The sequence below is a fragment of the Eublepharis macularius genome, chromosome 18 (genome assembly GCF_028583425.1).
Source record: "Eublepharis macularius isolate TG4126 chromosome 18, MPM_Emac_v1.0, whole genome shotgun sequence".
In the NCBI taxonomy this organism is placed as follows: domain Eukaryota; kingdom Metazoa; phylum Chordata; class Lepidosauria; order Squamata; family Eublepharidae; genus Eublepharis; species Eublepharis macularius.
In genome coordinates, this window is record NC_072807.1 from 11,209,307 (window position 1) to 11,353,485 (window position 144,179).

Here is a 144,179-nt window from a genome sequence, read left to right on the forward strand (position 1 = left end):
TTGTTGGGGCAGGGACATGAAGGCAGGGCTTGGCCAAAGGGACTCATGGGCCCAAGGCCTCAGGAATTGGGCTCCAATGGCTGGTTCCTTGCTTGTCCTAGGGTTGCCAACCTCCAGGTAGTGGCTGGAGATCTCCCGGAATTATAACTGGTCTCCAGGCCACAGAGATCAGTTCACCTGGAGAAAATGGCTACTTTGGGGGGTGTACTTTATGGAATTATGCCATGCCAAGGTCCTTTCCCTCTCCAAACCCCACTTTGTCCAGATTTCATCCCCCAGATCTCCAGGAATTTCCCAACTTGGAGCTGGCAACCCTAGCTTGTCCTCTCATTTTATTTATCTAAATCCTTTCCCAGCTGTCTCCTGCTTTGCTCCAGAAAGTTGACTCTCTAACAAGTTGTCCCTGGTTTGCTCGAGAGCCAGTGTGGTGTGGCCAACCTTGGCGCCCTGCTGCCTGGCTCCCTGTCCCCATTTTGCTATGAAGCTCACAAGCTAGCCAGTCACCCTCCATCTATCTAAATCATTTCATAGGGTCCACTGGAAAGGAAAGTATGGGACATCCTATCTCCTCCTCCCCCTGGCACGCTTCTGACCTCATTGGAGGAAAGGGTGGAGATGCAAATAACTCTATTATTTAGACATTCTAGCATAAAATCCCTTCAGTGTAAGGGAAGAGTTAACAGTAATTTGCTAATCCGTGTGTGTAAAGTGCCATCAAGTCACAATTGACTTATGGCGACCCCTGCTGGGGTTTTCAGGACAAGTGAGAAGCAAAGGTGGTTGGCCATTGCCTTTCTCTGCAGAGTCTTCCTTGGTGGTTGCCCATCCAAGTACTGACCCTGCCAAGTTTACGAGATCTGACAAGATTGGGCTATACCATGTCGCCTTCCCTCCCAATCTGCTAATTTACTTGTGCTCAAAAAAATATGGCAGTTGCAATTTAAGGTGGGATTAACTTCTGGGATTTAGGTAAACTGATCTGTCATACAAACTAGAAACATTCTACAGTTTGGCAAACTTATCTCTGTAAACCCTCACCCCACTCATTCAATTTTGTTTAAGCAAACGGGAACTTAATTACTTGGACATTTTCAGGATGTGAGCGAGCAATTTAATTTTGCAGTTGCTCTACTATTCTGTTGAAATTTACTTCATTTTTATTCTCTTCACTTATATTAAACCAGTCCTGTAAGGCAGGCCAGTTTGTTTTAATCCAGACAGGTTCCTTCTTGTTACTGTTTTTTTTTTGTTGGCCAGAGGGGAAGGGGCTAAAGTCAAACAGAGAGTTCCTTGTGACAATATTTTAAAATTTCATTTAAGAAATAGCTCTGCTGCCTTGCCAGAAATGTGCTCAAGGTGCGCACAAGCCCAAGTCCAATCTGGACCACAAATCAAGTGAATGCATTCCAGATGTTCAGTAATGAATACAGAGGAAGTGACTCTGGGGTGTATTCCACAGGGTGCACAAGAAGTAAGGCACAGATCTAGTGTGCTATAGTAGTCACAGTGTTGGACTAGGAGAGGGAAACCCAGGTTCGAATCCTTACTCAGCCATATATATCACACTGAGTGACTTTGGACCAAGTAACAGGAGAAAAAATCGTGAAACCTAACTAAACCCAGCTTATAGCAATGTCAGATATTCATAGCACCAATCCAGAAGGCTAACACAGAAAAGTCATTTTAAATATAACAGCAGCATTCAGATCTTCAATAAAGTTGTTTCCTCAAAAATCTTCTCTCCAATATATATTTGTAACAATATAGTTGTTGTCTCAGGAGCTAGAGGGAATGAAGTGTGAAGTATTGTTGAACTATATTGTTACAAATGTAGTTTGTAACAATATAGTTTCAAGTGGTGAGAGTCCTCTATCTCCTTCTGAAGTTTATGCCAGAACTGTTGGCCAAGAGCTTGTGTCTGGATTCACTTTTAAGTTGCTGCTCCTAGAAGCCTCGTCCTTAGATCTCAAGTTCTTGAGCATGATTTTAAGGCTTCAAAATATCTGATATGCTGCATAAAGGAATGTTTATTTCCTGTTTTAAGAAAACCAGACTGGCCTCTCCTGCCTTCATGCTAGGGTTGCCAGCCTCCAGGAAGTGGCTGGAGATCTCCTGGAATTATAACTGGTCTCCAGGCCACAGAGATCAGTTCCCCTGGAGAAAATGGCTACTTTGGAGGGTGGGCTCTATGGAATTATGCCATGCCAAGGTCCTTTCCCTCCCCAAACCCCACTTTCTCCAGCTTTCTCCAGGTTTCACTCCCCAGATCTCCAGGAATTTCCCAACTTGAAGTTGGCAACCCTACTTCATGCAGGGATTCCTTTCTGTGCTTTCCCTGACTTCCACTACTCCCCTGAGGGTCTTTCAGTGTCTTCTTCCCTGGACTAACAGGAGACACAAAATCTTGATTCCTATGAGCAGTCTTTTCTTCCTTCAGCATTTGGCATGATGCAGATCAGGGAGAGGATAAGCACCCCCCTCTCATTAAATCTTCAGACTCCCCGTTGACTTGAGAACTGAAGGTGGATTGACGCTTTTGTTAGCAATCGGGATGCAGATTCAGGCCAAAACTCAGCCCCTGAGGAACTAGGATCCTAAAAGGGGTGAAAAGGATGAGGGTCAAGCATAGGTTGGCAGAGAAGCAAGGGGGCAAGGGGGGGCTATGGCTCTATACCACCCTCCATTTCTGTGATTTGATGTAAACATGAAAGGTTATACAGGAGTTTCCAAAGCAGATGCATGTGATAGGAAGACAGGCAAAGTTGTCCAGGAGGATGCATTTCTTTCTTTTTTAAATTATTTTAATAAAAGGCTTAAAATCCCATTAAAGGAGAATGAAGAAAAACATGAAAAATAGTAAAAAAACAAACACATATATATTGAACCATTTCCAGTTTGCTCTATGACACATACAACATCATTATGAACAATATACTTGTCTTACTAATAGAAGTACTTAACCTTTTCTATATATCCCCCCTCTTTTATTTAAATTATCCCAAATTTATCTTCTTTAAAGTCAAATCCACAAATCAGCATCGTCTCATTTTTTTCTGTTTCTCACAGAAAGTCAATTATTCATTATAAATAGACAATGTTTTATCTCCAATCAAAGCTGTAAATTTAGCCATCTCAGCCAGCTCCATCTTGTTCACAATCCAGTCATCTATTGAAGGCAGTACTGTGCTTTTCCATCTTTATGCATACAAAAGCTTTGCCGTTGTTGTCATATATAAAAATAAGGTGCCATAATTATTTTCTAACGGTTTGTCCATTAGTCCCAGCAAAAAGGCTTCTGGTTTAAGTTGTATGTTAATCTTCAAAATTTTCCGTATTATCATATGGATTTGTGACCAAATCTTTTTTGATCTATGACAGGGCCACCAAAGGTGGTAAAATGTATGAAGCTGGTCCCCAGTTCCTTATTCACAGTTCCTAGTTCCTTATTTGCAAAGGGAAACACAAATATTGAGGGAAATTGAAAAGCTCTGCACTCCAAAATAAAGTTTGTAGGGGCACATATCATACACCTCCAGATTTAGCAGACTCTGCCCTCTAAGTGCAAAGCTACAAGTGATGAATGGCACAGGTTGGACACTTGTCAGCTTCCCTCAAGTTTTGATGGGAAATGTAGGTGTCCTGGTCTTGCAGCTTGGCTCTCCGTACGGCTGTCCAACGGACTTTTCAACTGTCACTTGTCCAACATTCCGCCAAGCTGCCTACATTTCCCGCCAAAACTTGAGGGAAGCTGACAAGTGTTCAACTAGTATCAGACGTCACTTGTAATTTGGCCCTAAGTGGACCTATACTGCAAATAAGGAACCGGGAACTGAGTTCAGCTTTGTGTAAAACGTCCCTTCAGGTTGTTCACATTTCCAACATTTATTTGAAATACCTTTGACCATTTTAGCTAATTTATCTGGGGACGTAGAGCCAAGCTACAAGTGATGAATGACACTTGCCTGGCAAGTGGAGGGCAAGTGAACAGGAAGGAATACACGTGAGTCTGTTCACTTGCCAGGCAAGTGTCATTCGTGACTTGTAGCTTGGCCCATAGACCACCGATGCATTTCTTACATCCCTTCTAGCTTGCCTGAGCCCGCTATGGTGACAAGCAGGGGTGCATTTCAGGCTTTCGGGGAGCAGGATCGGGGAACAGAAGAGCAGCTTTGTGGGATTAAACCAATTCCCATGTCATACAGCAGCCAACCAGATGGCTTGTAGGCCAAAGCCTTCACCACAGTTCTGTGGCACTGAATATGGCAGTTCCATTTAACCATTCGGGGATTCCTGGCTGATAGCCACTGATGGAATTATTCACCTCAAATCTGTCTAACCCCCTTCTAAAAGGGCTCCAAGTAGATATCACTGCACCCATCCTTTGGCAGTGAATTCCACAATCTAATCCTGAGTTATGAGGCGTGCTACCTTTTGCCCAGCAACTTCGTTGGTTCCCCTGTGTCCCAGCATTATCGGAGAAGGACGAAAAGTTCTTTCTCTCGCTCCACTTTAATGGCCAAACTACAAGTGATGCCTGACACAGGTTTGACACTTGTCAGCTTCCCTCAAGTTTTGATGGGAAATGTAGGCATCCTGGTCTTGCAGCTTGGCTGTCCGACTGCTGTCCAATGGACTTTTCAACTGTCACTTGTCCAATATTCTGCCAAGCTGCCTACATTTCCCATCAAATCTTGAAGGAAGCTGACAAGTGTCCAACTAGTATCAGATGTCACTTGTAATTTGGCCCTGTCTCTGTTCCATGAACCTGCATCATGATCCCACCCCCCTTTAGTCATCTTTTCTCTAAACTAAAGCATTTTTTAAAAAAAATGTTATTTTCATTTTTAACAACATATATAACAATTATAACTCATATAACTTTATGCTACAATAAAGTTGGTTAGTCTTACAGGTGCTACTGGACTCTTTGCCCTTATCCATGTATGCTTAGCTCAAAGAGGAGTCGCAGTATAATGGGGGGGAGGACAAAGTCAGCAGTAACCGCAACATGTGCCCCACAGTATGAAATCCACTCAAGAAATCCTCACAATGGTGCCATGCAGGGCTAGAACATGGGTTTCTGCAAAGCTGTGGAAAATTCCATGTTCGCGAAAGAATCCAAATTGATATAAAATGAATCCAAAAATATTGGGGTGAAATGCCCCCTCCCCAAAATTAAAAGCGATATTCACGTGTGTGCACATGAAACTGGTGACAATGACCCTCCCAGGAAGACAAGGAGGAGAAGCTAGAGCTGGAAAGGGCTTCCTTCCACTTTCTGAATGCTTCCCCGCCCCCGCCCCCCCGCCTGCTACCTGTGCTGGGCAGGAGAGGAAAACGGGATCAGCTTGTACCCCTCAGTGGAGGGGGCAGGCAGGGAAGAAGAGCAGGGGAGGGGAGCATTTTCACCATATAATAATAATTTCGATTTATATACTGCCCTTCAGGACAACTTAACACAGTTTATAAATTGTGTTATTATTATCCTCACGACAATCACCCTGTGAGGTGGGTGGGGCTGAGAGAACTCTGAGAGAGCTGTGACTGACCCAAGGTTGCCCATGTGTCTTCAAGTGGAGGAGCTGAGAATCAAACCTACCTCTACAGATTAGAGTCCTGCCGCTCTTAACCACTACACCAAATTGCTTGGAACAGATACTAGGCTCAATGGCCTGTAGTATTCAGATAGGAAGGCTGTATTGTAGGGAGGGGGTCTCAGATGCTTCGCTAGTGAGTTAGGGACCACAGACTTCACCACTATGTTGCCTTACAAACTATCTGTTACTTTAAATATGTGCTCCTATGAGCTACCTGTGCTTCATGTTGTCTTATACCAGTCCTAGGATTGCTTATGTTCTGCTTCAGCATTTCTTTAACTCCGTATTGGATCCTTGCTAATACTATGTCTTTGTAAACTTGTGTTTATTTACCCCATGGCATTGTTTATGGAAATGTCCTTGATACTGACTGAACTAATCTCACATGGTGTAATCCGCCTTGAGTCTCAATGAGAAAGGCAAATTATAAATGACATAAATAAATTAAATAAATAATAAAATAAAATGTCAGGTGAGAAACATCTGTCTGAACAGCTGCTGGCTCCGATACTGCAAAAGGAAAGCAGCCGCCAGTCATTCTTTACTGCAATACACTTTGGTGCACTGAGCTCTTTCAGAGTTACCAACAGAATACAAAATGACAACAAATTAGTATCCCATTTATTGTTTTTCTGCTCTGAACTATTTCATTGGTATTATTGTTATATGTAAATATTGAACCTCACATTCAATTTTTTATATTGTATATGTGAAAAAGCTGGACGTATCTTGCCCAAGGGGCTTCAGCTGTGCCTTTCCCAACAGTTCCCCTTTCTCTTCTCCTCCTTCCCCTGCTGGAGGGCCTGAGAAAGGACTCTATGAAATTAAAAACCTGGACCGTTATTTCCTGATTTTGAGTTAGTCCAAAGAAAGGTATTCTGTTGCTTGCCTTTTACGTGGTTGCCTGCATTTTTAAACTATAGTGGTTAGTCTTTGCAATGTGACTGAGGGCCACATGTTCAAAGACCATTGAGCAGATACAAAGAAAGGACTTTAGAAAACCACCAAAGACTTTGGTAGAGTATTATTAGGATTGGGGCATGCAAAGACACCTTGGAAGGTGCAAAGGAAGAGACAGTCATACCCTAGTAAAGCGTATATCTAAAAGTAATGTGTCTGTGCTATGTGCTGTCAAGTTGTCTCCAACCTATAGTGACCCTATGAATGAAAGACCTCCCAAATGTCCTATCATTAACAGACTGGCTCAGATCCTGCAAACTGGAGGACATGGCTTCTTTTATTGAGTCCAGCCATCTCATTTTGGGTCTTCCTCTTTTCCTACTGCCTTCCATTTTTCCATGCATTATTGACTTTTCCAGAGAATCTTGTCTTCTCATGATGTGACCAAAGTACATTAGCCTCAGTTTTGTCATTTTAGCTTCCAGGGAGAATTAAGGCTTGATCTAGAACCCACTTATTTGTCTTTTTGGCTGTCCGTGGTATCTGCAAAACTCTCCTCCAGCACCACATTTCAAAGGAGTCCATTCAGTTCAAAAGTAATGTAATAATGTGGCATCAATTGCTTGCTGTTGTTATTTTTAATCACTGCAGGTTGTTGAGCCCTCTGTGTTGGAGACCTTGCAAGCAGGAAGGCACGGCCCTACATATGTGGTGGGAATGCCATTTATTTCATGAATTTTGGAGAGTGGTTCACAAAGAGATATTCAACATGATGGATCTTTTGTTGTCATACTCCCCAGAATTTTTCCTATTGGATTTTTGGCCCAACTCTGTGCTAGATAGGAATACCAGATCTCTTGTTTCGATATTAGTTGCCTCTGCTCATCTGGTCATTGCTGGGAATTGGAAATCCCTCAAAGGCCCATCGATAATAAAATGGTATCAGAAAATCTGGGAGCAAAATTTGATGGGTAGGATTATGCACAATCCGTTTTTTGGGAACTTGCATATGGCAGTCCCTTTATTTAAATATGATGAAATATGGAAACCAATTTTAGATGTTTTAAATGCCAAAGAAGTAATCCCCCCAATGCAATAAAGTTTAAATGCTTGTTTATTGTAATTCTTGGGTTTTTAACAATTTGCCAAGAGTGGTTTTGATAATGTCTTTTATGGCTTAGTTTAATTAATAAATTAAAAAAACTGCAGTGAAGCTTGTATGGGAAAACTGCAGTGAAGCTTGTATGGACGCTGCCTTAGGAAAATTAGGTACATTTATTCGCATAGCAATTTTTTAAAGCTAAATTGATCCTATTGCTGCAGTGTGATATTCAGTCATGTCACATACTATGTTTTTATTAAGATATTCAAAATCTGTAACAAATCATAACAGAGCCCATTATTTTTGTGCATTTCAATTTTCAGATTAAGTTAATATATTGCAACTGGATGACTTCCGCTTTCATTCTAATATAGTTTATAATCAAGATTGTGTTGATATTTTGTTCATAATCAAATGCTAACAGGCAAGAAGTTGCCCAGATACTTCCTTAGCCCTTGAGCTACCAAATGCATACCTTACAGTATGTTTGAAAGGGACTGCCTGCAGTCCTAGGCCCATTTGCATGGGAGTAAGCCCCACTGAGGAATTGATACATAGGAGCAAACAGGGATTAGCGTTCCCCCTTTCCTCCTCTTTGTCGCCTCTGGCTTCCTGGACTTCTCATTCAAGTGTATAATACATAAACGTGACCCAGCTCCATATGCCTCCCGTCCCCTAACCCCCCCCTCCACCGCCCCCCAGGTATTCTGAGGCAATTTGCAGGTTGTACAACCTCAGGCTCCTGAACTCAAGACCTGCTCTCCATCTGAATGGAGGCCTGGCGGGTGCAAAAGGTCATGGACTGTGGAATGGAAGTGACAGGTGAATGTCTGGAACTGAAGGAAGAAGGCCATTTGCCAGCTTTTGTTGGGAGGTGTCATGGGGGGAGACTGAAAGATAAAGGAGGGGGCAGAGCAGGGGAAACCACAGCCCGAGTTGGTGTGCTTTTTTTTAACTGTTTCTGCTCCAGGTAACCAGCAACCTGATAACACAGAGAGAGCAGGTGAAGCTTCTCCCCTCTCTTCAACTCCCTATCAAGAGACAATCTCCAGCTGTTGGGCAGCTGTTTAAAATTTCTTTCCCCTCTGCCTGGGGGTTTTATGGCTATGTTGCTTGCTGAAGCAGTGTGCTCTTTGTTGGCTCTGCATAAACAAATAAAACTGGTGTTCAACATGGTACTGCGCGGATGATCTGTTTCCCATTTCGCAATTTTCGCACCTCTTTCCACATCATACATCTTGGATATTCCATGCAGATGGAACCTCTTCCAAGCTAGAATCCTAATATTACTCAAGTATGAACAGCGCTAAGCACACTTCGGAGGGTTGCGGGGAGCAAACTCTGCAGCACTGGCATTGATCATAGTTGTCAAGGAAGCGGCCCCAGGGACGCTCACAAACTGGCTATGTCACCGGCTGGCCTGGGGTTCCTTGAAAGCTTTCTCAGGAGCTACTCTTTTGAAGGCCAGTAATTGGGCAGGGGGGGACAGACCTCTCCAAGGCTTTCCACTCTTCCCTTTCAGTATGCAGCCACAGGGGAATGGTGGGGGGATTGTGGTAATGGTCAGTCTTCATTCACAGGAGGCGGCAGAGAGGCCAAGCGGCCTTCATGAGTCATGCATGGAAGACACTCGAATCCTCAGGGGTTTGGAAAACCATCATGAAGACAGAAAGGTGAGCCAGAGGATGCCAATATTCTCTGCAACTCGGTTCGCTCCAGCCCTCAGAGATGGATTCTATCCATACAATCTTTTCTTGATTTAGCAATAGACAAGACCAAGATTCAGTAGCACCTATAACAAAATTTGTGGCAGAGTAGGAGCTTTCCTGAGCCACAGCTCATTTCTTCAGATACCATCTCATGAAAGCTCGTACCCTACCACTAATTTTGTTAGTCTTATAGGTGCTACTGGACTCTTGCTCTTTTCCACTGCTACAAACAGACTAACAGGGCTGCCCATCTTGATCTACATCAAGACAAACATTAAAGATGAAAAAGTGCCCTTTTTTGGTATGAAAGTAAGGTGGTTTTTTTTAAAAAAAAACAAAAGTACAATTGAGTTTCTGGAACAAGGGAAATTGTCTTCTGCCTTTTGTCTTCTGCTATGCAAGCATCTTTCTTGGTGAAAACAAGATCCCCTCAGAGCTGATTAAGTACCGGGTGGGGGGCAAGAAAGGGAGGAGGGGAAGAATTATATGGTGAAGAAAAGATCGGTTTTGTGAGGAGCTGCTAGAAGAAACGTACGGGCGTGTGAATGAGGAGCGGATTTTTGTGGGGAGGACAATAGAATGAACATATTTCTCTGGTTGTCCCTAGCTATGGACAAAGCCTCTTTCCCCACACCTCAACCATAGACCCATTTTCACCTCTATGCCACTGGAGATGCAGTCTTGTCTTAATGTTTTCCTGAACTGGACCTTTCACATTTTTATTCCAGCATGGAATAAACCACGGTACTACCTGAACCACGGTAGTACATATGTCAGGGCTTACTTCCTCAGAGCCAAGCTACAAGTGATGAATGACACTTGCCTGGCAAGTGAACAGACTCATGTGTATTCCTCCCTGTTCACTTGCCATTTACTTGCGCTCCACTTGATCAAGTGGAGCGCAAGTGGATGGCAAGTGAATGGCAAGTGACCAGGGAGGAATACACGTGAGTCTGTTCACTTGCCAGGCAAGTGTCATTCATCACTTGTAGCTTGGCTCTCAGATGCTATACAAACATTTTGCAAACTTTTATAAAGAAAATTATTGAAGGTTGTGGGGGGAGAGAATTTGGGTCAGAAAGAGACTTGGTGTGAATCCCATCATAATCTTTCAAGTGTGATGATCTGTGTAAGGGATTGTAACGGATATGGATGATGACAGATGTTGAGAGAGGTCAGAAGGTCAACCCTCTCTCTTGTGGGGTGTAGATAAAAGTGTAACAAAGTAAGATAAGTACAACTAATCAGGAAGGAGTCAAGCTAAAGGTTTTAGTGTAATAATTTTGTTTATATAATTTTGCAAAAGATTTGTATAGCTTCTGAAGAAGGGGTCAAGCTAAAGCAAATTAACGTCAGTAAATTTGTTTGTTTGTGTCATTTATAGGCCGTTTTCACATGGGTTACCTTGTTCCGGAAAACAGCGAAATCTCATGCGAAATCTCGCGAGAAGACACTGTTATCACGTCTTCTCGCGCGATAACAGCGTCTTGTTGCGCAATTTCGTGCAAGATTTCACTGTTTTCCGGAACAAGGTATGCAATGTGGAAACGGACATAGTCTGCCTTTCTCACTGAGACTCAAGGCGGATTACATAGTGTGAGATTGGTACTATCAATATCAAAGACATTTCCATAGACGATGCCATAGGGTAAATAAATACAAGTTTACAAAGGGTTATAGTGTAATACATGTTAAGAAGAGCAAATTAAAGTTTTTAAAAAGTGGGTCCTGTTAAGCTATTAGAAATTATAATGAGTGAGGAATTCCAAGTCTTGATTTAAACCAGGTCAGAAGGGGTTCGTCTATTGACACTCTGAAAATCTTGTTGGTCTTTAAGGTGCTACTGGACTCAAATCTTCCAGCTTCAATTTAGTCATTTTAGCTTCTAGGGAGCATTCAGGCTTAATTTAATCTAGAACCCACTTATTTGTCTTTTTGGCCATCCTTGGTATCTGTAAAACTCTCCTCTAGCACCACGTTTCAAATTAATCGATTCTCTTCCTGTCATTTCTTCACTGTCCAACTTTCACATCCAAACACAGTAATGGGGGATATCATAGAATGAGAAAAGGATCTTTTCTAATTCCTTCATGGCTGCCTTCCAAGTCTCAATTTCCTTCTGATTTCTTGGTTATAGTTTATGATTCAGCCAAGGAAAAGAAAATCTTTAACAATTTCAATTTCTTCATTGTCAGCCTTAAAGTTGTGTAATTCCTCAGTAGTCATTGCTCTTGTCTTCTTAATGTTCAGCTGTAATTCTGCTTTGTCACTTTCTTCTTTAACTTTTACCAGGAGTCATTCCAAGTGTTTACTATTTTTTGCTAGTTATATAGTGTCATCTGCATATCTCAAATTGTGAAAATTTTCACTCCACTTTAATCTAAGTCTTTTTCTACAGTATGTTCTGCATATAGATTGATTATTGTAGACCAGGGATTGTTTTATATGTTCTGGGTGGTAGCTGGAAGCATGCAAATGTGTTTGGTGGTAAGTGGATTTTCAATAGTCCTTATGTGTTGCTTATGTGTCCATTGCAAAGTTTCACAATAGCATCTAGGAAATGTACCTGTTGTGCGGACTGATCCATGCTAAGATCGTGATTGGGGTGAAAAATTTTAATGTCCCGGAGGAATCTCTCAAGAGATTCCTTCTCATGCATCCAGATGATGAAAATGTCATCAGTAAATCTTAAGTGCAAGACAGGCATTAATGGACAGGAGCTGAGGAAACGTTGCTCTAAGTAAGTCATGAAAATAATGCGGCATGTGCTCATGCTGGAATAAACATTGGTAGCCTTTATGGTACCAGTGGACTTCTGTTTTCACCTCAGATCAAACATAACTGAGAGTCAGTTTGGTGTAGTGATTAAGAGTGGCAGGACTCTAATCTGGAGAACCAGTTTGATTCCCCACTCCTCTGCTTGAAGCCAGCTGGGTGACCTTGGGTTAGTCACAGCTTCTCGGAGCTCTCTCTGAGTCCCACCTACTCACAGGGTGTCTGTTCTTGGGATAATAACAACACACTTTGTAAACTACTCTGAGTGGGTGTTGTCTTGAAAGGTGGTATATAGATCTATTTATTATTATTGTTATTATTATTATTCAAATTTCACACAACACAATCAATAATAAATAAAGATCACATGTTATCATTGATTAGCCTTGCTGAGCTGATACAAGTTTCCATCAGAGACCTAAGTATCAGCCAGGTATTGGTATAATATGTACGCTGTTCCAAGTCAAAAAGAGTCCAGTAGCACCTTTAAAACTAACCAATTTTATTGTAGCATAAGCTTTCGAGAATCAAGTTCTCTTTGTCAGTAATGCTGTCTTTTGCAATTCTGTAGGTGTTATGTCAGAAAGCTGCAGTTTTTCCATATACGTTGCAAAAAATTTTGAAATAGTTCCCAGTGCCCCGATGACAATGGGGACTACTGTTATATTCTACATTCATAATAAGGTGGTTTCTATTATTATTATTATTTGTTTTGTAGGAAGCGGTAATAAATTTATACCCCTTCAGAATATCTGTGATTAGGACTCGGTTGTAGTGCAGTATCTCCTTTTGCACCTGCTGAATCCCAACTGTTTTTTGTTGCACCTTCACCCATTTGGGGGAAATCCTTCTGAACGTTCTCTTTCTGCTTGGGATGTTATCCCACTTTTGCGCTCATCCTCATCTGCAAAATCACCTTCCTCATTTTTTAAGGCTAATTTAAATAGAATGTCCCCTGTAGGTTGTTTGGGGGATCCCACTTTTTACTTGGCTCTGGTTTAGAAATGCTCAATGCATTTCTCTCCTACATTCCTTGTCTTTAATAGGTTCCTAATTCATAAGATGACCTGCCTTCAACTCATTAATGCGAAGTTTCCATAAGAGCCTTTGGCAGGGGCTGTGAAAACATTTTGAAAATCCAAACATGGGGTGTCTCTTGAAAGCTAGTATCTCTTTCCCTGATACTTAGCGGTTTCTGGTCACTGAACTTCATCCCAGTCTCCGTCTGTTAACCTGACCTTCTTGCAGGTATAAAGTTCATACCAAGATCCGTTTTGTAACTGTTCTAGACACATGCACGCATCATGTTATGCATACAACTGATACATTGCAACTAATGACAGTTTTATTGCCTGTTTATTGGAGGCCTTTGCTGTTTGTTTGAATTTATTTTTATATTTTGTAATCCATGAGTCTCAGCTAAAAGGGTGAGCTAAAAATCAATCAATCAATCAATCAATCAATCAATCAATCAATCAATCAATCAACCAACCAACCAACCAACCAACCAACCAACCAACCAACCAACCAAGCAGGAATTCTTATTTAAAAGGAGTTGGAGAATGAGCCTGCATGGTGCTGGTGGCTGTTTCCTTGAGAGCCTTGTGAAACACTCCCTGTATTCAGGGCCTGCCAGCCACACCCCATCCTTGAGCTTTTCCTCCTCTTGCTGATCCTTTGCTGTATGGCTGATGGTGAGATGCAGATGATGCAATCTGCAAAGCCTGATAAATTTTGTGCCGCACCCCATTTCTGCTTCATCCCATCTGCATCTGATTTAGCACATTCGAGGTCCCAGCCAGCTGTGCTCTCAGAGGGCCAAGCTACAAGTGGGGCAGCCCTAGCCTCACACGCTTGCTTTCTTCCTGCTCTCTCCTCCTTTTGCAGCAGGAAGACAGGCGACCTGGCTGGTGATCGTTGCCGCTCGATCCCTGCTGTTAATTGCACCCACCAAATGAGTTCAAAGGGGTATCACTTGGCACAAAAATGAACAGATTTTGTATTATGAGTTGCCTTGTATTTTCCTTCTTTTGAAAAATCAGGATCAAAGCGTTCTTTAGAGACAGTGCAGAGTGATTCATGAGCATGTTACTATCCTGGAAAGGGGAGGGATGGGATGTTGCCTTGAGAAAGTTCCCAGATGAAAGCACAGATTCTGCCCACCTTACAGACCCTGCACAGGGTCCTGTAAATGCTGACGGCAATGAATTCAGGGAACTGTCCCAAGGGCATCTGGAGCACAGACTGGGTTGGAAGCCACTGTGGCTTTCCTGCTGGCATTGGAAGCAAGCCCCACCCCTGAGAGTGATGTTGCGCCTGGGCAGTGCAAACCTGCCTGCATCTCTGGCACTGCCTAGGGGCCAGTAGCGTGTCCTGGCCATGTCCTGCCAGCAAGGGTGGTGCCTTGGGCTGCCACTCATCCCAGCAATGGCCCTTCTGGTGGCTCTTCCATGCTACTGCTGCTCCTCCCCACGGCAACCTGGTGGTCACCAGTGTTGTTGCACCGTCTTGACATCGGGTGAATGTTGCTGAGGACTCCGGGGAGGCTGGTGGGCAGCTGACACTGACTCCATCCAAGCTGTGCCACGATGCCAGCTCCGGGCACTCATAAAAGTTTGGCTACTCATGCTCTGGAGCCTTAGGTTCCCTTATGCCCTGCCCTTCAACCCCACAGAACTCAGATGGCTTCAACAAATAGCTTGGCATGGTATAGCTTGGCATGGTGGGCTTAGGGGAGGAGAGGGACCTCAACAGGGCATAATGCCACAGAGTCCAAAAGTGGCTATTTTTCCCAGGGGAGCTGATCTCTGTAGTCCGGAGATCAGTTGTAATTCTAGGAGATCACCAGACCCCACCTGGAGGTTGGCACCCCTTTTTAAAGGTGACTAGGAAGAGCAAAAAGAACTTGCTCACACCACTTTGTAGGGCCTTGGCGTCTCATTTAAAACCTGCTCAAAGCAGCTCTTGAAGTTTTGTTAATATGCCACAGATCTGGAGCCTGGGTGGGCGTTATACCAGATTCTCATTCACTCATCCCCAAAGGTGAAACGTCCAGAATCCAACATGGATTCCAGTAATCAAAATGGAAACTGGGCCGAGTTCAAATGGAAGAAACTCCAAGCACCAAAACTATTCCAAAGTGGAATGTTCAGGTTCTGCCCGTTTTCCTGACGGCCTCTCTGTTCCCCGTCAGTCATTTCAAGCGGGTTTCATTAAATCTGTCCTTTGCCCTTCTGGTTTGAATTGAGTTCTTTCCAGGGCAACAGTTTTGCCGTTTTATAAAGAAACAGTCTTAAATACACAATACAGTATTTTTTATTGAGCAAGTTCAATATTCACACTGGGTGTTTCAGATCCAAAAGTAAAAATTTTAGTGGCTGTCTTGTTTGGTGCTTTCTGTGGAAAGAAATAAAAGTTAAAAACTATGAATGGATAACACAGGCATTGAACCCAATTCATCCTATCTCTGTGGTATATACAAGGCTGCCTTGTGACCAGAGCACAGAATGTATCTATGTGAAGGACCCTAATGGATGCTCAGTGGCAGCTCTTGTGGTGCCAGAGCAGCTGGAATCCCTGTGTACATCATAAGGTTTTCTTCTTCCTACCTCAAATGTCCACAAAATGGTGGACATATGTGAGAAATTCTCTAAATTCGCTGCAACTTGACCAGATGGCAATCCGTATCAGAGAGACCTATTTCCAGCAACTTGTTCAAGCAATCTCTCCATCGACACCAGGACACTACAGGACTTACTACAGTTCCGCCAGCTAGCAAGACGGAGGTGTTCCACCAGGCCTATGGCAGTGGTTGAGGTCTGGATGGGCTCCCTGGTTGGCCCCTCTGCTGTGGCCTTGCTCTGCTGATTATCTGAAACATCTATGACCTGCCTGCCCTACTCTTTCGATTGCTGAAGAAGTGTATAGTTTTAATATCTTTGCTGCTGTTGGATATGGTTTTATGGTTTTAAATTGTGTTTAGTACTTTGTATTGTATTATTAATTTTATACTGTATTTATTGTTATTGTAGTCTAACAGTATTGTTACCTGCACTGAGCCTGTTTGCAGAGAGGGCGGGTTAGAAATCTAACAAATTAAATTAATAATAATTCATTGTTCATGGGCTGTGGCTGGGCAAGGTAGAAACTTGAACATAGAAGATGGGTTTTTAAAAATCCACACCCAGTTGGGTGTGTCCCACCCAAAAGTGACTGCCATGAAAGTGTGGCTTTGCTATTTGTTGACCAGATAGGAGTGGCTCACCCAAACCCTCCCTCCAACCCCACCCCTTTGATTCACAGATTGTTCTCCCCAGCTCAACCCTACCTGTGCTGCAGGGTGCCTTGTACTCAGCCTCAGCATAGTCCTCTGTGGGAGACAGAGAGAAGAAAGGACTGTCAGGTAATGGGGAAGAGTCAACACTAGCATGGACAGCCCCACCTGTCTCCTGGGGGGGGGAGTCACCAGGAACATTTTAGGGCTGATTTCACAGAACAGGTGAACAAAAGATCAGACCTAAGACTGCATGTTGTACACAGTTAAAATCAAAATAAAGATCATGCACTAGATTGGGACTAGACATGGGCACGAACAGGGAAAAAATTACAAACACCCTGTTCGTTGCCATCCACGAACAACGAACAACGAACAGAAGCGAACATGTCCCCTTAACGAACATGTTCGGTGTTTGTGTTCGTAGCCCTTGAAAGATCCCTTTAAACTATCAGCTGGCAGGTGGCAGAGGGGGGATTCCCCCTTGCCACCTGCCAGCTGATATTTAAAGGGCCCTTTCCTACCACATGCAAGGGGCAGGGCCCTTTAAACACCCCACAACCCCCATCCCCCATCCCCATCCCAGTGCCACCGGGCTGCTGCTGCTGGGTGCGAGAGGGACGGAGAGATTCTCTCTGTCCCTCTGACAGTGGGCAGAGCCGATGCTGCGGGGCCACTTCTGCCTGCTGTCAGAGGGACCAGGGGAGTATCTCCTCGTCCCTCTGACAGCGGGCAGAGCCGGCACCACGGGGCTGCTCCTTCCCGGTACCAGCAGGATGGATAGATTCTCTCTATCCCTCTCGCACTGGGAAAGCCAGCGCCGGCCCCTTTGCTGTCATTTTCTGTTCACAGTGGCAAAAACTGTACTGCCTGTTGGAAGCTACTTTGAGGGGTTACAAAACTGACCTTCCCAATGCCCAATACCCACCAAATTGGCAGGGGACATAGGGCTCAGTGTCCTCTGAAGACTCCCCAAATTTCAGAGAGATTGCACCCTGGGAAAGGTATGATCCATGGGTTCATCCCCCCCTTTGCTGACTATTTCTCTTCTGAGTGGCAAAAACTGGACTGTCTGCTGGAAGCTGAAGGGTGGAAGCCAGAAGGAAAGCCAGAAGGAGTTCAGATGGAGTTCAGTCCCTGCCGCTGCCAGGGGAATTGATTGAAAGGTGCCAGACTGTCTGGCTTGACAAACGGCTGCCGAACGCAACTAACGAGGCTTGTGACAACCACCTGTTTGTTTGGAGTGGGGACTCACAAACGGCTTGTTCGCAAACAGACGAACGGGCTGTTCGTGGGTTTTTTTGTTCATATTGCTGTTCGTACCCATGTCTAATTGGGACATGCGTCCATCATGTCCGAGACATGCAGTTTCTGCTTTCCTGTGCTTGTTGCTCCTGTCCAGACCACGTGTCCAAATGTATTCATGTGTCATCAGATTTCAATAGCTCCTGCCTCCAGGTGCCAGGGGTCAGTTTTCAAATGCATGAGGGCTATCAAAACTGAAACTTAATCCTAGCAAAGTACTACCAGTGGAAGGAAAGTTGTCCCAGGAAATGTTTTTATGTTTTCTGCCTTCTGCTTTCTGCCTTATTTGAATGGAGAGGTGGCATAAAAAGGGTCTAAATAAAATAAATAAACAACATGCTACCAAAAGAAACAACATCTGGGGCAGAAGCTGTCCTCGTGCCTTCTGAAGGGGTCATTTCGTAGAAAAAGAGCTGGAGGAACTCATTAGCATAACTCATTAGCAGGGCTGGATTGAGAGGGGGGCAGGGGGGTAGTCTGCCCTCGGCGCTGCCAGGGAGGGGGCGCCGGGAGCAGCTGCCACCTGCCAGAGCACACGGGCAGCAGCGTGGGCAGCCTCGCAGCCCCCCGCGCTGCCTTTCACCTGCCCCACGGGACAGGGGGTGGCTGGCTTGCCGTGCACCCCCTGTCCTGCAGGGCAGGCAAAGGGCAGCGCGGCCGCCCATGCAATTCGCCTGTCCCGCAGAAGAGGGGGCAGCCGGTCGCCCCCCGTCTTGCGGGGCAGGCACATGGCGTGGGAGGCCTCGCAGCCCCCCGCACTGCCTTTTGCCTGCCCTGCAGGGCAGGGGGTGCACAGCAAGTTGGCTGCACCCTGTCCTGTGGGGCAGGCAAAGGCAAAGCAGGGGGCTGTGAGGCCGCACACGGCATTCGCCTGCGGGGAGGCAAATGGCGCAGGAGGCTTCCCAGCCCCGCACGCTGCTTCCATCACCCTGCGTGATGATATCAACAAATTGTCATCATGCCGCGCCGGGAGCGTGCGCATGCTGTGCGCGTGCATGAGGTTGGACTAGGATTGCCCCAGGCTCCAGCAACCCTAGATCTGTCCCTGCTCATTAGCATATGCCACGCCTCTTGCCATCACCGGAAGTGTTATTAGTATAACTGATTTGCATATGCCACACCCCCTGACATCACCTTTTCTGGCTGTTTTGGGCCCAATCCTGGTCATTCAGGGCCGAAATTGGGCCCAAAATGGCAAAAAGTGGCTGAAAATGGCCGAAAAGGGGCCCAAAATGGTCAGGATCGGGCAGCTGATGAGCGGGAGAATGATCCACCACCCATCAGAGGCCTGATCCAGGCCATTTTGGCCCCAATCCAGGCCGAAACGGACCCAAAATGGCTGAGAGACATGTGACCTCTTTGGGGAACTGCCAGAACTGCGTTCCTGTGCATTCCCCCTCAAAATGAGCCCTAGTGGTGATGGACCTTTGTCCTTTGCTGCTATTGCCCACCACCATTCAATGGCGGTTGAAGAAAATAATTTTTAAAACCACAGAGTCAGCTGTAGATTTATGTCACATCCAGTAAAAATCTGGAAGTGGCACTGTTTGCTATAGGAATTGCCAGAAACTCTATGGTAAAACCGGTTGTTGTTTTTTTACTGGAAGTGATGTGATGCCACAGCCGGCATCACGGCCTCTCCATTTCCTCAACCACTGCCCTCCTGTCTGACAACCTTGCCCTGAAATAAAGTTCAGCTGCACTTCCATTAATAATGGAAAGACATAAGAAAAAAAGGGCTGTTAATAATTTCTTAGAGAAAGTGTAGATTTGACATGGTACGAATATGTGTTTTGGAGAAAATCAGATACCTTTTAGTTTAGTTTTGTTGTTGTTTGTTCTGTATTATGTATGTTTTTGTATGATTAGTTGTTTTGGGTTGTTTTATTGTAGATCAAGATGGGTAGCTGTGTTAGGCTGTCTGTAGCAGTAGGAAAGAGCAAGAGACCAGTAGCACCTCTAAGTCTAACAAAATTTGTGGTCGGGAATGAGCTTTCATGAGTCACAGTTCACTATGTATTTGAGGGCTATCTGAAGAAGTGAGCTGTGACTCACAAAAGCTCATATCCTACCACAAATTTGGTTAGTCTTATAGATGCTACTGAACTTTTGCTCTTTTCTACTGCATAACTGTAGTTTTTTTAAGATTGTTTTTAATTATATAAAATTTAAATTTAAAAAAATGCAAATAACCATCTCAGCAAACCACGAGTAAGGAAAAAATGGCAATCTCATTGTGGGCTTTATTATGGGCTCATTATCCTAAGCTTACCACACCGGCCCATTGCTTCAATGCAGGAGAAGACCCAGTTTGAGAAATAAACATGGGAGCAGTAGAAGAGCCAGAACAGTTATATTTATGGGACTCAGCCTTGAACCCACCACCCTATCATGATGTTGCTGGATAACCTTGGGCCCTTCCCTCTCCAGTTTTGCTAACCTGGGTGGTAGTAATCATAAACCTTCACTGTTGCCGGCTTCAGGTCTATCACTTCCACTTCCTGTTCCACAGAGAAATGGTAGTGCCGCACAGTCTTATCCAGCTAGAAAGAAACAGAAGAGGGGAAAGGTCTTGCTCCGAAGTCAGGCAACTACCGTAACATAAAGAACGCTGCTGAATTTTGTTTGAAACAACAGCTGGCTTTTCCTGTCTGCAAATCAATTCTCTGTTTCCTCAACTGAACTTTCCTTGGGATTTTTAATTTTTTACATTTTTTATTTAAAAAGAGGAGAAGGAGAAACAAGTTAAAATAAGCCTTGCATGCAATAGAAATAAAAACATGACAACAATAGGGATAAATCTACACATCTTAAAAGGGTTCTAAATATCTAAAGACAAGTCCAGAAAGAAATTGATTTTTTGTTAATCTTATGCTATTTTAAACATTCTTTTTGCATTGATTGCATGGAGGGGCATAGCTCAAAATGGTAAGACGATGCCAAAAAAGAAACACAGAAACGGGGACTACCAGCCATAAAAACAGACAAAATGAAAAGGACGACAAAGTGGCAAAGGTGCCCCAAAGTGGCAGAGGGCATATTCTCTTCCATTTGCCCCTGACAGACGGTTGGCTGGAAGGAAAACCCTCCCTGCGCTGCCTTGATTACCTCCTTGTATCTTGTCAAGCTGACAAAAACATGCACAGTTCTCACCTGATCCAGGTAGAGGCTTATTTTGTCAGGATCAAATTCCACCTTCTTTACTCCAAGTTTCCCTTCAAGCTGTCAAAACAGAAAAAAGGACACAGCTAAGAAACCACCTAAGGGGTGCCTCCTTAAGCTGCCACTGCCCCCCTCCCTTGCCCCTCACATCTACGGGCGCATGCACCATTACTTGAAGTGTGCAACAGTTTATTCTGAGTGGGTCTCATAATAAATGTTTTCCTCCTTTAATCGCCAATTGTTGTCTACCTTGGTAAATGATTGATTGAATCTTTATTACAGCACTTAGCCAGTACATTTACCATAGAAATTTAAGTGCACATTTTACAACCATTTGAACATGGAACATATGAATATATACAGTTTAAAAACATAATTTCCTAATATCTATCAAAATTTGTAAAAACCAGGAAGTCGGCATAGTTCTAAGCAAGCAACCAAAAATAGAGGTCTACATTCTAATGGGCTTTACACCTTGGTAAATGTAAGACTGGTAGTTTAGAGGTGCTTCCACTATTATTATTATTATTATTATTATTATTATTATTATTATTATTAAAATTCCATGCAACACAATAAATAATAAATAAAGACCGCATGTTATCACTGATTGGCCTTGCTGGGCTGATACAAGTTTCCATCAGAGACCTAGGTATCAGCCAGGTATTGGTGTAATATGTACGCTGTTCCAAGTAACGCTGTCTTTTGCAGTTCTGTAGGTGTTATGTCAGAAAGCTGCAGTTTTTCCATATAAGTTGCACAATTTTTCGAAATAGCTCCCAGTGCCCCGGTGACAATGGGGACTACTGTTGCATTCTTCATCCATAGTTGGGTGGTTTCTATTGCCAGATTTCTATATTTAATCATTTTTTCTTGTACATTTTCTTCAACTCTGGCATCCCCCAGAATTGCAATGTCTATTATCCAAACTGTTCGATTTTCCGCAACTGTTATGTCTGGTGTACTGTGTTCAAGGTGTCATTATCATGATGATGATGATGATAACTGCGCTTATATACCACTCTTCTAGACAGATTTGTGCCTCACCCAGAGCAGTGAACAAGTAATTATTATCTCCACAATACAGCCAGGGAGCTGGGGCTGAGAGGAGTGGCTGACCCAAGGCTACCTTCCGAGCTCATGGCAGTAGTGGGATTCGAACCAGCAGAGTACTGATTTGCAGCCATACCACTTAACCACTGTGCTACAGCAGTGAACTCCAGGGAGAGTTTTCCCCTCACAGAGAGACCATAGTTGCTGGTCTACTAGAGATGTTCCCTCCCATTCTGTGCTGGGAAGCAACTATTCTGTCAGGTGGTCTCCCAGGTAAGAGACCTCTGAGGGTGCCCTTCTGGGAGGGAGCCACATAAGGGAGCAAGCAGATGGGGTCAGGGGCATTGTGCTTGGAAAGGTCTCACACCCCATGCCTGAAGCTGCCTGAAAGCTAGCGTGATCAGAAAGCTAGTGATCAGAATGGCAGGCTAGGACTTGAAAGACTTGAATTCAAATCCTCACTTGGCCCAGTCAGTCTTTCTCAGGCTGACCTACCTCTCAGGGCTGTTGTGGAGGGGGACACAATTTAAGCAACCCTGAGCTCTTGGGAGGAAGGGGAACGATGTGGTGTAGTGATTAAAGCATCAGATCTGGGAGGCCCGGGTTTGAATCCCCACTCTGCTATGGAAACTTGCTGGGTGACCTTGGGCCCTCTGAGCCTAGCCTACCTCACAGGGCTGTTGTGAGGATAAAAGGCAGGTGAGGAGAATGATGTTAGCTGCTTTGGGAAGAAGGGGGATAAATTAACATGTGACCGATGATTGGTCATCAGCAATCCTTATCCATTTTATTCTTGGGATAAACTTGGACGTATCTAACCATAGGTTAGAGTCTAAGAGGATAAGGTGAGTTATAAATATTTTAAACAAATAAAAATGCATTTCACGGTACGTGCAAAAGACATGAGGCTGCTTGCCATGCAATTAACAGTTGTGGCAAAGGTGGCATTCAAGACTTCCTCACCCTATTCACCGACTTCTTCACAGGGATGAATCCCGAGACCAAGTTCACTTCTATCAAGGCCATGTTGCTCGATTCTCGTTCCCCTGTGTAGCTACGGGAAGATGCAAAACAAGTTTCAATAGCGAGGGCAGTTGTTGAACTCTGGTAAAGATACAACTTCATGGTGAACTTTCCTCGGTGGCCCCAGGGAATTGCCGTTGAGAGGGAGAAGGGGTGGAGCAGGGCTTGGTGCCTGCAGAGTTTTCCCATCTCCTCCCCTCTAGGGGTGCTCCACAGGCTCAGGTCCATAGGATTGCCAGGTCCAGGTTTGGAAATTCCTGAAGATTTGGGGGTGGGGGTGGAGCCTGGAGAGGGCAGAGTTTGAGGAGGGGAGGGGCCTCAGTGGGGTATGATGCCGTAGAGTTCACCTTTCAGAGCAGCCATTTTCTCCAGGGAAACTGGTCTCTGTTGCCTGGAGATCAGTTGTAATTCCGGGAGATCTCCAGCTACCACTTGGGGGCAGGCAACCCCAGCTCAGGAAGCAGCCAAAGGAAAATACCATACCTCACTTGTAGGTGGATATCAAAATATTTCCTGGAAGTCCGGTTGCATTCTTTGGGGGATGTCTCCACAATCAAAGCAAAAGCGTCGGTCTTCTCAGGTGGGTGGTTATAGCGAAGTGTACTCTAGTTGGGAGAAGAAATGGGGTGAAGCCCCAATTCCAGCTGAGTGGTAGGCAATAATATTGGGCTAGTGGCGTGCCATATCCAGCTTTATAGTTGGGGTCTTCCCTTGGAGAAATGTGGCTTCCATGGACACACTACACAGATCTTCCTTACTTTAGCAAACTCTCCTGAGTGAGAACTAACTTGTGGGGTTCAATTGGGCACAATCTTATCCTATGTTATTCAACCTTGACATAAAACCTTTAAGAGAACTCATTTGTAGCTATGGAATTGGATGCCATCAGGGCTTTTTCTCTGGAAAAAGAGGTGGTGGAACTCAGTGGTGGAACTCAGGACCACACAATGACGTCACTTTGGGTCAGCTGGAACAAGGGGTGGGGTTAAAAGTTTAAATTGCCTTCGGTGAAAATGGTCACATGGTCGGTGGCCCTGCCCCCGGATCTCGAGATATAGGGGAGTTTAGATTGCCCTCTGCGCCGCTGCAGAATGCTGCAGTTCAGTTATCCGGAGTTAGGAGGAGCATAGGTATTACTCCCCTTCGACAGTGACTTCACTGGCTACCTATCAGTTACCAGGCGCAATTCAAGGAATTGGCTATCACATACAAAGTTCTTCAGAGCCTTGGTCCACCATGTCTACAGGACTGCTTCTCCCCCTATGTTCCGTCACGGCAGCTTCGTTCTGAACAGGGCCCTCTCTGTGTTTCTTGGTGTATCAGATTTCGTTAGACTACGGCTAATGAAATCACATGAAACCTGCCAAGTGGGACTCCCTCTGGCACCACATTCCTGAGCTAGGCCCTAGAGTGCTTGGGAAGGTTAGTTCTCGATGCCGTATATATCTATAAAACAAGTCATGGGACTCCGATTGGACTCGTGGCAGATATAACATCTAGTTTGGCCTTCTTTTAAGGGCACACTGTAGTATATTTGTTTGTTTATGTCATTTATAGGCCGTTTCCACACGGCTTACCTGTATGCGGCATGTCCCGGTAAATCGTGCAAAAAACGCGGAAGATCGCATTTCCTTGCATGAGATTTGCGTGATGTCACGCGACGTTGCGCAAATCTCGCGTGAGGAAACACAATCTTCCGCGGTTTTTGCGCGATTTACCGGGACGTGCCGCATACAGGTAAGCCATGTGGAAATGGCCATAGTCCGCCTTTCTCACTGAGACTCAAGGCGGATTATATAGTATGAGATTAGAACAATCAGTGTCAAGAACATTTCCATAAACAATGTCATAGGATAAATAAATACAAGTTTACAAAGACATAGCATTAGCAAGGATCCAATAAAGAGTTGAAGAATTGCTGAAACAGAACATAATCAGTTCTAGGACTGACATTAGACAACATAAAGCACAGGTAATATACAGTAGTACATATTTAAAGCAAGAGATAATATGTAAGGCAGCATAGTGGTGAATAAAGTCCCTAACTCATTAGCAGATCATCTGAGACCCCCCCCCTCCCTACAATACAGCCCTCGTATCTGAGTAAAAAGCCTTTTTGGACAATTTGGTTTTGCATTGTTTTCAGAAAGCTAGGAGAGTGGAGGCTCTTTTGATCTTCTCAAGCAGGCTGTTCCACAGGTCAGGAGCTTTCTACCACAGAGAATAGTGATCAGCACTTCATAGGGAGTCATGGGGCAATTGCTAAGCTTATGTGTTAGCCTTGCTACTATCCAGGCTACCACCTACTAGCTTTGCAAGTAACTGCCTGACTCCACCTGGCATGGTCCTTGCTAACATCCTGTAAGAATGTTCATAAGCTAATTATGTGCGGAGGCCGGATTTTCCACTCATTCTGCTGCAGCATGTTAATTTGGGGGGGGGCATCACTTAGGTGGGGGTCTGCAGCATGTGTGCTGATTCCCCATTCTTCTTCTCAACAGCATCGTCCCCTCACAGGTGGTAACGTCAAGAGGGCTTGCTGCAGCTCCCGCCTTTGCAACTGACTGCCGCTCTTCGCCTCCCCCTCCCAGCAGATCAAGGAGCAGGCCTGTTTGCCCCTTTGGAGAATGCCCCCCAGAACCCCCCTGGCTCACCTGCACGTACGCACAGCCACTCCCTGATACCTCCACTGTGTACTGCCCAGGGACCTCAGGGAGAGGCGCCTCCTGCAGCACCAGCTGGTTCCCCTTGTCCACGTGGAATTCATGCTGGAAACCTGTGGTGGACTTCACCAGCACCTTGACGTCTTCGATCGCTTTATAGGTTAAGGCTGCGTACCGGGACAAAGCCTGCAGGCTTACCACCGTGTCCTGTGGAGCAGAAAAGAGTGGCTTCAGATGGGTGGGTGTGCATGGGAGGTGGTCTCCACTTGGAAGCCGTGAGACAAATCAACAGATTTAGAAAGTTCAGGGCAATATGCGGCATTAACCTTCATTTCCCCTCCCCCAGTGCAATCAGCCCAGAAAGAGGCTACATCATCGCAGCACAGGGCGGTGTCTGAGAGGGCATCTAGTCCAACCCCTTGCTCAAGGAAGGAAATCCAACGCTAGAGCATTCCCAACAGCCAGTTGTTCGATCTTGATTCAAGGACCCCGACCCACCCAGTAACTAGTTGCCTTGTCAAAGCACTGTAGTGATAGGAAGTTCCTTCTAAAGGTCAACCCAGACCTCTCCTCCTGCATCCTAAATATCAGTTCATTATCCATCTTCTGTGCAATCCCAGTGTGTGCCTGCACAGAAGATGTCAATGAACAACAGATAAGTGCAACCCTGTTTTCTCATCTCAGGATCATCTAAACCCAGTCCAAGCAGGAACCTGAAAGAATTATCCACTTGTAAAGGAAGCAGCAGAAAGGTAGCAAGCGTTCACGTCAGGGAACCTCAGTTTAAAAAGACAGAGCTGGCTCCTGATTGCTCCTCAGAGGGTTTGTTAATTTCATCGTCATCTCCCAAAGACTCTGTCAATTTCACCTCTCCAGTCTACAACTGCTTAGGATTGCCACCAGAGGGCAGCGAGGAAGTGAAATGGGCTGGAGCTGTCTTCCAGAGCCAGGCTTGGACCTGGAGGGGTTATAATGGGCAGAAGTTTCCCTTCTGGCAATTCACAGCCCCTTCACACAGCTCCAGTGCAGAGCAAAGCCTTTGCCCTGCCACCAGCTCTGTCTTTTTAAACTATCCTTCCCAGCTAACATTGCATCTTCCGACACATGTTCTTCACATGCAAATGTTTCATGTAGAGAGACTCTCAGAGCCAGTCCTTCCTGGGATTTTGGCCTTCAAGAACACTGAACCGATCCCAAGTCAGAGGAAGGAGCTGAGCTGCTGGGTGCAAAACACACAGGTGCTTGCACAGGGGCAGGAGCTGGGAACTGACCCTCTCCCAGACTAGCTAAGACGCATCATCAGCACCCCTCAGAGAGAAACGAAGGGACAGCAAGCCAGCCAGGGGGCCCCAAGAGCTGTTTAAACAGCAACAGCTGCAGTGACTTCTTGGATGAAGTGGGTGGAGGCAGCTCAGCATGTGCTTTGGACCCAAGCCACCAGGGGCTGCCAAGGTCCAAACCAGCTGCTGTGGACTGACCCTGGAGATAGGCAACATAACTGGTAGAACACACTCTTGGCATTGTGCCCAGGTCCTGCCCTGGTTTTCCACATGCTAAACCAGCTGGAGTTTTGGGCCCGAAATTTGAAGTGTAGAGTGTGCAACACTCCTGTCTGGAGGATTCTAGGCACGTCAGAGGCAGGGCTCACCTTCTCTAGGAACAGCCGGGAACACAAATGCTGCTCAAATCAAATGCTACTGGTAGAGCCCTCCTGTGGCATTCCCTTCTCCAAAATGCACATGGAAGACTCTGTATAAGTGCTCAGCCCAAGCTAAAGTCTTCATGCTCGTGTAAGACAAGCAGCCAGCAGAAAGCACACATGCACGGACATTTTGGCATGGTAGAACATGCAAATATGCACCCCCATCCCATGCATATTGATGTGGAACAGTTCTAGGCTGGAATGTCTGCTAAAACATGGACCCCCCATTTTCTAGATTCAAGTGGGGTAACCACATAAGTCAAGATTCAATTCCATCATCTAACTTCCAAAGGGAGTAGGTAAGGAAACATACAAGCCCAAGGTCCATGCCCAATCTCAAATACAATACAAATCCAAATAATCATTGTACAGACCCAGAGAACGTGAGTGCATCCCTATGGAAGCTTCCAGGCCTGGCTTTAAATCACTAGGAAATAACACCTAGGCAAGCATACTACCAGTATTGTTGTTGTTGTTATTGTTGCTGTTATTGTTGCCGTTGCTGTTATTATGAACAACAACAACAACAATTCGACTTATTGTCCACTCTCCCTGCATGCAGGCTCAGAGTGGATCACAACCAGTTTAAAATACAATACGGTGTACAATATAACAATTAAATAGACAGTGTAAAATTAAACTGGTAGCAAAAGTTCATAACCAACCCTCAGCAGCACATTCCACAATTCTGCAAAATTGGAAGTAGTGTAAGCAGGGCTTTTTTTCAGCTGGAACATGGTGGAACCGAGTTCCGGAACCTCTTGAAAATGGTCACATGGCTGGTGGCCCCGCCCCCTGATCTCCAGACAGAGAGGAGTTGAGATTGCGGGCGCGGAGGGCCATCTAAACTCTCCTCTGTCTGGAGATCAGGGGGCGGGGCCACCAGCCATGTGACCATTTTCTCCAAGGGCAACCCACTGAGTTCCACCACCTCTTTTCCCAGAAAAAAAGCCCTGAGTAACAGGGGAACGAGGGGCAATTAATCTCTCAGGCAGTTGCATGTCAGGCAGTGCAGGAAAGTGTCAAATTTACATAGCAATTTTAGGATTTTGTGATGAAGACAATTGCACAGTTTTGAAGCAGACCAACGTGAGTCATGCCAGAGGAAGGCAACTTCTTCACCTCCTCCTCCTTGCTGCAGCTGCTTTACCTCCTGACATACTCCTTTGGGTCGAGGGACCGGAAGGAATAGGGTGGGGGGTAAATTGGAATCCTGCAACAGGAGGGAGAATCAGGAAAAATGGCCCTCCCCTTCTCTGCCAATGCGAAAGCCATGCAGTCGGAGGAGCACCTGCTTCATGGCTCCTTAAGAGCCAAGCCATTATTTTTACTATAATAGGTACTAGGAATGTAAAGCCCATTTGGATAAGAATACCCAACACCACAGGTTCCATATTCTTTGTAAAAATTAAGGCAGAATAGATTGCAGGTTAGCACAACACGGAGAAGAACGCAAATGAAATGATGCATGCCCTTCTACTTCTAAATTCTGCCACTAAAGCACATTGCCATACACCGCCCCCTCCAAATCCCCTGTGCCGTATGTTTCAGATTAGAATACACATATTAGGGTTTATAAACAATCCAAACTTCTCTTTTATTGTTTATTGGATAACCCATACCTGTTGATTTAAATTGTCTCACGCTGTGTAATTTGCCTTGAGTCTCAGGTGATGTAAGTAGATAAGCTGAGATTGAATGCGGTGTTTGAGACATAACCCATGTCTTTGCGTAACTTTCTGAGAGGGGCACTTGCATCATATTCTACATTCATTTCATCCAGAGTTTTGCTTTACTTGGTCTGTTTTTTTAAATCTCCACACTAAGAATTTCTTCACCAGTCCCTTTCAGACTCTCTCTACATGAGACATCTGACATGTGAAGAACATGTTGTTGGGAGATGCAATTTTAGCTGGGAAGGGTCATTTTAAGAGACAGAGACAGAGAGGTGAAATTGACAGAGCCTTCAGGGAGGCGAAGATGAAATTAATCCTCTGAGGAGTGATCTTCGACAGCTCTGTCTTTTAAAACTATGCTTCCCGGCTAACATTGCATCCCCCTACACTTGACGAACATGCAGCGAGGTGTCTGATGTAGAGAGATTCCCAGTCACCATATCGACAGGGAGTGCTAGAGCACCAGGCCTCCAATTGCCACTGTATCTCTTGGTCCACCGCACATCCAAACACCAAAAGATGCTTTAAAGGAATTACAGCCATTTCCCTTCTCCATCGCTCCCTTTGCCCAGAAAAAAGGCCTGGTCAGCTACCTGTGTGGAGTAGAATCCCCCATAAGGGTTCTGTTGCTTGATGAGGGTGCGGACAACCTGGAAGGCTTCTTTGATGTCTTCTGCAGACACTTCTGGTTTGGAGATTAAAGCCAGTAGCACGTAAGCTGCTGTCTCGGCCTCTGACAAGGAAGAAAGAGAGGAATGGGATTTAAGTCCATACAGAGTAGCTTTATGTCCCACTGAGGACACAGTGTATTAATAATCTGAGATCGTTCTTGGAGCAGAAACACGAGGTACTTCCAAGCCATTTACTATTTCTTAATACCAGTAAGTGCCACAAGCACGGCACCTTTTCTCAAAGCAATAGATATGCTGTGTCCTAAGCAGGGCTTTTTTGCAGCTGGAACGTGGGGGAACGGGGTTCCGGCACCTCTTGAAAATGGTCACATGGCCAGTGGCCCCGCCCCCTGATCTCCAGACAGAGGGGAGTTGAGATGGCCCTCCGCACCGCTGAGCTAAACTCGGCCTCTGTCTGGAGATCAGGGGGCGGGGCCATCAGCCATGTGACCATTTTCACGGAGGGTGATTTAAACTTTTAAAAACTCCCTCCTTGTTCCAGCTGACCCAAAGTGACGTCATTGTGTGGTCCTGGGTTCCACCATCTCTTTTCCCAGAAAAAAAGGCCCTGGTCCTAAGAGAGAAAAGAGCAAGAAGTAATGCAGTCTGGATTTCTGCATGGAAAACCAAGGAGCTGCTCTAGACAGAACACCAAACCTGGATTCAAGTTTCTCCTAAACAATGCAACGATGGGTTTATTGCTCCCGCCTGAAAGGTGAGAATCCTACTGCTGGTCCATACAGGGAGCTTGTGCAGGCAAGCAAGCCCTTGACGGGGTGCTATTAATGACCAGTTGGCTCAAGAGCCCTGTTTACAACATACCACAAGGAAAATCAAACATCCTCTGGTACTCTCCTCCTGGGGGCAAGCCAAGGATATTGGAGTCAAGGAAGCTTTTCTTTCACCAGACTCCTGTCTTAGCATTCCCACAAGGGGCTGTATCATCTTAGCCAGCAGCTTAAAAGAGCACCATATTTAAGCATCTGAGTTGGTGAGGAGGATTTAACTGCTGAAATAAGATGGGAAGAGGCAATCATATCACCAAAACAGATCAATAGAATAGTGATCCAGCCTGTGACAGGGAAGCCACCAATGCAAGCCCAAGAGAACATAACAGGTTACATTTAACATCCCAGATCACTCCCTAAGGATTGTATTTTTTAACTTTTTTATATATAAATAACTTCTCTGGAAGACAATCCCCAGATACGTCAACAAGACTGAGCCTAAATAAGGCAGCCACAAACCAAAACCCTCATGGCAGCAGAGAAAACTAGCTTTCTCCCCCGCAAGAAATGCAAATATTTCAGAGTTCTCTAAGACTGAATAGAATGAAGGACTCATGGGCCCTACCACATGGTATTCTGTACAGCAGAAACAACGCAGCCAGAGAGGCAGCATGTCAGAGCACGCAGGCCCAGCCTCCAACCTATGTGCAATCCCCAGCTCTTGAGCACAGCGTCTGTGCATGAAGGAAGCGTAAGCTCCATGGTCAGGAATCCTGGTGAACACAGACTTTGTGCTCATGAGGCAGAGATCACACATAGGCAGGGGGCACAACCGGTGCAATGGCCCTCGCTCATCCTATACATGTGTCAATTTCAACACACATAATGGCTGCATGTATTTTCAGTGCCATCACTTGAAAGGCCCTGCTCCAATCCAAGGAGGAACTGACGTCCTAAAATGGAAAGCGTGAAGGTCCTAGTACTCTCTTGGATTCTCTGGGCCCAATGAGAAGCTTTCATTGCAACAGGAGGGACAATTCTAATTTCTTCGGATCGGGGGTTTTTTTTCTGGGAAAAGAGGTGGTGGAACTCAGTGGGTTGCCAGCACAGGGGGCAACTTCTGGCGGGAAGTGGTGCTCCTGGTACCACATGCGCAAAGTGCACACACGTTTCCGGGACTGCGCAATGACATCACTTTGGGTCAGCTGGAACAAGGGGGGAGTTGTTTAAAGTTTAAATTGCCCTTGGCAAAAATGGTCACATGGCCGGTGGCCCCGCCCCCTGATCTCCAGACAGAGGGGAGTTGAGATTGCCCTCCGCTCCAGCAGTGCAGAGAGCAATCTCAACTCCCCTCTGCCTGGAGATCAGGGGGCGGGGCCACCGGCCATGTGACCATTTTCAAGAGGTGCCAGAACTCCGTTCCACCACATCCCAGCTGAAAAAAAGCCCTGCTTATGATTCAGAAAAGTAACTCTTTTCTCGGCAGCCCTCAGAGGTACAGAAGGCTGCTGCGTGTTCTCCACTGGCCCTAACTCCGGGAATACTATGGAGAAGAAAAAGGGCATCTCTGAGCAGCCATATTTTTTAGGAGCATAAGCAGTGAGCCATGCATTCAGAATTCAGTCCAGCATCCTCAGTGGGAAAAGCTGATATTCTGAATGGGGCAAAAACTCGACTGAAAGGCAGGCTGAACAAAGATGAAGAGACAATGGAGGCAGAGGAAAGGAATCTTTAAGTATTGTACAACCCCTATGTGTTTTGCGTGCAGCTTCTTCAGGAAGAATCTTCCAGATTCTTTCTAGTTCCGTTCCCATATGTACACTTTAGTGGAGTCTGCTAAATGCGTAGGGGCTGTGCGATGATTAAAAATTCCTTTCCTTTGCACCAATTGTCCTTTCATCTTCATTATGCCTTGGTGTGGCCCTCCTCCGTCATTGACAGGCAGCCGGGCAAAATAGAATTAAACGGCTAGTGAATGAAACTATCCCTCATACTAATTAATACCATACTAAATTTTTTCAGGGTCCACATCGCTCTTAAATCAGTACATCTAGTTTGTCTATGTTATATAATTGCTTAATCCACTCTGACTTACGTATGTTAATATATCAACAATTCTTCTATACGATGTATATGTTTATTATCTTCTTGGTATAAAGTTGGAATTTGTATTGGAAAATATGTTTCAATTAAAAAAAACATCCCTCATACCGTATTCATCAGAATGTTCCTTTAAGTCTGTCAGGAGCTGTTGCCGCGTCTCCATATCCCCTGCCAATGTGAAGGTATACGCCGACAAGGCTTTGGGGTAGGTAGCATTCACAAAACTTAAGTTCCTCTTAAGACAAGCTAAAGCATCTTCCACCATGGTGCCCTTGAATAAAAAAGATTCTGTTAGGATGTAAAGTGTATACAACTAGAGAAATGAGTGGGATGGTGACCCAATAAGGTCTGTTAGTGCAAATCCTCTCCATTCTCCAGACACTTCCCTCTTCTCAATGGAGAAGAGGGAGTCGCTACAACATAAAGGGATTCCGCTTTGTTGTCTTCTCATATTCGTTTGGCTGCCCAGGCCAAGAGAAACTAGCTCAAAGGAATTAATTGGTCACTGTGGCCTCATTCTAACAAGCAGCAAAAGACGTGGATGTCTGGAGGGTGATATGTGACACTTCCGGCTACAGGACTCATAGGACTGAAAGGTCCTGCATACAAAAAATAAAAATCTGCACATAAGAAATGAATTGTCAAGGAGCCCTAGCCTTGCCTTCTCCCTGACTCGCTACATTTCTGTGCACAGACGTTTTTGCATTCCTTCTTTCCCTTGCAGGCTGGAGTGGTGCCGTTCCAGATGTTTCATGAATCTGCTTCATGTTAGGGGTGTGTGATTCGCCTGAGGAATGCCGAGTACATTCCTGAAAAACTATTTGGAATTATTTGGGTACATCCAGATAATATCTAGCATATCCAAATATATTTGGAAATATCCAGAAATCACATTTCAAAGGCTGCAGCACTTTGTCCCTCCCCTCTTTTTCAGGCTTACCAGGCAACAGGAGGGGAGGGGAGGCAGGCAGCATTGCTGTGTGTGTCTGTCTGTGTCAGGGTTACTTGCTTGCTATGCGCCATTGCCAGGTCTGGCTGCTGCCTTGGCATTACTGCTTGCTCGGTTGGATACTGAGATTCTCTGGTTTGCTGTTTTCCACAGGCACACTTCCTACCTGCAGTGCCTTCACCAGCCTGCCAACTTGGGCTTTCACTCCACCCACCTGTAGCTTCTGCTCCTCCCTGCCTGCTAAACCTGCATCACCATTTCCTGCCTGGCGCATGTGGTGACTTCAGGACCTGCTGCGCTCCTCCCTCTGCCTGCCCATGTGCAGCATACCTCCTCCTTCACCAGCCCGCCTCACATGGTGGTGGCCACTTGGCAGAGGCTTGGGCAGCCTGGCTCCCACTGCAGGGGCTGCTTCCCCTCCCTTTTGCTTCTTCAAAATGTCAGCTGAGATCTCATGACAAAGCATCATGAGATCGTAATCTTTTCCTCTTATGTTAAATTAATGGGATGGTGGTGCAAAGCTTGTGGGCTGTCTAGGGTGGAACAAACATCTCCCTCCTCTGTACCTGACCCCAGGGAGTGAATTTAATGATCCACAAGTCCTGGTCCAGCATTAGATATAGGATATTTTCACCTTATTTTCCTCAAGCTGGCATTACAATTTAAACAAACTACTATAGACAATGAATAAACAATAGCAGAAAATGTGGAACATACAATTGATCTGGAGCAATGGTCCCAAATGTGGAAAGAAAATTTAAAGATGACAAATTCTGCTTCTTTAAATTCTGCTTCATTTATAAAATGTTTTATAGATGGCATTTGACTCCTATCAGAATAGCCAAAATGTCTCCAAATGGGTCAAATAAATGTTGGAAGTGTGAAACTAAGGTGGGTACTTATTATCATATGTGATGGACTTGTAAAAAAGCGAGGGAATTTTGGAAAATTATTCACAGAATGATCCAACAGATTCTCAAAATCTCTATACCACTGAATCCTGAACTTTTTTGAATAAAAACATTTGATTTTGAATATAATTACTACAGCTAGAATTTTGTATGCGAAATTCTGGAAAATGACAGATGTCCCAACACAAGATAATTTGATTGAAAGAATACTCAACACAGTGGAAATGGATAAGTTATCCAGTTTACTGAAAGATAGAGATAATATGACATATGATGACATTTGGGACCCCTTCTATAATTGGATTTAAAAGGGCTTTCAAGAAACTTAATTCCCGGATAAGCTGATGACCTTTATGGACAGTGCAAAAATAAATGGAAAAGCTGTAACAATTAGCTCAGCGATGGACTATAAAAAGACAATAAGAAAACATTTTTGATTGAATGGTGCAATGTATTTGAATGAACCAATATGTATTTCCTTCCCCTAACCCTACCCTTCTTATTCTATACTTTCCCAGCTATTAATAATAATAATAAAAATCACTACAATAGCAACCTAAAATTAAAACTAAAAAATAGTAATGAAATAAAATAACCCAATCTAAGATGGTTTTAAAAAGACATACTAATATATATGAGTTCTCTTTTTAAAAAAATACTTTTTTATTGATAAGATTAAAAATTACCTTATTTTCCTGATGCAAAAAATTAGATCAGTAATAAGGATACTAAAGTCAGCCTATTTTACTAGTGGTTATTACAATGCATACAGAAACTCTCGCCACATTTTTTTCTCAGTGGGAATAATCCAAAAATGCAGATTACTAGTTCAAAATACACTATTACACTATCAGCACAGCATTACTGTGATGGCACAAATTCAGATAACTGGGGTTCAGATCAGAGGGATTTCGCTTCTTTCCACCAGAGAATCTGATTTATTTAGAGTGCTTTCCAATATAGTATTTTTCCACCATGAAGAAATATTTTGGAAGGAATAGATATATATGTGAATTTCCTAAATCTATGCAGGTTTTCCTGGATTATTACAAAATAATTTTTAAAATTGAGCTCAGTATTTTAAAGGTCTGCTTTCCCCTTGTGGTCTCTTCTCTCTAGCCCACTTCTCTCTTCCAGGAGTTCTAATTGTGGGCAGCAGAATTGTAAGAGACACAAATCCATGTACATATCCAACTAAATTGCTCTCGGATCCTGGAAGTATGTTTAACATTAATGTTTGATTTATATACTGCCGTTTAGGACAACTTAACACCCACTCAGAGTGGTTTACAAAGTGTGTTATTATTATCCTCATGCCAATCACCCGGTGAGGTGGGTGGGGCTGAGAGAGTTCTGAAAGAGCTGTGACTGACCCAAGGTCACCCCCAGCTGGCTTCAAGTGGAGGAGTAAGGAATCAAACCCAGTTCTTCAGATTAGAGTCCTGCTGCTCTTAACCACTACACCAAATTGGCTCTCCCTAGATCCCTGGATGATGGGCAGCTTCCAGAACCCTTTGGAAAAGTCAGAGGAACAAAAGAACTCACGTTGTGCTGCAGGTGGAGCTCGAGGAGTGCAGCCGTCACATAAGCTGTCAGGGAGAAATCATCGTCCACACCACCCTGCGGATGTAAGGGGAGGCTCAGAGGAGAAGCCAAGACGTGAGAGCTCATTCCCTCCCTGTTCAAAAGACATTTCTCCACACCAGAGTCAATACATGTCCCCCACTTGAACAGGCAATAAAGGTTCCTCAGGCCGCCAACCTGATTTCAGCCACCATTTTCACAAGTGCTGTAATGAAAACTAAGGCGGTACAGAATACCAGATTGTAAAGAAAGACACACTATAGTTGACCAAGTGCACACCCAGTTTAGTCGTTAGGTCTGGAAGTGGCCAGCAAGAGTTAATCATACGTTGAAGAAAAGGCGTGATTCTCTAGACCAGGGCTTTTTTTCTGGGAAAAGAGGTGGTGGAACTCAGTGGGTTGCCCTCGGAAAAAATGGTCACATGGCTGGTGGCCCCGCCCCCTGATCTCCAGACAGAGGGGAGTTTAGATCGCCCTCTGTGCCACTCAGCGGCACGGAGGGCAATCTCAACCCCCCTCTGTCTGGCGATCAGGGGGCGGGGCCACCAACCATGTGACCATTTTCAAGAGGTTCCGGAACTCTGTTCCACTGCGTTCCTGCTGAAAAAAAGCCCTGATCTGGACCATGTCATCATGCTGAGATGAGACAACGCAGATCTCCGTCCATCTCCCCGTGCAGTTCCAATTTGGATCGAGAGGTGGTTGCTGCGTGTTTTTGATGCTCAAAGGACATCATTTAGTATTTTCAAAAATGATGTGTATGACTTTGTGACATATAGATGTCAGCATAAAATATCTGGTCTTTCCCCCCTTATATAAACAGTCAGCTGGCTAAGCTTCCTTGAGAACATCTGAACTCTCTAGCTTGACCAGCCATAAAGAGGGACTCTGGTGCTGTGCCTGTCAGCCCCAGGATCTAGATCTTTCTTCATCAGGTGGGGTGAGGTGCGGGTGTGGTAGAGAGGGGCTGATCCCAGCAGGGAGCCTGCAAGGAGGCCGGGGGAGAAGCCAGTTCAGGTTTTGCATTGAGGAAGTAATGATGGTTGGTAAAGACTGAACTCACAGAGTGAGGGGCACGCTGGGCCTTAGCATTCCCTGCTGACCTTGGCAGTGAGGAGAAGGCAGCTGATTTCCTGCTTCCTTCTATGGCCATGGCCACATCTAGGAATGGTTTCTCCATAGTTGCCAACTGGCCTGGAGGAAAAAAGTCACATCCCTGTGAAACAACAAGATTCAAGGCCAGTAGCATCTTAAGGTAGCATCTTTAAGGTGCTACTGGACTCGAATCTTGTGGTTCTATTGCAGACCAACCTGGCTACCCACCTGAAACATCCTTGTAAGAAAGGATTACTGGGATGTTATTTACCAGGTGACAAAAAGCTTTGGCTATTGATTTCCAAAGCTCTGACCTAGATAGCCCAGGTAAGTCTGAACTTGTCAGATCTCAGAAGCTAAGCAGGGTCAGCCTTGGTTAGTAATTGGATGGGAGACCTCCAGTGAAGACCAGGGTTGCAGAGACAGCCAATGGCAAACCACCTCTGTTCTTCTCTTGCCCTGAAAACCCTGCCAGGGATTGCCATACATCAGCTCTGACTTTAGGGCTCCACTTTACCTTTACTCATTTCCAGACCTTAACTCTCTATTCAAAAGACAGGACATTTCTCTCCAGGCCCGTTGGCAAGTCCACTGACACACTACAAGTCATTCCCTCTTGATGACCCTTCTCATTGTTTTGCTTTTTGACTTTACACACCGCCAACATAAAATGACAGCACGGTGGAGATCCACTCACTACATCTTAAGAAAAGGGGCCTCATCCACAAAAGCTTCTGTTGGCATAAGACATGGTTCATCTTTCTGAAGGCCACACAAAGAATCTCCTCTTTCCTTTTGCTACAACACTGAACCCTCAGGGATTCCCTCAGAAACAACAGCTCTTAAGATTGACCTGGATAAAACATTCACAACCAATAACCAAATAACAATACTATATATAATGTAAAGTAACAGTGGCAAGGCTTAAATTCGAAGAACTACGTTACAGCAATTCAAAAACAGATTTGTGAAACTTTGATATAGCCCAGATATTATTGTTTTCCAGATATTCAAAGAGGGAAGACCAACATGTCGTTAATTTTTGGAAGAAAATCCTCACTTCGATTAAAGACATCACTAACTTCACAATCCCTCTAAAGCCTGAATTAATCTTTTTGGATCAATGGGACAACCTACTCATTCCCAAAATAAGAAAGGACCTTATAAACAGGGCTTTTTTTCTGGGAAAAGAGGTGGTGGAACTCAGTGGGTTTCCCTCGGAGAAAATGGTCACATGGCTGGTGGCCCCACCCCCTGATCTCCAGACAGAGGGGAGTTGAGATTGCCCTCCACGACAACTGGCGCGGAGGGCAATCTCAACTCCCCTCTGCCTGGAGATCAGGGGGCGGGGCCACCAGCCATGTGACCATTTTCAAGAGGTTCCGGAACTCCGTCCCCCCGCGTTCCCCCTGAAAAAAAGCCCTGCTTATAAGAAGCCTGCTAACAGCTGCAAAGAGCATTATTGCAACTTATTGGAAAAGTAATAAGTGTTCCAACATTATCCGTCTGGCATAACAAGATCTGGGATCATTTCATTACGGAAAAATCGAGTGACAAAATTTATCAAGCCAAGCACTTTCCCCAAAGCACTGATTTTCAGGAGAAACGGTCTCCCCTCTTTGAATATCTGGAAAACAATAATATCTGGGCTGTATCAAAGTTTCACAAATCTGTTTTTGAATTGCTGTAACGTAGTTCTTCGAATTTAAGCCTTGCCACTGTTACTTTACATTGTATATAGTATTGTTATTTGGTTATTGGTTGTGTTTTAGTTACCAGACCGATACTCATATCTACATGCCTCCAGCTTCCACCCTAAACATACCACTCGATCTATTGTCTACAGCCAAGCCTTACGTTACAACCGTATCTGCTCCAATGCTCTCGACCGAGACTCACACTTAAGAGATTTACAACAAGCATTTTTGAGACTACAGTACCCACCAAATGAAGTGAAGAAACAAATCAACAGGGCCAGACTAGTACCCAGAAACAGTCTGCTCCAGGACAAACCTAAAGGAACTAACAACAGAACACCACTGGTTGTCACCTATAGCTCCCAGCTCAAACCCATCCAACGTATCATCAGTGAGCTACAACCCATCCTGGAAAATGATACCTCTCTCTCAGAAGCCCTGGGTGGAAGACCTTTCCTTGCCTATAGACAGCCCCCCAACCTTAAACGACTTCTCACTTACAATCATGAATCGGCCAGCAGAGTCACCAGCACAGGTACCAGGCCCTGCAACAGACCCAGATGCCAGCTCTGCCCCTATATCTACCCAGGGAATACAATTACAGGACCCAATGGCATCAACTACACTGTCTCTGGCTCTTACAGCTGCTCATCCTCCAATCTGATATATGCCCTCATGTGCCAACAATGTCCTTCTGCTCTGTACATTGGACAAACCAGCCAACCTCTACGCAAAAGAATAAATGGACACAAATCTGACATTAGAAATGGAAACGTCCAAAAACCAGCGGGAGAACACTTCAATCTACCAGGACATTCCACCAAAGACTTAAAGGTCGCTGTGGTTCAACAGAAACCTTTCAAAAACAAAATCCAACGGGAGGCTGCTGAATTGGAATTCATATGCAAATTTGACTCTGTCAAGCTGGGACTGAATAGAGACTATGAATGGTTATCACATTATCACAGGTAACAGATTCTCTTTACAGAGACATGATCTGGGGGAGCCCAGTGACGCCTGGTGTGGGCTTTCGGGGACCACAGTTCTCTTTGTCAGATGCAGCTGGCAGGGAGAGCTGTGGTTACCGAAGGCTTATACTACATAGGAATTGGATACCTTCATTGCTACAAACTAATACAGCAAACTGACTGCACACCGATGTTTACATTTCCAAGCAAAGGAATGTTTTGATAGTCTCCATGCTAATTGCATTCTGTCCTCTTGTGATTTATGCCCCCTTCTTTCCTCTCTTTCTCTCTCTTTCCCCCTCCTCTTCTGTATCTGCCCAGTTTTGATCAGGCATCTGATGAAGAGAACTTGATTCTCGAAAGCTTATGCTATAATAAAATTGGTTAGTCTTAAAGGTGCTACTGGACTCTTTTTGATTTTGCAAATGTTACTTGTTAATCTATGCTATCTTGTAATTTATTGTATGCTTTATATTAATAAAATTCTGTTTAATTAAAAAAAAAGAAGAACGACCTGGATAGCCCAGGAGAGCTGATCCGGTCAGATCTCAGAAACTAAGATGGGTCGGCTTTGGTTAGTAATTGGATGGGAGACCTCCAAGGAAGACCCAAGTTGCAGAGGCAGGCAATGGCAAACCACTTCTTTTAATCCCTTGCTATGAACCCCCACCAGGGGTCGCCGTAACTCAGCAATGACTTGAGGGCACTCTCCTCCACCACCAAGAATGAGTCGCTATGGCAGCAATATCAGCGAGTGTTAGATTCACAGGGTTTGTACCTGCAGAGCATTGTTGAAGAGCCTCCCGACATTTTGAAAGCAGCCGCTGGGAAGCTGGTGCTCCTCCAGCCAGTGAACAGCATCGTGAATGTGCTTGTCATCAATAAAGACGTAGGACTTTGCCTGGCCGAAAGCCCGAGCCACAAAAGCCGTCAGCCTGTGGAATGAGCAGGGTGGGGGGGAGAGACACAGAAAGGAGGGAAGTTGTGGCTTCAGTGGTGTTACGACCTGTACTTTCTTTGGGGCAGATTTTTCTTTTAATCTCCCCCTTACACCCTCTGGGTCGTTTGCTGCCACCAGGAATATATTATTCCAAAATATTTTATTCAAATTGCCCCTTTGGCAACGTGTTTAAGCGTCAGGCTCCTTCGTGGTTCTATGTGGCCCTGAGGATATGAATGGGATGTAGCAATGACAGCTACTCTGGGATATAACAAAAGAAAATAAATGTTTATTTTTCAAGAAGCGTATTGGTTTCATAAAAGTAGTTCTTAGTTCTTAAAGTTACTTCCTATATACTCATTCACACAGATCTCTTCTAAGGCTTCACACACAGTTAGCCTCTTTTTCTCTTAGAAGTGTTTAAAGTTACTCAGGCTGCACACAGCTAGCCTGCTTTCTTCTGAGTCAATGTTTGTCTCACAGAAATGCTTAAAACTCCTCAGGCAGCACACAGCTAGCCTGCTTTCCTCTGACTCCTATTCACAGAAATATGAAACCTGCTCAGGCAGCACACAGCTGGCCTCCCTTTCCCTGACTGAGTGTCCTTTCACAAACATGCTCAGTTCAGGCTCCACACAGGTTATATTTCTCTAATAAACACTTCCATATACTCAGGCAGCACACAGCTCGCCTGCTTTCTTCTGACTCCAACCTTTCTCCCGGCGCTGTCAGTCTAAGAGCCAAAACACACGTTAAGAAAAACCTAGGTTCAGCACGTGTTGTCTTACCTCAAGGTTTGCCGGGATCTGTAGGCGTCCTGGAAGCTTAAAGTAGGCGTCCTGGAAGCTTAAAGATCTGTAGGGGTCCTGGAAGCTTAAAGTCCTGGAAGCTTAAAGGATCTGTAAGCGTCCTGGAAGCTTAAAGGCGTCCTGGAAGCTTAAAGCTTAAAATACAGGCGCCTGTATTTCCCTTTCCCTTTTTGGTGCTCTGTAAATGCTAAACTTTAAGCTTCCACGACGCCTACAGATCCCAGCAAACCTTGAGGTAAGAGAACACGTGCTGAACCTAGGTATTTCTTAATGTGTGTTTTGGCTCTAAACTCCATTCACTCCGCCCACCCTCTCAGTCCTCAACCAATCACATCACTCACTCATCCCTCTCTCACCCCCACTCTTCACCTAGGTCAAACCAAGCATTTAAAGACACAGGCACCCATTTACTTGGAATCATTACAAGTGGCTTTGAGGACGACGTCGCCTGACAGGTGTTGCTTTGTCAGGTGACCCTCTACTCACCAAGTGTTGCCCTCCGTGTCCTCTTTGCCAAAGGTGCTGTAGGACCCACCATCGTGTTTATAGAGCAATTGCCGCTGGTACCCTGCAAGAGATGGGGAGAATGATGTTCTCAGTTCTGCGGATCCATCCTGCTAACGGAAGTGCTTTCCTACAGCTGAAAGAGCCTTCCCCAATGCAAGAGCCTCTGGCCTCAGGGGAAGGGCCCTGTCGCCACAGGAGAGGGCCACTGTAGCTCTCATAGAATCAGAGGGCTGGAAGGGACCTCCAGGGTCATCTAGTCCAACCCCCTGCACAATGCAGGAAATCCACAACTACCTCCTCCCACCCCACAGCCCCAGTGACCCTTGCTCCATGCCCAGAAGATGGCAAAACACTGTCAGGATCCCTGGCCAAACTGACCTGGGGAAAATTGCTACCTAATAATAATAATAACTGCGCTTATATACTGGTCTTCTCGACAGATTAGTGCCTCGCCCAAAGCAGTGAACAAGTTAGTGTTATTATTATCCCCACAATACAGCTGCGGAGCTGGGGATGAGAGGAGTGGCTTCCCCAAGGCCACCTGCTGAGCTCATGGCAGTAGTGGGATACGAACCAGTAGAGTGCTGATTCACAGCTGAACCACTTAACCACTGTGCTACAGCAGCTACCTGACCCCAAGGTGGTGATCAGCATTACCCAGGGCATGTAAGAAGGGCCACAAGAACTAAGTACTGATGTAACCCTTCCTGCCCTCCCTCTCTCAACAGATTTGACCCAGCAAATGTGTGGTTTCAATTGGGCAAGGCTAGCAGATCAATGGGTTTAAGCCAAGGCAGCCAAGCTTCAGCCTTCTGTCCCCTTTCCAGGGAACATGCTAAATACTGGTTGTTGCTGGAGCATCCACACCACAAAGCTGTCCATCCAGGCACTTTCTGACTTTTTCTCTCTTTTAACTGGAGTTAAAGTGACTTTGTTTGGATAGGAAGGTGTGAATTTTTGAACTTCTTGTTCACATTGGAACTATTTTAGAATCCTCACTGCTGCCAACCGCGCCACCCCCGCCTTGTGCCACCAAAGGGCCTTTTTAAACAAAAATGATTGTGCCTATCTTGCCACTAATGATTTAAAAAAGCTCTCTGGTGGTACGAAAGTGTCTGTGTGGGGTAGCCATGAGAGGGTGACCAAGGCAAGTACTGCAGAAAGGCTAGTGTGAATGCACAATTCCCACAGAAAATATCAGTGCAGAGATAGTGGAAGTACAACAGAGAATCTTCCCACAAGTGGAAGCAGATTTAGAGTTTCTCTATATGAGACATCTTATACGGGGATACTTTAGGGAGATGAAATGTTAGCTGAGAAGTGCAGTTTAAAAAGACAGAGCTGGCGGAGATCACTCCTCAGAGGGTTTGTTAATTTCAGTTTTGCCTCATCAAAGGCTCTATCAATTTCACCTCTCTTCAGGTGGGTAGTTTAAAAAGACAGAGCCAGAGGGAAGTGAAGACTAAATTAACAAACACTCTGAGGATCAATCTCCCTGGCTCTGCTTTTTTAAAACTACCCTCCTGTAGAGAGGTGAAATTGACACAGCCTTTGGCTCTGGCTTTTTAAACTATGCTTCCCGGCTAATGTTGTGTGTCCCTACATTTGAGCGCCCCTGTGTAAGATATCTTGTGCACAGAGACTCAGAGTAGGAAATCTGTACAGCTATATCATCACCACTAGCCTAATCTCTGCATCAGATCTAGGTCGGAGTTAAATGCGGGGGACGCAATGAATTGCGGCTGCAGCACAAAGGATCCCCTTCCCTTTTTGGTGACTGCTCAAAAGACTTGCTCAGAAACCATTTGCCTATTAAGAGTAGGGGCAACGTCCATCCAAGACGCAAAGCCATTGCCTTCACTCTCAGTTGGCTTCATTTGCCCACAGTGACCAATGTTGAACGGTTCTGCTGCACCGAGAAAACAATTGCCAATTGGCCGGGATCGTTTCCCAAAAGGAAGACCCCCCTCCCCCCAACACAAATGGTACCAAAGCAGTGAACAGTCAATGGACATCCAAGAAGCAAGGGCCGTTTTCACACTGCTTACCATCCACGGAACATGGCGCCGAGCTGACAGTGCACCAGGAAGACGCTGTCGTTCCGGGAGCTCGGCGCGATATCCCATGGCTGGTAAGCAGTGTGGAAATGGCCAAGTTTAAAAGGGGGTGGGTGAGTAATATTTTAGCACTACTCATCTGTCCCAAAGATGCCAGAATTTCACACAGAAATGACTCTCTGGCCGTCGTCACACGGGCTTTTATTTAGCGCTAAAATGGCGCTATTTCCTGGCAAACACCCACCTTATTCCAACACTGTAGCGATTTTCTCTCTTCTGCTTTGTGCTTGATAGTTGCGCTATTTTGTGCCTCAGTGTGAATGCCTCACATCAATGTATTTCGCCTTGCAACATCCTATGCCCTCCCTTCAATCCCAGAATCCATTTCTTCCTGCGACTCCCCTTTTTTAAATTTTATTATGTCCTTATAATGCCATAACAACATAACACAATGCAAACTTTCTGCTGAAGTAAAGACTCAATCGCTATGGCAGAGTCTTCAGCGATGTGGATCACATCAGACAGGGAGTTTTCTGAGGGCAAACGGCTATTTATATAATTTCAAAGTTGGAAAAACAAAAGGGTCATAATGTTTTGCTCTAACGGAATGTTTATATGCTATTATTCCGTTATAGCGGAATTAAACGCCAGAATAATAAAAAAGGGGGGGGAGGAGCTGCTTCTGCGCGGTTAGAGAGAACAGAACAGAGTGCTTCGGTGTGGACAGCTGGTGGCGCGAAGAGCCGTTAGGTGACCCAAAGAAACGTTACTGTGCCGATAACAGGTAGGATGCTATATGCTGTAAATTTAACGGAAGAGATGCCCGTGTGACGACGGCCTCTCTCTCTGCTAGGGATGAAAGTTTCTTGAAAAACAGGTAGGCAGTCTGAAACCCTGAGGCAAGAGGGTGAATGGAAGGACCTCTTCAAGCTACATGGCCTGGGTAGCCAGCCCTTCTGCATCTCACCCTTCCTCAAAAGAACACTGGTTGGCTCGTGCACAAGCAGCCAGTCCATTATATTTTCACTCCAATCCTGTGTGGCAGGCAAAGATGAAGCCTGACCAAGCTTATCGGGAGAGCTTCATCTCTCAGAGGTCTCCTCTCTAAATCCATTATATGAAAAGAATAATCACCAGCGTTTCTAATTTCATCTCCAATATTTTGAAGTTGACATGTTAAATGACTCAGAATGGTTAAATGACCCTTTTGTGTTCACACAGTTCTTGTCAACAACTAGCCGCACTTTTCTCAAAAAAGAGACGTGGCAAAGAGCCCCCGCTCACTCACCGCTCTTCATGTCTTCCGTGGCCTTGGCTTTGATCTCGGGAGTGGCCTGGTTGGTCGCCTCCAAGTATCGGAGAATAAAGATATTGGGAACAAACTTGACCATGTTCTGCTCACCGCAGCCAAAGGGCATCTGAAGCAGATAGGACATATCCTGGAGCGCAGGGCCCAGTATGTCACCTGAATGTCACAAAGAAACATTCCTCAGCTCAGGAGACTGGAGTGTCAGCCTTCCCTCTAAACTCCTGACCAGAATCCTGAAACAGCCTCCTTCCTCCGAGCATCCAAGGGCTTGTGGAGTACAACAGTACAACAGAGTCTGAAATACTGTGTTTTAATTTCAAACCCTGCACCAAAAAAGGGCCAGAATTTTGCAAAACATGAAGACAGGAGCAAGCTGGGAAGCTACTTAATCCATGGCAAAAAGAACTGGGCTTCAGAAAGCCCACTCTCAAGGACCCACAGGAAAGGGTTAATAACAACAACAACATTCGGGCCGTTTCCACACGGCTCCCTGCTGTTCGTAACAACCCGGAATATCGTGAAAAAACCACAGAAGATCGCGTTTTCTCATGTGAGATTTGCGTGACGTCACGTTGCGCAAATCTCGCGCAAGAAAACGTTATCTTCCGCATTTTTTTCGCGATATTCCGGGTTCTTACGAGCAGCGGGGAGCCGTGTGGAAATGGCCTCAATTTATATACCGGTCTTCAGGACAACCTAACACCCACTCAGAGCGGTTCACAAAGTATGTTATTACCACATCAATGTGAGGTGGGTGGGGCTGAGAGAGCTCCAAGAAGCTGCGACTGACCCACTTTACTAGTTAACTTTACTAGTTTAAAGCTGGTTGTGAACCGAAATAAATTCAATTCATTCATTCGACCCAAGGTCAACCAGCCAGCTTCAAGCGGAGGAGTGGGGAATCAAACCTGGCTCTCCAGATTAGAGTCCTGACACTCTGATCCACTACAGCAAACTGGCTCTTAGCAGCTGGACCAATATTTGGGACCCCCTTTCCTCATCTACAGGCTAACTACCATCACTGGAACACCAATTCACTCCTGGCTCACCTGGGTTGCTGCCAGAGACACCTGACACCCAAACTTTAACACAGGAAAGGACGCAAAGGTCAAGAGCACGAGGGAAGGAGGACAAAGGGGCAAAAGGGCCAGAAGGCAGCCACAGGCATTTGGGGGCCACCCCCCCTTCAAGATCGCTCTACATTCCCTCCTGAGAGCTTCCAGGAAGAATCAACTACAAGTGAGGCCTTACACAGGTTGGACACTAGTCGGCTTCCCTCAAGTTTTGATGGGAAATGTAGGCATCCTGGTTTTACAGCTTGGCTCTCCATTACAGCTGCAAGACCAGGATGCCTACATTTCCCATCAAAACTTGAGGGAAGCCGACTAGTGTCCAACCTGTGTAAGACGTCACTTGTAGTTTGGCTGTCAGGAGTGGCAACCAAGGGTGGATGCTCAGGAGGGGATGAGAGCTGAACCACGACACATCGAAGGCAGGCTACCAGCACCACGGCTTGCCCTCATCTCATCCATGGAAAAATACAGAGGGGAACACTGTGTGGTACCACTGTGTGGTAACAGAGGTAATGAATCAAAAGACCCACAACAGTAACGACTAGCAACTTAACATAAAGTCTACAAAGTACAACACAAACTTATGGTGTAAGTTACTAACCACTTTTATAAACACAAGGATTGCACAGTGGCTTTCCGTCCTCCCTGCAGGGTTGGCGTCCTCCTTGTGGAATCTCCCGACCGGGGGCTGGTCACTGGAATGTGTTCATCATTTGACCACCATGATTAAGTAAAAAGGAGTGACTCGCTTCATTAAGAGACAACTTTGGGACATCTTCCCCGTAGGGGAGCATGGACTTTCTGTTTGTGCAATCCTTGTGTTCATTTTGTATTAAAAAGTATCAGGCTAGTGGCTTTTGTGATTAATATTGTTCATAAAAGTGGTTAGTAACTTACACCGTAAGTGTGTGTTGTACTTTATAGACTTTATGTTAAGTTGCTAGTCCTTACTGTTGCGGGTCTTTTGATTCATCATCCCTCATCTCATCCATGGCCGGGGAGAGGGCTGTCAGCTGAAGCCTCCTCCAGGGACCCAGGTCCGTTTCCTCACCGATGACAGAGATGGTGGCTCGGCCAGTGTCCTCAATAATAACCGCAGGCAGCGTCAGAGAGACTTCCTCCAGCGCAGGATCCCCTGAGAGGAGAAGAGAGTGACCACAAGCACACGGCCCAAGTAAGCAGGACCAGAGGAGTTAGCCGTGTTAGTCTGTAGTTGCAAAATAGTAGAGTCCAGTAGCACCTTTAAGACTAACCAACTTTACTGTAACATAAGCTTTTGAGAACCGTTAGGTTGCATCTGACAAAGAGAGCTGTGGTTCTCGAAAGCTTATGCTACAATAAAGTTGCATCTGATGAAGAGAGCTGTGGTTCTCAAAAGCTTATGCTACAATAAAGTTGCATCTGATGAAGAGAGCTGTGGTTCTCAAAAGCTTATGTTACAATAAAGTTGCATCTGACGAAAAGAGCTGAGGTTCTCAAAAGCTGACAATGCATCTGACGAAGAGAGCTGTGGTTCTCGAAAACTTATGCTACAATAAAGTTGCATCTGACAAAGAGAGCTGTGGTTCTAGAAAGCAGACGATGCATCTGACGAAGAGAGCTGTGGTTCTCGAAAGCTTATGCTACAATAAGTTGGTTAGTCTTAACGGTGCTGCTGGACTCTTTACTATTTCCCAAGTAAGCAGAGGTTCAGAGTGCTCCTACTTCTGCCTGTGATGGGTGAGAGGCAAAGGCTGAGCGCCAGGCAGCGTTTCCCTTAGGGACTTCTCCTGCATGAGACGTGGCATCTTCTCTTGCACCTCCCACCCTCCCCTCAGCCACGATAGTGCCTCAAACGTCCTGCTGCTACCCTGGAGTCCCATTTCCAGAGCGATAAAAGGGCACCTATGTGCAGTTTCACCAGTATTCTGCTCAAGCTCAGAGGCCAGCGTACGGTAGCCTTGTCACCTGAGCTAAAGCTGGACAATGAATGAACCGACGTGAAACAGGACTGCTGGCACTTCACATCCAAAAGCAGGGAAGTTTAACAATACAGAGAGAATCAGGAGAGTTGGTAACCAAACAATATATCGTGACGTCCTAATGAAATAAAGTACTAATAAAGCAATTACAAAATCAATTATTTGTTCTTATTTCATACATACACAAATTGCCTTCAGTATATTATAATTCACGCAATCTTCCCACCTTCAGACCTGAACATAAAGTGCATCCAATACAGTGGATGAAACTTCCTATGATCTGTACTAGGCACTGATCCTATGCACTTTATGAACTTTACGTATTATACTACTGTTGTTACATTATAAATTGTTTCATGTAGCACTTTAAATGATGTTAAACGACTGTTCATAGGAAGTTTCATCAATTGTACTGGATGCACAAGCACTTTATGTTCAGGTCTGAAGGTGGGAAGATTGTGTGTATTATAATCAGGGCTTTTTTCTGGGAAAAGAGCTGGTAGAACTCAGTGGGTTGACCTTGAAGAAAATGGTCACATGGTTGGTGGCCCCACCCCCCGATCTCCAGACAGGGGGGAGTTGAGATTGCCCTCCGCGCCACAGCGCGTGGCGCGGAGGGCAATCTCAACTCCCCTCTGTCTGGAGATCAGGGGGCAGGGCCACGAACCATGTGACCATTTTCAAGAGGTTCCGGAACTCCGTTCCACCGCATTTCTGCTGAAAAAAGCCCTGATTATAATATATTGAAGGCAATTTGTGTATCTATGAAATAAGCACAAATAATTGATTTTGTAATTGCTTTATTAGTACTTTATTTCGTTAGGACTTCATGATATATTGTTTGGTTACTAGCTTCTAGGAGAGAGCTGATGAGAGCTGGCAAACAGGCCCACGGCCTGACTCGGCATAAGGCAGCTTGAGAGGGTCATAGGTAATGGGCAAATGAACAAACGTAAAGGGGCCAAGAATCTATGGCTGCAGTGCATGGCCTTTCCAGCCTCTATCTGGCTAGAGAGGTCAGCTCCGCATGACAAACTGGTTCCATGGGGCTTGGGGCAGCCGGGTAAATTCCTCATCTCTGGGCAGGACAGAAGCACCAGGAGCTCAGTTCAAAGGGGCTCATAGAACTTCTTGACATCCTCTTTGCTTTAAGAATTCTTCCTCCCTGCTGCTAGCCAGCTATCAGAGTGAAGGATGCAGCCTGGCCTTACCTGAAGAGCAGAGGAATGCATTGTGGGTCTCTTCTTTGAGGACACCTTCAGGCTGCGGAAGGAAAAAAAAGTTGTAGGTTCTCATCTCCCTCCCTCTGAGCATAAGGGATGCCACACAGAGGCACTTCCCTACACTCTCCTCTTCCCCCCTCCAGGGCTTTCCAACAGGGTCCTACTCTTAGCATTACTGCATTGTGGCCAAATGGATGTAGACCGCCCCCCCCTGGCTGGAGGTCTGCAAACGTGGTGGCTCCCTGCCCAAATTCTCAGGCGCGAGAGAAAAAAATCCCAGCAAAAGTGCTTCCAAGAGGGCCTAGAACAGCTGCTGGATTTGGCATCTGCAGCCACAGTCACAAACTCCTGAGGTGACCACACTGACCTTGACCAGCAGGGATTTGACCACGGCGTCAGAGCGGCCAGGAAGCAGCGATTCCACAGCGATTTTGTCGCCGCACGGCACCCGTGTCTCCATGGTGGTTACCATGAGTTTGACATGTCCTACAGAAATGGGAAAGTGTTCTTCACTGAACCTCAGACTTTCAATGAAGAGCTCAGCGCTCAAAGATATGGCTTCACTTTGGTGGCTTTTAAAGCCTGCTTTATCCTGCAGCTGTAAGGATCTCTCTCTGTCTATCTATGGCACTGCCAAGCTTTGCATACCTTCCTGTGGCAAGCAAGCAGAGCCACTTTATAATGAACGTTTTTAAAAAGCAAATACAAGTTCATTTTAAAAAGAGAGTTCAATGCACTCGTGTGCATGCAAGCATGGAAGGGTGCAGTTCATATCTGCCGCCAAGCCATGGGACTCCCCCCCCCCCCATGCCACTCTTCTGCAGAATGCAAATCAGGGCACACAGAGGAGTGTTCTTGTCTTCCCCAACCCCTGCCAATTTGCACTATCCTAAGAGGGCAGGGGACAAATCTTGGCTAGGAATGAAACAGCTTCCTTTCCTACCACTGTGGTAGTCCTGCTCTGGGAGGAGATGTTTGGGGAAGAAAGGGAAAGTCAGGGGGCTCCTCACACACAGTGCCCCCCCCTCAGGGACTTCAGGCTCACCCAGATGAGTTGCCGTCACATTCCAAGAGAAGGTCTTAGCCTCGTCTGCACATAGGCAGGTGGTGAAGAAGCAGATTGAGCAGGATTCCACCCTGAATTGCTGCGATCGTACCAGACTAACTTCCACCTGGATGCAGAGAAGGAGCCATTTGGTGTGCATGCAAAATCCACATGGGGAAGCCCAATAGGGAACACTGCCAGTGCCCCCCTCCAAACTAAGGGCCAAGCTAGACGCGACAAATTACACTTGAATGGCAAGTGATCGAGTGGCGTGCAAGAGGAGAGCAAGTGAACAGGGAGGAATATGTGTGAGTCTGTTCACTTGCCTTTGTATGTGATCAACTGGAGTGCAAGTGGAGCGCAAGTGAACAGGGAGGAATATGTGCAAGTCTGTTCACTTGCCATTATAGTGATCAAGTGGAGCACAAGTGGAATGCAAGTCAACAGGGAGGAATACGTGCGAGTTTGTTCACTTGCCATTGTACGTGATCGAGTGGCGTGCAAGTGGTGCGCAAGTGAACAGGGAGGAATACCTGTGAGTCTGTTCACTTGCCATTCAAGTATAATTCGTCACTTCTAGCTTGGCCCTCAGAGGGAGGTCTATCACATGTCCATTATTCACAGGGTGGGGGGAGGACGGAATGTCTTCCCAGGGCAGCGCAGCTCATGCCCCTGACTCAGGGCCAGATCTAGGGGGGCAGGGGGGTAGTCTGCCATGGTGCCGCCAGGGAGGGGGAGCCAGAAACAGCTCCCAGAGCGTGCAGGCAGCAGCATGGGCAGCTGCACTGCCTTTTGCTTGCCCCGCGGGACAGGGGGCGGCCGGCTTGCCGCACACCCCGTCCTGCAGGACAGGCAAAGGGCAGCGCAGCCACCCACGCCACTCGCTTGCCCCGCAGGAGAGGGGGCAGCCGGCCGCCCCCTGTCCTGCGGGGCAGGCGCATGGTGCAGGCAGCCTCACAGCCCCCCGCACTGCCTTTTGCCTGGCCGACAGGACAGAGGGCGCGCGGCAAGCTGGTCACCCCCTGTCCCACGGGGCAGGCAAAAGACAGCGTGGGGGACTGCAAAGCCGACCGCGCCATTCGCTTCTGAAGCGAATGGCGCGGGCGGCTTCCCAGCCCCCCCTGTTGCCTCCGGCACGTGGCGTGATGACGTCATCAAAATGACGTCATCACGCCGTGTCAGGAGCGCGCGCATGCTGTGCGCGCGCGCAAGGGCCGGCAAGCATTGCCCCGGGTGCTGGGAGCGCTAGATCCAGCCCTGGACTGGGTGGCTTGGCATGCAGACACAAATCCTCTCGGGCCCTTTGTCCAGAAGGATCTTGACCAGTCCTTCTGCCTTCTGTAGTCTATAAGGAAGAAGAGGGAGGAGCTTTTTCCCCAGAACTGCTTCCCTTCCTTCCTGGAAATGCTTGTCAGAGGAAAGAGGGATGGGCAATCCAAAGAAGCTCAGGGGGCGGGGGGGGGGCGCTCTGGTTGTGCTACTAGCTTTCTTGCTGACCTCTTGCTTGCTGGTGGGGCTCATCCAACCACATGCTGGCATCTGCCGCAACCCCTGGCTGGCCACTGTGCCGCTGCCACCTCTTGCAGCCTGCTACACAAAGTACCCAACAGCCTGATGCCCGAGGTGGGCTACTCCCCACTCAAGCAGCAAAGGGAGAGAGGGGACGCTTGGGTGGTTCCTGTTGGAGTACAATTATATCTTGTGTACAGAGAAGGAAAGACCCTGCAAACTTGCACTAGACAGGCCTGCAGCGGGAGTACCTTCTTTCGAAAGGGTTTTTTCCCCTTGTCTGCCTACAGAATGCTATTCAGTCTTTTCTTGTACAGCTCTCTCAGTGAGCAAGGCAGCGAGGTGTGCCTTTTCTTTCCTATCCAGTTTGCTAGTTCCCTAAACAAAGCTTTTGTTACTTTTGCCCAGATCAGCTTCCTGATAAGCGTCCTGACTGTGAAGACACTCTGCCAACAGTTCTTTTCCTGCCTGTCTCCTCTTCATCTTCCACATCCTACTCCTGGCTGGGAAAGACAGCCCCCCACAACCGAGTGCCTGGTGGGGAAGTGGCCTCTCTCAGGCATAGCCGCAGGGGCCTTTCCCCAGGAGGAGGTGATGGAGTCTCTCTACATAAGACATCTTACATGGGGATGCTCAAATGTAGGGGAGATGCAATGTTAGCTGGGAAGCTTCCATTACGTCCCCTGCAGGGTGTTGCGCTCTGCAGACAAGCAGCTCCTGGTGATCCCCAGCCTGAAGGACATCCTTCTGGCCTCAACCACAGCCAGGGCTTTTTCTGCGCTGGCCCCGGCCTGGTGGAACTCTCTCTCACTGGAGATCCGGGCCCTGCGGGACCTGTTACTGTTTCGCAGGGCCTGAAAAACAGTGTTCCGCCGGGCCTTCGGCTGAGTGCCAGCGGGTGTCCTCCTTCCATCTAAGACCACCACTTCTTCTGGGGCTGCCCTCGGCCATCTGCTATGCCCGTATATGGACTCCCAATATTTTTCTAAATACCCTGCTCCTGGACTATTTTAATGATTTTTTAAAAATTATTGTTGATTTTAAGTTTTAATGTATTTTTTAATGTTGATAGCTGCCCTGTGCCCATTTGTGGGAAGGGCGGGGTATAAATCGAATAAAATAAATAATAAATAAATAAGCATAGTTTAAAAGACAGACCCAAAGGCTCTGTCAAATGTCCTCTCTCTACAGGAGAGGTTGCTCCTCAGAGGGTTTGTTAATTTCATCTTTGCCTTCTGGAAAGGGAGGCGAAATTGACAGAGCCTTCAGAGGCGAAGATGAAATTAACAAACTCTCTGAGAAGCAATCTCCACTGACTCTGTCTTTTTAAACTACACTTCCTGGCTAACATTGCGTCTCTCTACACTTGAGCATAAGATGTCACAGCCAAAGAATGGACAAACAACCTACTATTATGGAGAGGAGCATTAACTGATGAGCTACAGCCCCTTTGTAACGTGCAGCTGTCCTCTCCTGTGCAAAAAGAAAGGTCATTCACCTGCATGCATTCCCTCATGTAATTGAAGACAGTGACTCTGAGTTCAAAGGTCTCCCCACGGACTACAGAATAGGGCAATGTCAGATCCACAAAGTATGGCTGGAAGGTCTGGAGGGAGGCCGGCTTGGCAAGTCCGAAGCCAACATCTGCCACACAGAACGCGTTGGCTTGCCACTCCGTGATCGTGTCTGGAGTGATGAGTGAGAGCGACGCTTTCCCCTCCTCGCTGAACAACAACAACAACAACAACAACAACAACAACATTTGATTTATATACTGCCCCTCAGGACAACTTAACACCCACTCAGAGAGGTTTACAAAGTATGTTATTATCCTCTTGACAATCACCCTGTGAGGTGGGTGGGGCTGAGAGAGCTCCGAGAAGCTGTGACTGACCCACAATCACCCAGCTGGCTTCAAGTGGAGGAGTGGGGAATCAAACCCGGCTCTCCAGATGAGAGTCCTGCAACTCTTAACCATTACATCTAACTGGCTTTGGAAATACAGCATACCCGTCAGTGACAACCAACAGAGTTAGAGTTCTTTACCTTGAAGGCGGAAACAAATTGAAGTAAATAAATTAAAATAAAAGTCCTTAACTGTGCCCATTAAAGCAAGCCTTGGCACGGATGTTGAAGTGGAGGCTCAGAGGCCTCAGTGGCAGGTCCAATATCAGTTGCAGCATTTCACATCGAGGATTATTCAGAAATGAGCAAGGCTTTTTTTCTGGGGAAAGAGGTGGTGGAACTCAGTGGGTTGCCCTCAGAGAAAATGGTCAAATGGCAGGTGGCCCCGCCCCCTGATCTCCAGGCCGAGGGAGATCAATCTCCCTCTGTCTCATCTCCCCTCTGTCTGGAGATCAGGGGGCGGGGCCACCAGCCATGTGACCATTTTCAAGAGGTTCCGGAACTCTGTTCCACCATGTTCCAGCTGAAAAAAAGCCCTGCTCCTATTGCACTCAGGAAGGAAAGCCTTTTATAAAGACAAATGTCTGGGAAAGTAGAATCATTTCAGCTCCAGAATCTAGACTGGACAATGGAAGGTTTTAATATTGCCAGCAGCAAGCCCTAAAAATCAACGATGCAAAACACTGTAGGATTGGGCAAAGGAAGTTTGCTGGGCTCTTTTAGCTGTTCACAGAGCAGGAAAGAGAGGAACACTGGGAGCCAAGCTACAAGTGATGAATGACACTTGCCTGGCAAGTGAACAGACTCACGTGTATTCCTCCCTGTTCACCTGCCATTCACTTCCTCTCCACCTGATCAAGTGGAGCACAAGTGAACAGGGAGGAATACACACGAGTCTGTTCACTTGCCAGGCAAGTGTCATTCGTCACTTGTAGCTTGGCTCTCGGTGATTGTAGGAGGTGGTACACTAGTAGAATCCCTAACCTGGTCCTAGGTGTAGTGTGGAGGAGAGTGCCCTCAAGTCAGAGTTGACTTACGGCAACCCCTAGTGGGATTTTCAAGGCAAGAGACTATTTGAGGTGGTTTGCCATTGCCTGCCTCTGTAACGCTGGTCTTCTTTAGAGGTCTCCCATCCAATTACTAACCAAGGCTGACCCTGCTTAGCTTCTGAGAGCTGACCAGATCAGGCACACCTGGGCTACCCAGGTCAGGTCCCAAGTCCCAGGTATCTGCACTTGAAACTGGAGTTCTGACACCTGGGGAGTTGAATGGAAGCCCAAACAGACACAGCAGCCCTCCCTCCACCTCCCAAATAGGTCTTGGCAGGCAGACAGTTCTAAGAGCCAAGCTACAAGTGACGAATTACACTCCCTGTTCACTTGCCATTCAAGTGGAGCTCAAGTGCATGGCAAGGGAACAGGGAGGAATACACGTGAGTCTGTTCACTTGCCATTCAAGTGTCATTCGTCACTTGTAGCTTGGCTCTAAGACAACTCCTCCCGTCTTGTCCCACTAGATCTTGTGCCAGGTTACATTACTCTGTGGGATCAATTCCTGGACAATAGATCTTTTTTCCATTGAACTAGCCTGGTACCCAACCACAGCCTACTCTGATCCACCAGTGTCCACATATGGCACTCCTAAACAAAACTGAGCATTTCTAATAAACTTTAGGGTGCCCAAGCATTATCAAGAGCATATGCAGTAAGAAAATTACTATTCAAACACATATCCAGGCAGGGATTTATCCAGCAGAATCCGGCCCAGTCTGTCACCTGTCACCAATCTGTCTCGGGCAACTTGTCAGGAGCAACCACAGCAGGGCATGCCTGAAGGGGACTGTTTCAATTGCATCTGTAGCATTTAGTTCCCTCCCTGGCAGCTTTGCGCTTACTTGACTGAGACCAAATCCCAGATCCAGGTCTCTGGGAAGCGTGTTCTTGGTTTCTTCATCGTCTCCATCTGATCTTCTGAACCAAGAGGCGGAGGGACATTTTCAGCCACAGCTTGGACAGGGGCACTTACCGGTTCTGGATCAACTTCTGAAAGAAATGTAAATAAAAGGAGTGGAGAGTGAAGGGATCCAGGAAGCGTGGTTAGAGATCACGCTCTTATCAATAGGAAAAAGGGACCTTCCACATTCACCGAAGAGCTTCCAAAGAAGTATTAACAACGGGGTTTCCCATGGAGGCAGGTGTAACACCTGGCAACATCTGTGACAGTTTTAGAAAATAGCCAGCTGGCATCCCACAACAGGATATTGCATTTGTTTGTTGCATTTGTTGTGTGGAAATGTCATGAGCTCCCTACTTTTTTGTATAGATATATGAGAGTTCCAAAAGTACGCGAGACTCTGAAACATTCAATGCTGCAGAGCTGTATTTGGATATCAACAGATGTTGTAGTTGTAAAAGGGCTTTTTTTCAGCAGGAACGCGGGAGAACGGAGTTCCGGAACCTCTTGAAAATGGTCACATGGCTGGTGGCCCCGCCCCCTGATCTCCAGACAGAGGGGAGTTTAGATTGCCATCTGTGCCACGTGACATGGAGGGCAATCTCAACTCCCCTCTGTCTGGAGATCAGGGGCGGGGCCACCAGCCATGTGACCATTTTCACCGAGGGCAACCCACTGAGTCCCACCACCTCTTTTCCGAGAAAAAAAGGCCTGGTTGTAAATATTAACATTCAGCAAAAATAGACCTCAGTTAAAAACAACCGACAAAAATTCGTCATCGTAGGCTGTCTGATCCAAAGTAAAAATCCCCTTACCTTTTCAAGCCTTCCATAAAAAGGATTTCCTTCCATTTTTAAAAAATCTGAATTGGCCCATAATGTTAATTTAGCATGAGAAAAGGGGTCAAAGATATTATCATGACATTATTCGCCACAGTTCTCTAACTGCAGAAACTGTAGAAGGAACAAGTTCCATTTTGGCACAAACGCACTCCATTTAAAGAGGGGGACAAAACAAGAAGCTTCCAAAAGAGCCCAAAATAGATAATCCAGTTGGGAAAAACAGTTCCAATAATTAGTAGAAATTAACAAGTACACCTGATTAAGATCAGGGAAGCCAAATTGTCCATGCAAAGTCTGAGTCTCTCTCTCTACATGAGGCGCCTCAGCACATGTTCTTCAAGCACAGGGAGACGCAATATTAGCCAGGGAGCAAAGTTTAAACAGACAGAGCCAGTGGAGATCACTCCTCAGAGATTTGTTAATTTCATCTTCGCCTCCCCAAAGGCTCTCTCAATTTCACCTCCCCTTTGGGAGTCGAAGATGAAATTAACAAACCCTCTGAAGAGCGATCCCTGCCAGCGCTAGAGTGGTGAAATAGCTATCATCTTGTCTCCCTACACTTGAGTGTCCTTGTATAAGACATCTCATGCAGAGAGACTATGAACCAAGCTACAAGTGACACCTGACACAGGTTGGACCCTTGTCAGCTCCCCTCAAGTTTTGATGGGAAATGTAGGCATCCTGGTCTTGCAGCTGTAATGGAGAGCCAAGCTGTAAAACCAGGACGCCTACATTTCCCATCAAAACTTGAGGGAAGCTGACAAGTGTCCAACTTGTGTAAGGCATCACTTGTAGCTTGGCTCTCTGTGTCTCCAGCCAAGATTCAGCAACAGAGAGCCAAGCGACAAGTGACGAATGACACTTGCCTGGCAAATGAACAGACTCGCGTGTATTCCTCCCTGTTCACTTGCCATTAAGAGCCAAACTACAAGTGACGCCTTACACAGGTTGGACACTTGTCAGCTTCCCTGAAGTTTTGATGGGAAATGTAGGTGCCCTGGTTTTACAGCTTGGCTCTCCATTACAGCTGCAAGACCAGGGTGCCTACATTTCCCACCAAAACTTGAGGGAAGCTGACAAGTGTCCAACCTGTGTAAGACGTCACTTGTAGTTTGGCTCTCACTTGCTCGCCACTTGATCAAGTGGCGTGCAAGTGAATGGCAAGGGGATAGGGAGGAGTACACGTGAGTCTGTTCATTTGCCAGGCAAGTGTCATTCGTCACTTGTCGCTTGGCTCAGAGAATATAAATCGTCATGGCAGAGACTGCCCCTGACCTGGTCTTCAGGAGGTGTCCAGCCAATAGGGAATCAATTGTCTGTGATTCTCACCTGTCTTTCCAGGCATTCTGAGAACGTGTCTCTCAGCAAGTGGCTCACAAGTCACAGGCTTTTTCACTTTGGTGTTAGTTAAAACTTTCATCCTCAGTTGCTGTAAAACAATTAGAGCAGAAGAAGGAACATCAGCTGTATGTGTGCAGCCAATTTACATTCAAGGAATTCATGCTCTTCTCTCCCATTCCCTTTTCAAAGTTTCCCAGTTGGGTTTTTTTTGGTCCCCTCCCCACCTTTTAAAAAGAAGTCACAACAACACTCGATTCCTACAGCCTACGACATATCCTAGAAAACAGCAAGATAAAGAGACTGAAAATAACACGTTACAATCCGAATTGCAAATCCATGTAGTTCAACTGTAATTCAATATTTCCTCTTTAGCAATCTCATCTGGTTTAATCCTATTCCAGAACATAATAAAAGGACTGCAAATGAATGTAAAACCAATTATTCAAAAAAGCTTTTGCATTGAAGGGAGGGGGTCTCAGAGGCTTCGCTAATGACTTAGGGACTATGGACTTCACCACTATGTTGACTTAATGTACTATCAGTTGCTTTAAATAGGTGATCCTATGAGCTACTTGTGCCTCATGTTATTTAATGTCAACCCTAGAATGGCTTATGTTCTGTTCCAGCATTTCTTCAACTCTGTATTGGATCCCTGCTAATGCCGTGTCTTTGTAAACTTGTGTTATTTACCCTCTGGCATTGTTTATGGAAATGACCCTCATATTGACTGTACTAATCTCACTCTGTGTGATCCACCCTGAGCCTCTCAGTGAGAAAGGCAGACTATGAATGACAAATAAATAAATAAAAATATTAATTCAAACTTTCCAACATTTCCTATATGCATATATTTTCCCATAAACTTGATGAATCACATTCTGAGGAGCCACCACTGCTACCTTGATGTGTGAGCTCCATTGGTCACCATCTCTCAGCCCCACCCACCTCACAGGGTGATTTTCATGATGATAAATTGTGATGAGAGCCCGTTTGGTATAGTGGTTAAGAGCGCAGGACTCTAATCTGGTTTGATTCCCCACTCCTCCACGTGAAGCCAGCTGGGGGTCCTTGGGCTAGTCACAGCTCTCTGGAGCTCTCTCAGCCCCACCCACCTCACAGGGTGTTTGTCACAAGTAATGACATACTTTTTAAACAGCTCTGAGTGGCGTTAAGCTGTCCTGAAGGGCCGTATATAAATCGAATGTTGTTGTTGTTGTTGTTGTTATCCAGAGCAGTTAGCCATGTTAGCCTGCAGTAGCAAAACAGTAAAGAGTCTAGTAACACCTTTAAGACTAACAAACTTTATTGTAACATTCACTTTCGAGAACTACAGCTGTCTTTATCAGATGCATCGCCAGCTTTCAAAGACCACAGCTCTCTTCGTCAGATGCATTGCAGCTTTCGAGAACCATAGCTGTCTTTGTCAGATGCATTGTCAGATGCATCTGACGAAGACAGCTGTAGTTCTTGAAAGCTAACGATGCATCTGATGAAGAGAGCTGTGGTTCTTGAAAGCTGGCGATGCATCTGACAAAGAGCTGTGGCTCTCGAAAGCGTATGCTACTATAAAGTTGCTTATAGTCTTAAAGGTGCTACTGGACTCTTTACTATCAGTCACCATCTATCCTATGGTGATGACTCTGCATACCCTTTGCCTCTTGATGGCAGCAGTATACTTAGCTGCCATGTGCTCCACATCAAGAACCTCGGAGTGGAGCAAAGCCTTCCCAGTAGCTGGCTTGGTGGCTGCCCCCCTCTAACCGTGTCTGACACTGGTCGTCCCACCCCCACCCAGGACATCAGATTGCCACCAATGCGCACTCAGTGCAAGATACGCATGCTCAGACCAAGGGCAGGCCCAGATGTCTGATGTGAAACGCACACTTCTCCAAACAGCGCAGGACAACTGTGCTTCACATGCTGCTCGGCAGCCCTGCAAAGGGAGGGCACCACATTCTGCTCAGCGTGGTGCAAGCAGGGGGCATGTACCAATGACAGACTTCTTGGAACTGCCCAAAGAAGCCAATATCCTCAACCATGAAAAAGGGTACTCATCTATGGCAATCATTTCAGCAATTTTCCAACTGATCCGCTTCATTGCCCTGGATCCCTCCTGTCTGGGCAGGTTAGTGCCATCACTGCCAAAGATGTTTGGCATCCCTTCCCTACAAGAAACCGGGGAGGGGAGTCTGGGCGGGTAGAGTGCCAGAGCTGGTCACAGGAGGACCACCCTGTTGGCTTGCTGGCAGCCAGGTGGCACTAGCCTCTCTCTCCCTCCCCCCAAAGAAGCACTGCCTGGTGGTGCTTCTTCAAGTGGTTCCTGAGGCTGGTAGTCGAGAGATGATCGAAGTCTTTCCCTTGACTGCCCCTAGCCCTACAATGCTGGCACTGGGCATATCAGGGATCCTCCATCCTCTGGAAGTTCTCCCAGGTGATGGAGATGTAGGACACCCAACAGTGGTTGAAAACAAAAATACGAACTGCAGCGCAGAGCAATTCGCCTCTTGTAGAAAAGCAATCCCTCCCGACAGTGTCTAACTCAGGGCACCTTCCCTCGCCCACTCAAAGAGGTGGATTCTCTACCCACTACACTCCTAGACAAAAACGGTGTAGCCAATTATTGTTCAGTCTCTAATCTACAAAGTGATTAAGAAAGAAGAAGCAGACCAACGTCAGGTCTTCTTGGATAACTCTGATGCTCGGGAGTCTTTTCACTGGTTGTTTCTGATCAGCTGTCTTCAGTGCTGGAACGATCTTGCAGGGTTTCACAGGGTGTAATCTTATTTCCATTTTATTCAACCTCCAAAGAAAGCTTTTGCCCTGATCTGGATAGCCCACGGAAGCATGCAGTGTGAGCAACATTAATCTCAGCCCATTGGCCAATCAAAAAGTAGGAATGAAAGAGGCACAGGGCAGTGCTCTCCACAACACCTTTACCTCCAGGAAAACCACAGAGCCCTGAAAATGAAGTTTGGGGATCCCTATACTCTATCCTCACATTAAAAGGCTGCATGTAAACCACAAAATGTAATCCTGGCCCACAGAAGGAGAAAGAGGACGAGCAGCAGCAGCAGCTCCAATGCATTTTCCACAAGGCTACACAAGTTCAGTGTAGTGGTTAAGAGCAGCAGGACTATAATCCGGAGAGCCAGGTTTGACTCCTCTACTTGAAGCCAGCTGGGTGACCTTGGGTCAGTCATAGCTTTTTAGAGCTCTCTCAGTCCCACCCACCTCACAGAGTGGCCGATTCCAGATGGCCTACCTTTCTCCAGGATGCCGCGCGTCGTTGCGATGAAAATGCGAAATATCGCATTTTCATCACAACGATGTGCGGCGTCCTGGAGAAAGGTAGGCCATCTGGAATCGGCCAGTGATTGTCGTGAGGATAATAATAGCACGCTTTGTAAACCGCTCTGGTGGTAGTTGTCTTGAAGGGCAGTATATAAATTGAATGTTATTATTATATTATTATTATTATAATAACACATTTTTCTAAACTGTTCTGAGTGAGTGTTAAATTGTCTTGAAGGGCAGTATATAAATCGAATGTTGCTGTTATTATTACTCTGTTTCGCTCATGATGTTATCTGTGGCTGCATTTATAGAAATCCATACACTACAATGTGAGTTTTTAGTTGCATCACCATGAGTGAAAACATTGGGAAGACTTACAAATTAACACCCCACACTGCTGCATTTATCCTGGCGGTCACGTCCAACCAAACTTCACGTGGGCGAAAAGGAGAATGGCGTACATACAGAGGATTTTTCTCCTAAGTCATCGAAGCAGGTTTTGCATTGCTCAGCTGCTTGGAAGTTCAAATTTTAAACTGGAAAATATTGGGTCAAGCTAGAAGTGCCGAATTACACCTGAACGGCAAGTGAACAGACTCACGTGTATTCCTCCCTGTTCACTTGCGCTCCACTCATACTGATCGAGTGGAGCACAAGTGAACAGGGAGGAATACACGTGAGTCTGTTCACTTGCCGTTCAGGTGTAATTCGGCACTTCTAGCTTAGCCCAATATTGCCTCTTCTACAGAGAAACTACTGAACGCTTCAGAATTTTTGGCTGCTTCTTTTTAGTACCATCTTAAGAACAACCTGGACAAGCCCCCAGAAATTCCAGGGCACAGCTCTAGAATCACTGACTGGAACACTGCAGCTAAAAGGCAGGCAAGGACAACTTGGGACTGGAGACGCCATTTTGGGGAGGAGATACTACTCACCTTGAACAGGCTATAGACATCAGCCTGGCTCTCGTACCAAGGCCCTATCACAGTCCGCTTGCGCCTCTGACCATGGAGCTGGGGGTGCTCCAAAGGCAGACAAGGGTAAGGCTCAAAATCTTCCAAGTGGTAGTCAAATCCTCTTGCGCCAACGGTATCAGTGGATTCATCGTAGGGAATAGCATCATACACCTGAAAGCAGAGATCAGGGTGATGAGCAGGGCTTTTTTTCAGGGGGAACGCGGGGGAACGGAGTTCCGGAACCTCTTGAAAATGGTCACATGGCTGGTGGCCCCGCCCCCCTGATCTCCAGACAGAGGGGAGTTGAGATTGCCCTCCCTGAGGGCAATCTCAACTCCCCTCTGTCTGGAGATCAGGGGGCGGGGCCACCAGCCATATGACCATTTTCACCGAGGGCAACCCACTGAGTTCCACCACCTCTTTTTCCAGGAAAAAAGCCCTGGTGATGAGTATGAGGTAAGCAGTCAGGACACAGTCATCGCTCTTGATCATAGATCCAGAGGAGTTAGCCGTGTTAGTCTGTAGTTGCAAAATAGCAAAGAGTCCAGCAGCACCTTTAAGGCTAACCAACTTTATTGTAGCATAAGCTTTCGAGAACCACAGCTCTCTTGGTCAGATGCATTGTCAGCTTTCGAGAACCACAGCTCTCATCGTCAGAAAGCTTATGCTACAATAAAGTTGATTAGTCTTAAAGGTGCTGCATCACTCTTGATGATATCACTTAAAGTTTTGCAGTCATTGCATGAAGAAATCTCAAAAGTCAAGTCAAAAAAGGTGCGGAATTGATGGTGAAGCTCAGGGCAATCCATCACTCCCCCTCTCCCATGCCCAGAAAAAGAAGGCAAAATTACACACATTTGACACATTTGAAGAATGTATACAAATGGCTACATCCAGCCGTTCTTAGAATAGCACTGGATGCAGAATTGTCATTCTTTAATGCAAAGAACATGTCGCCAGCTGTTGTTAGGGTGCCAACAGGCCTGGAGAAAAACATCCTCTACTTTTAACAGAGGTTTAAGGGGTGGAAATTGGCCAAGGAAGCTTTTCATAGCATGGCCATAAATATTGTCCTCTATTCAATAAAATCCCATTAAGCCTCTGTTAAAAGATGGTGGTGTTACAGAGTGCCCTCAAGTCATAGCTGACTTATGGCGACCCCTGGCAGGGTTTTCAAGGCACGAGACTAACAAAGTTAGTTTGCCACTGCCTGCCTCTGCAACCCTGGTGTTCCTTGGAGGTCTCTCGTCCAATTACTAACCAAGGCCGACCCTGCTTCGCTTCTGAGATCTGACGAGACCAGACTCGCCTGGGCTACCCAGGTCAGGGCTGTTTATCTAGTTACACCAGGGGAATTCTGTGCCAATCCAGCCTTCCCGAGGAGATTCCAGATTTACATACCAAGAACATGTGAAAATCTAATCAAGCCTAAAACTGTTAATGACTCATGTCCACAGTTGCATGAGCATGTCTTCCCTTAACCCATTTAGCTCACTGATCTGTTTGTAGGTCCTCGTCCTCTCTCCTCTTCTGTAAACTGGCTTCCAAATCAGGGCTTGCTTGCTTTGTTGCCCGATTGCCGGTGCAGCTGCTGAGCTTCTGCATGGCAAGTTTCCCCAGTTTCGTTGTTCCCATTCCCTGGCAGCAGCCTTCTCCACTCCCCAGACCACTTTTTCATTTTTTAATTTAATAAATGATGACGCTCTGTGTACTTTACATTAATTTTGGTACCTCACTGGATTATGGAAGAGTTGACACCCAACTTCTTCCCTTCAGAGACTGTTTTTTCCTCTGGATCAAGGAGATGGAAGAATTTATTGGTCCTAGATGGAATGGGTGGGATCCCTCACCTCTTCTGCTGTCAGAGTTCTGTCATTCTTCAGGATGACGCTCTTGTCCAGAGCTTGGAGAGAGCAGAGGGCTCCAGGCGCAGCGTCCACTTGCAGCTTGATCGTTGAATCTGGATAATGTTCTTTCTGAGAGAAGGCCAGCGTCACCTGGGAACAGAGGTGGAGAAGAGTGGAATTTTCAATTGGGAAACCTCCTCTGGCAGGGAATAGTGGCCACACAACATCAGAGGGAGAAGGACAAAGACTGCACACATCCTACCCTGCCCTGGGTGTAGTGGTTAAGAGTGCAGGACTCTAATCTGGAGAACCGGGTTTGATTCCCCACTCCTCCACTTGAAGCCAGCTGGGTGACCTGGGGTCAGTCACAGTTTATAGCTCTCTCAGCCCCACCCACCTCACAGGGTGTTTTGTTGCAGGGATAATAATAACATACTTTGTAAACCACTCTGAGTGGGTGTTCAGTCATCCTGAAGGGCAGTATATAAATCGGTTGTTGTTGTGTTGTTATTGGTTACTGACATGATTTCCTCACGCAGTCTAGATTGAGAATCTCTCTACATCAGTCATTTTACATGGGGACACTCAAGTGAAGGAACACTCAATGTTAGCCGGGAAGCGTAGTTTAAAAAAAAAACAACCAAAGCCAGCGGAAATCACTCCTCAAAGGGATTGCTAATTTCATCTTCACCTCTCAAAGGATATGTCCATTTCACCTCCCCTTGGAGGAGGTAAAGATGAAATTAACACACTCTCTGAGGAGCAATCTCTGCCCACTCTGTGAAGAGAGGTGAAATTGACAGAGCCTTTGACTCTGTCTTTTTAAACTACTCTTCCCAGCTAACATTGCATCTCCCTACACTTGAGCATCCTCATATAAGATGTCTCGTGTAGAGACACTGAGCCAAGTTACAAGTGACAAATGACAGTTGCCTGGCAAGTGAACAGACTCACATGTATTCCTCCCTAATCACTTGCCATTCACTTGCTCTCCACTTGTACACTTTCCAGGCAATTCGTCACTTGTAGCTTGGCTCTCTGAGAATCCAGATGGCATGTGCGTCCCTCGGACACTGCATGCCTGGGTCTTCCCTGTTGTCCTCCAGGGCCGCTTGTGCTACATTTTTTTACTCTCATCACAACTGCACAACAATCCAAACTGAAGGGTGGACTGCAGTACTATTGCCTCATCTGATGTGGATGAATGGTCAGGAATCCCTCTTCCCTGGCCCCAGGGAAACCCCATTCTGCCTGCAGCCATTACCACCATTCACTCATTCCTATTTTAAAAAGAATAGCATTGAAATTAACAAGGCTTTTCTCATTCCACCAAGCAGTTCAGAGAAACCGGACAATTTGCAGTTTCACCCCGGCTGTGGTAAGGGCGAGAAATCCTCCACAGTATTGCGAATGCCTTCAAAAATTACTTTGCACTTCATGCACATGCCCCCCTTTGAAGAATTCCACAATTGAGTGGAGTGCAAGTGGAGTGCAAGTGAACAGGGAGGAATACACGTGAGTCTGTTCACTTGCTGTTCAAGTGTCATTCGTCACTTGTAGCTTGGCCCCCAGTAAACACTTTCCTGGATACAGAACAAGTCGCAGAGGCAGCAAGACCTTTACAAGGATGCTGGTTAAGAAAGACTACCAGAAAAGGGGGGATCTGTATAGGTGGGGGTCTGCTGTGATTGTGTCTCTTGCCTTTCCTCTAGGGTTGCCAACTCCAGATACTGAAATTCCTGGAGATTTGGGGGTGCAACCTGGGGTGGGCAGGGTTTGGGAAGAAGAGGGACCTCAGTGTAGTATAATGCCATAGAGTCCACCCTCCACAGCAGCCTTTTTCTCCGGGGGAACTGATCCCTGTAGTTTTCAGACCAGTTGTAATTCCAGGAGATCTCCTTGCAGTTTTGGGGAGCAGACAAAAGATGTCATTTGACATTTTTGGTTGTCATCTGGAAACATTCAGAAAGAAAGAGGAAACAGAGTGCATGTGCAAAGGCAACGGACAGCTCCTAAGCATTTGGAAACATTGAGAATTCACAGGATGGATCCCTCAGAGCTCACAGACAGCAGAGGGCCAAGCTACAAGTGACAGATGACACCCGAACGGCAAGTGAACAGACTCACACGTATTCCTCCCTGTTCACTTGCACTCCACTTGCACTCCACTCTATCATGGAGTTCTTCAAAGGGGGGCATGTGCATGAAGTGATCGAGTGGAGGGCAAGTGGAGTGCAAGTGAACAGGGAGGAATGCATGCGCGTCTGTTCACTTGCCATTCAAGTGTCACTTGTAGCTTGGCCCAGAGTCACCCACTTCTAAACCCTTTCACTTCAATGAACAATGTGTGACTCTGTTTAGGACTGCCCTAACAACCTTTCATGCCACTTTCATCTTTGCTTAAGACCTCGTTTTCATTTTTAGTATGTTTGGCCAGATGAGAGAACTGGAGAGGAAATCAGACGCACGCATCATGAGCAGCAGAGGCCCTTCCATCGGCCTGCCTCCATCCAAAGATCAGTGAACACGTGGCCCGTTTGGCATTTGCCCTCCCGAGAGTTATGCACCAACCTGATGCCGGAAACACTTCTCGATTGTGAACACGTCCACATCAGCAGCCACCTCACCATCCTCAAACACGGCATACAGCAGAAGCCTAGCAATAGGTGCCAACTCAATACTTGCGGGCAGAGTGAGAGCGAAGGTGCCTTTCAGTGCTGGATTTGGGGCAGGGGGAGAGAGTCAGAAGAGATGGACAGGATTTAAGTACTTGCTGGGAAATACACACATCTGTGGGTCTTGCTTCCACCAGATCACAATAAAGCAAAGAGTCTCTTGCCTCTGAACAAAGCCCTTGCAGAGGAATTCCCAGAATTATGGGCTGGATCTTTCCACTAGTGAACATGAGGAGAGGACTTCACTGAGATAGGTCTTCCCCACCTAACTCCTCAACAGTCCCCTGGCCCTCAAGTGGCCCATACAGAAAGGCAGGGACCCCCCCCCCAGACCAAATGCCAGGAGACAGTTTGGTGTAGTGCTTAAGAGCGGCAGGACTCTAATCTGGAGAGCCGGGTTTGATTCCCCACTCCTCTGCTTGAAGCCAGCTGGGTGACCAGCTCTCTCAGTGCACTCTCAGGACCACCCACCTCACAGGGTGATTATTGTGGGGATAATAATACCATACTTTGTAAACTGCTCTGAGTGGGCATTAAGTTGTCCTGAGGAGCGGCATATAAATCAAATATTATTATTACTGTCAGCCAGTTTGGTGTAGTGGTTAAGAGTGGCAGGACTCTAATCTGGATAGCTGGTTTTGATTCCCTACTTTTCTGCTTGAAGCCAGCTGGGTGACCTTGGGGTCAGTCACAGCTCTCTCAGAGCTCTCTCAGCCTCACCCACCTAACAGGGTGATTGTTGTAAGGATAATAACATAATTTGTAAACCACTGTGAGTGGGCATTAAGTTGTTCTGAAGGGCGGTATATAAATCGAATGTTGTTGTTGTTGCTACTACTACTACTACTACTACACAGGGAAAGAAAGAAGATGGGAGGAATTGGGCAGAAGTAGTTTGGGAAGCTCTGCCTCTGCACAACTCACACCCTCCCAGATGGCAGGCTACAACACTGAGTTTTCGAACTAGTAATTTAGTTCTTCTAAAGAAAAAATTTGGCCCTGTGATATAAGGAGAATTTTAAAAAATAAATATAAATCAACATAGTGATACGTTGGGGAGTTGTGGTAGATGGAACATAAACAATTTATAAGGGAGTGCCAAGCATGGAAAAATAAAAATATGGGAAAGCATATTCTACAAAGTATTTTATTAGGTATTGTGTTGAGGAGAGAAGACAAAAAATTAAAAGATTAGTGGGTCAAGTATGAGAAGAAATAAAGGGTTCAATACACCCTGCTCCTTCTGGCTGATTAATGGTGGCTCCTCGGCCTTTCTGGAGATGTGTTAACTGAGTAAGTTAAAAGCTTGAAAAGAAAATTGTCTTCTAAAGTCAGTGGGCAGAAAGCCCGTGGGTTATGGCTTTACTCTTTTTATGATTACTACTGTATTCTGTATTTATTGGAAGTTACTTTGAGGTACTAGGCCAAATTCAAAGGTAAAAATCAAATATCAAAATAGACAGCTCAGGCCTACTACACTAGACTAGTCTTGCCTGATCTCCCGATAAAGCCCCCCCCGCACGCCCCCCCGATGAAACATCATAAATCTCATACTTACTTTCATCCTGGCCAATCGGCACCTGTTTCTGCCCACTCAAAACAATATTTCCTCTTGACACCACCTGTAAGAAGATGATATATGAAGTATGGAAAACTGGACGCCCTCTCCCCATAACCCACTTCAGAAAATCAAAAGCTAAAAAGGTCCCTTCTTACACGCCCAGGGTAATGCCGATTGCCTCTTTGGGGTCAGGAAGCATTTTTCCCCAGGCCACTTTGGCTAGGGATCCTGACAGGGGCCATTTCCACATGGCTTACTTTCTTCTGAAAATTTCTGAAAAACAGCGTCTTCTCTTCCATGATAACGGCATCTTCTCACGCGATTTCGCACGATGACAGCGTCTTTCTGATGTGATTTCGTGCGCAAAGATGCTGGGTTTTGGAAGAAAGTAAGCCGTGTGGAAACGGCCAGTGTTTTGCCATCTTCAGGGCTTGGAGCAGGGGGACGCTGGAGGGGAGGGGGAGGGAGGTGGTTGGGAATTTCCTGCCTTGTGCAGGGCGTTGGACTAGGTGAGCCTATGATTCTATGAGTCTATGAAAGAGAAAAGTTTGCAATTTTGCACAAATCTCCCGGATAACAGCGTCTTCCTCGTGCGATTTCACGTGAGAAGACGCCGTCTTCTGGGTCTTTCACACGATGTTCCACAGGCAGGTAAGACGTGTGGAAACGGCCAGGGAGAAGACAGTCATGGAGTTTGCTATAGGAGGCCAATAGCTAAGCAGAGAACCCACATTTGGAAATTCCTGGATTTTCTGTCATTTTAGGACAAGATGTAGCAAAACCACATGAAACGGCCCAGTCGGTTGCTGTTGAGATTTTCACATTTGCAAATACTTGTTTGCCTTATTCACACTTTTAGTTGTTTCAGTGCAATGCCATTTTTCTGTTGTCTGCTCAAAGCAGTTTCCTATCTTCAGGCAGTACCATGAACTTCAAATCCAGCAACACTAGGATATCAGACAACTGGCCCCACAGATCAGTTTCCACGGGCCCCTTTAAACCAGTTCAGCCTCGCCATTTCCCTCTAAACATTGCCAAAGAAGACATCTCCTGCACTTCTCTAGACCGCCTGTTCCAAAGGACCAGAGCTGCCCCTGAAACGTCCCTAACCACTGCCCAGGCCCACAAAAACAACCTGATCTTTGAGTTGGTCTTGAGAAATATGGGAGGTGGGCAGAGGGAATCTTTCTCTTGGAGGCAGCGGGGGCTCTCAGTGGCCATGTTTCTCTCTATACGCCCTTCATTCTCATGGTGCTCCGAAGATCCCCACCCCACTTTCCACAAACCATTAGATTCTCACCAAGTAATAGAAATCCACGTGATCAGCGTTCGGCCCCAGCTCTTTTCGGTCGAGGATGTAATCTACCAGCACTTCCTGATCCTTTCCACAGGGCAGCTCTTCTTCCACATGCTGGATCTCAAGGAAGCTGTTACTCTCTGAGTAGAAAGGCTTCAGCCACGTGAAAGCTTCTTTCCGTACTATCTCAAGGTCACCAGCATCCTCGGCACTTACATTCACGATGGAGGATCTGCCCTGCAAAGCAGACAGACAGAGCAGAGGTCACGAAGCGTAGAAGTGGAAGGGGCCTCACAGACCATCAAGGCCAACCCCCTGCTCAAGGCAGGAACAGCCTAAAGCATCTCTGGCACATACTTATCTAGCCTCTCCTTGAAGACTGCCAGTGAGGGGGAACCCACCATTTCCTTAAGCAGCCGATTCCACTGCTGGATTACTTTTAATGTGAAGAAGTTTTTCTAATGTCCCGCTGGTACTGTAGTTTAAATACTTAAAGAGAGCAATCATGTCTCCCCTCAACCTCCTCTTCTCCAGACTGAATGTTCCCAGGTCCCTCAGTCTCTCCTCGCAGGGCTTGGTCTCCAGACCCCTGATCATCCTGGTTGCTCTCCTCTGCACCCATTCGAATTTGTCCACAATCTTTTTGAAGGGAGGCCTCCAGAACTGCACACAATACTCCCCATGGGGCCTGCCCAGCGCAGTATATAGTGGGGCAATTACACCCTGTGATTTGGATGTTATGCCTTTGTTGATAAAGCCCAGGATTGCATTTGCCTTTTTTATTGCTGCATCACACTGAATGCTCATATTTAGCTTCCCACCCACCTGTATCCCAAGATCTTGTTCACACATGTTGCTATCCAGAAGTGTATCCCCCATCCAGTACACATGCTTTGCATTTTTGTTACCCAATGGGACAAGGGTTTTGGCAGTGATATGTAGTCTGTACTTCAGTGGGTCAACTGCACAGCTTAGAAGAAATAGCTTCTTCTTAATTACTGTTTTCACGACCAAAGTCACCAACAGCGACATAGAAGAAACTGGAAAGTTCACCCTGACCTATCAATGGTGAGTGGATGATGACAAGTAGAGACAATAAGCAAGGAGAGTTTTTCAAGAGATCATGGAAAGGCTTCACCGCAGAAGTTCTGGTTAAATGTCCTAGGAAGGGTGTGCAAATGGGAATGTGCATGTGACGACAGAAAAATACAAAACTGAAACCACACGTGAGAACTGAATTTTTTAAAAAATTGCTTCCCAAAGCCCAAGATGGCTTACAATAAGGCCAAAGTCCCCCATGCCAATGAAAAAAGTCACAAAAACATCGAACACTTAAAAGAGGTGAACAACAATTTTTTTTAAAAATCCATCAGGAGAACACTGAAAAAGAGCATCAAAGACCTTGTGGAAGATACACAATAAGGATGCCTTTCCGACTGCCCTGTGCCCTGGGCTTTTTTTCTGGGAAAAGAGGTACTCAGTGGGTCGCCAGCAGAGGGGCTTGGCGGGAGGTGGTGCCCCTGGTACCACATGCACGTGCGCAAAATGCGTGCACGCTCCCAGGACTGCACAATGACATCACTTTGGGTGAGCTGGAACAAGGGGGGAGTTTTTTAAAGTTTAAATCACCCTCTGCAAAAATGGTCATATGGCTGGTGGCCCCACCCCCTGATCTCCCCCTGATCTCTGTCTGGAGATCAGGGGGCGGGGCCACCAGTCATGTGACCATTTTCAAGAGGTGCCGGAACGCCATTCCACTGCATTTCAGCTGAAAAAAAGCCCTGTTTATGCCACAATGAAGGAGCCACAAATAGAAAAGACCTACAAATGGTCACCAAGCCACATGGTGAGTGGGGAATGCTGTAAAGAGCGCACTGGGAGCATGCGGTAATGCAGTGGGGGCTGCCCTTCAGATGTGTAGGTCCCAAGCTGAGAAGGGCTTTCAAGGTAAAAACCAGTACCCAGGTTGAAGCTTCTGTTATTGGCAAGGGCGGCCCCACACAGAGAGCGTTGCAGTAATCCACCATCAATGAGGCAGAAGAATGGCTCAGAGCACTCTTATCTACTCCTTTGAAGTTCATTTTGCTGACAGAAAAAGATCTCCCAAGCTCTGAACAGGACTGCTAACATGACCTAGAATAGGCCTTCTTTTGTGGACCTAGGCAGATCATGAGAGGGAGGGCAGGAAAGGTTACATCAGTGCTTAGTTCTCGTGGCCACCTTATATGCCCATGGCAAGGCCAACCGTCACCTTGGGGTCAGGCAGCAATTTTCTCCAGGCCAGCTTGGCTAAGGATCCTGATGATGTTTTGCCATCTTCTGGGCATGGAGCAGGGGGTCACTGGGGGGGGCGTGGCAGGGAGAAGTAGTTGTGAATTTCCTGCCTTGTGCAGGGGGTTGGACTACATGACCTTAGAGGTACCTTACAACCCTATGATTCTATGAGTCTATGAAATCAATCCTAGAACATCAATATCTTGAAGGCACCCAATTCTCAAGCAACAGATGATCTCCTAGTGTCTTGAGGAAGAGATCAAAACTGAAAGCATTAACCTCTGGGGCAATTCCCCATTTCAGATCTTCTACAAAGAGTTCAGAATCTCCAGTAACCACTATTCATATCCTTTCAGCTAAAAATCAAAACTACTGCAAGATAGATGAGGGGAGTCCAGCTCTCTCTTCCAGTGACCCACAACACCAAAAGCCACCGTAGAGGCTTTTGGAGTAACTGAGAAGCTTTGCTTCTGCCCAGCTGAAAACAAACAGCAGCCACCGGAACAACCAAAGGCAGGTCTGAAACCAGACTGAACTGGGTCAAGGGCAGACATGCCGTCCAAGTAGGCCTGACGCTGCTCTGCCAACTCCCTCTTGATAACCTTACCCCAAAATGGGAGGTTAGAAATAGATTTTTTCAACCAGGTTTCTCCAGGAAAGACAAGGTGAGGCGCCAGCTTGCAGGGGGCAGCCTTCACACACCTGTCAACACCCGTTGGGGAAATCAACCCAAAACTATTCATACAACTTCAACAAGCAGATCTTTCCAATGCCTTTCACATCAGAACCACATCTAAACTGGCTCAGATGAAAAAGACAAAATGGGTTTTTTTTGACACCTTGACACCTTCCAGCTGACAAAAACTGAACAACATTCAGATTGGTTTTGACTCACTCTACTTCTGAGATGAAAGAATTCAGCTTACGTTTTTTACATGACACAGCCCCCCCCCCCACCAAAAGCAGACTTTGCCCCTGCCAAACTTGTCAGTCTTCACTGGGGTAACAGAGTGGCTAAGTATCTAGACGATACTTTTCTGCAGGGCTTTTTTTCAGCGGGAACGCAGTGGAACGGAGTTCTGGCACCTCTTAACCTTACGGTTAAGGACGGTTAAGGACGATTTAAACTTTAAAAAACTCCCCCTCCTTGTTCCAGTAGACTCAAAGTGACGTCATTATGTGGTCTTGAGTGCCACCACCTCTTTTCCCAGAAAAGAAGCCCTGCTTTTCTGCACTGGTATGCCCTCATTTTAACATGGGGAATCTGTGTCCAGATTTTGTGGAACAGCAAACACCACAAAATGATTCCCTCCATGTGGTTTTCATATGAGAAGATAGCATTGGAGGGGGAAGGCAAGAGAATTTCCTCCTCCCCATGGTGCCATTCTGCACCTGTTTGGGCTCTTTTTTAAAAAAAGAAACAGTTCCCTGCAGCTGCTGTGTGACTGCACAGAGTACGTTAAAGCGAGTGCATGACCGTGCAGAAAAGTATCGTCTAGGGGTGCCCTAAGATGCCCAAATCAGGAAATCCTTGAAAAGCTCCCCACCCGCCCCCAATCCTATCAGGAACTCATCAACCGGCCACTGATTTTTGGCCTCAGCTTCTGCTCTGATATTGAGGAAATAATACTGTCCTACCTTACAGAATGGTTGCACGGCTTACGGAAAGATAATGTATGCATTGCACACTGCTTTGAATATTAAAAAGCATTATGTACACGTTGATATGGCAGGAAGACCATTGCTTTCCACACATAGGACCAGGGCTTTGGTGTTCACCTTATTTATTTCCTTATTTATTGAGGAAATCGGTCAGCTGCCTTTCCAGACCTGCTCAAGAGGGCAGGAATTTAAAAAGTCATGCCACTGCAATAAAAGTAAATAAAATAAAAAACACCAAGCCAGGGCACAAAAGCTCATAAAACAAAAACGGCAGTCAAAAATGGTATTTGTGAAACAGTCCCTAGGCTAGGAGCATAAAACAGCTAATAAAGATGGAAACCCTTAGCATAAAGCCTGAGTAAAGCAAACTGTTTGGGCCTAGAGCATAAAGGAAAGAAAGGCAGGCGTCAGGGGAGTTAGATCCTGCATTCGTCCCTTTTCTCCTGCGTTACCACCTCCTTGGCCAATAGAAGCTGGACTCACCCGGAGAGAAACCAGCGTCTCTTTCCATCCTGCTGTGTCCAAGGAGAAGTGAACTTCACCATTCTCATCCGTCGTATACGGTAAGTGGGTCTCCACATCGTTGACATCAACCGTAAGATAGATGGTCTGGTTCTGGACAGGAACGCCATTCACGCCACATTTCATCTGCAGAAATAAAACAAGAATTGGAGTGGAGAGTGCCATCAAGTTATAGCTGACTTACGGTGACACCCCCCGCCCCGGCTTTCATGGCAAGAGACTAACAGAGGTGGTTTGCCATTGAATTAATGCCATGTTATTCTTCCAATGACATCCTAGGGGGAGGGGGTTGAAAGTTAATCCGTGCTGATCCAGTAAAATGAATTGCATGCTATTGAAATGAACACAATTTCTTCCCAAGATGTCCTGAATTGCACAGAATGTACAGAAGCATTTTCTTTAAAATACTATGCTCAGGGCTTTTTTTCCTGGGGAAAGAGGAGGTGGAACTCAGTGGGTTGCCATCGGAGAAAATGGTCACATGGCTGGTGGCCCCGCCCCCTGATCTCCAGACAGAGGGGAGTTGAGATTGCCCTCCGCGCCACCAAGCTCCCCTCTGTCTGGAGATCAGGGGACGGGGCCACCAGCCGTGTGACCATTTTCAAGAGGTTCCGGAACTCCGTTCCCCCGCGTTCTCCCTGAAAAAAAGCCCTGACTATGCTCATGGAAAGCCCAACTCTGGGACCACACGTAACTATCCTCTATAAGGGCCGATATTTGTGTCCGGCTCGCTGATTCAAGCAACTACTGTTATAAACAATTAATTTCACTGTGCCCCAGGTGAGCATGTCAAAGGCACAAATTCCTCTCTGGGAAAAAAAAACGGTATAATCTTTATAGATCATGTTGCTGTAGGACAGGGCTTTTTTTCTGAGAAAAGAGGTGGTGGAACTCAGTGGGTTGCCGACACAGGCGGCAACTCCTGGTGGGAGGTGGTGCCCCTGGTACCACAAGCTCACATGCAAAGTGCATGCATGCTCCCAGGACCACACAATGATGTCACTTTGGGTCATCTGGCACAAAGGGGGGTGTTTTAAAGTTTAAATTGCATTCAGCAAAAATGGTCACATGGCCAGTGGCCCCACCCCCTGATCTCCAGACAGAGGAGTGTTTAGTTTGCCATCTGTGCCACTTGAGCAGCGCAGAGGGCACTCTCAACTCCCCTCTGTCTGGAGATCAGGGGGCGGGGCCACCAGCCATGTGACCATTTTCAAGAGGTGCTAGAAATCCATTCCACTGCGTTCCAGCTGAAAAAAGCCCTCTTCTAGGACAGTGAGTTATTAAAAACCAACCAAATGTTCTTAAAATGCATGTCTGTGTAGTTTAATCTTGACTACATCTAAAAGTGGACTTGTAAACCGTTTAAATTTTTCATCTACCCTTCCCACACCCAAATAGCACCTTTTATAACATCTTTCTTTCCTCTTAAATTTTGCAACTTTTTCTGAACACTGAGCAAGTTTCCAAGGAAAGAAATGTCAGATTAGATAGCTGGTTAAAGGAGAAATTGGAGAGAATGGTGTCTAGACCCTGACCTTGCCTGTGTATGGAAAGCCATGTTTATAAAATGGGTTGAGATTGATGAAGGAAACTTCCACAGTTTTGGTGACAAGAGAGATCATGTGATATCCCGAGTTGATGGTTCCTGAAAAGACAGAGGACATCCTGGCTAAGCACAAAAGCACAAAGAGTCTGCTAAAATACATTAACAGAAGGCAAGTCTCTGCTTCAAGAACCTTTCTGAAGGAGCTCTGCTACCTGTCAAAATTATAACAGATTTAGAGCGGATGAGTCCCTGCAGCTGTCATTCATTTCCAGCAGAAATAAAAGCAGAGCAGGGCTAGAGACAGATGGTTATTTTGCAGAGTTAAAGATGGCCCACGGATTCCCCAGCCTCAAAAGCTTTCAAGGGGACTTCTTGTTGTGGGGCTGGGCAGACAACTGATTCTTCCGAGAGACATGCATATCTTGATCTTGCTGCTTAAGAATGAAAACGTGCATTTTGCAGATCCATATCCAAAAGCCGTGAAGGACTCTGCTTTGGCACTAAAGAGGGAGCTCTAGGAGTCTCTCTGCATGAGTCATAGATCCAGAGGAGTTAGCCGTGTTAGTCTGTGGTAGCAAAATCAAAAAGAGTCCAGTAGCACCTTTAAGACTAACCAATTTTATTGTAGCATAAGCTTTCGAGAATCACCGTTCTCTTCGTCAGATGCATGGTATATCTTACACGAGGATGCTCAAGAGAGGGGAGATGCCATAGGCCAAGCAAGAAGTGACAAATTACACTTGAACGGCAAGTGAACAGACTCACATGTATTCCTCCCTGTTCGCTACATGATCGAGTGGAGTGCAAGTGAACAGGGAGGAACACATGTGAGTCTGTTCACTTGCCGTTCAAGTGTAATCGTCACTTCTAGCTTGGCCCAATGTTAGCTGGGAAGTGTGGTTTAAAAAGACAGAGCAAAAGGCCCTGTCAATTTCACCTCTAGCAGCAGAGATTGCTCCTCAAGAGGGTTTGTTAATTTCATCAGAGGCTTTGGAGAGGCAAAGATGAAATTAACAAACCCTCTGAGGAGCTCTCTCTGCTGCTGGCTAGGGTAGAGAAGTTAAAGGGACAGAGCCTTTAGCTCTGTCTTTTAAAGCCATGCTTCCCGGCTAACGTTGCATTTCCCCTCACTTGAGCATCCTCGTGTCGGATATCTCGCGTAGAGAGACTCTCAGGAAGGGGGCAACTGGGGGCAAGATGTTCTGCCGTTCTGTGGCAGCACCACTTTAATGACATGCACCGGTCAAGAGATGGCACACGCTGGTAAGGAGCTCGGTAACAACCCCACCAGTATAAGCAACCAGCATGCTCAGAGGCATGGTAGGAATATTCCCAAGGCAGCATCACCCTCGCCATCACAACAATATTCGATTTATATACTGCCCTTCAGGATGACTTAACACCTGCTCAGAGCAGTTTACAATGTATGTTATTATTATCCCCACAACAATCACCCTGTGAGGTGGGTGAGGCTGAGAGAGCTCTGAGAGAGCTGTGACTGAGCCAAGGTCACCCAGCTGGCTTCAAGTGGAGGAGTGGGGAAGCAAACCCGGTTCTCCAGATTAGAGTCCCGTCACTCCGAACCACTACGTCAAACTGGCAGAAGAGATTAACCCCCAACTGTCTTTTGTTTAAAGCCACTTGATATTGTAAAAAAGAGAAAGGATGAGAAGCATAATCACTGGTGGAGATTTCAGGTTCCCCACAACACACAGCATGAAATTGTATTCTCTTCTGCTTTCCCATTTGATGCCAAAGCAATTAACCCTCCGCACAGATAGGAACCCTCCGATTTCCCTGTTTTGTTCTTTCCTTTATACCTGTTCCTTCTTCTTCCAGTTCTGCAGAAAGCTTAATATAATCAGCATAGCCTTTTTGGGGCAGATTAATCTCAGCTGCATCAATAGTAATAAAGGCACAACCAGTCTTGTCTGTCTGAGGATGCAAAAAATAGAGAAATTATATGACCGCCCTGTCCTCTGTGCCTGATGGTAAAATATTTTAATCTGTTTTAACACCGGTATTCATTTAATACTTTTTAATGCTGTTATCTTTCCCAGGAACTTCAGTTTATTTACAGTATTTTCCTCCATTTTTTTCTCGCAACCACTGAGCGCGACAGGCCAAGGTCACCCAGCAAGCAGGACTTTGAATCTGGTTCTCCCAGATCCTCACCTGAGATTCTGACCGCAACACCACATTGGCTCTTTGTTCAAGTTCTCACTCTACCACCTCACAGGGCTGTTGTGAGGATAAAATGGAAGAACGGATAAAATGGAAGAAGGGAGAATGACGTTCAGAACTCAGAGCCATCAGTACAAAGGGCAGGATAAGAAATGTACTAAATAATCAGTATCTTATCTCCATATGGACAAGTTTGAAATCGAGAAGGACTTGCTCCAAGACTGCTACTTGGAAACTAACCCCACCACCTACGGTTCATGTGTGTGTATATATCTATGCCGCTATTTCAAAGGAATGTTTTTCATCTCCAAATATAAATTGCTGGAGCTGCTATTTTCGGGGAAGAACGAAGGGCCAGCCCTTTCACGCTGCTTTCTTCCTGCATGATGTTCATCCTCCTTCCCCAAATAGGGGAAACAATACTAGCACTTAAAAAAATTGTTTTACTTCCTTTGTACCCTGCCTTTATCCTCAGTGGGGTCACACTTACGTCATTCTTCTTTCCTCTGCTTCATCTTCCCAACAGCCCTGTGGGGTAGGGTAGGCTGAAAGGAGAACTGGGAAGCTTGAGGATTCAAACCTGGGTCTCCAAAATGGTAGAGGAGGAAAGGTTTTTACATCCCTCTTTTCTCATGCTGTCCTTTCCCTCAAAATAGCCACTCCCTTGACTCTCTTTGGAAAAGAGAAACAATGTGTTTTAAAACCACCACCGAGCTCTGGCTCAGGGAATTTTATGCCTCAATAAGTGTGTTCATCCTCAAAGCATCTCAACATCGTTTGATGGCCCTGAGCTTCAATTTCTGAATCAAAGAGCGGAGTGGCCAGTCAGATTTATTTACAGTTAAAAACCAGTACAGACTTGTAAAAAACACAAGTGAGTATCATACACAAAATACACCACTTTATAAAAATAATTATATAAATATATAATTATATAAAAACTTGGCAATATAAACACAAAAGTGTGGGCTTTCAGGGTTAGAAATAAAAGCAGATGTTACTCCTTTGCACATTCCCTGCGGATTCTACAAGCCGCGGCTAAAAATCTGGCACTAGCCAACGTGATCTGGGGATCGGCACCTAACAGGAGCTTATTCGTTAGCTCTGTGTCAGGGAGGCTCGAAAGCTTCTTCAATGCAGGCTGGATATGTTTTACACGTATTTCGTGGTAGAACTTACAAGCAAGCATGATGTGCTCAATTGTTTCTACTTTCCCTGCCTTGCAGGGACAAACTCGCTCAGCCATCGGGACCTTCTTAGAACGGCCTTCAAGTACGGCAGATGGGAATGTATTACATCGGGCTAATGAGAAAGCCCTACGGTGGGACGGGAACTCCAGGCTTGATAGATAAGAGCCTGGAGAACCCACATATCTTGTTTGTGGGGGGGCTAGGAAATTGGAGACCCTCGCAAGATCCCTCTGTCTTTCGACATCCAGTATACGCTGTTTGACCACAGCCCTTGCCTGGTCCAGGGACATTATCTGTAGGGATTCAGATGAGAAGCCCAGCATTGTTGTCAGAGCCTGTTTAACCTGAGTAACGCCATGTTTAATTCTGTAGTAGAGCCGAGTCCATGGGAAAGGAAATCCTCTTATCTGTCTGCTCGACCTTGGCCAGCTCCACGTTCTTCTGAGAAGCTTTGCTGTGTGAACTCAGGGGGGGGAGGCTGGGCTTGGGAGTGTGAAATGTAACCACTTTCGTTTCATGAGTCATTCTTGACAATACTTTGGTCGGCCAGGATCCCTATCCTGGAATATGTACATCTGGATATGAATGCTGTTTTTTCACAATAAACCTTTTGAAATCAAAAAGACCAAACTTCTTGCAGAAGGGAGTGAAGCAGACTATCAATTCTGTAATGACATAGTCTGACAAATTTCTGATGGGTGGTCCCGAGCCAGGCAGAACAGTACCTATCTTTAAGGATTAGGGAAGGAATATCCGATGGACAATGGCTGAGCTTAAGCCAAATACTGATTGAAGCCAGAATTACCCTGGCCTCTATTCTCAGCAGTCCGGTTTCCAAACATAAAGTTGCGTTTGGGACGCTACATGGAAATCCAAATATAGCTCTTAAGAACTTAGACTGAGTTTTCTCCAACGGAGCTAGACTTGAGGGTACCGGGCCTAGTAATGTCCCATATATGAGTTGTGGCACTGTCTTCGAGAGATATAATTTAAGAGCCACTGGAATGTACTGCCCTGCTTTGGTATGGAGGAACCTAATGATTGCTTGAGCAGACTGGCGGCCAGTATTTGCAGCATATTCACAATGGGCCTTTTTTGCTCCAGTAGATTGAATCATAACCCCTAAATACTTGTAAGTTGTCACTTGTTGTAACTTACAGCCTTTTGTGCTCCACTCCCTTGGCTTGGGTTTAAAGAGCAGGTTAGAAATAAAGAAGGCACCCCGGTGTGCCCATCAGCTCTCTCCTGCTTAGTTTACCTGGGCAGTATACTCCTTTTCTAGGGCAGTCAATGTTCCATTTTGTAGCTCTTCAAAAAAATAAAAGGATACATCCCTCTTCAAGCTCAGCCGCACCGTCCCACGAACTCCTTTTCCGTAAGTATACCTGTGTCAGAAGACAGGATAGGGACAGGGAACAGAAAGATAGGGGGTGTGAACTGGGAAATATATCTGAAACTCGAAATGAGTTGTTTCAGGTCCACTCAGGAATATCTGAAATGACTTAAATCTCTCCCAAAATGCAGAAAAAACAAAAGTTTATCTCCTGGAATTCTGGGAGCGTTTGAGGTCTGCCAAACTGCTGTGAGTTGAACCGCCAATCCCTTTAAATTTAAAGAGCTATTATTTTCTATGGGAAAATAATGGCCTCTGCTACGTTCACAGAAAACAATGGTTCTTTTAAATTTAGAAAGACCTGAGAACCGACTGAGTAGACCTGGCCTCTCAGGCCAATCACGGAGCCATTATTTCCTAAGGACAGTAGAAGAAGCCAGGTCTACCCATAGGAATAATAGCCCCATTATTTCATAGAGGTCAGCCTGGACTATCTACCATCCATAGGGAATAATAGCTCTCTTCTGGGACAGGCATCAGATACCAGCTCTGATGGACTCTGGCGAGCCCCCTCATCCTAACAGGGCTTGGAAAAGCACCCCTACTCCACCACTCCTACTTTGTGCTTTCCTGGGCTTCCAAATGAGCCACTCTCCACTTGGCTGCCTCTGTACTATCGAGGAAGAGACCACAAGATTTTACTAACTTGCCCGTCACTTTGATCCTTATTTCTGTGTCTGAAGTGGTGACTAGCGGAGGGACCTCGAACGATACTTCAAACTTAGGCAGCACTGCAAAGAAGAACGGAGACACGCAGAATGAACCGGCCGCCCTGATTCTGATGAAATAACCAACAACCAGAGATGATGTTCCAAAGATTCATGATAAGTGACCCCCTCTGAAGAGCTCAATTTGGACTGGAGAGGGGGAGGGACCTCTCCATTCTGTTACTGGCCCATCAGATGGATATCGGTCTCTTTCCCTTAAAAGGGGGGCTAATTTGCAAAAGGTGTGCAGGAATTAAAGTGTTAAACTTCGTCTCCTGGAATGGGCTCGATCCCAAGTGGTCGATCCTAAGTGGTCACAGAGATTAGAAAGGTGAAAGAAAGATCTGATCACAGTTCTCCTCAAGACCCAGAGAATCTCTCTTTTGACCTTGATTTTATTTATTTATTTGACTTACTTCCCACCCTTCCCGCAAGTGGCCTCAGAGCGACTTCCGACAATATTTCAATAAATACAATAAAAACATTAAAACCACTTTATCCAGGTTAAAAAATTCAGATGCCAGTGACCAAACCAGGCTACAATAAAGCAATTACAAGCCACAGGCACCGCCATGGTGTAAATCTGGGGTGGGCACCAAAGGAGGGCAGGCAGTCAGAAAGGGGGGACACAAAGCTGGCTGCTAATGAAAGGCCTGGCAGAACATCTCTGTCTTGCAGGCCCTGCGGAACTGTAATGGGTCGCACAGGGCCCAGATTTCCAGTGGGAGAGTGTTTCACCAGGCCAAGGCCAGGACAGAAAAGGCCAGCCAAATGTCCTTCCAGCCAGGCACCACCAGGAGCTGCCTATCCACAGAGTGCAAGGCCCTGCGGGGGACATAATGGGAGAGACGGTTCCCCAGATATGCAGGTCACCGTCCGCGAAGGGCTTTGAATACTAATATTTCACATAATTTTTGAACTATCTGGGTTCAATTGCGGAAATCATAGGCATATTTAAAAGATGGTCCAACATATAACCTGTCGTTTTTGCATCACCCCTAGGTTTGGTTCCTCTGTGGGCTTGCATTTCTAAGTTCTCAGAAATGGACCGCAAGAAAGAAAGATGAACATTTCTGCTTTGCTATTCTAGTATCTGAAAAGGCAGCAAGAGAGTTTTGTCCTTGCGCATATGCAGTTCTCTCTTCCTTCTGCTCTTACAGCCCTTCTTGCTGGCAAAGGAAACGTCTCCATTGCAAAGCTCACCATATTCCGCCACTCCAAAATATCTTTGTCTTGAAAAATCTGCCACGTCTCCCACTACGATGGTATATTCTCCCAGGACGGCTTCTGAGGCCAGGGGGAAGGAGAATTCCGCAATGCCTTGCTTAGTCTCCACATTCAGCCACTGGCCAATTCGGTTTTCATTGGGATCCTGCAAGAAAGATGAAAAGAACTGTTCACTGATTGGCTTGATTAAAGTCATCAGCTATACATTTGCAGACAGTGAAATTCAGAGAGAGAGAGAGAGAGAGAGAGAGGGAGAGGGAGGGATATGGATATGGATATGGATATGGATATGGATATGGATATGGATATGGATATGGATATGGATATGGATATGGATGTGCTAGGAGAGGTTTTTTTTAGTATTAGGAGTTCTCCAATGTGACCTATTGGGTGTCTTTCAATTCTGTAATTTTACACGGAATGATGACTTCATAGTACATCATACTTTAAAGTTACTCTTTCAGCTGTATGGCATCTGTCAGCTCCGTGCTTTCAACGATTAACTCCACTCTACATTCAAAACTACCCAGCCAGCTATCCAGATCTAGGTAGGAAATTCTCAAAAGTGAGCCAGAAGCAAAGTGACAGCAGAAGTATGGGTGAAAGAGACAACAGATACTTACAAGAAACAGGCCAGACCCTTCCCCTTCCCCCTTTTTTGCTAGGTCCTTCTAAACAAATCTTATAAATTAAAACAGTTTTTAAAATGGCTCTCTCTTTCAGCCACATCCTACACCCATTGTTCTATTCTGGAGTATGCGGCGAGTGCCCTCAAGTCATAGCTGACTTATGACAACCCCTGGTGGGGTTTTCATGGCAAGAAACTAACAGAGGCAGTTTGCCATTGCCTGCCTCTGCAACTCCGGTCTTCCTTGGAGGTCTAACATGCAATTACTAACCAAGGCTGACCCTGCTTAGCTTCTGAGATCTGATAAGATCAGGCTCACCTGGGCTATCCAAGTCAGGGCTGTTATATTCTACATGCTATGAATTCAAACGAGTATCAATTCACTAATGGCCATTTTTGGAAGGAACTTTCAAATTGTAATTTTGTGTAAGGGTTAGGAGGGAAATGTCAGATACCTCTCACAATTATAGTCCCTGTTTTATATAGTCTCATCTCCACGTGCCTCATTTTCAACAGATCTCAAAGGATAGTTGGGGCACGGAAGGCCCTGTCAACCAGGTGATCCCTAAGATTATCCCTGAGTGGGATCTTCCCTAGTCCCAGTATCCATGGATTGATTTGGTGGCTGCAACAGAGCATATACATAATATTCCCGTAACCCAGCAATCTGTGAGTCTCTCAACATGAGGCGCCACAGTGCGTGTTTCTCAAGTGTAAGGAGATGTAATGTTAGCCAGGAAGCATAGTTTAAAAAGACAGAGCCAGGAGAGATCGCTCCTCAGAGGGTTTGTTAATTTCATCTTCCCCTCCCCGAAGGCTCTGTCAGTTTCCCCTCTCCAATCTAAAACTGTTGAGGGATGGCAACCAGAGGGCAACGAGGAATGGAAATGGGCTGAAGCTGCCTTCCGGAGCTGGGCTTGGACCTGGAGAGGTTATAATGGGCTGAAGTTTTCCTTCTGGAATTTCTCAGCCCCTTCACACAGATCTAGTGTATAGCAAAACCTTTGCCCTGCCGCCAGCCCTGTCTTTATAAACTACTCTTCCCAGCTACCATTGCATCTCCCAACATGTGTTCTTCACGTGTCAGATGTGTAGCAAGACTCTGTGCATAGAGGCCTCATTGCCCAAATAGGATCCTGTACTCACAGAGCAGCATGTGTGCACAGAGAGATTAGAACAGTGAAGATAGCATGGGGGATCTCTCCTCTCCCACCTCGGGGTGTATAATCCAGTTATCTGTTTGTTCCTGTGCTAATGTTTTTATATCTTTTTGTTTGCTTTATAGCACAGTATTGCTTTTGCCTTACTTATGGGATTTACATTGGATTTACACAATGTATGCACAGGTGACAAAATGCTTTCTCCATATGCACAAAATATATGCTAGTTTAAGAGTCTTCCGCCCACCTCCAGTGCTGGACACAGCCTGGCTCTAGTAGAGCGAAAGGTTTGTGCAATTTCTAAGGCAGGCAAAGGAGTGCAGGGAAAAGAAGCCCTGAGGCTGAAGTCCAAGGAGATTTCCCATCCCACAAACCAAAACTGCCTGCCTGTCTGTTTGTAGTCCACCTTTCTCATTGAGACTCAAGGCAGATTACACAGAGCGAGATTAGCACAGTCAATATCAAGGACATTTCCATAAACAATGTCAAAGGGTCAATAAATGCAAGTTTACAAAGACATAGCATTAGCAAGGATCCAATACAGAGTTGAAGAAATACTGAAACAGAGCATAAGCGATTCTAGGACTGACATTCGACAACACAGAACTACCCAGTAGGGGCATACTTAAAGCAACAGTTGAGCATATTAATTATTTCTCTGAGCTTGCCTGCCATCAAGGCCTTAAGGGGCTATATTTTCTTTGCCCAGGGCTTTAGTTGGAATAACACATACAAAAACTATATCTACTTATTGCTTTATGGATGTTTTGTAATCTGCTTGTTTTGCTTTGTTGTGCTACCAAAGCCAAAAGATTTCTTTCTCATCAGATCCTAAACAATATGAATGTCTCCCTGCTCCCCCACGCTCTGAAATAATGTCAGAATAGCTTCTTTACTTACTTTCAGCAGCACCAACGGGATCTGTGAAGTAGAAGAAAGAGTCAGAATCAGTCCCCTCCACAGCAGAATAGATTCCAGTTTAGCTAATGTTCCGCAGAACCGTCCAAGAGCCCTGACAGGCGGTCTCTTGGAACTCAACCCAATCTGAATATCCTAAAAGTAGACAGTTTACTTTCTATTCTGCAAGGCATTCTACATTATCAAGAATTGATATGATCTGGGCCTCAAAAGACTTAGCATTATGGACTAAGGAGGTAGAAATAATGCCGATGGTAGGCTCAGATCACAACCCAATTATGTGGAAATTTGGAAAAAGGAGAAAAAGGAAAGCATGGAGAATAAATGAGGACTTGTTACAGGAAAGAGAGAATATGGAAATACTGAGAAGAGAGACAAAGTTTTTTATACAATACAACGTGAATAAAGAAGTACCAACCAACAAAGTTTGGGATGCGTACAAGGCGGTTGTAAGGGGCATACTAATGGACTTAAATGGTAGAGCAAGAAAGAAGAAAGAGGAGAAAAGACAAGAGATTGAGGAGAAAATAAAAGCCAAAGAAATACAGCTAAAAAAGAGACCAGGGAAAAAGAAGGCATACCAGGAAATCAAAATTCTTCAAGAACAGCTAACAGCAATGAGTAACAAAGAATTGGAGTGGAATCTTAAAAGACTGAATCAAAAAGCGTTTGAGGGTGCTAATAAACCTGGGAAATACCTGGCATGGCAATTGAAGAAGAAAAGGGAAAAGAAAATAATAAACAAAATTTGTGAAGATGACAAAACGTATTTGGAGCAGACTACCATTAGTAGAGCCTTTTATAAATTCTACGCTAAGCTGTATAATAAAAAAGAAGTAAACAAAGAATCAATAGCATCATATCTGGAGAAAACCAAACTTCCAGAAATCTCGGAAGCTTGGAGAAATAAGTTGAACAATGAAGTAACTGACGAGGAAATAAGTAAGGCAATACAATCTGCAAATCTAGGAAAGGCGCCAGGGCCAGATGGACTTACGGCTAAATTTTATAAGACAATGGCCAATGAACTGGCACCATTCCTAAAAGAGGTGATGAATGGAGTTTTCAGGGATCAAAGGATTCCAGATACTTGGAGTGAAGCGAATATATCATTGATCCCAAAAGAGGGCCAAGACCTGACTAACGTGAAAAATTATAGGCCTATATCACTACTCAACAATGACTATAAAATTTTTGCGAAGATATTGGCGGAGAGACTGAAGGGGTGGCTCTCGGAAGTCATAGAGGAGGAACAAGCAGGCTTTTTGCCAGACAGACAAATAAGAGACAATTTAAGGACAGTGATCAATGCTATTGAATATTATGATAAGCGTTGTGACAAAGAGGTTGGTTTCTTCTTTGTAGACGCTGAAAAAGCGTTTGACAATTTAAACTGGGACTTTATGTTTGCCACTATGGAAAAGCTACAATTGGGAGAAAGATTCATCAGAGCAATTAAGGAAATTTACAGAGACCAGACTGCAGCAATTGTAGTGAATGATGAATTGACTAAGAAATTGACGATTAGTAAAGGAACAAGACAAGGTTGCCCGTTATCTCCATTGTTGTTCATTTTAGTATTGGAGATTCTGATGATACAAATACGTCAAGATGAGGAAATTCGTGGAATAAAAATAAAGGACTATTTATACAAGGTCAGAGCATTCGCGGATGACATAATGTTAATTGTAGAGGACCCATTGGAGAACATGCCAAAAGTGATAGATAAGATCAAGGAGTTTGGAGACTTGGCAGGTTTTTATATTAACAAAAAGAAGTCAAAGATATTATGCAAAAATATGACTAAGCAGAAACAACAATTGTTAACGGAAATAACGGACTGTGAAGTAACAAGTAAGGTGAAATATTTGGGAATTGAACTGACTGCAAAGAATATAGATTTATTTAAAAACAACTATGAAAAACTATGGACTCAGATAGAGAGAGACTTGATCAAATGGAATAGACTGAATTTGTCATGGTTGGGCAGGATTGCAGCAGTTAAGATGAATGTGTTACCAAGAGTAATGTTTTTGCTACAGACAATACCAATCATCAGAGACTCTAAACAATTTGAAAAATGGCAGAGGAAAATATCAGATTTTGTTTGGGCAGGCAAGAAGCCTCGAGTGAAAGTAAAAGTTTTACAAGATGCAAAGGAAAGAGGCGGAATGCAACTGCCCAACCTGAGACTTTATCATGATGCAATCTGCCTAGTTTGGTTGAAAGAGTGGATGACACTAAAGAACAAGAAACTATTAGCCCTAGAGGGATATAAAAATTTTTTTGGATGGCACGCATACCTATGGCATGACAAAGTAAAGGTCAACTCGATGTTCCTGCACCATTTTGTACGGAGAAGTCTATATATAATCTGGAAGAAGTATAGAATTTACCTACAAGAAGGAACCCCCTTGTGGGTGGTTCCATATGAGGTGATAGATCCGAGAGCTGTTGATAATGAACAACAATGTTTAACGTACAAAGAAATAACTAAAACTGAAGCATCTAAACTTAGAATAAAGACGCAAGAAGAACTATCACCTAATTATGACTGGTTCCAGTATAGACAGATTAGAGACTTATACAATTCGGACTCTGTAAAGGGGGGCATACGAACAGAGAACTCGGAACTAGAGCAGACCCTTCTTAAAGAAGACAAGAAAAGAATATCCAAGGTATACCAAGTACTGTTGAAATGGTATACCGAGGACGAGACAGTTAAAACACAGATGGTGAAATGGGCTATAAATTTTAATAAAGAAATAAAAATGGAGGCATGGGAATACTTGTGGAAAACTACAATGAAGACAACGACATGTACTAATATTAAAGAGAACATTTACAAAATGATTTATCGTTGGTACATGACACCAAAGAAGATTGCGCTAGGGAATTTGAACACTTCTAATAAATGCTGGAAATGTAAGAAGCATGAGGGCTCCCTCTATCATATGTGGTGGTCATGTGAGGTAGCCAGGCAGTACTGGGGGGAAATAATAAGAGAAATGAGTGAAATTTTACAGTTTCAAATAAATAAGAACCCAGAACTCCTGCTACTAAACTTGGGAATGGAGGGAATTCCAGCCCATCATAGGAGGTTGATATTTTATATGACAGCAGCAGCTAGACTTTTGTATGCGCAAAAATGGAAAGTACGAAAAGTGCCAACTATTGAAGATTGGATCTACAAATTGCTGTATATGGCTGAAATGGACAAGATGACAAGAAAACTGAGAGATCTGGACTCAGGGCAGTTCAACACAGATTGGGAGAAGCTGAAACAATATCTGGAGAAGAAGTGGGAGGTGGGAGGAAAACTGTGGCAGTTTGAGAACTACTGAAGTATAATAAAATGTAGAGGGGGGTGACTTTACCGGGGGAGGAAGAGATAAATGTGAATTTATAAGCAGTTAGATTAACAGATTGATATATATATAGATATATATAGCTTAATAGATAGAACATTGATAGAAAATAATTAATGACAAGGTTTAAATATAAGGATTGAGTAACCAACAGTATTTTCTTTCTTTGATAAGATCTATATAATGCACCAAACTGAATATATAGAAGAGTCAAATTGATTGACTATGTGATGAGCTATATAGAATTACCATAAAAAGATAGAATGAGTAATATATAGAGAATAAGTCAAATTGTTTGATCTGAATGTAAGATTTTTATGGTTTATGATATATAGGTTTATGATATGTAGAAATATTTAAAAATGTTTATCCAAGATGGAAACAAGGACTTATAGTTTGGGTATATAACAAGAAAAGTAGTTAAGGATGTACTGCTTAATATAATGGAGAATGTATATCTGTTTTAGATAGAGGAAATTAATAGAAGTAAGGGAAAAAGGACAAAGGGTGGGAAAGCTGTTGGAAGTCAACAAAAGGGGGGGAAAGGGAGGGGGTTAGAAACGAAAAACTTGGGAAAAACTGAATGTAAATGTAAAAATAACGGATTCTAACCCAATAAAAAAATTTTCAAAAAAAAAAAAAGGAACTCAACCCAATCTCTGGAAGAGGAAGAGGAGCCTTGGGCTGCTCCTCGCTGGCTGCCAGGGCTTTTTTCCTGGGAAAAGAGGTGGTGGAACTCAGTGGGTTGCCCTCAGAGAAAATGGTCACATGGCTGGTGGCCCCGCCCCCCGATCTCCAGACAGAGGGGAGTTGAGATTGCCCTCCGTGCCAGTGGCGCAGAGGGCAATCTCAACTCCCCTCTGTTTGGAGATCAGGGGGCGGGGCCACCGGCCATGTGACCATTTTCAAGAGGTGCCGGAACGCCGTTCCACCGCATTCCAGCTGAAAAAAAGCCCTGCTGGCTGCCATCTTGTGCCACTTCATAGCAAGCAGTTCCTTCCTTTCTTCCAAAGGCATTGAGTCTTTTCTTCCTGTTAGCCACACCTGTCCTGACCTGTTGTATGCCCTGGCTGGTTGGTTCCCTTCACGTCTCTCAGCTTCACCCATTCCTTGACTCCATAAAGATGCACTTTGATCTAGTATCGGGGCAAAACTAGCACACTGCCAATCAGCAGGGTGAGGGGCAGCAAGCCCATAGTTACAGGGGTATCTGGGAGCAATGCACCCTCAGAAATATACCATGCCCCTTCCCTGCACACATACCTTTAATGTTTTTTTTAAAAAAATTCTATCTCTAGCCCTTTTCATTGCAGACGTATAATGGAAATGTGTTAAAATATTTTCTCCAGATTTCCAGGGAAGGAATTGTGGGGGGGGGGGGGAGCAAAACAGGTGAAGTTGATTAACTTAACTTAACCCCTTTCTGACAAAATTCACTTGCATTACTTTTTATCCACAGGCTCTTTACTTGTTTCTTGATTGTTTTTCTGCTCTTGAATGTCTGCAGACAAAAGTCAGCAGGATATTGGGTAAAATATTGGAGTCATACAAATTTTTGGATTCTTCTCTGTTTGCAGTGGGGAATTGGCCTTGGGAGTAGGTGGGGCCATGGAAGGGGGGTAGGAGCAGAAAAAATGAACTTGGTTTCACTTGGACCTTGCTGTAACTTGCCTGTGTGAAGGAATGCAGGCCTCTGAATACACGTGAGTTTGTTCATTTGCCGTTCAAGTGTCATTCGTCACTTGTAGCTTGGCTCTTAGAGACCTCACATAGAGACGTGGGAAATATTATCATTTCTGATGACAATGTAGCTTTATGGTTGCAAAGTGCAAACATTATTTGGTCGAATAGAAGTCCCTGGGACTTACTGTCCAGTCCAATTGAAATCAATACATTAAGGGCCAAGCTACAAGTGACGAATGACACTTGCCTGGCAAGTGAACAGACTCACGTGTATTCCTCCCTGTTCACTTGCCAGTCACTTGTGCTCCACACTGGAGCTCTTCTCAGATGGCTCCTTTTGAGAAGTAGTTCAGAACTTCATGTTTCAGCTCTTCTCAGATGGCTCCTTTTGCACAAGTGGAGCACAAGTGAATGGCAAGTGAACAGGGAGGAGTACACGTGAGTTTGTTCACTTGCCGTTCAAGTGTCATTCGTCACTTGTAGCTTGGCTCTTAGAGACCTCACATAGAGACGTGGGAAATATTATCATTTCTGATGACAATGTAGCTTTATGGTTGCAAAGTGCAAACATTATTTGGTCGAATAGAAGTCCCTGGGACTTACTGTCCAGTCCAATTGAAATCAATACATTAAGGGCCAAGCTACAAGTGACGAATGACACTTGGCTGGCAAGTGAACAGACTCACGTGTATTCCTCCCTGGTCACTTGCCATTCACTTGTGCTCCACACCGGAGCTCTTCTCAGATGGCTCCTTTTGAGAAGTAGTTCAGAACTTCCTGTTTCAGCTCTTCTCAGATGGCTCCTTTTGCACAAGTGGAGCGCAAGTGAATGGCAAGTGAACAGGGAGGAGTACACGTGAGTTTGTTCACTTGCCAGCCAAGTGTCATTCGTCACTTGTAGCTTGGCTCTCAGTAGCCTTTTTAAACACAGTGGATTTATTAAATGTTTTGTTATTTCAAATTAATTTAAGATACTCCCCTCCCCAATTACAAGCCTTTGGCCCTGAGTCTTTGGGGCTCAGGGGAAGGGCCTCAGAGTGATAGGCTGGAAGCTATGAGCTCTCTCCTGCATATGCAGTTGCTTCTTTGAAGATGTCTCTGCATGTCTGCTTGCATTAACTGCTGCACAGAAGAAGGCAATGATTGGCACTTGAAGTGGAGCGCAAGTGGAGCGCAAGTGAGCAGGGAGGAGTACACGTGAGTCTGCTCACTTGCCAGCCAAGTGTCATTCGTCACTTGTAGCTTGGCTCTCAGTAGCCTTTTTAAACACAGTGGGTTTATTAAATGTTTTGTTCACTTGTCGTTCAAGTGTCATTGGTCACTTGTAGCTTGGCCCTCAGCTACAGTTTGCATGTAGCACTTACTCCATGCTATTTTTTATGTGACTACACGGTGACTACTCCATCTCTTCACAGCCACACAGTGTGACCATAACGCACATTCTCCGGTATGGTACAAGGCCTAGCAGCGTCTTGTGTGAAAGAACGACCATTAAGACTGCTTATCAATATTAAATCTCTGGGCTCCATGCATGATATCATCGGCCCACTCTCAGGGTTTGGCCTGTTGGAGAGCAGGGGCTCGCCTCCCCATCCAGTGTACCTTATGCTAGGGTTGCCAGCTCCAGGTTGAGAAATTCCTGGAGATTTGGGGGTGGAGCTTGGAGAAGAAGGGGTTTTGGAGAGGAGGGGCTTCAGTGAGGTATAATGCCACTCTCCAGAGCAGCCATTTTCTCCAGAGGAAGTGACCTCTCTGGCCTGGAGATCAGTAGTAATTCTGAGAGGTCTCCAGCCACCACCTGGAGGATGGCACCCTATCTTATGCCATTTCTATGGGCCCGCCTGCAATGCCTCCTACTTTAAGACGCAATAGATCTTTACAAACAACATCACACATGCCTGGGCTTCTTATCGCAAGAACCAACACTTACATTCTTCTTAATGGCCTTAAAGTCTTCATCAAGCCTCACAATTCGGAACTTTACTGAGAAAGGAAAGATCCAAAAAATTATTAGCTGTGATAGTAATTTTGTTGGGGCAGCGGGCTCTCCCACTGCAGTCCCCCCACCTCCCTCGTTGCTCTGCAATCTTTTCCCCTCCCCAACTTGTTTGAAGCCAGGGTTCCCCTAGTGCTAGAGGTTCTAGGTCCCCTTACCCCCCCCCCCCAGGTGGCCTGACACCTCCCTTGTAGCATTCCCCTCGCACGTTCCTGGCCTGCGTGATGATGCCACTTCCGGGAAGTGACATCATCACGTGGGTCACATGCAACCCTGGGAGCACTCCTGTGCTCCACAGGGAGTTGGATCGGGCCAAATTGGGCTGCTGCAGAGCACAAGAATACCCCCACTCTCTGCAGCAGCTGAATTCGGGTTGAATCAGGCCTGCATCGGGCAGCTACGGCACGCAGGAGCACACTGCACTGCCCAGGAGCATGCCCCCCGGAAGCACGCCCTGGGAGGCTCATTCCCTCGCACCATCCAGGTAAGCGGAGGCAGGGGGTGGAGGGTGGGAGTGGGGAATCCCCTGCCTCCACCGGGGGATTCTCTACCCCCAGCAGCGGACTGGCAACCCCACCTTGCCCAGTGACTCTTGTTTGCCCCTGCTGGGCCTGCACTCCTCTGGGCTCTTGGGTCCAGCAGAGCCACTCTGCTCCCTCCAGCCTTATTCTCCCTCCCTGCTAGCAGCCCAGAAGGTGGGGCAGAAGCCTATGCAGGCTGGGCCAGGCCTCCGGGGGCCACTGGCGGGTAAGGCCTACCTGTTTCTCCAGGCTTGTAAAAGGGCTTGTCTGGCTCGATGATGTGCCGCGTGTGAGCTCTCCTGACCAACACCTTCTTCCGGCCCTCAAAGCTCACGCTGTCGCCCTTGTGAATGTGGACGTGCACGTGGGCCACCTCTTCCTCCTCCACAAAGCAAAGAACAAAAGTGCTCTCAGTTATGGGACACCAGGAAACGGGAGGCCATTTTGAAAGTGAAGCAAAGGCTCTTTGCTGCTGAACCGGATCTTTTCTGCTCTTTTTTTTTTTAACAGCTTTTTATTAGTTTTCTCATATAGGAATATGGGAGGACAAGGGAAAAAGTAGGGAGGGAATAGCAGATATTCTTTTCATGGGAGAATCCCAAACTGAAATTCCTCCCAAACTGGGCTCCTCTTGCCTAGGTGCCCAAGGACCACCTCCCTGTTGACCCCATCTTCCTCTTGCCACTCCCAATAGGGTTCCCAGGTGCCCGCTGATGGCGGGCAGACTTCCAGGGATTTGCCCCCTCGCGCAGTGATCACCCAGCGATTGGTAGGAGGTAGCAACCCCCACTGCCTGGAGGTTACCCACCACTGGCAGGCACCCAGGGAACATGTACCATGCACACACTCCCTGGGGGCATGGTGACATCACTTCCAGAAGTGATGGTCATCGCATTTGCCCCGGGGCAGGCACACACGAAGAAAAACCTCATGCTTGACATGAGGTAAGTGCCTGGAAGCCTACCCTCCCAGCAGGAGGGGGGAGGGACCTGGCAACCCTAACTCCCAAGCCGTTTTGGAGATTTCATCCTTTGCTCTTCCCAGTCTGTCCCACCTTGTTCCCCCTTCCTTTCCCTCACAAACCATTTCATAAATAGGGTTCTCACTTGGCCGCTGATTGCTGACAAATCACCCAGCGGTCGGCCACCACCGGCAGGCAACCCAAGCAAGCATGCGGTGGGCATACTCCCAGCAGGGTGCAACGATGTCACTTCCTGAAGTGATGTCATCACACCGACCGCTGGAGCGCTCCCATGCTTTGCGGGGGACCAATTTTTGGCCCCCAGTGGGCTGAATCGGCCCCATGCAGAGCATGGGAGCACTCCAGAAATTGACGTCATCACATCGGGAGCGCATGCTCTTTGCGTGTGAGTGAAAATGCTGCTCCCAGTGAGTAACACCCCCTCCTTCCACCAGGAGACCTTAGGAACCTGGCAACTCTATTCATAACCCTCTTCCTGACTTTCTCCTAATATATGAATTCTTGCCCTATGGCTAGGGTTGTGAATTCTGGGCTGGGAAATTCCATTTCCTGGATATTTTTGTGGGGAGCTTGAGGAGGGGAGGCACCTCACTGGTGTATAATGGCACACAGTCCACCCTCCAAAACAGCCATTTTCTCCAGGGGAACTGAATTCTGTTATCTGGGGAGCAGCTGTAATGCCAGGAGATCTCCAGGCTTCACCTGGAGGCTGGCAACTGTACTTAGAGCCCAGAATATATTTGGGAGGAGGAGGGGAGTTGGTAGATGTGAGACTTACTATTTCATGTAGCTCTCTTTCCTTGGGAGAGAAGAGTGGGACCTGAAAGAGAGAGAGAGAGAGCGATAATGAGCCTCATAGCACATTATTCTATTTTGTTATAGACAAGCTCTAATCATAATCATTATTAAAAGCAGGGCTTTTTTTCAGGGGGAACACGGGGGAACGGAGTTCCAGAACCTCTTGAAAATGGTCACATGGCTGGTGGCCCCGCCCCCTGATCTCCAGACAGAGGGGAGTTTAGATTGCCCTCCGTGCTCCGGGGCCACCAGCCATGTGACCATTTTCTCCGAGGGCAACCCATTGAGTTCCACCACCTCTTTTCCCAGAAAAAAGCCCTGATTAAAAGGAACAGAAAGCAGCCATTATTCTTAAGACCAAAGTCTATTCAGATGCCTCTGGAAAATAAAGAGAAAACATTAGATCTTCCTTATGCGAGTGGAGTCTGGAAACTTGAGGTTTGAAGCTAGGGTGAGTATCCAGTCCATTCATATGTGGCCGAAAGCTTTTTTCTATCCTCAGGGTTTGCTCTCCTTGATTCTCCATGACAAATTTAAATCCAGCTAGCTTAAGGCGGTTTATAGGTATATTACAAAAATAGGTTTCTCTCCTCAGGTGCTCCTAACTCAGGGGGCTGAAAGAGCCACAGTGTTAATTAAACAAAGAATTGAAGACATTGAGCGCCAATCGGACATCTCTAACGCATCTAAAATGGGTGTGCTGATAAAATATAAAGGTACTCTTGAGCCAGCCAAGTATCTGGCCTCTGTGGATGTAAATAATTTCAGAAGGCCATTTTCTTTGGCCTGGTGTTCTGCTTTTCCATCAGTGGTTGTTGAGAGTAGGTACAACAAAATCCCCTAGGCAGAAAGGCTGTGTCTATGTCCTTTGGGAGAGGTAGAGTCTGCAGAGCACATGTTCTTCAGTTGCCCATTCTATGGAGAGGTTCGTTTAAAAATTATTACTCCACTATTAGACAGGATTCCCAGTCATATAACTACAAATAAAGCAAAGCTTTATTTAGCCGATAAAAACCACATGATCAAACGGCAAGTAGCCAGATTCTGTACAGTAATTTTTAATAGACGTGAAATGTATTTTTAAAGTTCTTAAAACACTGATGGTTTTCTTTTTATTGATAAGTGGTTTGGTAACATAATTTTTGTACGTTGGTCTTGGTACTATAATAATAATAATCGACGACGATGATGATCTTCCTTATGGATCTTCCTCATGCATCTAACGAAGTGAACTGTGATTCTCGAAAGCTTATGCTACAATAAAGTTGGTTAGTCTTAAAAGTGCTACTGGACTCTTTTTGATTTTCCTTATGGATGCCTCCCAATTCCTACTACTGAAAATGGAGATTCCATTTAAGCATTATGGCTGCTGCCTTTGACATTTTTCCATTCACTTGTTTTCGAATGTATTTTAAGCCAATGGCCATTTTCATACCTTGGGACAGCAAATTTAATAAATAGCATGTCATATGAACAAGGGGTTGTTGTTTTTTGTTGTTTTTCTGCTCAATTTATCACCAGCATTGAGTAACCCAGAATTTTGATATAATGGGAAAGGAAGAAAAGCCACTTTTTAATAAGCTTTTATCATGCCCCTCCTTAGCTGTCTTTCCCCCTAAAAGCCCAAAATCCTTTTCTCATAGGTAAGAGGCTCTCATCCGTCAGTCCTTTGGGGCTATTTTTTTCTGCCCCTTTTCCAGTATTTTTTTTAGTTGGGGGCAACTAGGACTGTACCCACCAGTAATACAAATGCTACCACACCAAAGATTTACATAATAGTATTCAGTGACTGGCATTTTATTTGTTATCTCTGACCTGTGTCATAGAACGTGCCTTCCTCTTGGAAAAGCCATTCTGACTTCCTCAGCAAGGCATGTTCTTCCACACACAAAAGAATTCTACCAATATTTCCTCCTAATTTATTCAGGCTGAATACAAGCTTGTTGTTCTGGATTCTCTTGGCTCTCCACATCATTAACATTCAATTGGCTACCTTCCAGGAAGAAGGCTGGTTTTAGAGATGTCACATATTTTTGTTAGGAGATCAACAATTTGGCAGTTGTTTAATGCCAAATTTGTTTAATGGTTACTTCCATTAGCGGCGCAGAGGGCAATCTCAACTCCCCTCTGTCTGGAGATCAGGGGGCGGGCCCGCTAGCCATGTGAACATTTTCAAGAGGTTCCAGAACTCCGTTCCACCGCATTCCTGCTGAAAAAAGCCCTGGTGACCTCCAAATGTGAACGAAATAATTGAAGCCTTGGGTTTTGTTATAAGGAGTTCATTATATATTTCAAGTATGTATATGTATTTTTAAGTATGATTGCTTTTTCATTTGATTTTATGACATTAATGATCTCTCTGTCTTTTTTTTTTAACAGATTTTTAAAATGATCATCTTACTGGTGTCAGGATGTTGACATCTGCCATCTGTCTCAAGCGGGGAGGCATTGGGTTTCTCTCCCAAAGTTAGCTTGCAGGTTCTTTTCAAGGTTGTGCCTCTGAGAGCCTGGCAGATTAGCCTGGAGTGCTCTAAGCCTGAATGCCCAGTCCCCAAAAGGGGAACCAGTTATCTCTGAAGTATATGCATGACTGGGTTTTGCATGTGTCTTATTCCTAACACAGCCTTCATAATATCATGACGCTAGGTCTTTACAATAAAGTTTCAAAAAAACAACCAGTGAAGTCTTTCGTAAATTACTTGGCAAGATCCATACAGCTAGTCCCTGTGGTGTATCATGTTTTCCACGGTATGAGTGAGATGAAATGAAGTGAAATCCGGCCCTCACGTCAGAGTTGACTTATGGCGACCCTGGTGGGTTTTCATGGCAAGAGACAAATAGAGGTGGTTTGCCATTGCCTGCAACCTGGTCTTCACTGGAGGTCTCCCATCCAATTGCTAACCAAGGCCGGCCCTGCTTAGCTTCTGAGATCTGATGAGATCAGGCTCTTTTTGTGCCAAGCTACAAGTGACAAATGACACTTGCCTGGCAAGTGAACAGACTCACGTGCATTCCTCCCTGTCCACTTGCCATTCACTTGCCCTCCACTTGTCATTTGTCACTTGTAGCTTGGCTCCTAATCTATCCAGGTGAGAGTGTTAATTATGTATATAATAATGTAAATCACTGAAGGATTTGTGCCAAAAATGATTGGATTGTTTTTTATCTTACTTGGCACTTTGTCTTATCTTATTGCATGTGCACATTTGTATTTGGTTTTTGAGGGGTCAACAGCTTAAACTTTGGTTTTATGTTCTGTGCACATAATGGAATTGGCTTCATTCCCATATTTCATCATACACTATTTCTGTCTTTTGTTTACTCAACCTCTCTGGTTTCTTCTCAGAGTACAGGAGACCTCAAAGACCCCATGTTTCTCCACAACAGGGTCCCAAAGCAGCTTACAACCTTCCCCTCTCCTCCAATTTATCCTCACCACAACCCTGTGAGGTAGGTGAGGCTGTGTGGCTGACCCAAGGTCACCCAGTAAGCTTTCATGGCAGAGCAGGGAATAGAACCTATGTTGCCTAGATCCTAGCCCATCATTTTAGCCACTACACCACACAATTGTGTATGAGCATCATGCTATGACACAGTGATGCATATAGGTTTTCAATACTAATAGATGCTTTTCAGTCCAAATGGGAAAAGCTCCTTTCAGAGAAACTACTGATTTGAGGGTATTCTCTGGGTAGCTTAATAGTCCTCAGCTACTCAAAAATCAAATCAATGATTTAGCAAAGGATTTGGGTTATTGAATTACAATTATTATTACTGGTTTAAATTAATTACTTAATTAATTACTTCTGGATGTGTGTGGCTTGTTATATAATTATAATATATATTATATAATAATTATATATAATATATTATATTATTGTATATTATTGACCACTAAGGAAGGCCTTTTAGCAGCTGAAACGCATATGGTCCATTTGTTTTAGATAGTCCATCAGTTGTCTATTTGATACTTATTATTTGAATACAATTGTTTTTGGTCATTTGATCCATCCTTGTATATGTTATATTATAACAGTGTGTGTTTTTACCATGCTGTCTGATATCCAGACTTTTACCTTTTAAAATTTTTAATTATTCTTACGTGTACACATTATAATAAATATATGTAATTTTGTTATACTTTTGTAGAGTTAGCTTAATACTCTTATCCTACTTACTTATTGCATTACAAGATCATTTAAGTCTTCTCACAAAATATCATTTCTTCAAGGACAAGAAGTTTCTGCTAATTATTTGGCCAATCTGCTAATTCCCAAATTCATAAAAACTTTTCACTTTGATTTAAGGTATGGGTGGCATAGCTACCTGGGGTACAATAAAATCAAAATAAATGTAGACTTTCAAAAAGAGTCCAGTAGCACCTTTAAGACTAACCAACTTTATTGTAGCATAAGCTTTTGAGAATCACAGTTCTCTTTGTCAGATGCATCTGATGAAGAGAACTTGATTCTCAAAAGTTTATGCTACAATAAAGTTGGTTAGTCTTAAAAGTGCTACTGGACTCTTTTTGATTTTGCTACTACAGACTAACACGGCTAACTCCTCTGCAATGTAGACTTTAAGAATCATATTATACGCCAAGCCCTGATAAGAATCTGGAATAAGTTTAAGGCAAGAGTAACAATAAAAACACCACTGTGGCTTTCACCACATGAGGTACTATTTAGAAGAGAAATATTACATAAAGATAAGTAGTTAACATATTATGATTTATGTAATTTCTCACAAGGGGGAATAAAAATGCACTCAAGAGAGGAACTGAAAGAGAAAGGCCTGGATTGTCAGTGATTTGTGTATATAACTATCAGAAAGGTTTAAAAATGACCTTAAAATGTATGGTATGGAAGAAACAACTAGTACATTTGAAAAAGTTATGTACAAAAGAAGATCACTTAATATCTAGAATGTATAAATTTGTGTTAAAAATGGGACTGGAAGAAGAACAAGGATTACATGATTAAATGGGCCAAAAATTTGGATATAATATCCATATGGAGCAGTGGAAGAAAATGTGGAATTATGGTCTAAAATTTACATAATGTTACAATCTGAAAGAGAATTTTTATAAAATGATGTACAGGTGGTAGGTACATGACCCCACAAAAATTAGCTAAGATGTTTAATGGGGTGTCAAATAAATGTTGGAAATGCCAAAAAAAAAATTAGGATTCCTTCTACCATATATGGTGGATCTGCCCCATTGCTAAAAAGTATTGGAAACAAATATACTTAACAATGCAAAAAATACTAAAGCGTAACTTACAATTAAAGCCAGAGATGGTGCCTATTGAGCTTAGTGGATAATTCAATAGAAAGTTAATTTGGAATTTTGATTAGATATATGAAAACGGCTGCAAGATTAGTCTACGCACAATATTGGAAATCGAATAAACTTCCAGTAGATGACTGGTTAATGAAAATGCTGGAGATTGCGAAAATGGCAAAGCTAACGGAGTTGCTGAGGGATAAAACGACAGCCAACTTTGGGAAGACTTGGAAACCTTTCATGGACTTTCTGTATGTAAAAGAGAAGTCAGAGTTAATGATTTACGGATTTGAAAATTAGATGTGTAAGGCGGGCAATAAATAATAGGCTGAAATATGGAAAAATGCAGATATCTTCGCAGTAAAGTCAAAGTTAAAGATATGAGTATTACGGAAGAGTTATTGATTAAAGAAATTTTGTAAAATGTCCAAAATGGTATGTCTCCGACCGATGCTCTTTTTCATTTGTTCTTTTTTTGTTTTTCATGTTTATGTTCTTATTTCTTTATGTGAATTTTTGCTTGTCATCTGTTGTACTAAAATAAAAATAATATAATAAAAACTTTTCACTTTGGCTCAATTAAGTGCCCCAGTCTCTGCGCTATTGCAGTGTATCATACCATGAACGTACATGCCCTTATGAAAGTGGGGGAGCTGAAACTGTTGCGCATGTCCTAACGTACTGCCATTTTTATTATGACCTTAGCCATAATTTTATTACTCCTGTTCTTCAGAAAATTTCGGGCAGATCTTAGGGATCCTGTATTGCCTTTCTCTTCTTGAACCATGAGCCTTAGATCACAGATTAGGTGGCCCAGATTCTGTATAGGTGCCAAAGTCTATCATAGTTCTATATTAATCGAATGGATTATATTTTCTTATTTCAGTATAATTTATGCATTGATTCATGACACAAACTGGGGTTATCACAGGAAATCGCGCCAAGAAGACACCATAATTCCAGGAGTTTTGTGCGATTTTGTGTGGCCGTTAAGACGTGTGAAAACGGCCAACGATTTTAGCAAGAAGTTTTGCAAGGATTAATTGAGCTGAGACGAGACTGAAATTTGCAGCAATACATGCCTGACCAGACTACAATTCAAGTCTATGAAATCTTAAAGAGGGTAAAAAGATTGATTCTTCAAGCATTGTTGAAAGCCAAATGATTAATATTACAGGCTTGTATCTGCTGTCCATCCACCAGTGGACAAATGACAGTATTACCTTAGTTATATACAATAATTGTGTATTACTGCATAAGGACCTCTTTCAAGACATTTGGCTGCTTACACAGAAAATTTTGAATAAGGCTCATGATGGACTTTACCTGTTGGACAAAAAGTGTTAACTATGAATGCAAGATCATATCACACTTCCTCAGCTCATTCCATCTACCCTTCCTTTCGCTTTTAAAAAATGTGGTGCTATCTATCGAGTCTCTAGCAGTGGGAAAACATACCTGGAAACTAATGCATTCAAAATGATGTGGCTTCTCCACGTCCTTCTCCACCAGTGTGTGATTCCCGGACTTCATCTCCAACATTACTTCCAGGTGGACATTCTCAGGGAGCGATCGTAGAAGTACGCAGAACTTTTCAGTATTGGGATAACGAATGACCGCTGGGAAGGCTACCAGATAATGACTGGAAGAGAAAGGAAAAGAAACTTACCAAGAGCATGAACCACTCCACTCAGATTTTACCGAGGTTACCTTCAGATTACTTGCATGAAGGGAAATGAGAGACCCCATGGAGGCCTATAGATAGGAAGAGACCCCCTACCAAAGAAAAAGCAAACTCATTTCCTAGAAGGAAGGGAAGCTTTCAGGGTTTTAATAACATAATAATAACATTCGATTTATATACCGCCCTTTAGGATGACTTAACACCCACTCAGAGCGGTTTACAAAGTATGTTATTATTATCCCCACAACAAACACCCTATGAGGTGGGTAGGGCTGAGAGAGCTCTGAGAGAGCTGTGACTGACCCAAGGTCACCCAGCTGTTTTCAACCTATATTATTATCCTCCGACTTTCCCTGGCCTAATTGGAGGCCAGAGATACACTGACTCCTAAATTGGCTTAAGTAGGAACTGACCTAACCTGAAGAAGCCCCTGCCAGATAAGACTATCTAGTTCAGCATCCTCTTTCATATAGTGGCCCACCAGTTGCCCTGGCAGGGCAACAAACAGAAAGTAGAGAGCAAGGCTCTGTTGTTCCCTTCTCCTACGGAAACTCATCGATGTATTCCATCAGGGTGTGATGGTGCACTTCAGTCACCGTGGCTAGTAGCCCTTGATGGATCTCATCTCCATGAATGTGACTCATCCCCTTTTAAAGCCAGCTGTGCTCGTGGCCTTCACCGTGTCCATGGGCTATTAATTCTATAATTGAGTTACTCTGATCATTGCTTAAGTGTAGGGTTGCCACCAGGTTCCCACACCCTCCTGGAGGTGGGGGGACAGGGACCCGGTTCTCACCAGCATGGGGGTCTTTGTGCGCGCACTTCTGGCACCAACGTGATGATGTCACTTCTGGATGTCATTTCCAGGAGTGTACCCACTGCACGCCTGCCCGTGTTGCCTGCCAATGGCAGGCGATTGCTGGGTGGCTTGCAAAGGGGAAAACCTCTGGAAGTCACTTTAGACAACTAAAACTTTAGCCAACAAGGGTGGGGGGTTGTGGTAGACATTTGTACAAAATTATACATGAGGAGGAGTAAGCAGATAGAGAGAACTCTCTCTCTCTCTCCTGTGAGGGCAAATCTAGATATACCCGCTTTTAAAGAGTTGTGTCCAGGTTTCCTAGACCGAGCTCAGTTTTCCCACAGCCTCATGGGAGATCCTGTTTGGGCCTGGAATGCCGCCATGGGAGAGGAAGGGCTCCTGCCTCCCCCCTTAAGCTGTTTCCCCACACTGAAATAGCTCTGGGGAGGAAGTTATTTCCCCATTATGGAAGCGCAGGGCTTTTTTTCAGTGGGCTCAAGGTGGAACAGAGTTCGTGAAAATAATATTATTTCAAAGACTCCCGTGTGTTTCTCCCTCATTTCCTTCTTGAGAGTTCTGCCACCTCTTTTCCCAGAAAAAAACCCCTGTGGAAGCTCCACATGGAGTATTCTTCTGAGCACTCAGAGCAGCTAAAATGGGAAATAACTCCCCCAGCACTCTTTCAGAACTGGAAGACAGCTTGGAGAGGAGACAGGAGCCCCTCCTTCCCCCATGGTGGTTTTATAAGACAAAACAGCCTTCCCTTTCCTTTTCAACAGCCACTCCCTATAACTGCTGTGTTCCTACAGTGAACCCAGATGCAACTTTTAAAAAATGTGCACATTTCATTTGGCCCTAAGAGTAGATCTTGTAGCCCTAAATAATATCATTGGACGGTTGATTCCAGACAGAAAAAAAAGTAACTTCTTCCATCCAAAAATGAATGGCTTGTGGAATTTAGCAGACTTTGAAATTCATAGAGGCAGTAACCGTCTGAATGCCAATGCTGGCGGCAGGCAGAGGGCCAAGCTACAAGTGACGAATGACACTTGAACGCCAAGTGAACAGACCCAGGGCCAAGCTGCACATGACGAATTACACTTGAACGGCAAGTGGATTGAGTGGAGGGCAAGTGAACAGGGAGAAATACACTTGCCATTCAAGTGTCATTCGTCATGTGTAGCTTGGCCCTCATGTGCATTCCTCCCTGTTCACTTGTGCTCCACTTGCCCTCCATTCAATCACACGAGTCTGTTCACTTGCCAGGCACTTGTAGCTTGGCTCTCATTTGTCACTTGTAGCTTGGGCCAAAGATTGGGGGGTGGGGGGTGGCACTCTGCTTGCAAGAGTCTGCTTGGTCATTCTGTGAAATATAATGCTGGATTCAATAGGGAAAAGAACAGTAGCCCGGCCACAAACAGATATATTCATAAAGTACAACGTGTGGGGCAGCAGTGTGCATATGCCAAGCTATTACCAAAATTTAATAATTATATAAATAGGTAGTTGTGAAATAGCAATAACAAATACAGTACACAAGATTCCCCTCCTCAAAAATAACACATCAGTTGTGGAAATACCACATATTTTTTCCAAAGGGCGAGAACCTTAGTGTAGTCCAGTGCCCTGCCTTTGGACTGGATTTATTTCTGCTAAAATAATAGCCGTGCACTGGATTTGTTATATAGATTATTAAATTATTGTAACAGCTTGGCATTTATACCCAGCCTGCAGCCACATACGTTGTACTTTATAGGCTGGATTAGATAGGTTATCATACTGGCCTTATGTTTAGTTTTACCTTTTGTCGTCTCAGAATGGAATTTTACACTTTTATAAATTGTTTTTTATTTTGAATTTTTAACAATATAACAACAAAAATATAAACTCAGAACAACTTGAACAGAACACTTAACATTGACGTTTACATACCAGCCAGAGAAGTTGCGATTGTGTATGGTAGAGAAGGTCTTAAAATAAATGACAATAATTTTCAGGTTGTCTGGTACCTGTTTTAAAACTTTATTTTGCTGTTCCATAAATTCCAGAAAAGGTGACCATTTCTCATAGAAATCTGCTGGAAAGTTACGTTTCTCAGCAAATGAGATGTGGTCTGTGATTTTTTTCCATAATGAAATATCACATTTTGGCTCCTGAGGCGACCAAATTTAGCATGAATATGGCCCAATATCTCAAGATCCTAGATTTTCCCTCCCATAGGAGGGCTTTTACATTGGCCAGATGTAGTGCTATGCCTTCAACGATCTTGGAGGGGAGATATAAAAAGATTCCATGCTCTGAGAGGATCTGTCCCTGCCCCCTGGCTGAGGTAGACACCATGGGACATGTTTTTTTGCACTGTCCTCTCTATAAAGAAATTCGAGTTCAGACGATTTTTCCAATTATAAATAGAGCCGACACAGTGATGGACAGTGCATGTTTAGATAATCTATTAAAAGACAAAGCTTTAGCCACTACTAAGGCAACAGCTAAATTTTGTGCGATGGTGATCAAATTACGCAACGAACACGAACCAGGCGTATCCGGGCTTTAATTCAGACCACTTTAGGAGGTTACCATATGGTGGCTGTTTAAGATCTTTGCTTTCTCATTTTAAAGTGTTTATGTGGGGCTATATTTATATTTATGATAACTGTTGTAAGATATGTGATATATGCTAATTAGATTTTATAATATTTACATTTGTACTATTTTAACTGAAGTTTTAACTTGTAGGGAATGTCTTATTTTACTAGTTTCAAGCTGGTCGTGAACCAAAATAAATAAATTCATTCTCACATTTTGTTGAACTAGGGTTGAATTGTTTGTGAGTGGAATTTTTGACTTACAGAATTTTGATATTACAGCTTTGGCAGCATTTAACATGAGAGAACTCAGCTCCTTACATATTGCTGGGATCTCTGGGTTGTCCCACAAATTAAGAAGAACCAATTCAGGTTCTAAATCTAAAATCTTCCTCCATACCTTTCTGAAGATAACCTGACCTCAGGCCACCCGCCAGCTCCAAAAGTTCTCTCTAAGATACTCCCAGCCACATTAACATACTTCTCTAATTCTGCCTGGCAAAGAGACAAGAAACACAATCTTACGGCTCTGGAACCACTGAAGTTGTGACCGATAGCAGAGTCAGGCCCCAGAGGAGTAGCGCAGCCTCCATGGCTTGGACTGCGGCAGGCTGCAGAGGTGAGAGTCAGACAGAACCGCTGCAAAGTCAGCTCTGGGATCCTGGTGCAGAGACCTAAATAGCCTCTGGTACCCATCTGAGCTGTTCTCCCTGGTTCATTGACCGCCTATTTGCTATCCTCTGCAACCCAGACTGAGTAAACACTACCAGGGTCTCCTCTGTCCATCCCCATTCAGAGAACACCCTACCAGGGTTCAGAATCCTCACATGTGATACTGGAGTCCCAGAGCTGGAACATGAGACACGTAATTTGGCCTCACAAAGCAGAAGTGGCATGTTTTTTGCAAACAGGTGCTTGCTTGCAATGTTGGTCTGCTGTGGACCTCACATGATCAAATCGATAATTAGCTGCAAATTCAAAATGAGCAATATTTGGGGTGATTTTGTGTCTGTTCAATGGCCGCTTTCAGCATAGCCGTGGACTAAACCAGCTGATACTTGAGTATGCTCACCATTTAGTGGCTCGGGCAGGGCAGGCCTCATTTGAAACTAGCTGTGTTAGAGTGGACGTGCCATTTTTGCCTCAGGACAAATATTATTAAATCATGCTGGGATGGACTCGTAATGCTGGATCCAACTTAAGTTCCGAGGAAGCAATGAGAGGCCGTGTCAATGTGATGCAGGGACTAGACAGAAGTGAACATGCTTTCCAGTGGGTGTCAGGCAGGGAGACAAAGCAGGCAAGATCCAGAGGAGTTAGCCATGTTAGTCTGTAGTTGCGAAATAGTAAAGAGTCCTGTAGCACCTTTAAGACTAACCAACTTTATTGTAGCATAAGCTTTTGAGAACCACAGCTCTCTTTGTCAGATGCAACTTTATTGTAGTATAAGCTTTTGAGAACCACAGCTCTCTTTGTCAGATGCAACTTTATTGTAGCATAAGCTTTCGAGAACCACAGCTCTCTTTGTCAGATGCAACTTTATTGTAGCATAAGCTTCTGAGAACCACAGCTCACGTTGTCAGATGCAACTTTATTGTAGCATAAGCTTTCGAGAACCACAGCTCACTTTGTCAGATGCAACTTTATTGTAGCATAAGCTTTCGAGAACCACAGCTCTCTTCGTCAGATGCAACTTTATTGTAGCATAAGCTTTCGTGAACCACAGCTCACTTTGTCAGATGCAACTTTATTGTAGCATAAGCTTCTGAGAACCACAGCCCACGTTGTCAGATGCAACTTTATTGTAGCATAAGCTTTCGAGAACCACAGCTCTCTTTGTCAGATGCAACTTTATTGTAGCATAAGCTTTCGAGAACCACAGCGCTCTTCGTCAGATGCAACTTTATTGTAGCATAAGCTTTCGAGAACCACAGCTCTCTTTGTCAGATGCAACCTGACGGTTGCATCTGACGAAAAGAGCTGTGGTTCTCGAAAGCTGATGCTACAATAAAGTTGATTAGACTTAAAGGTGCTACTGGACTCTTTACTATAAAGCAGGCAAGAGCAGATCACTAGAAAGAAGAGCCACACGGCTTCTTTTTGCCAAAGCACAACTCAGACCACCAAGTCCATATTCCCCCCCCCCCCCCATTGGAAGGGATCCCAGGTGTCCATTAGGGGTGGGCAATATCCTGGCGGTTTTTCTTGTGGGAAGTTTCAGGCTTCCCAGCGATTGCCCAACACTGGCAGGGATCCTGGGAACACGCACGGTGTGCACGCTCCAGGTGGACGACGTCACTTCCAGAAGGGACATCATCGTACCACCTGCAAGAGTGCTCCTGCGCTTCACTTGGCGCTGGATTTAGGTTCCAAAGGGGCCGATTCTCAAAGAATTGGCCACGCAGAGAGCACAGGAGCGCTCTTGTGGCCGGCGTGATGTCACTTCCAGAAGTGATGTCATCGTATTGGCGCTGTGAGCACATAAGCACACTTTGCACACGTGCAAAGAGGATCTCTACAATAAGTATTGGGTCCCCTCTCTTCCCACAAGGAGGGTATAGGGACCTGGGAACCCCACCCATTGGGTACACTTGGCAGAAAGATGTGATGGAGACTGCGGAAAGCAGCGTAAGAGTATTTGAGACCAGCCCCTTTAAATGTTCCCGTGAATGAACACGGAGCTAATTGGGCAACATGGACTGGGCTGGAACAGAGGCCAGTGTGTGGCTCCTCCCGCTCCTCCCACTCTATCTCAGAATTAATCTAACACACTGGGCTACGCAGAAGGAACTGTCCACGTGAACACCCGCTGCCTCTCTTCTGCCATGCAAGTGGCCAAAGGATCAGCCAAGTGGCAAGCTCAGACACAGCGGGTGTGGCCATCAGGGCCACTATCTCCCCAGCACAAGAGGAGCTGGAGCTGTGGCGTTGCAGGAACCGGATGCCCCAAATATACATTTGAGCAAGCTCTGGTTTCTTCCACATGGGGACGTTTTACTTGTAGGCAGCCTTCCGCAGCTGCTCTTTTCTGAATACAAGGGAGCACTGTGGGGTGGCCACAGATGGACTGGGCACTCCACCTGCAGCCATTAGAGAGGGAGTGAGCCAAGGTCCACCTTCAGGATGGAGCTAAGATCTGCATGCCTCCCTTCTCTTGTTCACCCTTGGAAGGGCTTTTTTGTCTTTTTACAAAGCAGCTTCGCTGACAAAGGGAATGAGGAGAGAGGGTTTGCTGGGGCCAGCAAGACCTCTGCATTTGAGAAGGAAGCATTGGGGCAGCAGCAAGAACAAGCCATCTGGGAATGGGCCTTGGGGCCTGCTCCCACGCCACATGCTGCTGGTGCCTCTATATCTGAACACCCCCAAAGACTTAGCTGCTAGAGGTCTGGATAAAAAACTTAGCTGCTAGAGGTCTGGATAAAATAATCCACTTTGATATCAAGATCAGGTGGTGGTGGTTCTGAACGAACAGGAATTCTCCCTGGATATACCTGTGTGAGAGAAGCCCACCTGCTGGAATGCTCAAAATAACAACAACAACAACATTTGATTTATATACCACCCTTCAGGACAACTTAACAACCACTCAGAGCAGTTTACAAAGGGGGTTATTATTATCCTCACAAGTGAGGTGGGTGGGGCTGAGAGAGCTCCGAGAAGCTGCGACTGACCCAGAGTCACCCAGCTGGCTTCAAGTGGAGGAGTGAGGAATCAAACCTGGCTCTCCAGATTAGAGTCCTGCCTCTCTAAACCACTACACTCAACTGCTGAATGTCAAACAAAGGCCTTTTGTCTTCTGTTTTCAGAAGCTCCCTCAAGTTTGCTGATTAATAACTTCAGGCTATAGAAGTTTCTTCCTCATTTAGCCCACCCAGGTAATTCCCTAGGGAAATATCACCAAGCTGCTTCTCAGCCTTTGTCAGAACATCGTGGGCCAAACCCTACCCCCATAAGTCAACCATCTCACCTAACAACTCCCATACCTTCTCCCGAATTCAGTACCTTAAGCTCTTGATCTAATTAGCATGTAGATCTTAGCCCTATAAAATGGATATCCCAGACTCCCTAACTTCAGAGTTCGTTCTGCACCTGAGCCTCCTCCTGTCAGACTGTGGCTAGATAATGTCCTTCCTACAGGATCTCCTCTACAAGCAAACAAGAGTCCATTGTTTGAATAAGGAAACTTTACTGCAGAAATGGTTCATTATAGTCCACTGGCCTGAATAGGAGATTCAGGTTGGTACAGAAGCATTGTTACCAATGAAGAGTAAAGCATGAGGTACAAAGTAACAGTTCCCAGCTGAACCAGCCTCCCCCCATAGTTCTCAAAACAATGTCTTTCAGTCTTGGGAAGCCGGACACTCTCAAGGCCAATCGTGGTTGGAACGGTGGTAGACAAAACAATCCCTTTCTGTGAGAAGTCTGTGAGAAGTCTGCTTGGGAACTGGTGCACCTGTGGGGAAAACACGTAAACACTAGAAATATTAGAAAATGGAGTCAGTACAGTTGCATACTTATATACTGAACCTGACATTCTGCCCCCTTTAAAATAAATCCCCCCCTGGCTTATATGGGTAGCGAGTATGAAAGGCTTTGGTTAGTCTAGGAGCATGAACATGCACAGAGTTCACCCATTCATCATATCCAGAATCAAAGTCCTTCCATCTGATGAGATAAAAGAGCTGGTTACGTTTGAATTTAGAGTCCAAGATTTGTTGTACTTCATAGTGGATTTGGTCGTCTATTAACGTTGGAATGGGTGGAGCTTTGACATGCCATTTGTCATCTGTGGGTGCTTTTTTCAACAAGCTGATATGGAACGTATCATGAACGTGGCGCAAATTTTTGGGTAAATTTACTGCAACAGTCAATTTATTGATTACTTTGCGCACAGTAAAAGGTCCAAGGAACTTTAGAGCAAGCTTGCGGCTGGTTTGGGCGATTTTTAGATTTTTGGTGGAAATGTACACTTGATCTCCAGGCTGCAAATCCCAGTTGGCCGCACGGTGGCGATCAGCGTATTTTTTGTAATCCTGTTTGGCTTTTTCGAGGTGTTTCTTAATAAGAGTCCATTGTTGAGTAGCTTCCCCCCACCAGGAAGAGACATCTGGCAATGTAGAGGAGTAGGAGGGGGGGTCGTCCAACGGAAAAGGGTTGAAGTGGATTCCATACACAACTTTGAAAGGGGCCTCCCCTGTTGACGCATGGATACTATTGTTGTAGGAGAATTCAGCTAGGGGAAGGAGGTCCACCCAGTTATCTTGTTGGAAATTGATGTAGCAATGAAGGAATTGTTCTAAGATTTGATTAGTTTTTTCCGACTGCCTGTCGGTTTGCGGGTGGTGGCTTGAACTAATTCCTTGTTCAATATTCAACATCTGCATAAGCTCCCGCCAGAAGTTGGCAACGAATTGTCCGCCGCGATCCGAAATCACCTTGGACGGAAAAGAATGTAATTTTACAATGTGTTTTAAGAATAGATCTGCTAGCTTTCTGGCAGTGGGGATAGTAGTACATGGAATGAAGTGGGCTTGTTTGGAAAACAGATCCACTACTACTAAAATGCAGTTGTGCCCCTTGGAAACAGGCAAATCGGTGATAAAGTCCATAGATATTATTTCCCAAGGTCTGTTAGGCGTTTCTAGTGGCTGTAAAAGACCCGGAGGTTTTCCTTTACGGGTTTTGGCGCTGAGACAAATAGGGCAGGAGCCTACGTATTGCAAAATGTCTTTGCGCATGCCCGGCCACCAGAACTGCCGTTGTATTAAGTGTAACGTTTTCAAGTATCCATAATGTCCGGCGGTGGGAGCATCATGACACCGCTGTAAGACCTCCTGTCGGAGGCTATCTGGGACATAAAGTTTGCTTCCAGCAAGCCAATCCCCCTGTGGGGATTGCTTCAGCTTGGTTTTGGGAGCTTTCTCCCCCTCCTTTTCCACCTCCGCTTTAAGTTTCGTTTTCCAGTCCTGGCTGTATGGGAGGGGTTGGTTGGCTCGGCTGCGTGTAGTTACCACGCCTCCCAATTGCGTAGGTGAGAAGACAGTGTCTATAGTCTCCTCCCGTTTACTCTTGTGTTGGGGCATGTGCGATAAAGCGTCGGCTAGAAAGTTGGTTTTGCCTGGGAGAAAATTTAACGTGAAATTGAACTTCGAAAAGAATTCTGCCCATCGTAATTGTTTAGCATTCAATCTGCGAGGGCTTCGAAGGGCCTCCAGATTTTTATGGTCTGTCCAAACTTCGAAAGGGTGGCGTGCCCCTTCTAGCCAATGCCGCCAATTAGTGAGAGCCGCTTTAACTGCAAAGGCTTCCTTCTCCCACACATTCCAGTTTCTTTCAGCTTCGGAAAATTTTCGTGAAAGAAAGGAACAAGGCCGCAGTTTCCCATCCTCCCCCTTCTGCAATAACACTCCTCCAATCGCAGTATCGCTGGCGTCGACCTGCACTACGAAAGGGTAGTTCTCGTCGGGGTGGCAGAGAACGGGTTCAGTTACAAATTGCTTTTTTAAGCATTCAAAGGCTGTTTGACAGTTGGGAGTCCATTGCAATTTGGAGGAAGGTTTCTTAGCCTGGTCCCCTTTGTCTTTGGTTTTTAACAGTTCTGTTAAGGGGAGCGCAATTTGCGCAAAGTTGGCTATGAAGTCTCTATAAAAGTTGGCAAATCCCAGAAAGGACTGTAGTTCTTTACGGGTGGTAGGGGTTTGCCATTCCTGGATCGCTTGTATTTTTGCTGGATCCATTCTTAAGCCCTCTTGGGATATACAGTAACCAAGGTAAGTGAGTTCAGTCTTATGGAATTCACATTTGGACAGCTTGATTGGTAATTTATTATGCATTAGAGCGGCTAGAACCTTCTGAACTAATTGAATGTGGTCCTCTTCGGTGTCTGAGTAAATTAAGACATCATCAAGATACACCACTACCCCCTTATAAAGAAATTCATGTAGAACTTCATTTATCATGGACATGAATACAGACGGGGCTCCCGTCAATCCAAAAGGCATAACTAAATATTCATATTGTCCGAGGGGTGTATTAAACGCGGTTTTCCACTCATCTCCTGCCTTGATACGAACGTGGAAGTAAGCATCTTTTAAATCTAATTTTGTAAAGATCTTACCTTGAGCCACGACGTTGAGAAGGTCTCGGATGAGCGGGATAGGATAGGCGTTGTTAGTTGACACAGCGTTAAGGCCTCTAAAGTCCGTGCACAGTCGGAGTCCCCCATCTTTCTTTTTCACGAAAAGGACTGGAGCTGCATGGGGACTATTGGCTGGACGGATGAACCCCCTCTGGAGGTTGAGGTCGATGAATTTCCGGAGCTCTTCTCGTTCTTGTAGACTCATAGGGTAGAGTCGACCTTTAGGTAGTGTGGCTCCGGGTAAAATTTCTACCGCGCAGTCCGTTCGTCTGTGCGGGGGTAAAATGTCAGCTTCTTCTTCGGAGAACGCTTTTAAAAACGACCAGTAACAATCGGGGATTTGGTTTATTTCTTCGTGAGTAAGCAGAGCTTTTTCGGTGTGAGTTGGATCACTTCCCCAATTTTGGTTCCAACGATGGGTTTCACAGTTGGTGTGGGAGAAGGTGATACATCCTTCTGCCTAATTTATATAGGGGTTGTGATCGCACAGCCATTTACTACCTAGGATTAGTGGGTATTTGGCGGTGGAGCTGATGACAAAAGATCTCTTCTCCCAGTGCTGGCCCATGCCCGTCACTATTGGAATTGTTTCTGTGGTGACTGGGTTCATGTTAGTTGGAGGTAATCCCACCGGCTGCTGAAGCGGTATTGGCTGAGGTCGTAGCGGGAGGGTCCTCAGCAGCGGAAGCCTGAGGGGTATTCGATTTCGTGGGATTGCCCCTCTCGACGTTGGTGAGCTGGGGGTTGGAGTTTGTGTCCGTGGCACGACCTGCACTGGTTGGCCGTTTCCTGCGACCGGCTGAACGGGAGGGGTTCTCGGTGGTGGAGGTGGCGATCCCTGTCTTGGAGGAACCTTAGGCTCTCCCACTAGATCCGGTTGGACTGTGACTGGAGAAGTTGGAGGAGGTGTCACTGGTTCCTCTACTTGGTCAGGCGGGAGCGTAACAGGGGAAGCCGGAGGGGGTCTTACCGGCGAGTCCGTTGGGCGCGCTGGTTCTCCTCCATCCCCTCCCGGAATCTCAGCTGGAGTGTCTTCGTCTGTTCCAGGAGGTTCCGTTGGAGTGTCTTCCGTTGGAGTGTCTCCCGGTTCTCCCGGGCAGGGTTCCCCCTCCTCTTCCGTTTCGGGAGGATCTTTGGGGCATTGTCCAGAAGTGCATGATCCCTCTTCTTCCTCATCTCTCGGGTTATCTGCGGGCGGCTGCGGCCATGGAACAATTTCCTTCGGGTGGAACATGACACTTTGTAAGGTGGCTATTTGTATAGCCATCTCTTCTGGTGCTGGTCTTTCTCCCGCTACCATCACCGAGAGCAGATGTATGGCGTGAGCCAAGCTCTCCTCCATATCGATCAGTCTCTCTTCCAACAATTGAATGCGGCTTGGACCCGGCTGGTCCATCGAGGAGCCCCCTGTGGCTACGGCAACCGGAGAAAATGGTCCCCAGGGTGGAGGGTCTCCCAGATCGTCTTGCGATCGCGCTGCTAGAATCCCTTTGGCTAGGCCTGTAACTGCCGAAATGCCGGAATCTACAGCAAGGGTGCGATTTTGCATCTGCACCCAACTTTGTTCGGAAGTCTTAGGTTGCTCCGTCCACGGAGTGAGTTCCGAATAATCCCAACTGAGGATGCTGTGGCGGGATGTGTCCCCTTCCGTAGGCTCAGGTTTTCTATTCCAATATAGCCATGGTTGACTGATGTCCAATTCTGGAACTGTCTCTAGGCTTGGACGCCCTTCCATGGATAACTGCTGATGCACCCCACTAGCCCTACGCTCTCTCGTTTCTCGGGGTCTGGGTCCCCACTCCGAAGGGGTAGGTAACGAAAACAAAGGGAGTGCGGTGGCCGTCGGCATTTCTTCCCCGCTGCCGAGATCGATGAGAGGTGGGGTAGAAGTTGAAGCTCCGTTCCCTGCAGGTACAAGTTGTTGAGGTTCTTGGGGTTGTACTTGTTGGTTGTTGGGAGACGCATACGGATCAAACAAAGGATCCCTGTCCGGGACTGCTTTGGATTCCGCTGGGCCCGACTTAGACATGATTGGTAACAAAATGTCAGACTGTGGCTAGATAATGTCCTTCCTACAGGATCTCCTCTACAAGCAAACAAGAGTCCATTGTTTGAATAAGGAAACTTTACTGCAGAAATGGTTCATTATAGTCCACTGTCCTGAATAAGAGATTCAGGATGGTACAAGAGCATTGTTACCAATGAAGGGCAAAGCATGAGGTACAAAGTAACAGTTCCCAGCTGAACCAGCCTCCCCCCACAGTTCTCAAAACAATGTCTTTCAGTCTTGGGAAGCCGGACACTCTCAAGGCCAATCGTGGTTGGAACGGTGGTAGACAAAACAATCCCTTTCTGTGAGAAGTCTGTGAGAAGTCTGCTTGGGAACTGGTGCACCTGTGGGGAAAACACTTAAACACTAGAAATATTAGAAAATGGAGTCAGTACAGTTGCATACTTATATACTGAACCTGACACCTCCTCGCTTCCTGGACTGTTGCCTCTTTGCTGAACCACAGAATCCCACACCTGGGACCTCCAATGTCTTTACTGGCATTGGTACAGATTTTTCCTTTGCCCAATATCAGCTTCCCTCCTTTTCAGCCCCAGATCACAGCCCAATAGACTCTGTGGGATAAGGCAATGGATCTTTTTCGTCCTTTGTTTCCCCTTAGCTTCCCTCATTCACCTCGACCAGAGGTAGCGTTGCTCGGACTGTGTCAATATATTGCAGCATTTTTTTATGCGTGTGCTATCTCTTGTATTTCATCCCTCTGTCCTTGTATCTTGTTAGGGGAATGAAGATCATTTCTTTGCGAGATTCTTTCTCTTTGCCTCATTGTTTCTTCCTAATTGGAGTACTGTGCCAGATTGGGATCCAGGCATACGGCAGACTTTAACCCCGAAATAATTGCCCTGGTATGACAGTGCAACCATCACTTGTAGACAATGCTTTGCAGAGCTTTTTTTCTGGGAAAAGAGATGGTGGAACTCAGTGGTGGAACGCAGGACCGCATAATGATGTCACTTTGGGACAGCTGGAACAAGGGGGGAGTTTTTAAAAGTTTAAATCGCCCTCGGCGAAAATGGTCACATGGCTGGTGGCTGGTGGCTCCAGCGGTGCGGAGGGCCATCTCAACTCCCCTCTGTCTGGAGATCAGGGGGCGGGGCCACCAGCCATGTGACCATTTTTAAGAGGTGCCGGAACTCTGTTCCACCACGTTCCAGCTGAAAAAAAGCCCCGATGCTTTGCATGTTCCATACCTGACACATGTACCTGTTTGGCTAACGCTCCGCTTTACTAATATTTCAATAAGGCTGCCAGGTTTCTTACGACCTTGCATGTTCGTGGAATAGGTCCAGAGCAGATCTAAAGTAAACTGTATACTTACCAAGCAGGACAAGTCAACATGAGAGGAGAGCGGCTGACGGGTCAGTAACCCACCAGGGGGCCATGAGGATGAAGCCACCTACTCCCAGGTGTGTTGCTGTTGCGGCCAGTCCCCGTCCTTGAACTCTAAGTGGCAATCTCTGTGGTGGCTACCTCGCAGGGCCCCATCTGGACTGTTGAAATGTTGCTTGGTTGCAGCAGCTGGCAACACTTTGTGCACTTGGCCAAGCAACTGCTGAAGAAGCAAAATGAACGAGTGATTGCCAAACTGGCTGGAGGGAGGTTCGTTTCCCATCCTTCTGAAGCCCAGGAAAGGGTCCAAATGGAGAGACACCAAAAAGGTTCCCTGGCCATAGCTGTTTCTTACTACGCAGGTTCCTGTATCACCCATGCGAATGGTGCTGCATCTGTGTTATGTGCCCTCAAGTCGCCTCCGACCCATGGTGACCGTCTGAAGGAAAGACCTCCAGAACGTCCTCTCATGAACAGACTGGCTCAGATCCTGCCGACTGGAGGCCGTCCTGTGAGGGTAGCAAAAATCGACCGAAAGGCAAGAATGGTCAGGACGGAGTCGGGCTCCACGGATCTGCCACAGAGTGCTTTCAGAAGTTAAAAAAATGGCCTGCTTAGATCACTCACCACTAGTTATAGCTGGATCCTCTAAGCTGCGCTGGAAGTTGAATGGGATGCCAGATGGACACTGCTGCAGGAATCTCTATTCTGTTTTGTCCTTGCTTTTGCTTAAAAGGCTTGAACGTAAAATGGAAGATAAAGCAAGCACCAAACCTAGGTGGAACCATGGTTTACTTTAACTGTGGTTAGTTTGTGAGCCCAAGATTCTGCTCAAAGACCCTTATTCAAACCCTGACGTGCCTTGACATGCGCTGGTTTCATTCTCTTCACTTTTTGCCTGACGTCTTCCCTAGAGACCCAAGTGGTATCCAGCTTTGCAGTGCAGCAAGAGGGGTGCCAGGAACAACACAGAGTGTGGCACAAAATTACAGTTAAGACTAGTAACGCTTGCCTTCTCCTCACATGACTGCAGAACTTACCTCTTTCCCTTTCTCGCTGGGGCTCCCTTGCTTGCAGAGAACTACAACTATATAATAAAGTCCTGCATTCTTATGCTAGGAAGAGGGGAGAGGGGAAAGAAATGCTGTATGGTGGATCTACGGTGTCTGGACAGGGGAGTGTTGTTTGTTTACGTCATTTATAGTCCGCCTTTCTCACTGAGACTCAAGGTGGATTACATAGCGTGAGATTAGTAAAATCAGGATCAAGGACATCTCCATACTGTGTCTAGGACATTTCCACAACAATGCCATAGGATTTTACAAAGACGCAGCATTAGCAAGGATCCAATACAAAGCTGAAGAATTGCTGAAACAGAACGTAATCAATTCTAGGACTGACATTAGACAGCATGAAGCACAGGTAGCACATAGGGGCCCATATTTAAAGTAAATGGGTAGTATGTAAGGCAACATAGTGGTGAAGTCTATGGTCCCTAACTCATTAGCAAAGCATTTGAGACCCCTCCCTATAATGCTTCCCTCCGATCTGAGTAAAAAGCCTTTTTGAATAATTTGGTTTTGCATTGTTTGTGGAAAGCCAGGAGAGTGGGCGGGGGGGGGGCGCTCTCCTGACCTCCTCAGGCAGACCGTTGCATATGGTGGGGACCACCATAGAGAAAGCCTGTGTACGGGCTGCTGTTGATTTCGCCCATGTGCAGCCTGACACCTGCAAGAGACCCTGTTCAGATAAGGAGTGAGGTGATCTTGTAAGTATGCAGGGCCAAGGCCGTGAAGAGCTTTGTATGTAATGACCAATACCTTGAACTGAGCATGGTAACTGATAGGTAGCCAATGGAGTGACTGTAGGATGGGAGTGATGTTCATGCTCCTGCTAACAGTCGAGCCACAGCATTTTGCACCAAGTGGAGCCTCCTAGTTAACTTAGATGGGAGACCAAAATATAGTGCATTACAATAGCCATTTTGATGTTACTGTTGCATGGATCCAGGTGGCCAGATCAGCCGTGTCAAGGAAAGAAGCTATCTTCCAGGCTAGGGTGAGATTGTAGTAAGTATTTTTTGCGGCTGCCTTAGCTTGTTTTTCTAGTAATAATGCTGGATCCAGTATAACCCCTAAGCTCTTAACCGAGTCTGCAACGGTCAGATGAACTCCATCGAAAGTGGGGAATACAATGTCTTTCAAAATCTCTGACTTCCCAACAAGCATCTCTTCAGTCTTGTCTGGGTTCAATTTCAATTTGTTATTTTTCAGCCATTTCACTACGGCTGTCAGGCAGCAGTCTTAGATTTCTACTGCATCCTGTGGGGACCTGGATAGCGAGATACAGAGTTGGGTATCATCTGCATATTGATGACATCCCACTCCATAGCTGCAAATGAGTTCTCCAACAGGTTTTACGTAGAGGTTGAACAACATGGGAGATAAGATTGCACCCTGCGGAACCCCACAAGTTAGTTCCCATTCTGGAGATAGCTGATCTCCGACGGCAACCCTTTGAGTCCGTTCCATGAGAAACGATTTAGACCAGTCCAAGGCACATCCTTGGATGCCCACTTCTGTTTCTAAACGCCTCAACAGGATGGCACAGTCTACTGTGTCAAAGGCTGCAGACAGATCCAGGGGGAGCAATAAGGAGATGGGGCCTTTGTCTATATTCAGATGGAGATCATCCACTAACGCTACTAGTGCTGTCTCTGTCCCATGCCCTAGTCTGAATCCAGACTGGAAAGGGTTCTCCAAGAAGATCTGGAATTGGTCAGCTACTACTCTCTCAATCACTTTGCCCAGAATGGGCAGATTAGAGACTGGGCAATAATTGGCTACATCATTTTTGTCTAGGGATGGTTTTTTATTCATGGACGGATAACTGCCTGTTTGAGTGGCTGGGGGAAGGTGCCCTGAGTTAGTGATTGATTTGCAATAGATCTTAGTGGTTCATTTATGTGATCTTCACTTGATTTTAACAACCAACATGGGCAAGGATCAAGTGCACAAGCAGTGGCTTTCATAAATGCCAAGATCCTGTTAAGGTCTGTCATTGTAATTGGTTCAAAGCAGTCTAAATGTAGGCCAGATAGCGTATTAAGCATTTCTCCTATCTCGCTTGCTTTGCATCTAACATCTAGATCAAAGAGTATTCATGCTATTTTATCAGCAAAAAACTTAGCAAAGACCTCACAGCTAATAGTCTGTTCTAGGGACTGTAAAGGTTTGGATTTAGGGGTTAGAGGGTGTTTGGATATCCTGAACAGTTGGGAGAGCATGAACTAGCTGACATAATTGTTGCCGAGAAATAACGTTTCTTTGCCGCTTTCGCTTCTGCTTCATAGATCCTCCAGTGTGTTCTGTAGCAAGCTCCAGAGGCGTAGCGTGAGGAGGGCCAGGGGGGTGGGTGCCCTGGGCACAAAATTTTGAGGGGGTGCCATGTCCATGGCCCCCCCAGGAGCGCCCCTGCTCACCTCCCCGCCCCTTCGCTGCCGCTGCCAACACAGCGCCCAGTGAGCCGTGGCCCCCCTGTGGTGTGGCAGGCGGCCTGCCTCCCCGCTCATCTCCTGACCCTCCCCACTCCCACAGTGTCAGGTTCAGAAGGTTGTCTTGTCTGCTTGTGCTTAACCGACTCCATTTTTAATCCTTTCAGTGTTTAAGTGCTCTCTTCCAGGTGCCAAGGTTCCCAGGCAGCTATCTCACTGAACTGTATTGTTTTGGCTACCGATGTTCCACCAAGAACCGGCCTTGAGGAAGCTTTCGCTCTTCTGACTTCAAAGGGAATGTTTTGAGAACTATGGGGGGAGGATGGGCCAGCTATGATCTCTTACTTTGTATCTCATGCTCTGCCTGGCATTGGTAACAATGCATATGTACCAACCTGAATATTGCATTCAGGCCAGTGGACTATAATAATCTTTTTCTTCATTAAATGCTTTTTGGAAACAATGGAATTTTGTCTAATTGCAGAGGGCAGACTGGAGTAAGGATTTTATCTAGCCACAGTTCTGACACACAGTTCAGGCTGCTTGCATCGTCCGCCCCTTACCTCTTCACCACAGCCGCCTGCGCCGCTGCCATCAGCTCAACACCCAGCAGCGGTGCGGGCAGCTGCGGTGAAGAGATAAGTGGTGGTGAGGCGAGCAGCCTGAATCATGGGAGCGCTCTGGGGCGGGGCTGTGCCCCTGCGGCCCACCTCCCTGCTCCTTTGTCGCAGCCGCCCATGCCACCGCCACCAGCTCACTGCCCAGCAAGCTGGGCCCCCCAGCGGTGCAGCAGGCAGCGCGGCTTGCGGCCTGCCTCCCAGCTTTCCCCCAGAGCACTCCCGCGTTTTTGGCCATGCTTGCCTCCCTGCCCCTTACCTCTTTATTGCAGGTGTGGCGAAGAGGTAAGGGGCGGGGAGGCAAGCTGCCCAAACCACAGAGCGCTCTTGGGTGGGTGGGGCCGCGTCCTTGCATGATGACGTCACACAAGTGACATCATCATGCAGGACCCAGAGCGCGCGCCCACGCTTCACATGCACGCACAGGGGCGAAGGCACCACCTCCTTCCCCGGGCACCACTAAGGCACGCTACGCCGCTGGCAAGCTCTATCAGCTTCCGTGAGGGTTTTTCGCCAGTGTCTTTCTAGATGTCTTCCAGCCCTTTTCAGGTCAGCCAGCTCCATGGTAAACCACGGTGCCGGTTTCTGTCCCAAGGGCTGGAGGAGTTGACAAGGAGCAATGGTGTCGATAGCTTCAGGGAGATTTGTGTTCCACTCCTACAGCAGCTTCTGTGGAGCCTGTGTCTGGGATTCTAAAATCCCTCAAGGCATTTTGAAATCTGGAAGGGTCTATGAGCCTTTGTGGGCGAATCATTTTAATTGGACTCCCTATTTTATGGGCAGTTGGGGCCATGTTCACTTTTGCCTTCAGCAGATGCTGGTCTGACCATGGTTCATGCCGCATTTCCAATGTTCAGCCAAGGTTTCCCCTCAGAGGCTCAGTGCAAAATATTAAGTCTGGCGTGTGACCTCTTTCATGTGTAGGGCCTGTCACAATTGGCGAGAGGCCCAGGGTTGCCGGGCAAGCTATAAATTCCTGAGCTGGGCTTGACTCTGAACACTCAGCATGGATGTTGAAGCCTCCCAGAACAATAAGTCTAGTTGTCTCCAGCACCTAGACTTGTGGACCTTCATCCACTCATGGGTGAATATTCCAAAGCAACAAATTAACCAGTAAACCACTAGGCTATATTAGGATGATCATTTTCTCTAATAATCTTTGACAGGCAATCAGCCCTCTGTTTTATTTATTCTAGGAGCGGAGGGCAATCTAAACTCCTCTCTGTCTGGAGATCAGGGGGTGGGGCCACCGGCCATGTGACCATTTTCAAGAGGTGCCACATTCCTGCTGAAAAAAAGCCTTGCGTATCACACTCATTTTGCAGTCACTCTATTGGCTTCCCATCAGTTACTGGACTCTATTCAAGGTCATGACTATCACATTCAAAGCTCATCATGGCCTTGGCTCCTTATGTCTGCTCAACTGCTTCTCTTCCTATAGACTGTGCTATTGGCTACTGTCAGCTGGTTGTAGGTATGATCCTTTGGGGGAGTTTCCACATTGCTAAAGATGTCGTGTTAATTAGTTATGCTTTGGTTTTCAGAAAGATTTAATCTCTGTGCTCAATATTAACCTTGTTTTCAAATTTTCTGCTACCGCAATTGTATCTGTTGACTGAATGCCCTAACAGTTGAATCATATTGTATTATATGCAGTGACTGTCCTAGCAGTTGACTATATTGTATTTCACTTGCACTGTGTAATCCACCTTGGGTCTCAGTGAGAAACGTAGGCAATAGAATGAATGAATGAATGAATGAATGAATGAATGAATGAATGAATGAATGAATCTGCCCAGACTTCTTGCATTGCTCACAAGATATCTCCCCAAGCTCCTGCTGGACATTGGCATGGCTCTTGGTGGTGAGATAATACAACAGTTGGTAGTGCTAAACCTTCTTCCAGTGCTACTGGTCAATCTTCCCTGGTTCATACATCGTGTCTGGAAGACTTAATTTGCCCTGGTACAGAAAGATAATCAATCAGTTGTATTAGCGCAATATTTATCCCTATCATCAAGGTCAACAAATGTTTCCAGTGTTTTTACAATTGACCTGTTAGAATGCAAGACCTCTGCCATCTGCTGGACAAAAACAATATGGCTCAGTGAAACCACTCCAGACCAATTCTCAGTGTCTGTCCTCTCTGATCCCTCTGAACAACAACAACAACAACAACAACAACAACAACAACAACAACAAACAACTGTGCTTATATATCGCTCTTCTGGACAGATTAGTGCCTCACCCAGAGCAGTGAACAAGTTAGTCCATATGGTGAACTTTACATCGGGCTTTCTGCATATTCAGCCCATGAGTATTATGGGTATCAATTATTGTTGATTTTATGTTTTTGTGATTTTAATGTATTTTTTAATGTCGCTAGCCACCCTGTGGGGAGGGCGGAGTATAAATCAAATTAAATGAATGAATGAATGAATGAATGAATGAATGAATGAATGAATGAATGAATGATTGAATGAAGACTGAATCTGCCTTATTCATCAGTTCTGGCCCCATACTGCTTTGATTCTTTAATTCTGTACTTTTAAGGGAATTGAACCAAAGTAGTGTTTTTCATTTCCGCACCAGAAAAATACCCCGGTTCTGCTTCAGGCTTTGAGGACTCGTCAGTTGCCTCAGCTGATTACTGAGGAAACTTACAAGGCTTTTTTGTTGTCGTTGTTGCAGATGACTATTTTTTTGTACATATTTATCCTGCACTTCCTCCAGTCTTTCCTCAATTTAACACTTTCAAAAACCCAGCGAGGTAGGCCAGCTGAGGGGCAGTGAATGATTGGCCTGAAATCACCCTGTGAGCTTTATGGCACAGTGCAGTTTTCCACGCAATTTAGTACTGTATACTAAAAGTGTCAGCTTCCTTTTCAACTTAAAGCAAGTCTCTGGTTCTTAAGTAAATGAAAATAGTTTTGTCAGTATTTACGTGGACTATTCCGGACTAGATGGAGACACTGGGGAACGGGGAGCCGAACAGAATTTCCTTCCCAGTTTCCCCAGTCCAGCTGCAGAATCGGAGAATACTCACGGATATAGCCCAGTGATCTATGGCTGAGGAGGCCCCAGGCTGAATTTTGAGTCTTCTATAGACCATGAGCAAATTTCTGCTTGCCTACCTTATTGGCCAATCAGTGAAAATGAATATCCCACCCGGGAGAAAAATACACTTATAACTACAAAATCAATTCATACAATTTAAAGTGTCCAAGTGCTCAAATGCTAATTTGTCATGTGCAAATCATCACAATTCATACAATCAACAGTTCATCACAATTCATACAATATTATTAATACATTTCATAAATAACACCACAGTCCCCAAATGTTCAGCTTATATAAAATGTCAATTGCGGAATTGCGGTCTGTCTTTTTTCTGTATGAGCAAATTTACAATGTGTTATTCTGGCTCCTGTAGACCACCACGTCCAAAAAATTAATTTCATATGCACCACACTGCCATGTATACTGAATGTTACTATTTTGGGAATTTAGCCATTCACAAAAATCTTTCACTAGGTGGGGACCTTTAAATAAAAAAGAAAAGATCATCTATAAAGCGCCTGAAAACACCGTATGGTCAATTATTCTGATTGCATCAGAACATGCAGAGAATATTGCTATGTAAAGAGGCCGAATGGATTTATATTTTGGACAGCATGAGACCACGGGGTCTTAATAGGGAATCGCTCTTCAATGGTTTCTTAGGATAAATTAATGTGTAGTATTATGAGGACATGGTCCCTTTAAGTGGAATAAACAGAAAAAGACAAGGAGGGAATAAGAACGGAAATGATTTGATTCGAAGTGCACGTGATTGAAGGTGTCAGCGTCATCCTCTGGGTTGCATGAACGAATTGCATTTGATACGGGTAAGTTTTTTAGGAATAATGAAACCAAGTATTTATGAATTTGATACTAGAAATGTTTTTGTAAGAAAATTGTATGCTATTATTAAACATTATAGTGGACTGTCAGTATGCCCCTGAGGAAGTCAGTGGGACGAAATCTGCATTGCTGATAGCCGGCCCCGGTTTGGGCTTGGAATCTTCGGGTTCCCATCCACCGAGTCAGCTGAATAAAGAAAAGAAGAGAACATTATTACAAGATCTGGAAGATCAGTTCAATTCTAAAGATACTTACTTGGAGACTTTTCCTGGAGTCACCTCCTTGACGTTTTATATAAACTGAACGTTTGGGGAGTGTGGTGTTATTTATGAAATGTATTGATAATATTGTATGAATTGTGGTGAATTGTTGATTGTATGAATTGTGATGAATTGTACATGACAAATTCGCATTTGAGCACTTGGACACTTTAAATTGTATGAATTGATTTTGTGGTTATAAGTGTATTTTTTCCTACCAGGTGGGATATTCCTTTTCACCGATTGGCTAATTTGAAATGGAAGTGCCTCTGTTCGGTTTAAGCTGCCTATCTTATTGGGCTATTGTAAGGAATACATCTTTGAGCTGTATAAATGTTTTTATACATTTTATACTTTCTTTCTTTATATTTCTTTGACATTATATTTTCTCTTCCCCCCCTTTTTTCTCTTCCTTTTTCTCTCTATTCTTTCCCTGTTCTGTTTATTTTGTGTTAAGTTTTGTGATTTGTATATTGTCTGTTTAAATAAAAATAAACTTTTATTTAAAATGCTGTATAAATGCTAAGTATATATTCTACATGTAAATATTTCTAACAAACCTGAAATGTTTTGTGGGATACACTCCTTGACTGACTTATTTGTTTAGAAAGATAAGCATGGCTATATTGTACAGACACACAACGGGTTGACTTCTCACTGTGCTCATTTGCCCCACTAACCAAAAATTTCTGCCTCTGGGCTTGGCTCCAGTCCTGGCTGGGCAGTGTTTGGCCAGTGCACCCACCACCACATCTCTGGTTGAGGGAGCTGTACCTCATTCAGCCTATGAACATGTAACAATCCCACAAGAACTCATGTTTGTGAATGTGTGGATGATGCTGAAAACTCAGATTCCAGAAAACATGTTTCCAGTGGTTAGATCATTGGGAGATAAGTCTTCAGTATCAGAGTTGTATTTAGGAGGGGGGCAGCGGGGGTCACTTGCCCCGGGAGCTTCCAAAGAGAGGGCAGCGAGCACAGCTGCTGGCTGGAAGTGTGCAGAGCTGGCAGCCGCAGCGCAGGCGGGCTGAGAGGTGGCCCACGCTGCCCTGACCACCTGCCATGCTGACAGGGCAGCCGGCTTGCTGGGCACTGAGCTGGCACTCTGGCTCCTGCAGCGGGTGCTGGCCGGGAGCACATGGAGCTGGTGGCAGCTGTGCGGGAGGGCTGGGAGGCCACTTGCCATACCGATGAGACGACCGACTTGCTGGGCACCAAGCTGGCCCTCTGGCTCCTGCAGTGGCTGCTGGCTGGGAGTGCGCTACCAGGTAACCGATAGGGAGGCAAGTGGCCTGAATCGTGGGAGCACTCCCAGGGGACGGGAGTGCTCCCAGGGGGTGGGCATGCCCTGAATGATGACGTCACTTCAGTGACATCATTGCACGGTCCTGGGAGCACGTGCATGCACGTGTGGTGACAGGGGCACCACCTGCCAGGAGCTGCCCCAGGTGCCTGCAACCCATGCTACGCCACTATTCAGTAATAACGACACACACTGTAAACTGCTCTGAGTGGGCATTAAGTTGTCCTGAAGGGTGGTATATAAATCGAATGTTATTATTAGTACCTTGAGTCTCGACCCCTCCCAATACCAAATTATGCAAATTTAGCATAATTTGCACACATTGCAACCTTCTCTATTTCTTGGCTCAAGATCATTTGAGCAAAAAAATATTTTAGCAGATAGTACACCCAGCTTTGATGAGTCAGAGTTTGTAAGTAGAGCAACTTCTGGCTCATTTTTTGGAGTGCCTAGGGAGACTCGCCCTCACTAGACAAGATGGGGCGCTTGCCTTTCCACAGAAGGTCCCCTGCTTTGCCTGAAAACATGGTCCTTCTCTTCCCCACCCAGAACTAAAGAGGGGCTCTTTCTGGGCAAAGGGGGCTGCTGTCCTCTGTATCTCCCAAGCTTTGGAGCAGTTGGGTCTGACTCCTTGTTGCTCAAAAAACATTCTGAGTGCTGGAGGCTGAAGTCTCCCTGGCTTTTGATCTTGCAGTTCCTTTGGGAAACCGGTTTGCTGTTTGGACCATCGCCACACATTCCCCTTCTTTTACAGGACTTACCAGACATTTCCACACAGGTTGTTTGCCCTGGATTGGATGCTGTTAGGAAGCAGGGCTGTGACGTCACCCTCAGATTTAAGGTCTTGGGTTTGCTTTCTGCGATGCTCCACTGTGACCGAGAAGCCGCATGCAGGACAGAGCTCTGCATTCAAAGGGAGGAGCCTGGGCTCTCTGTAGTATGTGCAAGGATACCTCAATGGGCCTCCTCTTCCAGAAAGAGGAAGGGGCTGTTAGTCACTCCCTCTCATTTTAGGGGGATGTACTGTGAAAAGGCAGGGTTATCAGTCTTGGCCCAAATACCCAAATTTGTCTCTTTAGAGCTAGCAGTGTTTGAGGTTCCGGCTGGCTGTGGGTAAGATGATATCTAGTCCACGACCACAGGGTCTCTTGGGTGGGCTTCCAGTTGTGGTGGGAGCAAATCTGCCCAGTGTCTCTATTTAGTGGTCGATCCCCGTGACACAGAGTGGTAAGCTGCAGTATTGCAGTCCAAGCTCTGCTCATGACTAGAGATGGGCATGAACAGCAATATGAACTAAAAAAAACCCCACAAACAGCCCAATCTGCTGTTTGCGAGCAAGCAGTTCGTGAGGCCCCATTCTAAATGAACAGGTGGTCATTGCAAGCCTCGTTTGATGCTGTTCATTGCTGTTCGTCAAGCCAGACAGTCTGGCACCTGCAATCAATTCCCGTGGCAACTCAGGTAGGGATTGTCTGAACTCTGTCTGAACTCCTGCTGTTGCCCTGGAAACCCCAATCTAAGCCCAATTTAGCTTGAAAGGCAGGTCTTCCTTCCAAGTGTGGACTGGAGCTCCAAATTTGTTACAAGAGGAAAAGACCAGAGGGGAGGGGGACTCCCAGCTAACCAGTGGGGAGGGGGCTCCCAGCTCTGGCTTTCAGGGAGAGACAGCTGCTGTTAGAGAGACAGGGTGAGTGCATTGGAGCTTGAATTTTCTTTGTGTGTGGTGGGATAGGGATCTACCCCTTCAGGTTCCAGGGCTGCTGCCAGGCTCTGGGCCAAGCTATTATTTATTATTGGTACCTTTCCTGCTGCCTGCTCAGGTAGGGTTTCTGGGAATGGTGCGGTAGGGATCTACCCCTTCAAGTTCCAGGGCTGCTGCCAGGCTCTGGGACCAAGCTATTATTTATTATTGGTACCTTTCCTGCTGCCTGCTCAGGTAGGGTTTCTGGGAATGGTGCGGTAGGGATCTACCCCTTCAAGTTCCAGGGCTGCTGCCAGGCTCTGGGACCAAGCTATTATTTATTATTGGTACATTTCCTGCTACCTGCTCAGGTAGGGTTTCTGGGAGTGGTGCAGTAGGGGTCTTGATGGCTGGAGGAGAGCCTGTTGGCCCCCACGAACAACAAACAATGAACATGTTTGTGACAGGATCATGTTCATCAGTGTTCATTGTTCGTGGATGGCAATGAACAACAAACACCATGTTCATTTTGTTTTACTGTTCATGCCCATGTCTACTCATGACCTGAGTTCGATCCTGGCGGAAGTTGGGTTCAAGTATCCGGCTCAAGGTTGACTCAGCCTTCCCTCCTTCCGAGGTAGGTAAAATGAGTACCCAGTTTCCTGGGGGTAAAGTGTAGATGACTGGGGAAGGCGATGGCAAACCAGCCCATAACAAAAGTCTGCTAAGAAAACATTGTGATGCGATGTCCCCCATGGGCCAGTAATGACTTGGTTCTTGCACCTTTACCTTTTTACCTCTAGTCGACTGATGCCCCACCATGCAGCCCCTTGAGAATAAACCCAAGTCCAGGTCCTTTTAAATTAAAAAGCTCTGCCAATAATATTAATAAAACAGTATTAATTAGCAGAAGTTTTAATAGTTAGAACAATAAAAATAGTAATAATTAACAAATTTTAACAATAAATAATAACCATAATAATAATTAGCAGGCAGTTTTAATAGTAATAATAAAAAGTCATAGTTCAGAGACACTTCAACAGTCATGATCTATTTTCTGAAGGATTCTATGCCTGCTCCAGGGCCAGTGGCAGCCGTCAGCGCTGGTGAGGGTGAACACGGCTCCGGTGCTGGGCAATCCACACACTCAGCCAATTGGCGGTCTGCCTGCTGCCATTTTCAGCCTCAGTACTCGTGCTGGGTTGTGGTGGTGTTGGTGAAGACTTCCTGAAGATATTCCATATCCAGGAAATAAAGGAACGGATGCTGCGGCGGGAAGGGGAGGGTCGGGATTCTGAAGGGCTGCTGGCCAATGGGGCTGAGGAGCAACTGAGAGCAAGTGGTGTCGCTGGGTGGCTTTCCTTCACTCTCTCAATCACTGGCTGGAGCTTACCCAGAGTCACCCGGCTGGCTTCAAGTGGAGGAGTGAGGAATCAAACCTGGCTCTCCAGATTAGAGTCCTGCCTCTCTTAACCACTACACTCAACTGCTGAATGTCAAACGAAGGCCTTTTGTCTTCTGTTTTCAGAAGCTCCCTCAAGTTTGCTGATTAATAACTTCAGGCTATAGAAGTTTCTTCCTCATTTAGCCCACCCAGGTAATTCCCTAGGGAAATATCACCAAGCTGCTTCTCAGCCTTTGTCAGAACATCGTGGGCCAAACCCTACCCCCATAAGTCAACCATCTCACCTAACAACTCCCATACCTTCTCCCGAATTCAGTACCTTAAGCTCTTGATCTAATTTGCATGTAGATCCTAGCCCTATAAAATGGATATCCCAGACTCCCTAACTTCATAGTTCGTTCTGCACCTGAGCCGCCTCCTCGCTTCCTGGACTGTTGCCTCTTTGCTGAACCACAGAATCCCACACCTGGGACCTCCAATGTCTTTACTGGCATTGGTACAGATTTTTCCTTTGCCCAATATCAGCTTCCCTCCTTTTCAGCCCCAGATCACAGCCCAATAGACTCTGTGGGATAAGGCAATGGATCTTTTTCGTCCTTTGTTTCCCCTTAGCTTCCCTCATTCACCTCGACCAGAGGTAGCGTTGCTCGGACTGTGTCAATATATTGCAGCATTTTTTTATGCGTGTGCTATCTCTTGTATTTCATCCCTCTGTCCTTGTATCTTGTTAGGGGAATGAAGATCATTTCTTTGCGAGATTCTTTCTCTTTGTCTCATTGTTTCTTCCTAATTGGAGTACTGTGCCAGATTGGGATCCAGGCATACGGCAGACTTTAACCCCGAAATAATTGCCCTGGTATGACAGTGCAACCATCACTTGTAGACAATGCTTTGCAGAGCTTTTTTTCTGGGAAAAGAGATGGTGGAACTCAGTGGTGGAACTCAGGACCGCATAATGATGTCACTTTGGGACAGCTGGAACAAGGGGGGAGTTTTTAAAAGTTTAAATCGCCCTCAGCGAAAATGGTCACATGGCTGGTGACTGGTGGCTCCAGCGGTGCGGAGGGCCATCTCAACTCCCCTCTGTCTGGAGATCAGGGGGCGGGCCACCAGCCATGTGACCATTTTTAAGAGGTGCCGGAACTCTGTTCCACCACGTTCCAGCTGAAAAAAAGCCCCGATGCTTTGCATGTTCCATACCTGACACGTACCTGTTTGGCTAACGCTCCGCTTTACTAATATTTCAATAAGGCTGCCAGGTTTCTTATGACCTTGCATGTTCGTGGAACAGGTCCAGAGCAGATCTAAAGTAAACTGTATACTTACCAAGCAGGACAAGTCAACATGAGAGGAGAGCGGCTGACGGGTCAGTAACCCACCAGGGCGCCATGAGGATGAAGCCACCTACTCCCAGGTGTGTTGCTGTTGCGGCCAGTCCCCATCCTTGAACTCTAAGTGGCAATCTCTGTGGTGGCTACCTCGCAGGGCCCCATCTGGACTGTTGAAATGTTGCTTGGTTGCAGCAGCTGGCAACACTTTGTGCTCTTGGCCAAGCAACTGCTGAAGAAGCAAAATGAACGAGTGATTGCCAAACTGGCTGGAGGGAGGTTCGTTTCCCGTCCTTCTGAAGCCCAGGAAAGGGTAGAAATGGAGAGACACCAAAAAGGTTCCCTGGCCATAGCTGTTTCTTACTACGCAGGTTCCTGTATCACCCATGCGAATGGTGCTGCATTTGTGTTATGTGCCCTCAAGTCGCCTCCGACCCATGGCGACCGTCTGAAGGAAAGACCTCCAGAACGTCCTCTCATTAACAGACTTGCTCAGATCCTGCCGACTGGAGGCCGTGCTGTGAGGGTAGTAAAAATCGGCCGAAAGGCAAGAATGGTCAGGACGGAGTCGGGCTCCACGGATCTGCCACAGAGTGCTTTCAGAAGTTAAAAAAATGGCCTGCTTAGATCACTCACCACTAGTTATAGCTGGACCCTCTAAGCTGCGCTGGAAGTTGAATGGGATGCCAGATGGACACTGCTGTAGGAATCTCTATTCTGTTTTGTCCTTGCTTTTGCTTAAAAGGCTTGAACGTAAAATGGAAGATAAAGCAAGCACCAAACCTAGGTGGAACCATGGTTTACTTTAACTGTGGTTAGTTTGTGAGCCCAAGATTCTGCGCAAAGACCCTTATTCAAACCCTGACGTGCCTTGACATGCGCTGGTTTCATTCTCTTCACTTTTTGCCTGACGTCTTCCATAGAGACCCAAGTGGTATCCAGCTTTGCAATGCAGCAAGAGTGGTGCCAGGAACAACACAGAATGTTGCACAAAATTACAGTTAAGACTAGTAACACTTGCCTTCTCCTCACATGACTGCAGAACTTAGCTCTTTCCCTTTCTCGCTGGGGCTCCCTTGCCTGCAGAGAACTACAACTATATAATAAAGTCCTGCATCCTTATGCTAGGAAGAGGGGAGAGGGGAAAGAAATGCTGTATGGTGGATCTACGGTGTCTGGACAGGGGAGTGTTGTTTGTTTACGTTATTTATAGTCCGCCTTTCTCACTGAGACTCAAGGTGAATTACATAGCGTGAGGTTAGTAAAATCAGGATCAAGGACATTTCCATACTGTGTCTAGGACATTTCCACAACAATGCCGTAGGACTTTACAAAGACGCAGCATTAGCAAGGATCCAATACAGAGTTGAAGAATTGCTGAAACAGAATGTAATCAATTCTAGGGCTGACATTAGACAGCATGAAGCACAGGTAGCACATAGGGGCCCATATTTAAAGTAAATGGGTAGTATGTAAGGCAACATAGTGGTGAAGTCTATGGTCCCTAACTCATTAGCAAAGCATTTGAGACCCCTCCCTATAATGCTTCCCTCCGATTTGAGTAAAAAGCCTTTTTGAATAATTTGGTTTTGCATTGTTTGTGGAAGGCCAGGAGAGTGGGCGGGGGGGGGGGGACGCTCTCCTGACCTCCTCAGGCAGACCGTTGCATATGGTGGGGACCACCATAGAGAAAGCCTGTGTACGGGCTGCTGTTGATTTCGCCCATGTGCAGCCTGACACCTGCAAGAGACCCTGTTCAGATAAGGAGTGAGGTGATCTCGTGAGTGAGGTGATGCAGGGCCAAGGCCGTGAAGAGCTTTGTATGTAATGACCAATACCTTGAGCTGAGCATGGTAACTGATAGGTAGCCAATGGAGTGACTGTAGGATGGGAGTGATGTTCATGCTCCTGCTAACAGTCAAGCCACAGCATTTTGCACCAAGTGGAGCCTCTTAGTTAACTTAGATGGGAGACCAAAATATAGTGCATTATAATAGTCATTTTGATGTTACTGTTGCATGGATCCAGGCGGCCAGATCAGCCGTGTCAAGGAAAGAAGCCATCTTCCAGGCTAGGGTGAGATTGTAGTAAGTATTTTTTGCGGCTGCCTTAGCTTGTTTTTCTAGTAATAATGCTGGATCCAGTATAACCCCTAGGCTCTTAACCGAGTCTGCAACGGTCAGATGAACTCCATCGAAAGTGGGGAGTACAATGTCTTTCAAAATCTCTGACTTCCCAACAAGCATCTCTTCAGTCTTGTCTGGGTTCAATTTCAATTTGTTATTTTTCAGCCATTTCACTACGGCTGTCAGGCAGCAGTCTAAGTGTCCCGTTACAGACTCACACTGGCAGCATGCAAGGGAAAACTCCCAAGTTGTCCGAGCAGGGCAGCACCCAGTTCCAAGGTTCAGGCACCAACTGGGCACACTCACGGCTTCAAGTCCAAAGGGGGATTCCAAAAACACATCCACAGGAACAGGCCATGGTCAGGGACAAGAGAATCAATTCCAAACACAGCAGCAAGGTCAGTAGTGAGCGGACTCGTTGCTTCCACGCAGCCACTCCCTCTTCGGCTGCTTTTAAGCCTCACAGTGCTCAGCACCTGCCAGCTATCTCAGTCCTGCTCCTGCGAGCACTCATCATCACTAATGATGCTGGGCCGGTGCTGTGCTGCTAGCCTGGCACTGCGCCTTCTGGCTTGGAGGTCTCTTCTAGCCCTCCTTTGGCAGCGCTCCCGAGGCTCTGGTGATGAAGGGGGAGAGCTGGCCTGCACCTGGCTTTCTGTTGCCAGCCCAGGGCTGGGAAGCTGAGGAACCGATGTGCTGGGACCTGGCTGTGGATCAGTAACTGAGCCTTCAGAGCCTGCCTCCTCCTGCAGTGCCTCTGCCACTGGCTGTGGATCTGGGTCAGGTTCACCAGCTGCCTCTTCCTCAGAGGAGTCCTCTGAGTCTCTCTGCTCCACTGGGCCAGGTTGGTCCATGGCATCATCCCCCTCCCCATGGGTCCCCTCCCCATCTGAGCGAGGACCCGGCTTTTGCGGATATGCCTGATGAAACCGACGGAGCAGGGCTGGGGCATGGATATTACAGGCGGGTTCCCATGACTGTTCCTCAGGTCCATACCCTTTCCAGTCAACTAGGTATTGGAGGCGTCCCCGTCGCCATCGGGAGTCCAGAATCTGCGCAACCTCATATTCCTCATGTCCCTGTACCTTGACCGGTGGTGGCGGGGCTGCAGAGGGGCGTGCAGGATCTGGAGGGGAAACTGGGACTAGCAGGGAACGATGAAAGACAGGGTGGATCCGAAGTGCCGGTGGAAGTTGTAACCGGTAGGCCACTGGATTGATTTGGTCTATGATGGGGAATGGGCCTATGAACCTGGAGTCCAGTTTCCGGGATGGTCGCAGGCTCTTTAAATGCCGGGTTGAGAGCCAGACCTGATCCCCAACCTTCAGGGTCTCCCCCGGTCGCCATTTCCGGTCAGCAGCTGCTTTATATGCTTGTTTGGCCTGCTGGAACTGTTCCTGGAGGACTTGATGGAGGGTTTGAAGCTCCTGGACAAGATCATTAGCCGATGGGACCATTGAATCGGGTGCGACTGGAGGGAAGAACCGGGGGTCGTAGCCGTAGTTGGCCATGAACGGTGTTTGGTGGGTGGAGGAGTGTACTGCGTTATTGTAAGCAAATTCTGCCAAGGGCAACAATGCCCCCCAGTTATCCTGTTGATGGTTGACATATCACCGTAAGTACTGTTCGAGCGTGGCATTCGTACGTTCGGTTTGGCCATCCGACTGTGGGTGGTATGCTGAGGAGAGGTGTACTTGGGTCCCTAGGAGGGAGTGTAGGGCACGCCAAAACCGCGAGGTGAACTGGACTCCTCTATCCGAAATCAGGTGAGCAGGCAGTCCATGGAGTCGGAAAATGTTATGCAAATATAGCTGGGCCGTTTCACGAGCAGAGGGAAGGCCTGTACAGGGAATAAAATGTGCCATCTTTGTGAGTAGATCCACTGCCACCAGGATGCTTGTGTGGCCATTAGATCTGGGGAGATCAGTGATGAATGTCAGGTCCAGTGTATATTTAAACTGTACTGACTCCATTTCCTAATGTTTCTAGTGTCTAAGTGCTTTCCCCGCAGGTGCACCAGTTCCCAGGCAGCTTTCCCACCGGAGGAGATTGTTTTGTCTAATACCGTTCCACCAGGCATTGGCCTTGACGGAGAGCAGCTTCCCAAGACTGAAAGATGTTGTTTTGAGAACTGTGGGGGGAGGCTGGTGCAGATGGGAACTGTTACTTTGTACCTCATGCTTTGCCCTTCATTGGTAACAATGACTGTGTACCATCCTGAGTCTCCTATTCAGGACTGTGGACTATAATGGACCTTTTCTGCAGTAAAGTTTCCTTATTCAATCAATGGACTCTTGTTTGCTTTTGAAAGGGAACCTGTAGGAAGAACCTTATCTAGCCACAAGCTGACATTTTGTTACCAATCATGCCTGAGTCGGGCCCAGCGGAATCCAAGGGAGTCCCGGACAAGGATCCCTTGTTTGATCCGTATGCGTCCCCCGACAGTCGAACAGCGCAACCCCAAGAATCTCAAGAACCGGTGTCGGTCGGGGCCGGAGCTTCGACTTCTACACCGCCTCTCATCGACCTCGGCAGTGAGGGGACCAGGCCGACGGCTACCGCTCTCCCCTTGATCTCGTTACCCACCCCGTCGGAGTGGGGAGCCAGACCCCGAGAAACGCGAGAGCGCCGGGCCGGAGGACTACATCCTAGAGTTTCGATGGACGGGCGCCGAAGCCTAGGGACTGTCCCTGAGCTGGATAGCAGCCAACCGTGGCTGTTTTGGAACAGGACGACCGAACAGACGGACGGGAATACATTCCGCCGCGGCGCCCTGAGTTGGGATTATTCGGAACTTGCTCCATGGAAAGAGCCAACGGAAGTTCCTGAACAAAGTTGGGTGCAGATGCAAAGTCGCACCCATGCTGTAGATTCCGGCATCTCGGCAGTGACGGGTCTAGCCAAAGGAATTCTAGCAGCGAGATCGAGAGTCGATCAAGGAGATCCTCCGCCTTGGGGGCCGTTTTCCCCGGTGAGTACAACCGAGGGAGGTTCCGCTACGGGGCAACCGGGTCCAAGCCGAATGCAACAGTTGGAAGCTAGACTGATTGATATGGAGGAAAGTTTGGCTCATGCCATTCACCTAATCTCAGCGATGGGGGCAGGAGAGAGGCTTTCACCTGAAGAAATGGCTGTACAAATAGCCACCCTCCAAAGCGTTATGTCCTATCCAGTGGAGGACGTTGGAGAACCGGGGGAAACGCCCGAGGAAACCCCTAGATTAGACGAAATTCCGCCTAGCGGGGATACTCCAGCTGAGCTGCCTGGAGAGGGGGAAGAAGGGCCAACCCGTCCAACCGAAACGACGGTGATACCCCCTCCTGCTTCTCCAACGATGGTTCGGCCGACTCAGACGGAAGAGCCTCCGGCTCCTCCTGGGGAGGAATTGCCACAACAACCACGAGAAGCGGTCCCCATTCAACTAACCCCGAGGGACGGCCTACCGGCACCTCAAGATCAGCCTCTGCTTCCCAGGATCACGACGCCGGGAGGGGCAAGGCCGCGCGGCCCACCACCCATCAGACCTTCGCCGCTGCGGCCCCTTCCGCTTCGACCGCAATTAACCCCGTTGCAGCAACCGATACGTTTGCCACTTGATCAACCCGTGTTACCACCTCCGAACCAACCGGTGGGACCTACACCACTACGACCCCACCAACCCACCCCTCAGCGGCCGGTCATTACTCAACCGCAACGGCCACCTCCACCTCAACCGCTACTGCCAGCACCTCCGGTATTGCCACCACCAGCCTGACCAAGATTGCAGCCGCCTGCCAGACCACGGCTGCAGCCACCGGCCCAGCCGAGGGCACCACCACCAGCCCAGCCGAGGGCACCACCGCCAGCCCAGCCGAGGGCGCTACTGCCAGCCCAGCCGAGGCCGCCACCCCCGGCTCAGCCGGTGATGCCGCCGCCAGCGCAACCAGCGCCGCTACCACAACCGGGTCCCCCCGTACCTCAAGTGCCATTGATGCTTCCGACGGACTTCTACCCAGCACCGGCTCCGAGGCAAGACCTCCCGATGGGCTGGGTGAAACTGGAAGCTACTTTTGATGGGGATCCCTCCAAACTGGGATTTTTCCTAGTGCAAGTCGTGCAATTCTTCAACCGGTGGGGACACCTCTTCGGCAGCGAGGCCAGTCAAATTGAACATCTCGGCTCCCGCTTACAAGGCAAAGCAGCGGACTGGTATGTAGGACTATACAATATCGGGGCCCCGGAACTCAATACTCTCCAGGGGTTGGTGGATGCTATTCGAGCACAATATGAAGACCCCTTAGAGGAAACCAGGGCCCGAACAGAATTGCAAGCCATTAAACAGGGCAGCATGTCTGCGAGAGACTATATCACGAAATTCCGACAATTGGCTGCCAAATGCCCTAGGTGTGAGGAGTCCACCAAAATCATTCTGTTCAAGCAAGGGCTAAACCCGAGACTTCTGGACAGAGCCCTTATGCAGGACAATCCCCCTACCTTGTTAGGTTGGATCCAACTCGCATGCGAAGTGGAGAATCGCATTTTGGAAGTCCGTTTGGTTGAACAACAACAACAAACGGGACAAAGAAGACCCTTAACTTTACAGAAGGGAGGACGGGGAGCTGGGTATGCCACCCGTGGAGCGAGAGATGCTAGATGGCAACAAGGGCTGTGTTTGCAATGCGGACAAGCCGGTCACTTTGCAGCACAATGCCCCTACCGGCCTGTGCAAAGACCTCCGCTTCAACTACGGCGTCCAACCCTTGCTCCATTTCCTACTCTCCAACGCCCGATTCCCGCGCCACGCGCAAACAGAGGCCGCGGCGCGTCCCAAAGGCCCGCCTCAGAGAGAGGACTGGAAGCGGAAGAAGTTATGGAATACGACCCCGCTTCCCCAAACGCAGAAGTCAATCCAGAAAGCCCCCAGTCGGGAAACGAGATGGATCTGTCGTAAAAGGGCCCAAACGACAGATCCGCCCCAAGCCCGTCCCTGCACGGAACCGGCCACCTGGGTCCATCTTATTCATGCCAGTGACTTTACTTAACCCGGAGAGGAAGATGCACATCCGAGTGCAAGCCCTCATCGACTCGGGTTGCTCGAGAGACATTATCGCCCCGGCCCTCGTCAACGGACTAGTTCTACCAACTCGTGAATTGCAAAACCCAGTGATTTTTGAACAAATGGATGGCACCAATATGAACCCTGTTACCACTGAAACCATCCCAATAATTACCGGCATGGGCCAACACTGGGGAAAAAGGTCTTTTGTCATCAGCGCCACTGCCAAATACCCGTTAATTTTAGGCAGCAAGTGGCTATGTGATCACAATCCCTACATAAATTGGGCAGAGGGGTGCATCACCTTCACTCACTCCAACTGTAAAAACCATCGCTGGAACCAAAACTGGGGCAGTGATCCAACTCACACCGAGAAGGCGCTTCTCACCCAAGAAGAAATAAACCAAATTCCCGAACCGTACTGGCCCTTTCTGAATGCCTTCTCCGAAGAAGAAGCTGATACTCTACCCCCGCACCGACGAACTGACTGTGCGGTGGAAATTGTACCTGGGGCCTCATTGCCCAAAGGACGACTCTATCCCATGAGTCTCCATGAACGAGAGGAGCTCCGAAAATTCATCGACACCAATCTTCAAAGAGGGTTCATCCGTCCAGCCAATAGCCCCCATGCCGCTCCGGTACTCTTCGTGAAAAAAAAAGATGGGGGACTTCGACTGTGCACGGACTTTAGAGGACTTAATGCTGTGTCTACCAACAACGCCTATCCCATCCCACTCATCCGAGATCTTCTCAACGTCGTGGCCCAAGGTAAGATCTTTACAAAATTAGACCTAAAAGATGCTTACTTCCATGTCCGTATCAAGGCAGGGGATGAGTGGAAAACCGCATTTAATACACCCCTCGGACAGTATGAATATTTAGTTATGCCCTTTGGATTGGCGGGAGCCCCGTCGGTATTCATGTCCATGATAAATGAAGTTCTACACGAGTTCCTCTATAAAGGTGTAGTAGTGTACCTTGATGATGTATTAATTTATTCAGACTCGGAAGAGGAACACGTTCAAATGGTGCAAAAAGTCCTGTCCACTTTGATGAACAATAAACTTCCCATTAAGCTGTCCAAATGTGAATTCCACAAAACTGAGCTCACTTACCTTGGGTACTGTATCTCCCAAGAGGGGTTAAAAATGGATCCAGCCAAAATACAAGCGATCCAAGAATGGCAAACTCCCACCACCCGCAAAGAAGTGCAGTCCTTCCTGGGCTTTGCCAACTTCTATAGAGACTTTATAGCAAACTTTGCTCAAATCACGCTCCCCTTAACCGAATTGTTAAGGACAAAAAATAAAGGGGACCAGGCTAAAAAACCCTCCTCCAAAATACAGTGGACATCCGATTGCCAAACTGCTTTCGAATGCCTAAAAGAACAATTTGTAACGGAACCCATCCTTTGCCACCCCAACGAAAATTACCCTTTCATAGTGCAAGTCGACGCCAGCGATACGGCGATAGGAGGGGTATTATTGCAGAAGGGGGAGGATGGGAAACTACGGCCTTGTGCATTCCTGTCAAGGAAATTTTCAGAAGCAGAAAGAAATTGGAATGTGTGGGAGAAGGAAGCTTTTGCAGTGAAAGCGGCCCTCACTAACTGGAGACATTGGCTGGAGGGGGCGCAATATCCCTTCGAGGTCTGGACAGATCATAAAAATTTGGAGGCCCTTCGCAGCCCTCGCAGACTGAACGCCAAACAATTGCGATGGGCAGAATTCTTTTCCAAATTCAACTTCACTTTAAATTACCTCCCGGGCAAAACTAACTTTCTTGCAGACGCCCTATCGCGCATGCCCCAACACAAGAGCAAACGGGAGGAGACTGTAGACACGGTCTTCTCCCCTATGCAATTGGGAGGCGTGGTAACTACACGCAGCCGCGCAAGACAGCCCCTCCCGCATAACCAGGAGTGGAAATCGAAACTTAAAGCTGAGGTGGAAAAGGAGGGGGGTAGAGCGCCTAAAAGCAAACTGGCTCAATCCCCACAGGGGGACTGGCTAGCTGGAAACAAATTTTATGTCCCAGACAGCCTCCGACGGGAGGTATTACAACGATGTCACGATGCCCCCACTGCGGGTCACTATGGGTATCTGAAAACGTTGCATCTAATACAACGGCAATTCTGGTGGCCGGGCATGCGCAAAGACATTTCCCAATACGTTAGCTCCTGCCCCATTTGCCTCAGCGCCAAAACCCGGAAGGGGAAACCTCCAGGCCTCCTACAACCATTGGAGACGCCTGACAGACCGTGGGAAATAATATCTATGGACTTTATCACTGATTTACCCCTTTCGAAAGGACATAATTGCATTTTGGTCGTGGTAGATCTGTTCTCCAAACAAGCTCATTTTATTCCATGTACTGCTATACCCACTGCTCGAAAACTGGCAGATTTATTCTTAAAACACATCGTAAAATTACATTCTTTTCCGTCCAAGGTGATTTCGGATCGCGGCGGACAGTTCATTGCCAACTTCTGGTGGGAGCTTTTGCGAATGTTGAATATTGAGCAGGGAATCAGTTCAAGCCACCACCCACAAACCGACGGACAATCCGAAAAAACTAATCAAATTTTAGAACAGTTCCTTCGTTGCTACATTAATTTCCAACAAGATAATTGGGTGGACCTTCTGCCTTTAGCTGAGTTCTCATACAACAACAGTGTGCATGCTTCCACTGGGGAGGCCCCTTTCAAAATTGTATATGGAGCTCACTTCAATCCCTTCCCGTTGGACACTCCCCCCCGCCATTCCTCTAATTCGCCTGATGTATCTTCCTGGTGGGGGGAGGCCAAGCAGCAATGGACTCTCATTAAAAAACACCTCGAGAAAGCCAAACTGGATTACAAAAAGTACGCAGATCGCCATCGTGTGGCCGAATGGAATTTACAACCTGGAGATCATGTTTATATTTCCACCAAGAACCTGAAACTAACTCAAACGAGCCGCAAACTAGCATTAAAGTTCCTTGGACCTTTCCCTGTCCGCAAAGTAATTAATAAAGTGACTGTTGCTGTAAATCTACCCAAGAACTTGCGCCATGTTCATGATACATTTCATGTCAGTCTCCTTAAAAGAGCTCCCACCGACGACAAGTGGCACATCAAAGCTCCACCCATTCCTACTTTGATAGACGACCAAGTACACTACGAAGTGCAACAAATTTTGGACTCTAAGATCAAACGGAATCAGCTTTTTTACCTCGTTAGGTGGAAGGACTTTGATTCTGGATACGATGAGTGGGTGAACTCTGTACATGTTCATGCTCCTAGATTAACCAAAGCTTTTCATACTCGTTACCCATATAAGCCAGGGGGGGATCTATTTTAAGGGGGGCAGAATGTCAGGTCCAGTGTATATTTAAACTGTACTGACTCCATTTCCTAATGTTTCTAGTGTCTAAGTGCTTTCCCCGCAGGTGCACCAGTTCCCAGGCAGCTTTCCCACCGGAGGAGATTGTTTTGTCTAATACCGTTCCACCAGGCATTGGCCTTGACGGAGAGCAGCTTCCCAAGACTGAAAGATGTTGTTTTGAGAACTGTGGGGGGAGGCTGGTGCAGATGGGAACTGTTACTTTGTACCTCATGCTTTGCCCTTCATTGGTAACAATGACTGTGTACCATCCTGAGTCTCCTATTCAGGACTGTGGACTATAATGGACCTTTTCTGCAGTAAAGTTTCCTTATTCAATCAATGGACTCTTGTTTGCTTTTGAAAGGGAACCTGTAGGAAGAACCTTATCTAGCCACAAGCTGACATTGTACTGTTCGAGCCATGAACGGTGTTTGGTGGGTGGAGGAGTGTACTGCGTTATTGTAAGCAAATTCTGCCAAGGGCAACAATGCCCCCCAGTTATCCTGTTGATGGTTGACATATCACCGTAAGTACTGTTCGAGCGTGGCATTCGTACGTTCGGTTTGGCCATCCGACTGTGGGTGGTATGCTGAGGAGAGGTGTACTTGGGTCCCTAGGAGGGAGTGTAGGGCACGCCAAAACCGCGAGGTGAACTGGACTCCTCTATCCGAAATCAGGTGAGCAGGCAGTCCATGGAGTCGGAAAATGTTATGCAAATATAGCTGGGCCGTTTCACGAGCAGAGGGAAGGCCTGTACAGGGAATAAAATGTGCCATCTTTGTGAGTAGATCCACTGCCACCAGGATGCTTGTGTGGCCATTAGATCTGGGGAGATCAGTGATGAAATCCATAGACAGAGCTTGCCAAGGTCCTGCAGGAGTTGGCAATGGTTGTAGCAGGCCAGGAGGTTTTCCAGGCTGGTCTTTGGCCCGTTGGCAGGTCTCACATGAAGCCACATATCGAGAGACATCGACTTGGACCCGAGGCCACCAAAACTCTCGAGTCAATAGGTGTAGGGTCTTGTGCTGCCCAAAGTGTCCAGCTGGTTTGGCATCATGCATCAGATGTAGAATTTCTGACCGTAAAGGTCCTAATGGTACATAGACCCTGCCACGGTGGGTGAGCAGCCCCATCTGCTCCGCAAAGTCAGTACGTACTGTTCCCAGGGAGTCCTGGAGTGCCTGAAGTTGTTTCATTGCAAAGGGATCTTGTTGTTGCTGTGTCTTTATCCTCTCTCTGAGAGGTGGCATGGGTTGCACCGCTGCAAAGCTATCCGGTGGCAAGATAGTAGCTAGTGGTCGTTCCCCTGTCAGTGGGGCAGCATACTCAGGCTTCCTGGAGAGGGCGTCTGACCGCTTATTTTGCGAGCTTGGAATATAAGAAACAGTGAAATTAAATCTGGAAAAAAACTGAGACCATCGAATCTGTCTTTGATTCAGCCGCCGCGCTGTCTGTAGGTGCTCCAGATTGCGGTGATCTGTACGAACCTGAACAGGGTGACGAGCGCCCTCCAGGTGATGACGCCACACTTCAAATGCAACTTTAATAGCCAATAGCTCCCGCTCCCAGATGGTGTAATTTTGCTCGGCTGGTGTGAGCTGCCTGGAGTAGAAGGCACATGGTTGCACGGTCTTGGTAGTCATCCCTTGCTGCAATAACACTGCTCCAATAGCTGTGCTGGAGGCATCTGTCTCAACTACAAAGGGCAGGCTAGGATCTGGGTACCTCAGGAGTGGTTCAGTGGCAAAGTGGGTCTTCAAATTTTGAAAGGCCTGTTGAGCTTCTGGTGTCCAGTGAAACGGCTCTCGGGGGCGTAACAGCCTTGTCAGAGGTACTGCTAGGGAGGCAAACTCAGGAATAAATTGTCTGTAGTAGTTGGCAAATCCAAGGAAACGTTGAACATCTTTACGATTGCGCGGTGCTTGCCAGGATAGCACGGCTTGGACTTTCTGGGGGTCCATAGCGATCCCTTGAGGGGAAATCTGGTGTCCCAGAAATTCTACAGGCACATTTTTCAAGTTTGGCATAAAGGCCATGTTGTCGGAGCCGATGCAGAACCACACGCACATGCTTAGTATGGCTTGCTGCATCCTGAGAATAGATTAGGATGTCATCTAAATAAATTATGAGGAACTTATCAAGGAGATCTCGGAATATATCATTCATCAAACGCTGGAAGACAGCGGGCGCATTACACAAACCAAAGGGCATTACCAGGTACTCAAACTGGCCATATCTGGTGGCAAAAGCGGTTTTCCACTCATCGCCCGGACGTATGCGCACCAGGTTGTAGGCACCACGGAGATCCAGCTTTGTATACACCTTGGCTCCCCTCAGACGCTCTAGCAGCTCTGGAATAAGGGGAAGGGGGTAACGGTCCCTGATGGTGATCTTGTTGAGTGCCCGATAATCATTACATAGCCGCAACTCCCCGCTTTTCTTTTTTACAAACAGGACAGGAGCAGAAGTGGGTGAGGTAGAAGGACGAATGAATCCCCTCTGTAGATTTTTAGTCAGGAAATCCCGGAGGGCCACAAGTTCCGGCTCCGATAGGGGATATAGCCGACCTGCTGGTAAAGGGGCTCCAGGCATCAGATTGATGGCACAATCATATGGTCGATGGGGTGGTAACTGATCAGCTCCTTTTTCCTCAAATACATCCCGGAGATCTGTGTATTTTTCTGGGAGGCCTGGCAATGCTGGGTAGGTAGCTGCCCCCAGGGCAGCTGGGTGAAGCTTATGTGGGCATGGGTCTTCAAACTGTAACTCCTGTTTAGTCCAATTGATGATTGGATTGTGGAGTTCCAACCAAGACATCCCCAACACAATGGGAAAATGAGGCATTGTAGCTATATCAAAACAAAGGCGTTCCTGGTGACGTTGCAACTGTAGGAGCAGCGGTTCAGTTTCCTGTGTGATGGGCCCCGAACGCAGTAGTCGGCCATCAATGGTCTCCACTAAGCTGGGTGTCCTTTTAGGTTTCAAGGGGATTCGATGCTGGGTAGCGAACTGGGCATCCATATAACACTGGGATGCACCAGAATCTATCATTGCGTACACCAAGAGCCAACGTGCATCTGGCAACTGCAGCCTTACTGGCATCAGAAGGTGTCGAGGACCGCTGGGTAGGTCTTCGGTTCCGGCAACATGCCACCCCTCTGATGACCTGTGTTGGGATGAGGCTTGGGGTTGGTTGCTGGTGGTAGGACGGTTTTCCTTCTCTGGACAGCAACTGGCATAATGCCCCACACCTCCACAGTACAGGCAGAGATTCAGAGCATGGCGTCTGATTTTCTCTTCTTCGGATAAGTGAGGATGAGTAGTCCTCATTCTTGGGGACCCTCCTTCCCTCTCTTGCCTACCAGGAGCCCCATCCCCCACGGGAGCAGGGAGAGACCAGCATGTTTTCTGCCGTGGCCAGGCCGCTTCCTGTGCCTGTTTCCGACTCTCCAACCGTCCATCAATCCTCAGGCACAGTAAGATTAATGCCTGGAGAGTCACACGCCGCTCCACCCTGGCCACCTCATCTAGTACCTCTTCAGACAACCCCTCAAGGTACTGGTCTATTAGGGCAGCTTCATTCCAGCCCAGGTCCAGAGCTATCAGCTGAAACTCTGTTGTATAGGTGGCCACTGTTCCCTTCCCCTGCTTGAGGTTCCTAATACGCCGGTTAGCCTTCTCAGCCTTCAAAGAGTTGTCAAATATCATGCTCAGGTGAGTCACAAAGTCAGCAAAGTTATTTAACAGGGGTGAGTCAGCAATCAGCAGTGGAGTAGCCCATCTGGCTGCCTGCCCCTTTAAGAGGCTCAAAATGAAGCACACCTTCGTTCTCTCATTGGGAAAGGCATGATCACGAAGTTCTATATACAATTTACATTGAGCAAGGAAAGCAGGAAATTCTTCTATGTCTCCAGCAAACTTTTCTGGCACACTCACAGGGCATTTTCCCCATGGGGGCGTGGAGTGGGCTGTTAGTTGCTGTTGAATTGCAGCCAAAGCTTGGGTGAGCTGTGTTATCTGAGCCTGTAACATCTGGCTTTGTGTAGCCATAGCAACGGGGCCTCCTCCATCCCCCAGCTGGAGGAATGTGAATTGGTGTGAGGTGGAAGCAAACTGTCCCGTTACAGACTCACACTGGCAGCATGCAAGGGAAAACTCCCAAGTTGTCCGAGCAGGGCAGCACCCAGTTCCAAGGTTCAGGCACCAACTGGGCACACTCACGGCTTCAAGTCCAAAGGGGGATTCCAAAAACACATCCA

The 144,179-nt window shown here is 46.2% G+C and overlaps 1 protein-coding gene across 1 annotated transcript; it reads right to left on the bottom strand.

Annotated features, from left to right (window-relative positions):
• Positions 1-15,382: 15,382 nt before the first annotated feature.
• Positions 15,383-105,558, bottom strand: LOC129345372 (alpha-2-macroglobulin-like protein 1). Its single transcript, XM_055002497.1, has 37 exons — positions 105,392-105,558; positions 101,254-101,437; positions 94,489-94,530; positions 92,966-93,110; positions 92,142-92,194; positions 85,143-85,163; positions 82,431-82,599; positions 81,167-81,251; positions 80,386-80,512; positions 77,574-77,688; positions 75,743-75,852; positions 74,169-74,333; positions 69,753-69,986; positions 68,450-68,513; positions 66,788-66,933; positions 64,220-64,366; positions 62,349-62,540; positions 58,108-58,207; positions 55,878-56,025; positions 53,577-53,802; positions 50,570-50,696; positions 49,892-50,010; positions 49,513-49,564; positions 47,392-47,475; positions 45,247-45,423; positions 41,881-41,962; positions 40,424-40,580; positions 35,848-35,922; positions 32,551-32,713; positions 29,534-29,673; positions 25,554-25,769; positions 23,383-23,504; positions 22,840-22,930; positions 20,815-20,883; positions 20,102-20,204; positions 16,411-16,452; positions 15,383-15,479 (listed from the first exon to the last, which is right to left on the bottom strand). Exons 1-37 carry the CDS (start codon positions 105,457-105,459, stop codon positions 15,454-15,456), a joined length of 4,386 nt encoding a protein of 1,461 aa, XP_054858472.1. The 5' UTR covers positions 105,460-105,558; the 3' UTR covers positions 15,383-15,453.
• Positions 105,559-144,179: the final 38,621 nt, after the last annotated feature.

Bases quoted from the DNA above. Each gene is read 5' to 3' on its own strand.
- LOC129345372 (XM_055002497.1), bottom strand. From the start codon at position 105,459: ATGGAGGCTGCGCTACTCCTCTGGGGCCTGACTCTGCTATCGGTCACA. The intron at 56,026-58,107 runs GTGAGAATCACA...CATTTCTTTCAG, and splicing joins CAGAATGCCTGGAAAGACAG to AAGTTGATCCAGAACCGGTA. The intron at 50,011-50,569 runs GTGAGCCTGAAG...CCATTTCTGTAG, and splicing joins TGTGACGGCAACTCATCTGG to GACATGTCAAACTCATGGTA.